Source organism: Myodes glareolus, chromosome 5 (assembly GCF_982192425.1).
Source record: "Myodes glareolus chromosome 5, mMyoGla1.1, whole genome shotgun sequence".
Taxonomy (NCBI): Eukaryota; Metazoa; Chordata; class Mammalia; order Rodentia; family Cricetidae; genus Myodes; species Myodes glareolus.
In genome coordinates this window covers 33,665,067-33,770,158 of record NC_142030.1, presented here as the reverse complement: position 1 = coordinate 33,770,158, position 105,092 = coordinate 33,665,067, and the positions used below count along the sequence as shown (strand labels likewise).

At 46.9% G+C, this 105,092-nt stretch overlaps 3 protein-coding genes across 5 annotated transcripts; all 3 read left to right on the top strand.

The window, feature by feature from the left end:
* The first annotated feature begins 26,403 nt into the window (after positions 1 to 26,403).
* Positions 26,404 to 29,326, top strand: Slc18a3 (solute carrier family 18 member A3). Its single transcript, XM_048421618.3, has one exon. The coding sequence runs from the start codon at positions 27,310 to 27,312 to the stop codon at positions 28,906 to 28,908; it is 1,599 nt and encodes a 532-aa protein (XP_048277575.1). The 5' UTR covers positions 26,404 to 27,309; the 3' UTR covers positions 28,909 to 29,326.
* A 1,436-nt stretch (positions 29,327 to 30,762) lies between these two features.
* Chat (choline O-acetyltransferase) lies at positions 30,763 to 83,425 on the top strand. Of its 2 annotated transcripts, XM_048421401.3 has the most exons (15): positions 30,763 to 30,962; positions 32,908 to 33,011; positions 36,759 to 36,950; positions 37,951 to 38,069; positions 39,297 to 39,350; positions 44,090 to 44,270; positions 46,100 to 46,277; positions 65,668 to 65,837; positions 68,045 to 68,145; positions 68,935 to 69,063; positions 71,152 to 71,274; positions 72,925 to 73,066; positions 73,194 to 73,256; positions 79,602 to 79,739; positions 81,931 to 83,425. In XM_048421401.3, the coding sequence occupies exons 2-15, from the start codon at positions 32,946 to 32,948 to the stop codon at positions 82,210 to 82,212; spliced, it is 1,938 nt and encodes a 645-aa protein (XP_048277358.3). In that variant the 5' UTR covers positions 30,763 to 30,962; positions 32,908 to 32,945; the 3' UTR covers positions 82,213 to 83,425. The 2 variants fall into 2 exon arrangements, with proteins under 2 accessions (XP_048277358.3, XP_085543958.2); XM_085687832.2 differs by lacking the exon at positions 73,194 to 73,256.
* Positions 83,426 to 90,795: 7,370 nt separating this feature from the next.
* On the top strand, positions 90,796 to 102,151 carry C5H10orf53 (chromosome 5 C10orf53 homolog). Of its 2 annotated transcripts, none has more exons than XM_048421310.3 (3): positions 90,796 to 90,972; positions 98,689 to 98,808; positions 101,633 to 102,151. In XM_048421310.3, the coding sequence occupies exons 1-3, from the start codon at positions 90,885 to 90,887 to the stop codon at positions 101,695 to 101,697; spliced, it is 273 nt and encodes a 90-aa protein (XP_048277267.2). In that variant the 5' UTR covers positions 90,796 to 90,884; the 3' UTR covers positions 101,698 to 102,151. The 2 variants fall into 2 exon arrangements, with proteins under 2 accessions (XP_048277267.2, XP_048277266.2); XM_048421309.3 differs by having other exon boundaries at positions 90,819 to 90,981; positions 101,633 to 101,983.
* Positions 102,152 to 105,092: the final 2,941 nt, after the last annotated feature.

Below are 105,092 nucleotides of genomic sequence, written 5' to 3'. Positions count from 1 at the left end.
CAAAAATATTTCATCAAAGTAAAAGGGTGTGCGCAACATATTGGCCCCTTGGTGTCATTTGAAGTAAATTAATGTGGAGGACCAAAGCAATGGAGTCGGCAGTATGCAATGCTCCGGGGACTTACCTGTGATTTTGTTCCTGGTGTAGCAAAAATAAATGCTCCCAGCAAGCCTTGAGGGAGACATACGACAGCATGCATAAGTAAGATTAATCAGTAAAGCTAGCATCTACCTAATGAGTTATCGTTGACATCACAAGGCTGGAAAAACACAGGGCTGTGGCCTGGCAGGGCTGTGTACTCTCAGAAGACACAAGCAAGAATCAACCATGTGTGTGGGTGTGGGTTGCTCCTGAACACACTGGTCTCAGTGGGGTGACAGAAAGTGACGGTCTCCTGGGTGCTCTTGACCACTGTGGGAAGAGAGGTGGGTGACTACTAAAGCAAGATGTGGGGGTCCATGTTCCCTCAACAGCCTTCCTGTATTTCAGAGAAGCTCTGAGGGACTGTGTTTCTTTTTTCTGTTGTTTTTGGTTTGGGTTTTTTATTGTTTTTATTGAGCTATGTATTTTTCTCCACTTCCTCCCTTCCTCTCCTCTCCTTTTCTACCCTCTCTCATGGTTCCCATGCTACCAATTTACTCAGGCGATCTTGTCTTTTTCTACTTCCCACGTAGATTAGATCCATGTATGTTTCTCTTAAGGTCCTCATTGCTGTCTAGGTTCTCTGGGATTGTGTCTTGTATGCTGGCTTTTCTTTGTTTTATGTCTAAAAGCCACTTATGAGTGAGTACATATGATATTTGTATTTCTAGGTCTGGGTTGCCTCACTTACTATGATGTTTTCTAGATCCATCCATTTGCCCACAAATTTCAAGATGTCATTATTTTTTCTGCTGTGTTGTTCTCCATTGTGTAATTGTACCACATTTTCTTTATCTGTTCTTTGGTTGAGAGGCATTTCGGTTGTTTCCAGCCTCTGACTATGACAAACAATGCTGCTGTGAACATAGTTGAGCACATTGAGTGACTGTGCAAGTCTCTAAACAGGAACCACAGCACTCAGGACACGGAGGCAAGAAAACTACATGCTTGAGCTAGTGTGGGAGATATACATAGAGAGAGTACTTACTAGTCTCAAAAAAAGAAAGGAAGGAAGGAAGGAAGAAGCAAATCTCCAACTCTAGGAACCCTAAAAACCACAGCTTTCTGAACATATATTCCCCAGTTGTTTCTCGGTATTTAGAGCTTCCTTCAAACACTGCAATTGACCCTCCCTCTATGAGACACATTAATAGTACGGCCCTTAGTTAGGTTTTTTTTTTTTTTTTTTGATTGTTTGGTTGGTTAGTTTTCGTTTTTTGAGATAGGGTTTTTCTGTGTTGCTTTGGAACTTGTGCTGGACCTAGCTCTTATAGAGCAGGTTGGCCTTGAGCTCGCAGAGATCCATCTGCCTCTGCCTCCCAAGTTCTGGGATTAAAGGCATGCACCACCACTGCCTGACTAGTTAGGGTTTTAAAGCTGTGAAAAGAAAATGACCATGGCAACTCTTATAACAAAAACATTTAATGGGGGTGGCACACTTACAGTTTCAGAGGTTCAGTTCATTATGGCATGAAGGGGAACATGGTGGCGTGCAGGCAGACATGGTGCTGGAGCTGAGCATGCTACGTCTTGCAGCAACAGGAAGTCAACTGACAGCCACACTAAGAGAAGCCTAATGTCAGTCCAGTATGCCCCATCTATGATCCAACTGGCAGTTTAGCTTCCTTCCAACTGCAGCATCCAGTGTGTTGGCATGTGGTCCCCTGGTTTGCCCTGACAGTCATTGGCAAGGATGCTCCTTGTGCTCTCTTCCTTAGGTCATCTGCACACAAAGGGAACCATAGGAGGGCTTCTGGAACTCCCCCTCCATGATGGTCATTGGGTGGTCAAAAAGCGGGAGGCTTGGAACCAATGTGGCAACGCACTCAGGTTAGTGTCCTAGGTCAGGAGCCAGTGTGCTGCCTACCAGAGAACTAAAAGCTCCAAGACACCATTTCCTCACTTCTGGTGCTGTCCTGGGACTGTTTGTTGTTATTGCTATGTACTACACTATTCTGGAACACTGAGTGTTGACAGAGGTTTCTGTCCCACCTGGTACCACAGTTGTTCAGTCCCAAAGAAACACACAGAGACTTATATTAATTGTTAAATGGTTGGCCTATTAGCTCAGGCTTCTTATTAACTCTTACATTAACCCATAATTCTTGTCTGTGTTAGCTATGTGACTTGGTACCTTTTATCAGTGAGGCATTCTCATCTTGCTTCCTCTGTGTCTGGGTGACAACTGCAGATTAAGCCTTTCCTCTTCCCAGAATTCTCTTATTCTGGTCGCCCTGCCTATACTTCCTGCCTGACCACCCCGCCTATACTTCCTGCCTGGCTACTGGCCAATCAGCATGTTATTAAACCAATACAAGTGACAAATCTTTACAGACTATTGTCCCACAGCAACTAAGGACACAATAGCAAATCAGAACAATACAACCTCTACTCAGTCAGACTGGATTTTGGTAGAAAAACAAATAAGCCAATAAATGCAATCAGGTCAAGACAGTGATAAATGTTGCAATAACAGAGGGACCACAACTAGTCAGATGGGAGGGGACTTGAATAGAATGATGAAAGAAAATTACTGACAGGTGAGTTTTGAAGTGAGGCTTGATCATCAAGAGGAAGTCAATTCGGGAAAGTCTAGTGAGGTGTGGCAGAGAGGAGCAGTGGTCAGAGTGGATGTAATGCCTGCCCCCCAATCTTTAGGAATGTATTCCAACACCCGAGGGATGCCTGAAACAGAATCTACATCCTGTTATACATACCCATGATATTTTAATCCAGATTTAATCATAGCAAAAGATTAACAATGTAACCAACGATAAAATAGAGTGAGAGTAATATCGCATAAGCTATATGGATATTCTGTCTCTAAATATCTTAACATATTGCACATCTTAACAATATCAGCATAGGATTTTTTTTCTTTCCTTACTAAGTTGAGAACTACTGCCTTTTTCCTTACAGCAAGCACTTCATGGCCGTTCTTTGATATATTCAAATTATCAGAATCAGTGTTCTTGGGCTTTGGGGCTATACCAACCATGATATTGACCTGATCACCAAGATGGCTACTGAATGACTAATGAGCGGGTCGTGCATACTGCACAAAGGGATGACTTATGTCTGGACAACATAGATAAGAATAGTATGATGTAAGATTTCATGATGCTACTCAGAATAACATGCAGCCTGAGAATTACCAGTTGTTTATTTCTGGAATTGTCTACCTAATAGTTTTAGAGCACAGCTGGTAATGCATAGCAGATTGCAGATGTGAAACCATGGTAAAGGAAGGCAGTGAATTCGGTGAGCAGAGGGAAGCACTGAGGCGAGAAAGGGAGAATGGGAAAAATGAATCGGAGACATGGGTGCAACGGGATTATGTAATCTTAGAACTTGTCCTAGTCAATTTTACTATTGCTGTGATGAAATACTATGACCAAAGCAACTTGGTGGGGGAAGTTAAGGCTTACCCTTAAACATCACTTCAACTAAGAAAGTCAGAACAGGAACTTAAGCAGGACAGGAACCCTGTAGTAGGAACCAATGCAAAGAACATGGAGGAGAGTTGCTTTCTGGCTTGCTCCTCATGGATCACACAGACTGCTTTCTAATAGAAACCCCAAAGTTGGTCTAGTTTTGGAGCTCTGAGGCAGCCATAGTCCATAGTTAAGGGCCCACAGTGGTACCTGTGGGCGCGTCTTTAGACTTCAGAATCAACCCAGTACATTGGCTATGCTGGGGCCTGGCAATGTTCTAGCCCCGTTCCCCTTTGTGTTGTTTTTGCAGTGACACCATGGACCCGCTGGCTCAAGCTCATGCCCATCCCAGCTCTCTGCCTCTCTTGGTTTGGTATCCACTGTCACTCGGTCTGGTCCAGCCACTGCAGCCTGCTCCAGCCTCTCCCTAGTCCTAGGTGCTGGGCATTGTCTTCCTCAGTCACTCTCTACATTATAGATGATGTCTTTCACTTGAACCCAGAACTCACAAGTGCAACTAGCCCAGCTAGTCAGTTTGTTCACTGGGCCATAGCCTCTGCCTGCTGAGTGCTAGAATCGCAGATGAGCCATCTCACACTTGCCTTACACATGCGTGGGTGCTAGATTCTGGACTCTGGTCCTCGCTTGTGCAGCAAGCACTTTGCCAACTAAGCCCTCCCTCAGTACCGTTCTTGTTTAATGTGTACGTTCACGGTGCACATTTGTCTCTGAGCACTGTTTTTGCTGTACCTTGTAAGTTTTGATACACTGTGTTTGTGCTTTTGTTCATCTGTGAGTATGTCTAGTTTCTCTGTGATTCGGGCATCTTTTGGTTAAGTGCTTGCTTTTTCATTCACGTATTTATTTGTGACCTTCATGGGTTGTCCCTTCTGTTTCTAGTGTCACTGAAATGCAGTCAGAAATGACTCTTGGTAAGTCTTCAAACTTTTAAAACTTATTGTGACTTGCTTCCTCACCCAAAATATGATCTGTTCCAAAAAACACTCTAGATTTACTTGAGAAGACTATACATCTTGCAATACAAAGTCTTTCCTTGTGTGTTGGCATACATGTTTATAATTGTTTACTTTCCTTGGTTAATTGACCCCCTTTCTTATCATATAATGATTCTCTTCTGTAATACCTTTTACTGAATCAATCTCTCTCTCTCTCTCTCTCTCTCTCTCTCTCTCTCTCCCCCCCCCCTTCCTTCCTTTCTTAATTTCTCTTTTTTCTTTCTTTCTTCTCTATTTTCTTTCTTTCTTTTCTCCTTTATTTTTTGGAGGCAGGGTTTCTATGTGTAGCCCTAGCTGTCCTGGAACTCCCTCTGTAGACCAGGCTGGCCTCAAGCTCAGAGATCCACCTGCCCCTGTTTCCCGAGTGCTGAAATTAAAGGTGTGTGCCCCACCACTGCACGGCATGAAGACTGTTTTTGTTTTCCTAATACTAATGCAGTCAGTCTGGTTGGATTTGGAGAGTTTTTTTAATGGAATTGTTTCATTTATTAAGGAAAGCCAGAAGAGAGAATGGAGAGAGAGAGAGAGAGAGAGAGAGAGAGAGAGAGAGAGAGAGATTCTTCACTGCAATAATAAAACCTGAAATGCACATGTAGTGTGCAAGCGAGTGGAGGACAAAAGCGATTAGTTCTCTCATCATAGCACCTATATAGAGACGGATGAGGGGGACCAAGAGAGAACCCAGGAAGCTGAGATCAGTAAAGGTCAAGCACCAAAACTCCGGAGATGCTGAAGCTGCAATGACCAACATTCTCTCTTTAGAGAACTCTCAAGGATGTGTTACAGTAGCTGGGCACCCACCGGTGGGGAGTCTACAGACAGCATCTTCAATTTAAAATTTTGATTAAAGTTCCTAAATTTAGGAAGTGAAACTTGGATAGTTACAATATCACAAAAGTAATGAAAATTCATTAGAAAAGTGCAGGGCGGAGGGAAAACACCAACATGGGTCAGGAAGTAGACTTCAGATACCCCTGCTGGCCCAGACATGGGCACCTGTAGTGCCCGGCTTTACAGTGGAAGTACTTGGTTTAAAAGATAGTGTTTGTCATGGGACTTAGAGATGCTAGTAGAAGCCAGCCGGAGGGCTAGACTTTCCCTCTCCCTCCTCCCTTCAGTTTGGACATAACTCTCAATCTCCCAGAAGAACCTCCCTCACCCTGGGGAATAATTCAGCCCTTGGTGGCATCTTAACTCTGTTGCACAGTAGTAGCAAAGGTGTCTTCAAGTTCATCCAAAGACCTAAACAAACAAATCCTGTAAAGCCCAATTCCCACTGTCAATCCTATTCTAAAGTTAGCCATTGAGCTGTTGTAATATACTCAGTTGCAAATCTAATTCCGAAAGACTGAAACTGAATCTTTACCCCCAAACAAAATTAGAGGCATATTTTTCTGTCCCGCCTGCCAGCTCCCAAATCAAGACATAAAGACTTCTTATTAATTATAAAACCTCAGCTGATAGCTTAGTCTTGTTACTAGCTAGTTCTTACAACTAAAATGAGTCCATTTCTACCCATCTATATGTTACCATGTGGCTTGTGGCTTTTAACCTGTCCTCTGGCACATCTTGTTCCTCAGCATCTGCTGGTGACTCCATCCGTCTTCCCAGAGTTCTCTCTGGCTTGCCCACCTATGCCTCCCACCTAGCTGATGGCCATTGAGCTTTTTATTAAACCAATCTGAAGACACCTTGGCAAAGATACATCTTTACACCGTACAAAAAGATTATTCTATAACACAAAATAAAATAAGCAACAAGGGTTGTAGCACATGGTTTATGTTCACACACATACAGGAGAGAGGGGAAGAGGACACGGAGATCGCAGGAGCAAAGCTGAGTGACCCAGCACACTAACTACACAAAGAAGACCCCATGCCAATACAGTCATCAAGACCATTTGTGCCCTGAGGATGATTTTCTAGGCTTCTCATAGGGTCAGAGCTTTCTTACTGTCCCCACACTGGGGCTGAGAATGACCGATAAAATGCTTTGGGTCAAAGGGGAAAATGATAAAACCTCCTTCAAGAAACCTCAGAACACAGAGAGGTACCAAGGCTAATCATCTAAAAAACATGCCAGTGTGCCGTCTACATCACACTTAACACATGTTCGGAAAGACAAGCCCAGCGCGTCTCAGACCTTGGCTCCCTTAAAAACATAAAAAGTGCTGAAGGTTTAAATAAGTTTGGAAAGAATGGACGGAACTTCAGGGAAGTCCAAAGGTAAAACAAACAAACAAACAAACAAACAAAAAAACAGTACAACTGTTGAGAAAGCCTTTCAGTTTGCTCAGTGTGGTCCAGGTCCCTGTCCCTCATCTCAGGCTTTGTCAGTGTCTGAGATACATACAGGAAGTTCCAGAGACGTCACATCACAAAGTAATGCACTTTTGCTGGAAATTGAAGGGCTCTGAAGCTCAAAGGTAAGTGACCCAAAGTCAAATTTCAACTACGTTATGGCTTGGCACTCCGTGCTACCCCTTCCCCAAAGGGTATAAGAATGCGTATACTGGGAGCTCCTGGGAAAATGTCTTTGTTGAAGATTTGAGACTGATACTCACTGCAACAGTATTAAGAAACAGTGCCTGTAAGGGATGATGGAACCAGGAGAGCTCTGCCCTCACTAGTGGAGTAAACTATCTTTTATTCAAAGAGATGGACAGAATGAGGTCATCCCTCTTTTACATGCCTTTCAACCGGTAAAGACACCTACAATGGCATAATTCTGGAAGCAGAGACTGACTCTTCACAGGACAGACACCAAATCTATGATGGGCCATTCCAGTTTCTAACATTAAATCCATTTCTGAGAAGTAAACATGTGTTGTTTATGAAAAGACCCAGTCTTGGGTCATTTTGTGTGATAGCACAAATACTGCTGCTATAGAATGGTGCTAAGTTTATCTGGGAAATGATGCCCCTACTGTAGACAGATGTCTGCTAAGCCTTCCCCTGTCCCTCCTTGAGGCACATCAAGACCTGGAAATCTTCTCAAAGACAACCTGCAAACCTGCCATGATAGAGGAGGACACACAACTTCTGCGAAATCTCAGGCCTTCAAGCCTTGCTGCGCTCCTGGGCCAATTAGAATGAGTTCTATAATTGGACGTAGAGACTCCAATTTTGGAATTCTGTTTCCTTTCTCTTTTGTTATATGTCTTCACAAACAAAATGGGACAGGGGAATAAACAGAGGTAGAGCTAAGAACATGCTTCATGACTATCACAATTTTTAGACACACAATTTTGCCCTAGGGGAAGAGGTTGGAACATTCCCCGAGTGTTAGTAAAGCTTGGTCCAATTGTCCAGGAAGGACTGCAGGCAGAACTCCTTGGCTTCCCTAGGCAATTAGCAAGCAAGTCCCAGAGTCCATCGTCCAGAGTTATATGACTCTTCTGTACTCTGCCTGCGCTTGCTGACCGCGCCAGGGTGTGCTCGCTGACTGCGCCCATATGTTACAAGGTCCGGCACTCACCTGCACAAATCACAGTAAAGCCTTCCAATGGTAACTCAGTCTCCATGGTGACGCTACAGTGAAAACCCAGCACAGGCTAGCCCAGAAGGGAGACGCAGCCCAGGTCTCTGCAGGATCCAAATCTGGTTTTCTTCAGGGCTTAAGCAGATGGAAACTCAAGAAAACCAGGAATTCACTGGCGGTGATATGGCAAGTAGAAGATCCTGAATTCAACTACAGGACTTACATTATTCTTAGATTCTGATTTTGACCAAATTGCCTGGAGGAGAAAGAAGAGATATCAGAAATAATTAGCACCAAGTATAACGAATACAATAACATAGAAAGGAAGGAGGAGGACAAGAGATAATGACGGGGGATAGGTATGAGCAAAGCACATATGAAAACATAATACTAAAACCCTTTATTTTGATTGCTAATTTTTAAAGCATAGCTACAACTTTAATTGCCTGGATTGGATAAATTAGTAATCACCCATAAAGAAAAATCAGAGGCTGAAGCCGCACGGAATGGAAAGCCTAGAGATAAATATTCACTGGGAAATGTACAAGTTAGAGAATGTACTTGTTATGAAATATAGATTAAAATGAAACTGGGTGAGCATACACTTGATTATTACTTGAAGGAAAAGCCTGTCATTCTTCGCTGTGACCACACGGTGGCAGTAAAGACTAGCAGTGGTGCTGTCCCAGGCATTTGCACCAATCAAGATGCTGGAAGATTTAAGACAATGGCAGAGGAACTCAGAAATGCAAGTCTTAAACCTAGGTACTCCCAGTCTCTCCCGAGCACCGCCGGTTTCCCTGAGAATCACCAGACACTACTTCCAGAAGTGATTATGAATTTCTTTATCTAAATAACCTTTCCCTAGTTGCCAAACTGTTTAGTGTTGGAAGAAAACAAGGCCCCAGCTTTGGTGAGAGCACTGACCTTCATCTGCCGGAAGGCCAGGGACAGGAAAGGATGGAGCTCTGAGTCTTCCTACCTGGCTGACCTGGCCCCTCCCCTGCAGCCTACACCCCTTTCTGTCGTGACACCTGATTACCCAATGGTGGACTTTTCACTCTGTCTTGGGAAGGAATCAGGCTCTATATTTTTGCGCCTTGGCTGCTTCTGAATTCAGAGGACACCCTCAGCAGAGCTCTCTTTTTCTATAGTATCCTGACTTAAAGATCAGAGCAGAAGTTGAGACCTGGCCCTCATATACAACCATCTCTTCCTTGGCTCCTCCTCCAAATGTCTGGTGGTTCCCAGTCCTCACCCCTCTCAGTCCCCCGCCCCCACCACACACATACACACCATGCCCGGCCACTCGCCCAGTGTGGGCTGTCTACCCATGCTGGCTGGAGATTGGGAGATAGCATTGCTCTGAGGAGGACAGACCTACCCTAGTCTTAGTCCTGCTGCTTAGAGCAGGGTTTGCCCAAATCACCACGCCTCAGCTGTAGAACGGAGGCAAAGCTCCATTCTTGCTTTTCTCTAGCTCATCTGGCAGTCTTTTTAGGGTCCTGAGAAGTCTCCCGCTTCTCTCAGAAGGAAGGATGTTCCCATGCCTGGCAGTCTAGGGACCAAGGTGTCCATTTTGTCAGACCGTGTGAAGCAGAGCTGACAGGCACAAGTGTCTGCAGGACATAGGACACACACAAAACCCAGCACACTAGCTGGCTGGATGTGTGGGGCACAGGAAGCTGCCACCCTTCTGAATGAAGTATTACTTGGACTTTAAAGTACCGGCCTAAGTTTTCAGAGTCCCAAATGATCAAACAGACACCTGTTGCAATCCCTGAGCCAAAGAGAAAAATAGTGCATCAAACGGAGCCTCAGTCAGCGTGGTCACAATAGGAATAAGGGGTTCGGGTATCCCAAGTCGTCTCTGGGGTAATGACATGAGCTTTGGCTTCAGTAGGGGGATAATTGGGGCAGGGAGCAGGAGCATTCAGGATGAATCAGCTATTGGTCAAGAGCTACAGTTTGGTTGAACAGTAAACCTCAGGTGTGTAAAGTGGTGCCAAGACTTCTTCGCTTGAGAAGACACGCCTGTTCCTGTAAGATGGCTGCTTCTGCTTAGAAAGCGATTCTTCTGCTGGGCTCTGCTGCTCCTGACATTCAAGGTCTAGGACAATAACCAGAAACCCTTCAGGTGACTTTGGGGATTCATGGCCAGGACACGGGGAAAGCTGGTAAGATGCCTCCGTTAGGGTTTTGGGACCTGCATCCTTGAAGGGTGATGAAAGAGCCCAAGCATCGCGGTGTTCACACAGACACCGCTTGAGGAACCAGCATGCCTGTGGACCCAGCTGGACTCTGAGGGGAGGCGGGACGGACACCAAATGAAGACTGAGAAGTCAGGCTCTCGTCCCGCCCTTAGTTGCCTCGCAGACCCCTCTGGTGCTTTTGTCTGTTTGTTTTCACGAAGCAGCTTATAAGTGCCAGTTTGGGGGGGGGAGCCACTAATGGTTCGGCTGATGGACAGAAATTGGGGTAAGCTATAAACATCGTGGTTGGCATGAAGCTCAGGCAATGGCCTGCTTCTTGAGGACTCTGGCAGAAGATCCATGCTTAGTCTGGGCCATGCACGACTGGAACTTACTGGCACCATCATATTTGAGGGACTGTCTGGAAGCCTCTAACTAGTCAACGTTAGAAACCCAGACACAAACCAGGGTCTAGCCTCCTCTCAGGCTTCCCAGGCTGCCCGCCCCCAGGCAGAAGAGACCAGCTATGTAGTTCTAGCAAAAGGCCTTCAAGCTGTGCCGTGCTGGGGAGCGTTCTGTGGCTGATACCCATCTGTAAAAACTCTGAGGATGTTGTACTGAGAAATCCTGTTCTCTAAAACCACAGATGGCTAGAGAGGGCAGTTTGGAATTGCGACTGAGAAGAGGATAGCACAGCTGTATTTTGAGGACTTGAGCCAGGAGTCGCCAAGGCTTAGAGGAGCGGTTTCATGTCCAAATGTCCAACTCAAATGTAGAGTCCTTGGTCAAGCCTTGGACCCAGCATTGAGTACGAATCATAACTGCGGTTTAGGAGGACAGGATCCCAACTCGCTTCCTAGTACAACTCTTTTCCTGAAGCCTGCTCACATCCGTCTTCTCAGTGCTCCACCCAGACCTGCAGGCGCTCTGGCTCTCCTCTTGTAGGAAGCCACAGGTCCCAGGTGGACAGCCCATCTTTCTGCTCCAGAAAAGGGAGAAAGGTAACTTTGCTGGGCTCTAAGGACACTTATCTGGTGGTCTTTATCAGGCAATTTGGTCAGCAGGACAGACTTACACTGGGGTCTCAAAGCCCTCTTAGAAGATGGGTAAAGTAGATATGATAGCCATCTATCTCCATGACTTGGAGGAAGAGGTCTCTGGGGACAGCTCCATTGTGTCCCAGCTCTGTCTCCTTTGCTTAACCATTCTCAGATCGTCAGTGCGGGGACAGTACAGACCAGCGACCCTTTAGCTGCAATGTCAACTCTAAACGACACTGAAAGGCAGAAGACTTCTTGTGACTCATATGGCTCCCAACACAGTCTGAACTTACGTCATTTGGTGGCAAAACTTGACCTGAAATGACTCAAGTCTTTTTGTGTTCTATTGATCTTTCAAAACTATGAATATTTGTTCACTTTCCTGCACAAATTTTCCACACTATTTGATGATAGGTAAATTACCCCAAATATTGTGGAGGAATTATACAAGTCATATTATATGTTTTACATGGATCATCTTATTTCTCTAAAATATTTAAGATGCTCCATTCCAAAAGCAATGGAGGTCCAGAGTTTTCCGAGAGGAATTTGTGGATCTTTGAGGCTCTCAGACAGGGTGGTCAGGGTCACTCAGGAGGCTGAGTTGTGCTCCTTTTAGTAGAGACACAGTTCTGCTGGTGTTGCTGGCATGGCCCTGCCCTGGCTCGTGTGGTGAGCAGCACACCCCCTCCCCATGGCTCCAAAGCACCTTTTCTTTTCTGATCTCAAGCATCCTCTAGGCATTGCTAGTCAGGCACAGTCCCCATGGAATGAGGGGTTCCTAAAACTGTCTCGTTAGCTGGTCTAGTGCTTCTTTGCCCTGGCACATCTTTAAGTAATGTCCTTCATTTCACACCAGTCACCTGCTGGCCCCAGCTCCCCCGTCCTCCTCATCCCTACTTCCTACACTCAGGAGAAAGGCAAGCCAACTTGTGGCGCTTGCATTTCACACACCATGAAGAAGGGACCCTGTTGGTCCCTTTCCCTCAGGAGTAAGACCAATCATGGCCTTCCTCCTAGTTGCTGGGGCAGAAACAAAATTCCTGACTTCGGGAGTCTCCAGGTCTCCTGAATGCACCATTTGGAGACCTATTTGACTGTTGGAGTAGCCGGGCGGTGGTGGGGAGTAGAGGACAAACCCAGATAGGGAAGTCAGGCCCAATAGCTCCCGTCCAGAAAACTAAGCTGACTGTCTAAGCGGCACTCTCTACCTGAGATAAGCCCCTGGATTCTGACTTGTTCAAAGGGCTCACACTTGCTCCAGCTCCCCTGAGGCCAGGGCCATGAACAATCTAAAATGAGGACTGGAAGACCTCTGACCCTTAGGAAGGGGGTTTCTTCCCCAGTTTTCTTTGCATAAATGCTTTCAGTTCAGGAGTAGGAGGTCCTGTGTATCTCTCCTACAGAGACCTCAGAGAGAGGAAGGACAGCTTGGGCCAGTCTTTCCTAGCATGACCAGAGGGACCTTACCTGGAATCTTCCATGTCGGGTACAGCCTAGGTACCTCGAGAGCTCTGAGAACTTGCAACAATCCTGTCCCTCCTCTGGGGGAATCTTAAAAGGGCCAATCCCGAAGAGGCATGACCCTTCTGTTCTCTGTCCAGTTACTTAGAGGCTGTCTGAACCAATCATCCACCACGCAGACTAAACACTCCACAAGGGAGTCTGGAACTGAGTGACTCAATATCCGGGGTCAGTGAGAATGTTCCAGGTCGTGAGCTCTGCTACCAGATGGCATCTGAGGAGTTCAAATGAGGAAATGGCACCTGTCACTTGCACATCTACAGGCAGTTTACTCTGAGAGGCTGCCTGGCAGGGCATGGAACCAGCCAGTGGCCAAACACATCTTAGGAGACTTCACCCTCAGGTGCTAGGGAGACAGGCACTCTCCTTTGTGATCAATGGATGGGTGGATACGTCATGATTAGTTTGACACTAACTTTAAATGAAGCTTGATCAATTGCAACATAATTACCCAGGACACAATTGTTCTTGTTACTCTTCTTGACACATGATGCTTTCATATGAACTAGATAGAGTGCCTCGGTGGCCTTCCCTGAAGCCACCCCTCTATGCTACCTGGTCCCCACACACTTGTGGGAGGAAAGCTAGGCCTGCATTCCTGTCTCCAAGTACAAAATCTGAGTTCCTGCCCACATCACCACTCCAAGCTCTAACACCATTCCAGAGAATTCCTTTCCTCTGTCCAGCCACCATGGGTGAAGTCTAGCAATGGAACTTGATACTTGTGTCTAATCTGGACAGTCAAGGTCCATCAGAATCATTATGCATCACACTCTCATTCCACTTAGACACAGTGTCTGATACCAACATGCCTAATGCTAGCAAGAGTTTAGAAGATAGACCCACTCCACTATCAGTTCATCAGCCCAGACCATTTTTCCCTTGCAGAGACCTTTGCCATGTGAGCACAGGGTAATACTAAGATTCTTCAGATAGGTTTAATGATTTAGACCCTCAACAAGAAAGAATCAAAATGCTGAACATTTTCCTCCCTGTGAGAGATTCTACACACCAATGTGGGCTGACTACATCCACATAAAACCTGAGAGACCTTAAAAAATAATTCTAGACAAAACACACACACACAAACAGAGTTTAGCACAGCTTCTTGGTAGTCACATTTTCCCCCCATGGGCTCTGTTTTCTGGCAGCAAGTAGAGGCTCTGCAGCGCCTTTAAGAGAGGTCTTCCTGGCTCAGCATCGGCAGTGAAGACTGCATGGCTTCTTTAGGGGAGGGCTTCCTGGTTTATGCTAGTTACCCAAACAACTCTGGCTCTTTCAGGAGGCCGAGCACTTAAATGGGGTCTGTGAGCAGTGGGTTACAAATTGCTTAATGGTGACATAGACCTGCTGTGGCCCTGGAGCTGAGGCAATGTGCATGGCTCTCAGAGGCAGTAAACGTGCCACTGCTGTGTTGGACAGGGTGGATCCAACAGGTAGAGCTGCAGAATTGGTCCTAACCATGTCTGCTTAACATTAAAAAAAAGTGCTCCTGGTCAAAAAATAATTACAAATATGCATGCAATAAAGACAAATTCAGATTAAAAAAGACCTCTAAATGGGTCACAATGTTGAATAAATGTACATAGGCTTGAAAGAGAGAGAAAAAGAGTATAGACAGTTATAATATGAAAGAGTAAGGCAGTCACAGATTAAAGGAGTAAAGATAATAAAATAAATATTAAACTTGTAGAAAAAGTAATGGAGAAATAAAATTAAGCCACGTAAAGATGGAATATACACAGGGAGTCTGGATTATGTATATTATTGTGTTTTCTTTGAATTTTTTTGACTGTGAATGAGCCAAGTACAGAGAGATATTTCATTGTATGGGCTGCTAAGCTAAACCACCATACATATTTTAAAGGTATCTTGACTTCAAAATTTGGCTCTAAGGATATGTTGCTTGGGAAAAGAAGTTCTGTTTTTGTTTCCACAGAGAATGAGAACCTGTGCATTTCTTCCAGACGTAAGTGATTTAATAGAACAAGAACCCCTGAAAGGTCTCCATAAACCCGAAAACTACTTTGCCCCAAAACAGCAAGAAGCAGTTTGGAGAAAATTATGCCCAAATTCCCAAAATGACTGTTTATAAATGTTTGTTTACACTTAAAGGGGGATATGCTATAGAGATGAATACATTGCATTGTATGGATCTTGGTCTATTGATAAAAATTTAAGGTCAATTTTTATTATATGTATGTCTGCTCTTGATTAAGGTATTATGTTTGTACAGCTCATCTAAAAATGTAATGTGTAATTAAAAATACAGATTAACAAACAGTCATCTATAATAGTCAAGCTTGTAGTCATGTTAGTTGGGTTTTCTAGATGTACAGAGATATATTTCAGATAGATAGGTATTCTTAAAATCTTTCAAAGACATACAAAATATGGTCTTTAATGTTTTAAGAACTTAGACTTTTCTTGACAGTGAGACATGTCTGCTTCTGGCAACACCAATTACTTCAGAGAGGTTGATGGACATAAAAAAACTCATTATAAAATTTGACAAGACTAGCCATCTGGACAAAAAATTGCTCTTGCCTGGGCTGCTTAATAGTATGCTGTATAAACTGGACATAAAGGACCTGAAAAAAAATGACTGCTAAAGTTGCCTAAAATGATGAGACAGTCCTTCAGGGTTCCTGCTTCATTAAAGAGTCTGCCAGACATTCTTCAGCACACACACACACAAAGTAACTGACAAACTGCCAATATAGACAAAACTGTCTTAAATTTCCTGCTTCATAGAAAAGTCTGCCAGACACTATGGGCCTGCAGGCTGAAGATGGATGCCCCAATGTTACAAAACAACTTTGGGTGACTCTCCAGGCAGCAAGATGTCTGTCAGTTCTAGTTTTGGAAGTTGCTAACAATACACTTCCTATTTACTTAGATAATATTATATCCTTTAGGAGTCTTTAATGGAGTTAAAACATATAATCATAATTATAAAAAAAGATTAGATATAAAACTTTAGACTCAAAGATAGGATGGATGGTAGAGTATTTTCCTTAATTTGTCAAATATTGTAACTGTAATTCTTGCTTGATAACTGTTTTGTTGTATGCAATCTTGCTATGTTAAAGTTAAAACCTTCCTTTTTATTTAAACAGAAAAGAGGAGCTGATGTGGGATTCTCCTCTGTATTCTGTGTATATGTTTTATTACCATTGGTTAATAAAGAAGATTCTTTGGTCCTATGGCAGTGCAGAATAAAGCAAGGCAAAAATTCCAAGCAGAGATAGAAGAGAAAAGAAGAAGGAGCCAGAGAGATGTCATGTAGCCACCAAAGGAGAAAGATGCCTGCCCGCCAAAAATTTACCAGTAAACCACGAGCCTCATATAAAACAGTAGGAATGAATTAATTTAAGAAATAAGAGTTAATTAAAAAGAAGCCTGAGTTAATAGGCCTAGCAGTGTTTTAATTAATATAGTTTCTGTGTGATTATTTCAGGTCTAGGTGGCCAGGAAATGAACAGTCTTCATCTCCACATACATCTTCACCATCACACACAAACCCAAAACAAATTAATAAGTTGCAACACCTCACTTTAGAGAGGTCTATATATACACATGTGTATATTCAAAACTTTCCAGATGTCTTTCAGTATGGGAGTCATGGTGGGCCTGAGAGATGCCAGGTGTATTTAATATGACCAAGAAGCCTTCCTAATGATGCTGGGCCAAGGGTGCCCCTTGGTGGGAGTCACCTCTCCTTCTGGACAGTAGGCTCTGAGGCCAGAATACTGGGACTCAGGTGCTCTGGGCAGACAAGCCTGTGGTGGCCATAAGTGCAAGGAGGAGGTGAAAGGGGGAAAGACCACACACAGGGCCTCAAATGCCTTTTGCAGAGCTGATGAACTTGAGCTAAGCAATGGACCTCTGAAGCCGAGCCTACCCTTTTGTGCCTAAGGTAAGATAATCCCCAACAACCAGTGGTGATGGCAATATGGATCCTGCACTAATGAAGAAGACATGAATATCTATTTTGTACGTCTATGTACGTACCTAATGAAATCAAATTAGTACTCTATGCTATGTTAGCCTAATTAAAATCTTTGCCTAGAAACTACAGGATTTTGCAGAAGTAGAATGAATTAAGGATTTACTTAAGTGTTGATTTCTGCCCACTTGTTAAAGCCCCTATCCCTTATACTTGAAAGAAATTTTGTTAAGGAGTGACTCCCAAAGCTATCTCTTCCCATAGTTATTCCGTAGATCTTATTTGTTAAGAAAGAAATTGTTTGTATTACTACCTACAATGTTTGTGTGCTTTTTGTTGCTACCTACAAAACATCTACCTGCAAATGTTTGTTCCTGCTTTTGCTGTTCCTATAAACAGGTCGAACTTCTTTTGGTGGGCACAGGACTCAGAGACCACCCTCAGGTGGCCATACTGTTACCTGACATCTAAAAGCTGTAAGAAATTATGAAATGCTGCTGGACCTTACCAAAGCATTAGTTTGAGTCCCAGCCTGCACGTAAAAAGTATTCTGCCTTCAGGTTTCATGGTTTTCTTTGGAGGCCCCAGAAAGATTCCAGTTTTGCACTGAGGAAACAACAGCTCAGCCAGGCCAGGCTGAAGGATTTCCAAGTGAAGGTGCTAAATACTACCTGACATTCCTCGAAGCAGTACTCTGACTCAGTACTTGACTCTCCAGACAGCCCGTCTCCCTGACTAGACTCACTGAAGGGTAAAGCACAGAAGCCTAGAGATCTAGTCAGACCCACTCAGGGTAGAAGAGGGCTGTGATCACATCCTAAAGATGCCATCATAAGGTCATCAGGTCAGGATCCTCCCAAAGGGGCAAGGGAACAGGATCCCCCCTGAATGAGTGTGTGGATTATTGGCTTGTACTTCAGGTTCAAGTTTGTAGTTCCATGGCTGGGTGCCCTTAAAGAACTCATAAGGCTGTGGATTTCATGAGGCTCATCTGAAGGTGACACCACATTAAAATCTGGCTGCCCATTAGAAAAATCGGAGTCCACTTGTCACCAAAGTTCCATAAAGGTACATGGACAGATGAGTAGGTGTAGGAGTTCCTTCTGTTTGTGTGTTGCTTTCGTTGATTAATGAGTAAAGAAACTGCCTTGGCCTAGTTGATCCTGTTACCTGACCTCTGGAAGCTGTGGGGAATTATGGGAGGCTGCTGGACTTTTCCGGAGTGTGAGCTTGGCTTCCAGTCTATGCAAAAATTAAATAAAGTTCTCCAGTCTCTCTGGTTGGGTGGTTGGTTCTTTGCTGGTTGGAACTTCTATAGTTGGAACTACCTATGGGAGACCAGGAGAACATCAAGGAAAGCCCACAGAGGCATCCCATGAAATCCCAAGACGCTGAAGACACAGGAGCAAGCAGATGAGCAACAGAGGGCAAGTCAGACTGTCCGTGGCTCCAGTTCATCATCCACACTTTCGCTGCTCATCTGAACTTGGTCCAATGGACTCTGGAGGCCTAACCTTCCAGAGGGTGATTTGACACAGAGCTTGTCAGGGTAAAAGTCGTCTGCTAGGCTGGCCCTGGGCGTGGCTGCAGTCTCTCCTAATGCTGGGCTCTTTCTCAGTGGACTGGCCTGGACAAGGCACCAACCAGAAGCCTTTGGAAGGTCATTCAGAAAAGCAGACTCATTGAAAAAGCGCCCTCTCTGGACTCCAGTTCCCAGCTCAGAGACTGCAGAGGCGCAGGCATTGCAAAGCACCACCTTGCCACTAGAGGGGGCGTTCTTCTTATGTCTCCGCTGACTACACTCACTGAGGAGCTGGATTTCAGAGGCTTCCAGACAATCTTGCACTATGCCCACATAAATGGAACATATCTGGTAGATGGCCAGCACCAACCTGCTCAGAGGTGTTAGGTCTACACCAGCCCTTTCTTTAGATATTCAAGGAATCTTCCACCTGCACTGGGCTGCACTGTGCTTGGTGATATTTGCACGCTGTTGATGTGTCCTTCTAGGACATGGAGGGGCCCATGGCCCTGTTCTCCAGAGACCCTTCCACAAATCCACACTTTCTAAAACTAAAAATTAAAGCAATGGCACCTACTCAGACCTCTTTTCCAGTCAGAGCAGGCCTCAGCATCTGGGAGAGATGACTGGCAGCCTCTATGTATCCTCTGTTTTCCCCGACAAAGGCAACTCTAGATTGTAAAACGCAGTTTCCTGTCTTAGCTTCCCCAAATAGTTCATGGAGATGTTTCCCGGTTCTTCCCATCATGTATCTGGGATTTTTTTTCAGGGATACACTCCCTAAGTGTCCCCCAAACCAGGCTCTACACTTTCAAAACTGAGAAATCCCGGATTCTTTATGAAATAGGCAAATTCCACAGTCATCTGAGGATGCTCTGCACCAGGCAAGGAGCCAGGTTAAGCTACCCCAGATCCCACTATTAGCACAATCAGAGAGCACTGATGTAATGTAGTGTGATCCACACAGTGATAGGTGCTCTGTTAGCACAAACAGGGTGCACTGATGTAACGCAGTGTGATCCACACAGTGAAAGGCATATGGTCACAACACAAGGAAGATCAGTTTTACTCAGAGGTTGGTTTGACCGTGAGCATTGAGTCCAGGCCACCTAGAAAGGCAGGAGTGATGGGCACCATCTGTGAGCTCAGCCCATCTATAGCAGACTCTGTGAGCATCGTCAATGCACCCACTGCATAAACAATACGTAAGGTCTGGTGAGCTTGAGCAAGCTGTGCAAGGTCAGAGGTTTAGATGCACACAAAGAAAGAACAACTCTGTAGGGTTTTTTAAATGGCAGATGCTAAATGCAGAGCATTTGGGCAAGTTTTTCCAGAGAGATAAAAGGTGTGGAATCAGTAATTGAATCTGGGCACTGCATTAGAGCGGGGCAGAGGGTGGATCAGATAGAGAACCTTTTACATCAAGCTAAGGAACTTGAATTGTCTCGTGTCAAAGAGGCTCTTAGTACACGTTCACTCTGACTTATCCTGGTCGAAAGGTATAAACTGCTAAATCTGTGATGGTTTAGCAAAAATTGTCTACTACAATGGGCATATCCAGGGCAATGACAGCTCATTCAGAGCTGGGCAGTGGTGGTACACGTTTTTAATCCCAGCACTTGGAAGGCAGAGGCAGGTGGATCTCTGTGAGTTCGAGGCCAGCCTGATCTACAAAGTGAGTTCCATCCAGCTCAGCATCCAAAACTACACAGAGTACACAGATAAACCCTGTCTCAAACAAACAAACAAACAAAAAGCAAAAAAAAAAAACCTTATGATTCAGGAAGTAAAGGACAACCTAAAAGAAAAATAGGGACATGAAACAACAGGCAGTTCATTCACACACACACACACACACACACACACACACACTATGAAAAGGGAATGCAGATGGCCTATAAACATACAAAAAGTTCTCAGCCAATTAAGCATTTAATGATTGAAATGACAGTGAATACTGTCTCTCATCAAACTGACAAAAGGAAAAGACTGCTAAGACCAAGACTGGTACTGACTGGGCTTGGGGGTGTGGCTTTATGCAGCGATTTGGAAGGCAATCTGGAAATTTCTTTTGAAGTATAAAGTGTGCTTGGTGTGAGGCAGCATTCAGGAGGTCTAGGCAGGAAGAGCCTCCTTGAGCTCAAAGCCAGCTTGAACTGCAGAATGAGTTCCAAGCCAGGCCCACGTACATAAGAGACCCATCTTAAGAAATAAATAAAATAATATAAAATAAAAGTACATAGATTGCTGAGTTAGGAATGACAATCTCACTTATTTGTTTCTCAATGGGAGAAACATCTCCACAAGAGGAAGAAAACATTCATTACAACATTGTAGCATCAGGAAATCAGGAAAAACCCAGATGCATTTATAGGTAAGAAGTCAGTGGGAAATTAATACTGTAATTTTTTTTTTACAACAGAAATGTCCCATAGTATAATATCAGCTAAGAAAATGGAGCACTTATTATTTCTGTAGGGGACCAGGGCTCAGCTCCAGCACCCACAGAGCAATTCACAACCATCTGTAACTCCAGTTCCAAAGGATCTGGCACACTCTTTTGACCTCCATGAGCTCGATCCTTGAACTTGGTGCACAGACATACATGAAGGCAAAACACCCATATACATAAAAAGAAATAAACTTTTAAAGGAAGGGAAAAAACAAACCCCCTTTGTATAAACTAAAGTAGACATAACGTTAAGTAGAAAATGAGAGATCCCCAGAATGACACAGACATAACAACACACATTAAAATACACTTAACTAAACACAATATCATTTGTTAAATTTTATATGAGCTCATATCTATGCATAGAAAGTTTAGAAGGGGCTTGGTGGAAATATGCATAAAACAGTAGAGTCAACGGAGTACTAAGCATCAATAACACTATGATTTCCTTTAGCAGGATTATTATTATTAGCAGTATTATTTGTGTGGTTTGTTTTCATTTCAATAAGTGTTGAGGTGAATGTGAAACCCACTAACATGCCAGCTCCCATACAAAGCACCGTGGCCAATGCAGTACAGATTCCCTAACAAACAGAGCCCATCTCTAAAGAGCTCTCCAAGTGGTGCGAGGAAGGTTCTGGTGACATGATGGCACACTCTCAAAATGCCAGCACTTGGGAGGCTGAGGCAGGATCATTTGGAGAGTTCCAGGATGACAATAACAACCACAAACTTGCTGGCTCACCAGGAGGTGGCCATGAGCTGCAGGAACTGATTAGGGACAGTCCAAGAAGAGAAGTCTGTGAGATCGATATGCCAGGAGAAGAAGCGAGGCTCAGGTAGAAGGTGGTGGTGGGGCTCTGGTGACAAGCTGGGAACTGGCCTAAAGTTTGACTGAGTAAAGAAATTTGGAGTTATACCAGTATGCATTGGCTAGGGGAGGAGGGAAGGACCCAGTTGAGAACTGTTGAATGCCCCAGTCTTGGGGAAGATGGAAAGTCTAGAGTGGTGGTTTTCAATCGTTCTAATGCTCGACCTTGATGTGGGATTCCCCTCTGTATGCTGTGAATACCATTGGTTAATAAAGAACTGTCTTGGCCTGTGATAGGGTAGAGTAGAGCTAGGTGGGGAAAACTAAACTGAATGCTGGGAGAAAGGAGACAGAGTCAGAGAGAAGCCATGGAGCCCTGCCAGACACAGATGCCAGAACTTTACCCGGTAAACCACAGCCTCGTGACAATACACAGATTACCTAGAAATGGGTTAAATTAAGATATAAGAGTTAGCCAATAAAAAACTAGAGCTAATGGGCCAAGCAGTGATTTAAATAATATGGTTTCTGTGCGATTGTTTCGGGGTTGAGAAGCTGGGAACAAACAAGAGGCCCCCCCTCATAACACAATCCTTCAATACTGCTCCTAATGGTAGAGTGACACCCCCCAGCCATAAAATCATTTTTGCTGCTACTTCATACTGCAATTTTGCTACTGTTATGAATCATAATTTAAATATCTGTGTTGTCTGATGGTCTTAATTGACCCCTGTGACAGGGTCATTTGACCTCCAAAGGGGTCACAACTTATAAGAATTGCTGGTCTGGGGCAAGATTTAGAAGGGAGAAGAGAACCCGAGGAACTCATTGAATTGAAATGCAAAGTAAACCTGAGGGCTAAAGTCAAAGGAATTTGAGGCCAGGCTTGCTATGGAAATTCATGTGAAATATCTACAAGTCAAAGGGCCACTAGCTGGCCATCTCTTTCTCTGGGAGAAAGAGGGTCTACTCACAACGTAGGAGACATTGTCCTTTACCCTACTGTGGCTACTGTATTGTCCATGCCTGGCCCTCGGGACGGGCTGGCCAAGGGCAGTTAGGCAGACACATAGTCCTCTGGCTTCCAGCCACCAGGCTCACAGGTTTCCGGGAAAGGCTGACACGGGCCACTCTGTTCTTTTGAATCTGAGAATATGTGGCTGTGGAGGCCTAAATTAATTAAGTAATGTTGAAACCCTGAGGCCCTCCCAAGACTGCAGCACACGGGGGGAGGGGCTAGTGAGGCCCAAGAACACTCTACCCCACCCCCACCCCCAGTGCTGGAATCCAGAGGCTCATGAACGTCATTGGAACCAAGCCTGCACTTAAGTGCTTCCACGGAGACAAAGAAATAATAAATCAGGAGTGGGCACCCCGCCCACACACTGCAATCCACCACACCAACCTGCTCCTCCGCAGACGCTCGGGCAGTTCCACTCTCTGGGATGAATTCCTCCAGCAAGCAACAGTGGTAAAGCTCTGGAATTGATATGGCCTCTTCGCCCATCTCAGAAATAAAGCCAGGCCAGGCTGATCCATCCATCCACAGCAGCACCCACAGACCCATGACCTCAAGAAGGCACTGGTGCAGCATGACTCTCTTCCCACCCTCTCCACACTCCCCCTACACCAGGACTATTCCCACCCTCTCCACACTCCCCCTACACCAGGACTATTCCCACCCTCTCTACACTCCCCCCACACCAGAACTCCCCTTGGCACTGATCCAGAATGGAGCAGATTTTGTTCTATCAGACTAGGACCACAGCTGGGTCCACTGAATAAAATGAGAAGAAAAGTTGTCATCCAAAGCCCACCAAGCCGTCTGAAGAAAGCCATTCAAAGTAATAATGAAACTCCCACTGCGGAGCAAGCATTAGTCCCTGAGACCACGTAGTGAGTCCCTCATGCTGTCTATCCTGCTACCGTGGGGCAGTACTAGATGTGATCAGGGTGAACCACTTCACTGCAGTGTTCCTGACTACAGAAAGGTAATACGAATGTTAGCAAGGTGATTAAATGACTTAGCACATGCTTAGTACACTGCCTGGCACATTGCTAGCTCTTTTTACAGAGTTAATAAATAAATCCCTTCCTTCACTCAGTCAACTTACAGCATATGTATCCTATAGTAACAGTTTCTACATTTCAAGAAGAGGGGGCGGGAACACACTTATACTTATTCCTCCATGATTGAGTAGGAAATTTCCTCTCGTTTATAAATTATACTCAGACACAGGAGTCTCAGGGAAGGAGTTTGCCAAGCACTGGGGTGAGGGGAAAAAGCCGCAGGCCCAGAAACACAGCAGGGATGCAGCCCTTGGAAGCCGCTGCCAGGGAGCAAGCTGACCAGCACCATGGACAGTTCCAGCGGGTTTTTGTGTGTGTGTGTGTGTGTGTGTGTGTGTGTGTGTGTGCAGTTTTTTTCCTTTCTTTCTTTTTTTTTTAAATTATTTTCCCCTCCTATGCCTGGAAAGGAGGGCTTTTTGCTGAAGGGATCCTCCTCTACCTGTAACCCCTGTACCCCAGTCCAGATGGAAAGAATGTCGCCTATTTACTTGGAAGCTAAGAAAAAAAAATACCCCAAAGGAGCCAGCCCGGTCTTTATCTGCCACTTGCCCTTCCCGGGCCAAGGTGTGGCACGTTGGAGTGACACAGGCGTAATAAACACAAGGAATAGAGAGGCACTGTGAAGACCATGAAGCAGGTCTCAACAGCCGGGAATCTCGGGCAAGTGAGAAAGCTTCTTTCTCCATGCCTGGTTTTCTATGCGAGGGGACGGTAGCATCTCTACTGTACTAGGATTGAGGGAGATGAAGGAAGAGCATACACATGGTCCTGACACAGAATCAGTGAGTCTGCATTCTACCATAGAGGAGAGGAGGAGCAGAGAGTTGGGCCTGAGTCCCGAAATGAATTGGCTTTGTTCTTGGGAACAGCTATGGATTATTATGTGGGCTGGAAAACTGGGAGACAAGGTCTGCTGCTGGCTAGCCCTGGGAAGTCTCTTTTCTGGAAGATTCCACTGTCCATTAACCACCACGAAGGAAACTTCTGCCTCCAGACTTATCCTGCCTTCTGATTTTATTCAGAGTGACAATATATAAATATAAAATCGCCACCATGTAGGTTGGGGAATATCTTGTTAAAAACCATGAGGCTTTGGTAGAAAAGTCAGGGGAGCTCAGAGTTCTTAAACTCAAACGTCTGGAGGGTCAGGCAGGTGCAAAAGTTCATGAAGCAAGCTGAGGGAAACTGGAGAGTGTGCAATGAATCAAGGGGGTGGGATAATATTTAAAGTAATTTTCCTACACTTTCTGCAAATGTGTATTTCGGTAACCTCTTAATGAGCGGAGGCCAGGTGGGCCAGGCTGTGGCTTGCCCAAGGCCATCCACAGCCATGGTGGTCCCCATATTCAGGGTCCTTCCTTCACATAAAGGGCAGCTGGGCCATCACCGGGCATGTGATGCCAGCAGCCTAAATATATGAGTTTCTCTTCCTCTCATGGGTGGGTTGACAGGCTGGGCACTAGACCACAGGATTGCTGCCTTTCACCCTGACATTCTGGTCTCCATCACCTCATCTTGCAGATGGCTTAAGAATAGAAGCCAACTTTCCAGTTCTTTCTGTAGCTTCCACCAGCCCAGACAGGGCCCAGGCTCACAATGCCTACCCGATCCGAGGGACAAGCCAGAGACTCAGGATGCTCCTGGCATCTATCAGCTTTTCAGAAGACCCTCCGCCGCGACGGAAACACAAGGCATCATGTGCTCTGACAGTAACGGCAAACATAGATGTTTCATATTTGTGTACTACTCCTTAAGCGGTAGGTACTCCTGTTCCACTTAGATAAATAAAGGGGCACTGGATCAGAAGGAGGAAACAGTAGTTCCCTTGGCACTTTCGCCTAGTAAGGGGCAGAGCTGGAAGCCATCCTGTCTGCCTCTGAAGCCCAGATATTAGGATGCCTCCTTCCTGGTGGGAAGCACGGAGGAGGAAGCTGGACCCCATGCTAGCTTGGGATCTGAAGACTTCTATGACTACGGAAGACAGAGAAAGTGGAATCTCAACATCAGTCCCTGCCGGCCCCTCTCCAACCCCAAATCTCAGCTGACTGGTATCCTCTCTCCTGTCAGTCTGTGGACTGGAACACGGGCCTCACGGGCCATCTAGGGTGAAAGTTTTTGTGAGGGCACACCGGGCCCAGAGCCTAACTTGATCTGCCCAGCTTGTCGGCTGCAAACCAGAAGTCTCAGCTTGTGTAGCCTTCCCGGAGGGAAGGTGAGCCTTCCTGACCCTCTACTGACAGTAAAGCTGCGGAGGCCCTGCCGTGTGAGACCCAGAGGCTTCCACGCGGGGCTTCTTAGGAATGCCACACTACTTGTGAGCCCACTCAGGGCTTGATGGAGGTGGGGGTAGGGGGTAGGCAGAAAAGTGGGCGGAGGCACGCAAGAGTCAAGGGACGGCTTGATCTGGAGAGAAGAGGACCTGGGAGGAGTTAGAATGAGGAGAGGAGAAAGGAAGGGAAAAGAGGCGGGGTCGAGGGTGGAAGGGACCAGCGACCGGAAAAGCCGAAAGGGAGAACCCAGGCAGGGGGAGGTCAAAAAGGGTTAACGCTGACGTCTAGGACCCTGGCTGCAGAAAACGACTCCTCCCCTCAGTCTTCACACGCGCACTGTCCGGAATTCGCTGCCAAGACATTCTGCCCAAGGGCAGGTGGGTTGGAATCAGACCCTGAAGTCTCTGTACCTTCCCCCTCCCTTCCCGGAGGAGGGCGGTGAGAGGGGCTGGGGGCGGGGTCGAGGAAGGGGGTTGTGCACGCTGTGTCCCAGGGTCCCGGCTGCGCGTTCCAGCTGTGAGAACAGATGGAGGCAGCGCGGCTCACCTCGGGGGCTCCATGCCCGCTGTGCGCCGAGGTCCAGGCTGAGGAGGAGGTCTAGAGCCCCCGGCTGTCCAGTCTCCCACCAGGTTGCGGGGAACCAGCTGCCGCACACCTCCTACCAAGTAGAGGGAAGAACAGGGCCTCACCCCTATATGTCTCGGAATTGAGGGGAACAGAAAGCCGGTTCCTCCCACGACGCACCCATCCCCAAAGGCTTATCTAGGACTCTTGCTTCCCAAGACCCCTTCCCTTGGCTTCCAGCCTGGGCGCATCTGGGAAGCGGACCCCTGCCCGGACGAGCCCCGCCCCCGGCCCCCGCCCCGACGACGTCGCATTAGCATGAGCGACGCCAGTGGCCCGGGCATCACTCGGAGGCCGAGACTCACCGCGTCATAGCCCCAAGTGGAGGGAGAAAAAAAAAAAAAAAGAGGCGGCGGAGGAAGAGGAAAGAGCGGACGCGCGGGGAGGGGAGCGCGGCGGCGGGGCTGGAGAGACGGCGGGCGGTGGCAGCATGCCCCTGGGCGGGCGCACACGGCCTCTCTGCGCAGCAGGGGCTGCTCCTACGCTCTTTGGGCACCGCGCGTCCAGTCTCCCGCCTCAGCTCCTCCGCTTGCCCGCCTCCGCCGTTGCACCTGCAACAGAGGCAACTGGTCCCTGGAGCAGCTAAGAGCAGCGGCGCCGCGCGGGACAGTCCTTGCTTTTCTCTGAGCTCAGGGATATGAGCCCCACAGCCACCTGAAGCACAGGGGGCGCCACGCGGCTAGGACCGCGCCCCCGAAGTCCTGTTTCCCCTAGCCTCCACACTGCGGGACGCCGGCAGCCGACTCCGGCGGAGGCATCTTCGGAAGAGCAGCGGGTGGGGGTATGGAACCCACCACGCCAACCAGTCAGGCCCGGGCGGCGGCCACCAAGCTGTCGGAAGCGGTGGGAGCCGCGCTACAAGAGCCCCAGAGGCAGCGGCGCCTGGTGCTGGTCATCGTGTGCGTTGCACTGTTACTGGACAACATGTTGTACATGGTCATCGTGCCCATTGTTCCCGACTATATCGCCCACATGCGAGGGGGCAGCGAGAGCCCTACGCTGGCCTCTGAAGTGTGGGAACCCACCCTGCCGCCACCCACTCAGGCTAATGCCAGCGCCTACTTTGCCAACACCTCGGCGTCCCCGACGGTTGCCGGGTCTGGTCGGTCAATCCTGCGGCCTCGCTACCCCACAGAAAGTGAAGATGTGAAGATAGGGGTGTTGTTTGCCTCTAAGGCCATCCTGCAGCTTCTGGTGAACCCCTTGAGCGGGCCTTTCATTGATCGCGTGAGCTACGACGTGCCGCTGCTTATTGGCCTGGGCGTCATGTTTGCCTCTACGGTCATGTTTGCCTTTGCAGAGGACTATGCCACTCTCTTCGCTGCGCGCAGTTTGCAAGGCCTGGGCTCAGCCTTCGCGGACACGTCTGGCATCGCCATGATCGCCGACAAGTATCCGGAGGAGCCTGAGCGCAGTCGTGCCCTGGGCGTGGCACTGGCCTTCATCAGCTTTGGAAGTCTGGTGGCGCCCCCCTTTGGGGGCATCCTCTACGAGTTCGCCGGCAAACGTGTGCCCTTTCTAGTGCTCGCTGCCGTGTCGCTCTTCGACGCGCTGCTGCTGCTGGCGGTTGCTAAGCCCTTCTCGGCTGCGGCTCGGGCGCGGGCCAACCTGCCCGTGGGCACACCTATCCATCGCCTCATGCTGGACCCTTACATCGCTGTGGTAGCCGGCGCGCTCACGACCTGTAACATTCCCCTTGCGTTCCTCGAGCCCACCATAGCCACGTGGATGAAGCACACAATGGCGGCATCCGAGTGGGAGATGGGCATGGCTTGGCTGCCGGCTTTCGTGCCGCACGTGTTAGGCGTCTATCTCACCGTGCGCCTAGCGGCGCGCTATCCACACCTGCAGTGGCTGTATGGCGCTCTTGGGCTGGCGGTGATTGGAGTGAGCTCGTGCGTCGTGCCTGCCTGCCGCTCTTTCGCGCCGCTAGTGGTCTCGCTCTGCGGCCTCTGCTTTGGCATCGCGTTAGTGGACACGGCGCTGCTACCCACGCTCGCCTTCCTGGTGGACGTGCGCCACGTATCAGTCTATGGCAGCGTCTATGCTATAGCTGACATCTCCTACTCTGTGGCCTACGCGCTAGGGCCCATAGTGGCAGGCCATATCGTCCACTCCCTTGGCTTTGAGCAGCTCAGCCTTGGCATGGGCCTGGCCAACCTGCTCTACGCACCGGTCCTACTGCTCTTGCGTAACGTGGGTCTCCTTACACGCTCGCGTTCCGAGCGCGATGTGCTGCTTGATGAACCCCCGCAGGGTCTGTACGATGCGGTGCGCCTGCGTGAGCGTTCAGTGCAGGGCACCGATGGCCGTGAACCTTGCAGCCCGCCTGGTCCTTTTGATGGGTGCGAGGACGACTACAGCTACTACACCCGCAGCTAGCAGACCCGCTTCTCCAGGCCACCTACTCTCCCCGTTTAGGTCAAGGTGGTCATTCTGCAAGAGCACTGGCCAACTATGTCTTGGGGTCCACCTCCTCCAGCAAGTACTCTAGTACCCTCCCCAGTCTTGAATTCCCTTGCTGGAATCCCTTCTCGGTGTCCTATCTCAATCTAATCCCCCTCCCCATACACACTCTCTTATCCGTTGAGGAAATAAAGCGGGGGTGGGGGGCATGAGAAGCTAGCTATTGGCTTCCTGGCAGAGGCGAAGAGGTATGCAGGCGAAAACCGACCACCGACCCAGCGCCCCAAAATAATCATGCAACTGTTTGTCCTTCCTGTGGATCTTCCCAGTGCCAAACTTGGCCTGCTGCACCCCGGTGCTTCCGGCCTGAATTAATAAACCATATCTGACCGAGGCGGCTGTCTCTTTACTGATGAGGGGTGGGTGGTGTGGTACAAAACCTGAGGAGAGAGAACGTTGGCCTGGGTTTCACGTGTTCAATCCAGGCCTGAGGAGAAATGAGAGCCCATAGGCTCCTTTGCTGCCTACCAAAAGAAAACAAACTCAAACAGGGCTCTTCTCGCAGGTACCTAGAAACACACACACACACACACACACACACACACACACACACACACTCGCCATATCCCTCCGTGCAGCACCTAGAGGTTCCACCCGAGGGAGCCTGAGAATGTGTCTGGCCTTGGAGGATGACTGGCACCAGGAGCTCTCACTTCCTGAGCTGGGTTTTCCTATACACTGGGATCTCATCTTGTGAAGAAGGGACCAAAGGGGAGCTGTTCTCTGCAGAGAAGGGGAGGCAGTCCCCAGTTTTCAGGGCTCCAGCCCTGGCCAGTGTTCCTTAAGGAGCTAGGTTCTGTTATCTGAGGAATGGGAGAACGGTTGCCTGTGGGTTTGACTTTTCTCAGTTGTGCAGAAGGAAGGAATGGGGCTGTGGGGACCGGTGCAATCCCTAGTCTGCCCTGTCCTGAATAAAAGTGGCCGTTCAGGGATGTCAGGGAAGTTTCCCACCCTTCATTTCCCATGGTGGAGACCTGGATTGCCGGCAGGACACTCATTCCTGGATCCTGCTGCCTGTTCGTGAAGCCCTCTGGGTGGAGAGGCAGTTGGGTTAGGGTAAGTTGTGTGTGTACTGTTGGTGTGTGTGTGTGTGTGTGTGTGTGTGTGTCTGTCTGTCTGTCCTTGTCTATGAGTCTGTTTGTGAGATATATATATATATATATATATATATATATATATATATATATATAAGTGAGGGGGTACTTTGCCTGGTGGACCTTTGATTGAGTCCCTATACAATCCCTGCCTGTCACCAGAGTGGACCAAGTCTGTGTTCCCTTGTCTCCTCTTCCCTTTCCAAAGAGTCTACAAGAATGGAGTGGTAGCAGAACGAAAGGGAGGTCCCAGAATGGCCATTAAACTCATTAATTATAACATTTTAAAGGGTGCTGAAGAGTCCCAGCCTGGTCTAGCTTGTTGGGGGAGCAAATTTTCTTCTGACCCAAACTCTCCGGCAGGGTTCTACATAAGCAGCTGCACACAAGACCATGCAGATGGGGAAGCGTGGGGACTAGGGAAGGCTGGGGTGGGGTGGGGTGATGGGCATCAGCAGGACAATGTTCCATGCCCCTTTCCAGGGCCTAAATGCGATGCCAGCGCATGAACTCATCCAGGAAGCTATCCGAGACAGGTTTTGAGGACAGAAGATGGAAATCGCAGGGCGGGGCGTGGGGTGGGGGGAGCAGAGGACAGTGAGGAAGAGAGGGAGGGACAGGGGAGGGAAAAAAGAAGGGGAGGGAGGAGGAAGCCGAGGGAGCTGAGAGAGGTGGGGCTGGTTTGCTTGCTGTCAGTCCGGCGGCTGCTGGGACCCGGCAACGTCGTCGGAGGCTCTACTACAGACCTAGGCTGCGGCCCCAATCTCTGTCGCTGCTGCCACCCCCTCCCCTGGTCCTTCTGGCTCACACAGACGCCTCCAGTCCTGCTTGGTGTGGAGCAGCGCCGGTTCGGCGCAGAATAACCCAGGAGAGCAGGTGAGGAGGGCTGGGAAGCCCTGCGCTGGCGCGAAGAGCTGAACCTCGGAGCTCTGCGGACCTAGGCAATGTCCCTCCGGAGGAGCTGTCCACGGAGGGACAGCTTACAAGCCCAAAAGTGCCTAGATTCTCAGAGTCCCCAGCGTCCCAGGCATCAGTGGTCGTCGGGGTACATCCAGGAGACTGCGGGATTCCGCTTCCTGGAAACCTAGGTTGGGAAGGGCTTGATTATCAGGGTTCAGGACTCCCTTAATCTTTACTCGCCCACCTACGTTATTTTTTACTTCAACTAACATTTACCAAGCCCAAGGTCTGTGGCTTTGGTGTCCAATACTAGGGGCCGTCGCTGTCATCCCTGGGCCCCAGTTTTCTCCAGCCATTCTTGGGAAGGTAAGGAGTTTCCAGCGGGGCAGGTGGCACTTCTGCAGGAATGAAAGCAGAGAGCCTGGGCAGCCAGATCAGACTGGTGTTGGACCTTCACCATAGAACAGAGACCTCTCCCAGTAGCCCTCACAAGTCAGGTCAGCAGAAGCAGAAATGGGAGAGTACCAAAGCACAGGAAGACAAAAACATACAAACTCTCTAAGCCTGGGCAAAGGAAGAAGGAGCTAGGGGATTGGGGAAACTGGGGATACCCATCAGAATGTCAGCTGGCAGGGGTCCATTTTCCTCCTGAGACCTGGCCAGTTTTCCCCCTTCCCAGTACTGAGATGGCACAAGATGAAGCATTGGCTGAATGATCTGTAGAACCTTTATCAACTTGACCTTGGCTCGGTTGACCCCTCAAAGTAATCAACAGAACACCCACGTATTCATCAGCAATTTCTAGGTACAGTCAGACTCAAGGAGTATTGTGTTGGCAGCGCATGTACAAGCCTGCAAGGCCTTCACATTCTCTGTGTGCCGGGGCCAGGCACTCGCAGACGTTCCTCTCTTTGGGTCTGGTTCTTCCACCTTTCTGATCCGTGTCTCCCCAGGATGAACTGAGTCGATGCCAGCACCTGGTTGTGCTTGACTCTGAGTGAGGCTGCTGCTGGTCTCTGCATTAGCCTCTTGAGGAAAATAAAGGGCAGGTTAGCAGATATCTTGACTGTACATTTGTGCAGGCTTTGGTTTAGTGGGGCAGAGGATGGATCCCACAGCTCTAAAGAATTGACCTGTGCCCTTCTTAGCCTAGTCTATTTCTACTTTATCTCCCAAATTAGTCTCTTTCCCAGGTCAGGAGAGCCTAGGGGTCCTCTGCCTACTGTTAGGTGTCATGCCCTTCCATATTCCCACTGTCCCCACTCTTGAAGCCTGCTGTCCAGAGAGGACCCAAGTCACCTCTCTGCCAGCAGACCTCGGAGTCCTCGAGCAACCCAGAATGTCACAGGGTCTCAGAAGACTTGAGGACCCTCAAGTCTATACACATACATGTTCATACACATGCGGGGAGGGGGAGCTTTCTTAACTCACATCCCTTCTACTGCATACCTGACCCAGGCCAGGCATCCTAGAGGGAGATCTGAACACAGTCGGTAGGGTTTTGCCTTTGAAGAACTATGGCTTTGGGTAGAAGTTGAGACCAGCACAGTATGTACAAGTTGAATTCCAGGCGAACCAAAGCTAGTGCCCTGAGCCTGGTAGGTTGGGAGTGGGCAAGTCCAGCTCCTCCCAGGGTTACTCAAAGTGGTCAGTGAGCCTTAAGTCACAGCAGTTCCCCAGAAGCAGGTTCCAGCGGGTGGCTCAAGAAGGATGCATTCTCTTTCGCCTCAGCATCCAGAGAAGTCACTGTGATCAGGGACGCAGGGCTGAGGTCTGAGATGGCAGTCTCAGTGGCACTGAGTTCCCGACACACTAGTGTCGGGATCTGGCTTCCTTCTGGTGTGGTTGGACGGGTATGGGAAGTGAGGGCTTCATTCTGACCTAGTGGCTCTCTGTGATGACACTTCTCCTCTGTTCCAAGGTCCACAGCTCTGCTACTTTGGAGCAAGAATCGCCACAATGCCCATCCTGGAAAAGGTCTCCCAAAAGCTGGCTACAAAGCCTTCTAGGAGTGAGGAGGAGCTGGTGAGTTCTTTCTGAGCCATGTGCCTTAACCCCATCTCTCCTCCCACACACACACTCTTATTCCCAGAACAGTCTTGAAGGGAACCGGCCCTTCGATTGCTCCCCAGCTCTGTATTCTCCTAGGCAGAAGGCTAGACTGCAGCCCCGTCCTGTTCTTCAGAGGGGTCTGATTGCACCTGAAGGGTTAGTAGCCCTATTGCTGGAGTTTTAGGACAAAAGCCCCAGCTCTGGTTCTAGTAGTTCCCACAGGCCAGACTGAGCCATCTGTCCTTAATATATCAGTTAAGGAGGCAATATGGCAAACAGGCAGATAAAAGAGATGAGCAACTGACACAGGTAAAGGGGTCCAGTGATTCTAAGTCTATCTTCAAGGCATGCTCATAAACTGGAGGTTTTCGAGGAAGAACCAGCAAAGGAGCAAAAACGTGTGCAATTAAACAGTCCTGATCAAGATCAAGATGTGGTCTGGTTGATTATTACCTGTGATTCTACAAGATAGTCAGAAGTTGCTTCTGTGGCCATTTGGAAACCAAGTTTTCCTGGTCCAAAGGGAAGCTTCCTTATTATGGATAATTTCCCTGATTTGAAGGAGCATCTGTTCTGGAAGGCTTCTGATGGTGCTGTTTGGGGAATGGCAAGGTAACTGGTGTTTAGAACAATGACCAGAGAGAGTTAAGCACCATTGTAGGTTCTGGGGCATTGGAAACTCTGTGAGAGATGGTAAAGTTCCTCTTTGTTTCATTTTTTGTTTTGTTTCGTTTTGCTTTTGTGAGACAGGGTTTCTCTGGGCAGCTCTGGCTATCCTGGAACTCACTCTGTAGACCAGGCTGTCCTTGAACTCAGAGATCCACCTGCCTCTGCCTCCCACGTGCTGGGATTAAAAGTGCGTGTGTGTGCCACCACCACCTGGCTAGGTTAATTTCCTCTTACCTTTGTACTTTCAGCCACGCAGAGGGCTGAGTTAGGTTAGGTATTGCTGTTGCTGTTCTGTTTCTAAAGACAGATCCTCCTTGAGTGGTTATCATATGCCTTCATGCAGAGCCAGGGAGGAGTCTGACCCAGAGTAAATGGAACACACTCAACACGAAGGTCAAGGTGCCAGACTTTCATCTCCTTCTTAATTACCTTGTGGGCCAAGTAAGGAGTCAATGCTTTGGGGCAAAGGCAGTTTCTACACGCCAGCTATAGCCTCAGGCTGCTGGGGAAATGCAGGTGACCACGCTGCTTAATCTCAAGTCCAAGGGGAGGTCCCAGCACCAGTCAGACACCATCTCCCTCCGCCTCTCCCAAATTCACTGTACCCCAAGTTTTACTTCAGATGGCTTCAAGTCCAACATGCTTGTCTAGGCAAAGCTGAATCCCCTCCCCAAGCCCTGGCACATCCCAGTTCCAACTGCAGCCACTGGCTCGGCCCAGGAGCATTAAGCATCATCTTTTCCACTGCCTTGAAACAACACTACCCTTCCTGGGAAACCTCCCTGAGAAGGCATCCTCCCTCCCGCTGCATCTAACCTTCCAGAGATAGAGCAGCGCATCTCAGTTCAAGTTCCTACTTGAGCTGGTCCCTCTGCCACACCCTTCTTGCTCCTCTGCCTAGCCTTATCAGAATTTTCTGTCTTCTGTCCTTGAACTTGCTCCTAACATTGCCCCAACTCCCATAGCTGACCCCAGGCTTCTGCTGCTACAGCATGTCCCTCTTCTTCCCCTGCTTTGGGATGAAGCTTCCTGGAGGGCAGACTCTGTCTCTAAGACCAGTGCAGGGCCTGGTTCATAGCAGTCAGCAAAGGAAATATGCAAACTACAGGATTCTGAGTCTCCACAAGGCCAGAGGTCAGCAACAGTCACAGGAGAAACCGTGCCGGGAGCTGAGATGCCCGGAGCTCAGATGCCTAAACTGAGATTTGTGTGTCCTGCCATTCACTGCTTCCTGTTCACCCAGACTGCACAAGTGAAAGCCGGACACTCTAGGCAAACCTGCCACCTCTCTGGCCACACGACCATGCTTCCTGGAATTCGCCTGCCCCATTCACACAGACGCCCCCATAAAGATAAGAGGAGGAACAAGAGTGGCTGAAGGGAGGTCGACCTGGTTTGCCTGAAGTGGGCTAAACTGCCTAGACCCACCCTTGTACTGCAGCACTGGAAGCTGGTGCTGACATTCCACCTCCAGCCAGAGCAGTGAGTTCCAGAGACAGGATCGGACAGGTGGGGACATATTCATGCATCAGTACCTGTTCTGCCACCACCCAGTACCGAGCCTCAGGAGAAGACAGGTGCTTTCAGCAGCCCATGGGGTGGGCGGCGGGCGGGCGAGCCTTTGACTACCCTGGAGAAATTTGACTCACCGCCTCACTGACAAGAAACCCCTGAAGAAAGGCACCCTGCTGTGTGCCAACAACTGAAGCAATGGCATTAAAGATGGCCTCTCTGTCATCAAAGGCTGAGAGGGAAAAGCAGAAAGGGGAGGGGAGGAAACCCCCAGAGAAAGGAGGAGACCTGAACTGGGGCTGTGGCTTAATAGCAATGTTTACCTAACACCTGCAAGGCCCTGAGGAACAGGAGGGCAGGGCAAGGAAGCGGGGTGGGGGTGGGGGGACAGAAAAGGAGAGAGCAGGGGAGGGGAGGGGAGAGCAGAACAGGGCAGGGGAGGAGAGGTAGGAAAACACATTGACTAAAAATTAAGATGTGACCTAGGATTAGTCTCTTCACACTGTGGGTCACAGGTTTCTCATCCGTATGGACAGAAATTCTCTCTCTGGCTATGTAACACATTGAAGACACAAGCACACGAGACCCCCTAGGCAATCATGGTTGATTAACTGAACCGGCCATGCCCCTATGGGAGGATTCCAGTGGGGGTTCCTTTCTGTCCTTACCTCACCTGTAGCCCAGAGACCACAGATTTCTTCCTGAGATTCCCTTTGGGTGGATAGAGCCAGTTAACTAACCCCAGTAGATGTTTATCGGAGACCGTTACTTTTTTGTTTTCTTGCGATCCATGAGGTAGGAAGACTTACTGTTCGTATCCTATGGGTGAAAACGACCCAAGGCTCGGAGAGATCTGGGCAGGAAACATTTCCACTGTCTCCTACCTGACTCCAGTCTCCACATCCAGCCCCCTGCCTGGGCTTCACACCTGGAAGCCTGAAACAAGAAGCACAGGGCAGAAGTAGCCACTACCCTCTAGGAAGCTGGGTCCCCGCCCAAAGCTATCCTAACCCAGTGGGCTCTCTCTGTAAGAGAGCTCACAGACCCTGGAGCACAGCTGGGAAGAGTCCCTACGCGAAGAGTGACCAGCAGTCAGCAGTCTCGCCAGTGATCTTCCATCCAGACCCATCCTTTACCGGCTGGAAGCACATGCACATCTGTCACCCCTTCCATCCTGGGAGAGCATCATTTGTCATGGGAAGAGCCCTGCCCCTGCCGAGGAGGAAACTTTCCCAAGGACAGACAGCTGATCAGCAGCAAGGTCAGGGTGTGAACCCGGACCTATGGATGCCAACGGCAGGGGCAGGGTGTGAGTCCAGCCCTATCATCTGCGTTTTGTGCCTTCCTAGGCAAAGTATGGTGCCAGGGACAGCAAACAGGAGGATTTTAATTTACATGAGTGCTGAACTGAACCCAGTAAACGGGTTCCAGAATGGGGAGTGGATAAGACAGAATGGGACCTGTCCCGGCATCAGCTCAAGGACAAGTATGGACCACATTAAGGAAAGGGAGTGAGTGCCCATGAACCCTCTTTTCCAGGACCTACCCAAATTGCCAGTGCCCCCACTGCAGCAAACGCTGGCCACCTACCTGCAGTGCATGCAACACCTGGTACCCGAGGAACAGTTCAGGAAGAGCCAGGCCATTGTGAAGCGATTTGGGGCCCCTGGTGGCCTGGGTGAGACCCTGCAGGAAAAACTCTTGGAGAGGCAGGAGAAGACAGCCAACTGGGTAAGGATGGCTAGATGGGAGCTATTAAGAGATCTCTGGAGGGGGAAGGAGGAAGATGAGATGATGTGGGTGGGGGTAATAGGTCGGCGGGACTGGGAGGAGACTGGGATAGGACAATAGATGGGCAGACTGGTAGCAAAGGAGAGAGACAGGCAAAGTGAAAGAGAAAGGGAAAGCGTAGGACAGAAGAGGTGAAAGGTGAAGACAGGTGAGAGATAGGGAGAGACGAGGCCCAGATCTAGGGACAGGGAAAGAGTGGGATAGTGATGGAGGAGGGTTATCTGTCTATTGTTACTTTCATTGGTTAATAAAGAGACTGCCTTGGCCTTTTTGATAGGCCAGCCCTTAGATGGATGGAATAGACAAAACAGAATTGTGGGAGAAAAAAAGCAAAGGCAGGCAGTCGCCATGACTCTCCTCTCTGAGACAGCTACAGGTTAGAGTCCTCCTGGTAAACCACCACCTCGTGGTGCTACACAGATTATTAAAAATGGGTTAATCAAGATATGAGAGTTAGCCAATAAGAGGCTAAAACTAATGGGCCAAGCAATGTTTAAAAGAATACAGTTTCCATGTAATTATTTCTGGTAAAGCTATCTGGATGGCTGGACGCAGCCCGCCGCTCCTTTTACAGGATAGAGCTGATCTTAGAGGCAGAGTCAGGAGTCACAACAAGGACAGGCGGGGCAGGGATGTTATCACTAAAGATGGGGAAAGAGGAAGGAATAAAGGAAACAATATGGGGTGGAGATAAAGGGCAGGCTTGGATGAATGGCAAGACGCAGGCTCAGCACAAGCTGGAGCTTAGTGCATTTGTGAATGAATGAATGAATGAATGAATGAATGAACGAACGATCAAACGATCGATCCACGGGGCTAGATGCTGATCCAGGGTAGTCAGAATAGGGCTGATGACCTTTGCTAGCATGGTGCCTGTTGTTTAGGAGAGGTTTGTGGGGGGGGTCAAATGTAATGCACCCCTCCCTGTGCTCCTCGGCAGGTGTCTCAATACTGGCTGAACGACATGTATCTCAATAATCGCCTGGCCTTGCCAGTCAACTCTAGCCCAGCTGTGATCTTTGCTCGGCAGCACTTCCAGGACACCAATGACCAGCTAAGGTGAGGTCATGGTGCTACTGCGTATGCAGCAGAGGAACCCACTGAGATTTGGGGCCTTGTTTCATGCCAGGAAGGAGAGGTCAGAGCTTGTGCATTGGCTGAGCTTGCAGGGCCAAGCAATACCAGACATTAGGTCCTGGCACCATCAGGCCAGAAGGGCGGTTAGGCATGGTGGTACACGGTAATAAGCTCAGAGCTTTGCTCCCAAACACTTTTTTTTGATGGCACTAATGGGGGGTCAGAGGCCCCAGGGACCCACATGGCGGTTTTGACCCAGCTGGGTCTATGAGTTGTCATTTAAAAGCAGTCCTGACTGGGATACCTGTGCCCCCTGGAGCCCTGCTCCAAACAGACTCCTGGAGGAGGGACGTCCCTCCCTGCCTGCACAGCTGCCATCTGCTGCAATTTCAGAGCTCAGTGAGCCGCTGGAAGGGCCCCTAGGTGCCCTGAGAATGGTGGCAGTGGTGGGTAGGGGCAGGGAAGGAGGGCCTCCCTTTTGGAATCTGTCAGAATTTCATCCTTTTAATGTTTCAATGGGGATGAACATAGGCACAGCCCAGGCTCCCACTTGCTCCCTTCCCGCCCCTCCCCCCGAGAAGAAAGAACGGGAATGAATAGAATCTGAGGACAGTTCTCCAAATTGCATCTGAGGGGCATTTCCCCCACCCCATGCAATTAAGTCAGTGGACAGTTAAGATGACTCTGTCCCCTGGCTCTGGTCCCTGAGGCTTTCCTCTAGGACTCACTTTCCTTTTCATTAGCCACTAAAAGGATCCAAATTGCAGGCTTGCCCAGGAGACAGCATTTCCCAGAAGATCCAGTCACAGGGCTGGCCTTGCCCAGGGGAACCCCACCCCTCACCTTCCCTTTCCTGCCATTCCTTTGGGCACCTCTTCCTCCTCAAGGTGATTCTGGTTTCCGATCCCCACCCCCAGAGCGAAGCCATTCCCAGTCCTCACCGAAGGACCATTTTTAATCCAAGACCGTGGTGGGATTGACAGCACTGGGGGAAGGGCAGCGGGACCCACATCCCATTAGTGCGCACGGGGCCTGGCATATGGCAGGCGATAGATGGGTGAGTTTGAAGCAGAGGGAGGGGCAGGGAGAGCGCTGGAGGAGAAAGGAAGGGAGGAGGAAGTTAGGAAGGAGGAAGGAAAAGTGAGAGAGAGGAGGGGGCGGGGGCGGGGAGTGTGTGATGGGCTCCTAGGTCTCTCCATGTCCCTGCAGGTTTGCAGCCAACCTCATCTCTGGTGTGCTCAGCTACAAGGCTCTGCTGGACAGGTAGGCCGGGTGCCCAGCCTGGGAGGGGGAGGACCCTGCTTGGCGGTCTCCTCCCACAGCTGTCTTCCTGCTGAGAGATACACAGGGAGCTATAGAGAGCAGGGAGCGGTGTGGTGTCCCTTGCCCACTGCCCAGCATCAGGAGAGTCTGAGCCCAGCTCATCTGGCCATTAAGCCTTCTTTTTCCTTGAGTAAGCGCTGCCTTCCTCTGACCTTTGAAATTGTTCTTCTTTCTGCCTGTGGCGTGAGTTAGACACTTTGGGTCTGAGTTCCCAGGAAGGGTGGAGAAGGAGAAGGAAGCAGTGTGGGAGGAGGCGGTGATAAGCGAAATGATGCCAACAGGATGATAGTCTCCCTGCTTCGAGTCTTAGTGTCCACACGTCCCCCAACTTAGTGAACACGGGCTACTCCGATAGGTGGTAGGACCTGCTCAGGCAGTGCGTTCTCCATTCTAGAAGGAAGGTCCCTCTCCTAGTCAATCCCAGGGACCTAAGGACACTGGGAGAGCAAAGAGCCATAGGGGCTGGAAGAAGGAGGGGACCGTGAGCAATGTCCTATGCCTAGACAAGGAAGGAGCTCAGAGGAGTTTCATAACTTATCCATGACCACACAGCTAAGAAGCAGAAGGGCAAGGAGGGCAGGGGTAGCCTCCACTCTGTTCTGTGTGGGTCCAGGTCAGTGTTTACCCATCCTTGGGACAGAAGCTAAGACGTACGTTCCCTCTGAGGAAGAGGGGAAGAGAGGCGAGGTTCTGGCCCTGGGGTCGGCACACTTGAATCTGAGTTGTTTCAGACAGTGGTAGGGCTAGTCTGACAGCTCTCTGTCCATACTGGGCTGCCTGGCCTGTGGGCTGCCCTTTTCTGCCGTGTTTCTGGAGCGCCTTCTAGAATGCATTCTTCATTCACACACCATCTCTGTCTTCAGAGAGCTTTCAGCACCCTTACTGCAAAGCAGAGAGAAGATTCCCACCCTGGCAGCAGAGCCCAGGGACCATGGAGCCATCCATTACAGCAGGCTTGACTCCCAACTCTCACACGAGTATGCAGATACGTGTGTGTGTGTGTGTGTGTGTGTGTGTGTGTGGAGAGAGAGAGAGAGAGAGAGAGAGAGAGAGAGAGAGAGAGAGAGCGCACACTACATGTACACACACAGACATCTGTTTCCATCCAAGCTCACATAAAGGTTCCTGTGTCCTGTACTTGCAAATCCCATAAGACTGGAACATTTGAAAGAGTGCCTGGCTAGGACACTTCAGTCATTTATTCATTTTGGTGTGTTGATGGGGGAAGGTGATCAGAAATTAGGCCTCTTACCTGCTCCCAACAGGCATCCCCACTGGGGCATCTTCTGGTCATTACAAAGGGGCCCAGTGAGCTCTGTTTGTTTCTCCCATGTGCACTCAACCCTCACCCATCCTGTTTTCTTGGTACAGGCGGTAGTACACCTGGACTGGCAGATCCACGAGTCTCTTGTGGCCACTCTTTCCCCATCCCTGTGACATCCATGGTGCTCAGAAGTGGCTACCACCTACCCCAGCTGGCTTCCAGACATCTTTTCTAGCTGACCCACATGGCTTCCCCATCTTGACTACAGCCTTCTTCCTGGTGCTTCCTGGGACAGACTTGGTCCTCTCCCTATAGAAGTTAGGCCGTTAAAAATAACAAAACAGGACAGGACAGGACATGCTGGGGATACAGCTCAGTGGTAGAGCACTAGAGCAGTTGCCTCACATGGGTGAGGCCCTGGGTTTAGTCCCCGCTACTAACAAAACCAAACCAAATCACATGCACAACCACACAAAAGTCAGAGCTGGGAGTGCTGTGTTTTCATGATGGTGTGTGTGCTTAGCATGGGTGAGGCCCTAGCTTCAACCCTTAGCCCCAAAAGAAAGAAAAGCAACTGTAATTCAAATCGTGCTCCTGCATGTCAAAGCCCCAGGGCCTTTTTAATGTCCCAAACATAAGCTGCCAACCCCTACCTGGCGGCCCTGCACATTTTTGTAGCCTTTTCTTCACTCTTCACTTGCTGGCAGCCCTGCCGGCTTACTTTCTGCCGTCTCCTGGCCCACTGGTCAGTCTCAAACCATCTCTGGAGAAGGGTCTTGATTTTCAAATTTTGTGAAATACAACCAAAAAAACTTTTTCACTAGAAAAAGTTTATGAAGGTGTAAAATGTAAGGCCACATCTTTTAGCATTGAATTCAGTTAGCGTAAAATCCCGAGCATTGCTGCAGGTGGTTTGGGATCCTGGCATTCATCTTGCCACAGGTCAGTCGTGAAATTTCCATGGGATATTCTCACTTTGCGTGGCAGTGCTGTGGGCACTCCACCTAGCCCATCTGCCTGGAAGCTTCTTACCCTTTGGGCTCAGCGCAGTCAAGCAGGCCTTCAGGAAACTTCCCCCTAGCCCTGGACTCCTGCCCGAACCTATGGTGAAGCATTTCTCATTCAACCCACAAAAGACAGATAGATGGTGAATTCGTGAATGGATGGGTGGTGGATAGATGGGTGGATGGATGGCTAGATAGGTAATATCCATATGTAATAAATGGATATATACATGCATGTTAATGTATGGATGGATAGACATACATGTGGATGAGTTAATGCAGTGGTTCTAAACCTTCTTCATACTGCAACCCAGTTTCTTATGCTGTATTGATCCCCCAACCATAAAATTATTTTCATTGTTACTTTATAACAATAATTTTGCTACTGTTATGAATCACAATGTAAATATCTGTGTTTTCTGATGGTCTTAGGTGACCCCTGTTAAAGGGTTGTTTGACACCCCCCCCATGGGTCATGACCCACAGGTTTGAGAACCACTGGGGTATAAGAATGGGTGCATTGAAAGTAGATGGATGGATGACCAGATAGCACATGGATAAGCATATGATGGGTATTTGTTAGGTAGATGGATGTACCAGGCTTTCTCTTTTGGCCACCAACCAGCTCCCAAATAACTACACAGAGACTTAATAGTTTTGAATGAGGTTTTGAATGCTCAGTCTTACTCAGGCTAGTTTCTGGCTAGTTCTTTTAACTTAAATTAACCTGTTTCTCTTGATCTACCTTTTGCCTAGGGGCTTTTATTTTTCTTTCCTTCTGTATATCTTACCTTCACTGCTTCTTATGTCTGCTGGTTGGAAGCTGCTTGACTTCTAGCCCTGGACATCTCCCTCGTTCTTTCCTCCTCCTCTCATTCTTCCCTCAAGCCTGGATTTTCCTTCCTATTTATTATCTCTGCCTGGAAGTCCTGCCTATTCCTCTCCTGCCTAGCTATTGGCCATTCAGCTCCTTTTAAAACCAATCAGGTGCCTTAGCCAGGCAAGGGGAAACAAAGGCAACGCATCTTTATATAATTAAACAAATGCAGCATAAACAAAAGTAACACATCTTTACACAGTTTAAGTAATATTCTGCAGCATAAACAAATGTAACACTTCTTTGCCTAGTTAAAATAATATTCCACAGCAGATGTATGTATGTATGTATAAATGATCGTTGTGGTTAGATGGTGGATGTATATACAAATAAATAGGTGCATGGTGGGTATGTGAGTGGTTGAATGGTAGATGGAAAATGCATGATAGACAGATGGATGGACAGGTGGATGGATGGATAGATTGATGGATGAGTGAATGAATGGATGAATAGGTGGATGAAAGGGTAATGGTGGTAGTGAATGAATGATAGATGGGTGAATATTTGGAGAGATGGATACATGGATGAATTGATAGATTTGGTGGAAAAATAGGCAAATGGGTAGATGGATGACTTAGCTATGCTTAATGTTGGATGAATGGATGGATGGGTGGCTGGCTGGCTGGATGGATGGAGGATGGGTGGATGGATAGGTGGATGGATGGATGGGTGGATGGATGGGTGGGTGGGTGGGTGGATGGATGGATGGATGGATGGGTGAATGGATGGGTGGATGGATAGGTGGATGGATGGATGGGTGGGTAGGTGGATGGGTGGGTGGATGGATGGATGGGTAGATGGATGGATGGATGGATGGATGGATGGATGGATGGATGGATGGTTGGATGGATGGATGGGTGGGTAGGTGGATGGGTGGGTGGATGGATGGATGGGTAGATGGATGGATGGATGGATGGATGGATGGATGGATGGATGGATGGATGGTTGGATGGATGGATGGGTGGATGGATGGATGGGTGAGTGGGTAGGTGGGTGGATGGATGGGTGGGTGGGTGGGTGGGTGGTCGATGGAATAATAGATATATCATTCATAAGCCATATGACAAAAAGAACTTTCTATTTTGAACTTTAAGAAGGTTTCAAGAAAAGCTAATAAAAAATTGAGTCTTGAAGGAGGAGTTTTCTAAAAAGACAATGGAGTACAAAGGTAGGGAGAAAGGTGTGCCAAAAAATATTAGTGTAAACAAAGGCATGGGGTTGGTTAAAAGGCAAAAATTACCCATATATTGCCTGAGACTGGGATGAGGGTGGAGTTGTGGAGATTCAGGGAAATGGAACGTTCCATTACTTCACAAGCTGAAGAAGAGCTCTGTCATAGTGCAGTTGCATGTTTGGTGTACCTTTAGGATAGTCATAAGAAAGCAAGGGGTAGTAGCCCAGGGGTAGCATATTTTCTTAGTATGCACACAGCGCTGGATTTGATGCAAAAACCATACCGCCCATCCCAGCGCCTTCTCTCCTCCTCCATCCTCTCACACCTGCCTGCCTCCCTCTCTGTGCTCTCCCCTTCCAGCCACTCCCTCCCTACTGACTCGGCCAAGGGCCAACTCTCAGGGCAGCCCCTCTGTATGGAGCAGTACTATAGGCTCTTCTCCTCTTACCGGCTTCCTGGCCATACCCAGGACACACTGGTGGCCCAGAAGAGCAGCGTCATGCCCGAGCCTGAGCATGTCATTGTGGCCTGCCGCAACCAGGTAAGTGGCCCATTGTCACGGGCTCTCAGACTCCGAGAGGGTGGGGAGCAAATAGTGGTACATGCAGTGGGCATACAGTGCCCATACATTCCTGCTCCTTCACAAGTGCACAGGCTGGTTCCCTGAGTCATCCACTGAGCTTGTGGCATGGTGCACCCCAAATAGGACTCCTTACTCTGTCAATCCATTTTTCTCTGGCAAATGTATTTTAAGAATAAAAAGAATGTTCAGTTAAGGAATGCCCCGCTGAGTTATCCCTGAGAAGCCGTCAGGCTGAAGACCCAGCGAATGGGCCTTCATCTTTACAGCTATTCACTTCCATAGAGTCCCTGTCCTTCCTGGAGACCAGTTGGATGGACAGAGTATGAACTAACAGGCCAGACCTACCATGTGTAAGACTGCGGGTTCAGAACTCACATTTATTAGCTTAATTTAATTATTCGCAATGATGTTGTAGAGCAAGCCTTTGAGTCTGCATTGACAGGCAAGAAGATGAGGTTTAGGGAGGCTGATGGTGTGTGTAAGAGGAAGAAGGATGTCAAGTCCTACCAACTGCCCAAGGCCAGGCTCTATAGCCTAAAGTACAGGATTACCAGACAGGGCTGGTAAGGGTCCCCCTTTTTACATTGAAAGTCTAAGTTTGGCAGCCATCCCTGCCTCCCTATCCACCCTCTCAACTTATTGTGTAATGGTTTCCTCCTGGGCTCCTTGCAGTAAATTGTGAGCTTGGGGAAAGTTTATTGTCTGAGCGTAGCTGTGACCACTGTTTGAGGGCTTCAAAGTTAGCAGGCTGCTTCCCAGGCACGTGGCACTCTGACCAGCCAGTCATAAAGTGAAAGCCTTTCTTTATCTTCATTCAAAGAAAGTCAAACCAAGCATTTCTTGGCCTTCATACAGGACTTTATTCAAGCCTTCTGGAAATGACCATAGACCAGACTTCATGGACCTCCCTGAGGGTGGCGGGTGGGGCAATTACTCATGTCCACATGCTGGAAAGGAGGCAGCAGGCCGTGTCAAGAATGATTCTGTTTACCAAGTCCACGCAAGGCCCTGGCTTTCAAAGCTACAGAAAGCTTTACAGCATCACAAGGCATACATGCCAAGCTCATGCATACACAGACGCGTGTGCACAGATATACCGAGTGCTTTGTGCGTTGGTTTTCTATTTTAATGTTTGTCTACAACTGTTGTTTTGTTGTTGGTGATGTTGGTGCTGTTTAGATCTATACCCACAGCTCTGCCTGTAGCTGTTTATTCTCGTTCATTGTGCAATGCGTTTTACTTAGTTAGTCTACTCCAAAAGAACACCCAGGCTCTTTCTATTGTTTTGCTAATACAAAAAGTCTGATTCGCACACACTACCTCCCATTCTTCTGGTACACATGAACGTGCTTCCCTAAGCCCTAGGCTAAACTCTCCTTATACAAGTGCAGCTGCTGAGTCAGAGACAAGCACTTCTAGTTTTGATTGACAGGGACACAGCCCTCCCACAGTGGTTGTACCAGTTTATACTTGACTCTCTGCAAACACGATGATTTTGCATGTGCTAGAAACCAAAAAAAAAAAAAAAAAAGAAGAAGAAAGAAAGAAAGAAAGAAAGAAAGAAAGAAAGAAGAAGGAAAGAGAGAATCTTTCTTGTAGCTAGGTTTAATCAGGCCTGTGCTAGAGAGAGCTTGCAGTCAAGTACAGTCAACAGATTTGGGTGCTCTCCAAAATAAGACAACTCAGAAACATTAAACACCTTGGGAACCTTGAGCCTGAGCTCCATGAAGGTCTGGAGCCTTGGGCTGGCTGCCGCTAGTGATGTGTTTGACCTGTTTCCCCTACAGTTCTTTGTCTTGGATGTTGTCATTAATTTCCGCCGTCTCAGTGAGGGTGATCTGTTCACTCAGTTGAGAAAGATAGTCAAAATGGCGTCCAACGAGGATGAACGCTTGCCTCCAATCGGCCTGCTGACTTCAGACGGGAGGAGCGAGTGGGCCAAGGCCAGGATGGTCCTCCTAAAAGGTTAGCTGCAGCACCCAGCCCATCCTCCATCTCATCCTCCTGCCCATCAGCTTTTCCTCCCTCAGCGTGAAGCACACAATCTTGTCTCCATCAGCCATAGCGGGGAGCTCAGGACTCTCTCCAGCTCAGGATGGGACAGTGGGGAGATCCCTTGAAACTGAGGGTCCTATTATGCCTTTGTAGTCTATGTGATGATACTCTAGCTCTCCAGCTTTCTTGATGAGAGAAAGGAGCCCTCGAATTGTGGGTCATCTGGGAATAGCAAGCTCTGATGACAGTCAGCAGTTGTGTTTTGCTGGTGGGCTGTTCATTTGGAGACTGGAGTCCCTGGAAGAGAAGGCAGATGGGAATCTGGTGTAGGTCCTCCCTCTGGAAGCATAGCTGGACTCCTTCTTCACCTGGTTTCTTGCTCATACGACTTTTCATCTGTTGAAAAGTGCATGTTCCTCTGGCTGTTCTTATGATGCTTCTAAACAACCCCATTAGAAAACTAGTTACACCCCCCTGTGTGTGTTCATGTGTGTGCATGTATACATGTGAAGGTCAGAGGACAGCTGTTTTTGTCAACTGTCTCTCTACCCTCAGTTTTAAGTTTCTAATCATCTTCTAGAAACTACTTTTGGAATCAAAGCCAGCCTTCGTTGAAGGAACGAATGACTCCCTTTCTTGCCTCTGTTGGATGTCATGTAACGAGAAGCCAGACTTTCGGGTGTCTTCACCCACTGCTAGAGATTGTAAAGACCAGACAATAATAATTCAAACTGTGTGTGTATAACTGAGGAGACTCTCACACACCTGGGGAGTGAGAGTCAGAAAGGACAAAGCCTCTGTCCCCATGCAGTCCAGTGATAGGAGAAGGCATGAAGAGGAAGTCCACGTACACAAGAACACCATCTTTACCCATATGAAGTACAGGGAGAGCAGGTCCCACAGGAATGCCCCAAGGCTTTGGAGAACACAGGAAACACTTCCAAATAGGGCCTGAAAGGTCTTGGGAAACTGAGTGAGAGAGGCAGGTATGACAGAGGATGTCACCTAGGCAGCTAGATCAGTGTGGACAAAGCCAGTCACACTCTAGGACACATTGCCCTGGAATCACAAGAAGAGAAAAAGGTGTCTGCGCTGGTCAGGTGGATGAGGTCTGGTTTCTGGGTGATAAGTACTTGCGTTTTCTAGTTCCTCTTTCTAGAAAGTTCTTCCTCCAGAACTGGTCAACTCCTTGTACCCTGGCAAACTCAACTGGTGTCAAGGCTGCAGGCCCTCCCTAGCTTTCTTCATTACTGTCAGCACTGTTCCCCAAGCCATTTTTTTAAAGATTTGCTTTAATCTCTCTTGCCCACCCCTGCACGTGTGTGGGCGTATGGGCACATGAGTGCAGGTGTCCATAGAGATGCAAAGAAGGTACTAGAACCCTGGAGGTGGAGTTATGGGCAGTAATGACCCACCATACATAGGTGGGTCCCCAACCAAACTCAGGTCCTCTGAAAGAACAGTAAGTGCTCTTCACCCCTAAACCGTCCCCGCAATCCCCTTGACCCATTTTCTTATCTTGAATGACTTGCCAAGCTGAAAGAAGCTCTGCTCTTGTCTGGTCAGTGCTCTACCTCCCCTATCTATAAGGTCTGGTAGGACAGGGACATCATGGTTTAACTTCTATATCTGCAAGGCCAACCACAGAAGCAGTGCAATTACACACATTATATAAAGCAACAAAGGGCTTCTAAAGATACTGGACCCAGACATATTTACCACTTACCAATTAATTACTGTTTCATCCAAATATTGAGCACCTGCTGGATATTTGGTCCTAAATAGAGGGCTCCCAGAAAGCTGTGCCCCAAGCCCATGTTCACGGACATGACTGCCATGTTGGGGAATTAATAACTTAGAATTTGAAAGTAGTTAATTCCCTCGGGGGACTGTGGTGAAATCACATCCTACTCTTTTCCCCTCTGGGGATGGAGACAGGCATCAAAATAATCACTTCTGCGGCCCAGATAGTTCCCACTTTATTAGGCAGCCAGGCCCAAGATGACTGAACGGGATTGCCTTAAGGACTGAGTGCTTGGGCAGCACTAATCAGAATTAATTTGTTAATGGCACTTGATCTGGCTTTCTGAATGGAAGTGCTGTTTTTAAAGGAAGTTCCGCAGAAAGGGATCACACACAGACACACACACACACACACACACACCCCTCCCCTTGGGCAAATTAATTAATCCAATTAGCGCCACTGGCAGTGTCCTCGGCACAGCAGAAAACCAATTCCTCCCAGAATGGCACCCTCTTCCCCGGACCACCACAGAAGGGAAACAGGGACGCCATTCCAGAAATTATATCTGTTTCTAGACAGCGTGGGCAAGGGGTGAGAGTGGGTTGGAAAGCTTCAGGGAGTGTCTAGACAGGTCACAAGGCTTGTCAGGAAGGAAAGGGATAAAAGGGGAGAGCCCTGAGTTTCTTATTTGAACCACCGCGTGGACACTGGGATCATTTTCTGAGCTGAGGAGATCCTGTCCAAGCACACTTGATTTGAGGCACCCTGAGCCATCTACGTAGAGGTGTCATGTTAGATGTATGTGTCTGGAACTCCAGGAAGGAGGGAGAGAGAGAGAGGGAGGGAGAGAGAGAGAGAGAGAGAGAGAGAGAGAGAGAGAGAGAGAAAGAGAGAAAGAGAGAGAAGAGAGAAACAGTTGTAAATTAGAGAGGCATCAGGACCTAAGTGATATTTAAAGTTATGGGCCTGGATGAGATCATCCAGAAGCAGAACAGGGTCTCAGGGGGTCAAGTCGATAAAGGCAAAAGGAGCAAGAAACATCCTGGCAAGTACAGGAAAACCAGGAGCTGAGTCAAAGATTGCAAGGGGAGGAGGCGAGAGCGGTCAGTCACATGGAAGGCTGTTGAGAGCTTAAGAAAGGAGCTTTTCAACCTTGACTTTGCTTTGTCCCTGAGTTTGACGAGGCCATGATGAGAGGGAAGAAATTACCCGTACATATGTGGGTAGAAGCAGCAGCAGGGATTGTTGATAAGTGGTCAGTGACCAAACCCAGCATGTGTGGGTGACTGTTCAGAAACTCGGAAATGTTAAAAAAGCAGAACAGTAGAACATTTCTGAAGAGGGTAAGGGCCAGGGAAGGGGTATTAATAGGAAGGACAAGTGCATAGTTGTGTGCAGGCAAGGGCCTTGAAGGAATGGGGTAAAGAAAATTGACGGTGAGGAGAGGGATCGAGGGCATGGAATGTTCGCAAAGGTGAAAGCAGGAGATGGTAAAGACCTTTGTTAGGTCCGAGACCCATCTCCAAGGGTTCACGACTGGCATGGTAAAGGGTAAGGAGGCTCCCGGGGGTGGCTCCTGGTCAGGGATGGGCAGAACCATAGCGTGAGTTAGTGGTGAGGGTGGGATTCTTTGGAGAGATATGTAAATAGCCTCTTGGGAAATGGGAAAGGAACTTCCTCTGGATGTGGAGATTTCTGGAATGTTCGGGGCCCACACAAGGGAGTTTGGGAAACCCTCAGTCTTAGAAAAAGCTACTTAACATTATTACAAGAGTCACTCACTCACACGCACGCACGCCCGCACAGTTCAGCTTCTCAGATTCGGGAAAGGTGCCTGTAGTTAGGAGACAGGAGACAGGGAGGGCAAGCAAAGGCTATGATGCTGGAATCTGAACTGAGGAAGTGGCTACAGTGGCATGCTCAGGCTGCCATGGACAAGTGTCACAGACTCTGGTTAACAAGAGAACAGACTGCTTCACAGTTCAGGAGGCTGGGAGTCCACCGTCAGGGGATCTACTGGACTGTTTTCTCCTGAGGCATTGCGAAGGACAGCTCCACACCATCATTTCTCTGCGTAGGTCTGTGACCTAGCCTCCCTCTTCTGTTGAATTAGGATCCATGCTGATGAGATCTCATTGACTTAATTAGCTCTTTCAAGGCAAGGTGCTTCTCAGAGAGACAGGTTCCCCAACGGGTGCTGTGGTTACTCTGTCAGAGACAAGTGGGTCCAGGAAGAGAGAAGAGACTGGTTCACCCAGACGGATGCGCAGGTCGCAGAGAATGAGGATGGAGAAGGTGATACAGGAGCCCAGACACTCACGATGAGAGGTTGGAGAGACATTGTCACGGTGTATCGACAAGCAGACAATGTCTCGGGGAAGAGTAAAAATAACTCTAGCCTCTAGGTCCAGATGGAAGGGGATGAGGGGCAGGGATTGCTGAGAAGGGTCCTACCCAAGTTGGCCATGGACACATGGGTGTGAAGGAAAACAGTAGCGTGCTATACAGGGCACCAGGGTGGGAGCCCTTGGGAGCATCAGGCTCCTGTTGAAGCTTGTGAATGGAGCATTCATAGCTGGGTTAGCCATGCTGAGAACTGGCCCACAGCAAGGAGCAGTATGAATCGTTCAGGAAGTAACAAGGGGCAGGAGACTCTGACCAAGTTACTGGTTAAAGTAACTCAGTGTCATTATTGAGCTGTTTCCGGACTTCTTAGACCCCAACTATCCAGCGAAGCCGAAGAGTCCTGCCTCCCTCTCATGTGTTGGCACAGGGCCAGAGAGGGGCTGTCCAGCAGAATGACGTGAACATTCCACTTCTCCCCCCTGGAAGAAGGGTTGACCATGGACACTGCTCATAGGAAAGGTGCCCTATGGTCAAAATGAGCCCTCCTCCAGCCAGCTGAGAGTCAGGGGGCAGGGACTTGGACACTTGAGCCCTCTACATTGTCAACCTTTCTCCTTCTAGACCACGTCACAGATCCTCCACACGGCCCTCAACTAGGACTGTCCCTTCTGTGAGCTCCCAGGGCAGTGAGTTCAACCCCCTGCTCTGACTCTGAATGGGGCACATGAGGATCCAGGGACCAACAGGAAGCCCTCTCAGGGGAGCAGCCTGCCCACTACAAAGTCCTTCCCTTCCCTATGCCCACACTGTTTCCCCTTCCAAGCTTACTCAGACACCACACCCTGGCAGTACCATTGGTAGTCCCAGAACCTAGGAGCCAATGCTAAGAGTCCTCCTCTAGGAGGCCTTGGTGCAGGGTTACAACCAAAGAAGCATCCTGAAGGAATGTGGAGCCACATACCTGGTCTGTCATAGCTTAGAAGCAGTGGAACCTGAGGCCCAGGAAGGTACACAGTGAGGTTGACTGATGACGAGAAGGTCCTCTGAAACACTGCTGGGGAAAAAGAAACAAACAAAAACCAAACAAAACAAGATTCCCAAGCCCCAGGGGATTCCATTTTAAAGGCATACTGTCACCTTTGAGTGAAGCTATGGTTGGCACCCACTTCCTCAGACACCAACTTCAGCCACTCACCAAGCTCCTCCTTTTGTGGCCACAACCTGGGCATTTCTATCCTTTGTCAGAGTTTCCATGTTGCTTCTGAAGTAGAGATTTTGCCCACATGATTTGTGCAGTATCCTAGCCTTAGAGGTAGTGGCTGGGGACACTAAGGACCCAGCCACCCAGCCTGAGGTCCACACTACAGGGGGAGAGGGTGAAGTCTGAAGATGACTTTAGGGCCTCAGGAGGGTCTGTTCATCCTTACAGGCCTTTCCTCCCCATCAAACTGTGAAACCATGGCCTCCTGAACCCGGGAGGAGCTAACACCATTATCGTCGTCTGAAAATTTAATTAGACATTCAGCCCTGAGTCTGGAAGACTACAGCGCTTGTCAATTTGTAGGAGAAGTATGGCCAGCTTGGAGAGGCCCCCGGAGCCCTCCAGCTTTCTTGGGCGCTGTGCGGCGATCCTGGGAACAGACCTCACAGGCAGATGCTCTCCGTTTACACAGCCCCGTAAATATTTATCCCTGGCAGCCAATTAGAGCCAGGGCACTGCTTCCAAGGAGGGAGCTGACAGAAGGTGGCTGCAGCTGCATAAGGCCATGGTCATGGTTTACAAGAACCACTCAGGAAGGGGGCAAAATGCTGCTTAAATGTTGTCATCCAGAGCTCAGCAAGTCTGTTGGCTTTAAAACCAATTACGCATTAGCAATAACAGCATCTCTGATCTAATTGGCCCAGAAATACCTCCTGAGCTTTCGGATCGGAATACAATTTTCTTTCTCCAGGGAGGGAGGGTCTGAGGCTACACCACCCTCTGCGGTAGAAGCACAGAGGCCTTTGTGACATCCAGAGGGGGAGTGAGGGGTTCAGAGCAAAAGGTCTGGTGTTGACCCGTTGTTCTTGTCTGTCACAGCCTGGGATCCTACTCCATGGTGGAGAATGCAGCCCGCTCCATGGGTATAATAGGGGCAGATGGCCTGGTACCTGGTGTACCAACGGTGTTCACTAAATGAGAGCTCTTATTAGATATAGGGGAAATCTCTGGGTCTGTTTGCCCAAGGTCCACATCGGCGCTGCCCATGTAGTCAGAGACAATGGCCTGCAGACTTGTAGGCTGCATGGCTTTCTTCCTTACGTGCCATCCTAACTTATAAGCCTTTTACCTTGGGGGCATTTTGTGTCCTATGCCTTCTACATATCATATTCTATACACACACACACACACACACACACACACACACACACACACACACACACTTTTCTTTATAAAAATGTTTCTGACCTGCATTTCTCCAGCCTTTGCGTCCTATTTTAGGCATTTGAAATCTGAAGTATTTAAGGAACCGGTTTTTGCTTATCTACCCTGCTACCCCATTGCCACCCTTGTCCCCAGTTCTACAGCAGTGGAAATCCTTATGTTCTCTCTCCTTGGAAGGGAGATTAAAACCAGGAGAAAGAGCTCTGTCTGATTCTTGAGTTCTTCTTCCTTTTCTTCTTCTTCTTCTTCTTCTTCTTCTTCTTCTTCTTCTTCTTCTTCTTCTTCTTCTTCTTCTTCTTCCTCCTCCTCCTCCTCCTCCTCCTCCTCCTCCTCCTCCTCCTCTTCCTCCTCCTCCTCTTCTTTAAATAAATTTTAATAGCTGGGAATGGTAGCACACACCTTTAGTTCCAGTACTCAGGAAGTAGAGGCAGACATATCTCTGTGAGTCAAAGACTAGCCTGGTCTACATACCGAGTTCCAGGACAGCCAGGGCTCAAACAAACAGACACAAAATCCAAAAAAGAAAACCATCTTTTCATGCAGTGTGTCTGATCATGATTTCCTTTTCCCCATCTCCTCCCAGGTCCTCCCCACCTCCTTAGCTTCTCTATGCACACCTCCAATCTCTCTCTGTAGAAAACAAACATGCAGATATAAAAAATAAACAAATTAGAATAAAAACAACAGCAACAGCAAAGAGAAGGCATGAGAAACATTCATACACACACACACACAGATACACACAGACACACACATATAGATACACACACAGACACGCATACAGATACACACATGTACAGAGACACACACATACACACATATAGATACACACACATATATACACACATACATTCACACACAAATACACACACACATACAGACACATATACATATATGCACATAAACATACATACAGACACACAGAGATATGCAAAAAAACCCACCAAACCCAAAACCATTAAAAACACAAAATAAGAAACAATAATATACAAGCAAGAGACCAGTAAGATAAAAAAAATGCCCAAACAGAGCAATATGAGGCAAAAAATTTACAAAAATACAATTGAGTTCATGTGAGCCAGCTACAGGGCTTGGGGCCTGCCCTTCGGTGTGGCTTATATACCCAGTGAGACTCCATTGGAGAAGACTAATTTTCCTTTGCAAGTGGTTTTCAATGGGAGATAGCTTCTTGATTAGGGATGGGGGCTCATGTCTACTTTCGTTCTCAGTCACGAGACCCCATCTGTCTTGAACCTGTGTAGGCACTGCATGCCGTCACAGTCTCTGGGAATTCATATGTGCACAGTCCTTGATGTCATCCATCCCCTCCGGCTCTTAAAATCTTTCTGCTTCTTCTTCTTCATAACCCCCTGAGCCTAAGGGGAGGGGCTCTCACTAGAGACAACACATTTAGGACTGAATGTTCTAAGGCCTCCCACACTCTGTAGATTGTCCAGCTGTGGTCTCTGCATTAGTTCCATCTACTGCAAGAGGAGGCATCTCTGGCAATGGCTGAGTCCATGGCTCCTGTGGCCACTGGGGGTCCCAGGTAGAAAGTATTTCCAGGTGTCTAAGGCTGACACAAAGAGAGGCCTGAGAGGGTCCACAGGAATGGGAAAAGCTGGGTGTACACCAAGGTTAGACAGGATCCCCAGGAAATTGAGATAGGGTGTGATCTGCAAGTAGTCTGGACTAGACATGACCCGAGACTCCCAGACTGTAATAGAGGAGAGGAGGAAGAATGGGAAAGAGTTCTTTCTCTTTCCCCCAATAAGAGTTAAACTTATTTTGGCATAAGTATAGGTGTTTCCAAGGTTGCAAGATATAACACAGAGAGAGGCCACTTGTCTCTGCTTACTCCAGAGCTGACTCTTGCAAAGCTACAGTACAGCCCAAGACCAGCGTGCTGACAGTCAATCGCAGGGCATCTCTGTCACCTCAGGAACTCCCGAAGCAGAATTCAACTTGCCTTCTCCCAGCTCAGCTCCTCTTTAGCCCCTGGTAACCGCAGATCTCTCCATTTTTATAACATTGTTGCTTTGAGAATATTACAGAAATTAAATCCTATAGAATGTGTGGTTGTCAGATTTTTTTTTTTACCCAGCATAATTCTCAAGCGATTTATTTAAAAATTTTTTTGGTGGTTTTGTCTTATAACAGTGTTTTTTTGTGTAGCCTTGTCTGTCCTGGCACTTGCTTTGTAGACCAGGCTGGTCTCGAACTCAGAGATTTGCCTGTCTCTGCCTTCTGAATACTGGGATCAAAGGTGTGTACCACCACCACCACCCAGTTTAGCATATGGGGCTTTACAGGAATGTGTTACCATTTCCGGGGAAATGTTCAGGCTTGAAACCAGTAGGACATATTGTGATTGCTTGCCAAGCTTTTGTTTATTTATTTATTCTTACCTTAGGTGTACAGGTGTTTCCACCTTTATGCATGTCTAATGCCACTGAGTGTATCTGCTAATTTTCTGTGTGCGTCCCTCTTGGATGACGCATCATTTCACATCCCTGACTATTTGCAAACTGGGTTTGTTCTCATCGTGAGTTTTGAGAACTGCTTGTATATGCTAGACTCAAGTTGTTGGATACATGGCTTCCAGGTATGTCAGACTACAGCTGCTCTTAATGGAATAATCTAATGAACAATACGTTTTTATGTCGTTGTGGTTTGATTTATCAATTATAAGTGTGGGTTTTTTGTTTTGTTTTGTTTGTTGTTGCTGTTGTTGTTTTTGTTTTTGGTGTCAAGACTAAGAATTCTCTGATTCAGCCTAGCTATGAAGGCCTTTCTCCTGTGGTATTTTCTTGGAAGTTTTGTAGCATTATAGCATATGCTATTAAGTCAGGACTCCATCTTCAGTTAGTTTCTGCATAAGATATAAAATTCATGTCAGAGTTTTTTTTTCTTTTTCCTATGAGGTCTCAATTGCTTTGAGACCCTTTGTTGAAGATGGCTCACCTCTCTCCACTGGATGATCTTTGCACCTTTTTCAGTACCTGTGAGGCATGTTCAGTGAGTCTGTGTTAGGGAGTTCTCTGCATTATTCCACTTACGTGTGTGTTTATCCCTCTGTCAATATGATATGGTGTTGTCTATATAGCTAGACATTGGCCTTGGAATTCAATACACTGATTCCGCTAACTCTATTCTTTTTCAATTTATTTCAACTATTTTACTTCTATTGGCTTTTCATACATTTTTTTCAGAATACTCTCATGTCTATCTGCAAAAGAAGTCCGCTTTGAACTTGATGGAAATTCTGCTAAACCCATGTATCCACATGGGAAAACTGAGAGCTTCACGATATTGGGTCTTCCAAAGCGAGAGCATAGCATAGCCGCCTCTTGTTTTGAGCTTTCTTTCTTTCATTTATGGTTTTATATTTTCAGCCTAAAAGTGTCCCATATATTTTTGTTAGATTTACAATGAGGTATTTAATTTTATTTAATTATTGTAATTGGAGTTTTATTTTTTATGAATGTTTGTCATTGGGATACAAAACTATACTGTGTTGATTGTGTATCTTGTAATATGATGAATTCCTTTATTAATTGTGAGAGGCTTTTCTTACATTTTGTGTGTGTGTGTGTGTGTGTGTGTGTGTGTGTGTGTGAACATACTTCTTTCTGTAGAGATCAGAAAACTATTTGCTGGAATTAGGCCTCTCCTTCCGCTATATGGGTCTGGAGATCAACCAGGCTGTCAGGCTTGGCAGCAGCACCTCTACTCATTGAGCCATCCTGCCAGCCCCCTGAGAGTCCCTAATAGATTATGAAGGACACCCTAAGAACTACTAAGGACAACTAGCTGTACTATGTGACAATGGCGACAATTTTCTTTCTCTCCTATAAGCTTTTCTTTCCTTATTACACCGTTCAGCCTGCTGACACTATGCTCAATAGTTACGGTGTGAGAAGGGCAGGTGCTTTTATCTTGTTCCTGGTCTTAGAACGCATTCAGTATGGCTAGAACTTGGCGGTTCTTTAGTCCTGTTGGTAGCCGATTGTTGCCCACCACTGTGTCTACGCTAACATCCTTGTGACTATGGGGCGACCCTTGGGACTGTATTAACAGACCACCACCTCTCTCCAGCCCCAAAGCTAAGAACGACATCATAACACCCGAGCCACACAGTCTTGCTGTGACCTACCTACACAATGAGCCCTCCAGTGTGTTTGAAAGCCCTACTTTAGGACTTTCATTTTGAAACTGCAAAACTTCATGAGCAGTTTTCACATGGGAACATGCTATTTGGGGCAGCCTGAATCCATGTTCCCAGGCCATGGCATCTACATGTGACTCAAGAATAAATTTTCTCCTACTCTATTAAATCTTTTTTAAAAAAAAAAAGATTCAGCTTTTTAACCTATAAATCTGTGAGCTACACAGCTTTTGTAGATTTTATTTATTAAGTTGATGTTCCCTTCTATTTTCTGAGTTTCAAAGAATATTTATTTATTTATTTATTTGTGTGTGTGTGTGTGTGTGTGTGTGTGTGTGTGTGTGCACGTGCGCGCATGCGTGCTCTTGTGCACTTGCACATACAGGTGCCTTGGTATACATGTAAAAGTCAGAGGACAACTTGCAGAAGTCAGTTCTCCCCTCCCACCGTGTTTCAGGGACCAAACTCAGACTGTCTAGCTTAGTGGCCAGCACATAACCGGCTGAATCATCTCACTGGCCCTACTCTTAGTTTTTGAAGAAATGTTATCATGAATGAATGTTGGATTTGGCCAAATATTTTTTTCCTGTGTCAGTTTTTCTGATAACATGATTTTTTTCTTATAGAAATCTGCTGCTCACTTCTATCCTTTACTCTCTGGTTTGGTGGGTTTTGCTGTTTGTACACAAGGAACCCTGGTCTGGAGTTTCCGTGTTCTCTTGTATTTACGTTGTGTGGGCAGTGGGGTAATGCAGTGGGGTGTGTTCTTATATTTTATGGAAGAAATGACACAAATGTGATCCTCATTCTACCTTAAGCATCCAGTAGAATTCTTCAGCGAGGTCATCTGGGGTCTAGCGATTTTTTGGGGGAGCATAAACATACAAAGCCAATTTCCTTAATAGTTATAAGACCATTTCAACGATCTATTTCATAGTCAGTGCATTGTGGGAGTTTTATATATTTCAGGTATTTTCTCTAACTTGTCAGATTTGTGTGTGTGTGTAGATGTTTATAATAGTTTAATTGTATTTTTATTTTATTTTATAGCTATATTTTTATTTTTTATATATGTTTTTAATATATTTTAAATATATAAAAATAAATATATATTTATTAAATATATAAAAATATATTTTAAATATGTTTTTATGTATATTTTATATGTGTATTTTATTTGTATTTTATAACTATAGGGGCACTGATATTGGTAATTATCTCACTCAGTCTTTCTCTCTCTCTCCTCTCTCTCTCTCTCTCTCTCACACACACACACACACACACACACACACATACACACATTTGGCACTTTTAATTTCCCATTAATTGCTTTAGTTGAATCCAATTTTTAAATTGTGTATTTTTATTCTCATTCATTGTGGTATCTTTTTCATAATTCTCTTACGACTCTCCTTTTAACTATGGATTATTTTAAAGCATATTGATTAACGGGCCAATGTGTATAGTTTTCTATTATTTATTTCTATTTTATTTTCATCATAGTCAGTGAACAAACAGAGTACTATTTCATTCTTTTCTGTTTTTGATGACTGTTCTATGGCCCTAGATGTAGTCTGTCTTGGCATATGTTCAGGAGGTGCTTTTGTCCATTCTGTTATTCTTGGATGAAACATTCTGTAAATGTCAAACACGTGCTCTTGGGTGTTGGGATTGAGTTCTGTGTCCTTGCTGAATTTATACCCAGCTCTTCTGTCCATCGCTGACAGAGAAGTGCTGATGTCTCACCTCAACATTTGTGTATTTTTCCTTCCAGTTCTGTTAGTTTTGCTTCACATACTTTCAGAGTGTTTGTTTCCTATAACATATGTATTGCCCTGCCATCTTGCAGATTTATCCTTATTTATGTAACTTGCTCCTAGGTCTCTAGTTCTGTTTTGATTTTAAGTGTATATCATACTAATTCAAATTCATGATTTTTTGATTAATGTTTGCATGAAATAGTATTTTCCTTCTTATATTTATATTATATTTGATGTGAGTTCTTTGTAGGCAGCATGTAGCTGGGTAACATTCTAGTATATTTTACTACCACCTACCACTATTTCTTTTTTTCTTTTTTCTTTGTTTTTGGGGTGGACCGGGTGGAGTGGGGGTAGGGACAGGGTTTTTCTGTGTAGCCTTTGCTGGCCTAGAACTCATTCTGTAGACCAAGCTGACCTCAAACTCGGAGATCCTCTGCCTCCTAAATGCTGGGATTAAAGATGTGTGCCACCACCACCTGGCTCCTACCACTATTTCCAACTGGTATATTTATACATATTTATTTATACATAAAATAGCTATTGGCATGTTTCAACTTAACTCTGCTGTTTTATATTTTTGTTTTCTCTGTTTTTAAATTATTTTTCCCTGGATTCTAATTCCTTCTTAACTTTCTTGCCTTTCTATAGATTACATGGTCTTTTAAAAAATGATTCTAGTGTTTTAATGCTATCTGTTTGTATGACCTTTTCTATGTTCATGTAAGTATTGCCTTGAGTATATAGAGTTTATCAGTCTTGTGTTGAGGAAATCAGCTCTGGTGACATGCAGGAAGCTTACCACTTTCCCTTTATGATACACTCACCTTGCCTTCATAGTATTTAGAACCATGCCAAATATTGTTATAGTTAGCTTCACACTAAAAAATGAACTTTTCACTCAGGCTTTTCCTCTGGCCAGAGTCTTTTACCCTTGGTGATGTACTAGTACTCCCTTCATCACAGCCCCTGTTATTTTAAACATTCTTTAGTCACTGTTTTATGGTCGACAAGCTAGAGATATATTTCTTCCCTACTCCCAGGATCAAAGGCAAGCATCCTACCAATGAGTTGCACCCCATTCCCCACTTTTAAGAATGCTTTGGCTTCCCTTCCTTTTTTTAAAGGGCTTTTTGTTTGGATGTTGAATCCTGTGTTGACACACCTTTCAATTCTACTCCTACTTCCTTCCAGCCCCCATGGAATCCAGTAAGAAGTCTGCTGTCACTCTGTTTTCCTTCCATAGATCATAGATCCATAGATCATGCCATGTCTATCAATACTTTCCTCTGCTGTTGTTTCCTTCTTTATTGTTTTATTGCACTATACATTTTTCTCTGCTCCCCTCCCTTCCTACCCTCTCCCCTTTTATCTTCTCCCATGACCCCCATGCTCCCAATTTACTCAGGAAATCTTGTCTTTTCCTCCTCCTTATTTAGATCCATATGTGTTTCTCTTAGGGTCCTCTTTGTTGTCTAGGTTCTCTGGGGTTGTGGATGTGGTACATTTATACAGTGGAGTACTACTCAGTGGTAAAGATTAATGCCATCTTGAAAGTTGCAGGCAAACGGATGGATATAGAAAAAAAAATATTGAGTAATGTAACCCAGACCCAGAAAGAAAAATATCATATATACTCACTTATAAGTGGCTTTTAGACATAAAGCAAAGAAAAAACAGTTTGCTATTGCTTTTCATACATTCAACATGATATATATTGGTGTAGATTTCTTTTGATTTACCCTGTTTGGGTCTCTAGTCCTCTTAGACTGAGGACTTTTACTAATTCTGTGAGTTTTAGCCATTGTTTCTCTGAGTACTTTCTATTCTGCCCCCCTTTTCTCCTTCTTCTGGGAATTTAATTCCATGAAAGTTACACTTTTTTGTGTGTTGCAGGTCCCATAGGTGCTCTTCTGTCTTTCCCAGTCTCTCTGCTGGCACTCCATCTTCAAGCTTGCTTATCTCTTCTCTGTCCCTTACATTCTGCTCTCAAATCCATCTACTGATTTTATATTTACTGGTATTATGTTTTCTATTTCTAAATTGTCTATTTGGTTCTTTGTATCTTTTTTGTCTGAGAGTTTCTATTTATCTGCTCATACATTCTGTCTTTTTCTAAAAAACTTGTGTTTTCAAACATGTTCGAAGTTGCTTGTTGATGCATTTCATGAGCGCTGTATTTAAAAACATGTCACATAACTTGAACACTTCTTTCCCTTTGTTTAAGTCAAAATTTCCTCAGTTCTTGACATGGTAAGTGGTTTCTACTGGAACTTGAGTGACTTATGTTATAAGGCCCTGGGTGTTTTATTAACCCACTGATTCAGTTGTCTAATTCACCTACTACTATAGCCAATGATGGGGGAGATGCTACCTCATCACACCCAGGTAAAGACAGAAATCAAAGTTCTTCGTTCTGTTGATTTTCTGGTGGGAGAGTAGTCCTTATTACTGCTAAATAAGAACTCGCGGTCTTGACATGCTTGCTTTGGGTGCCGTGTGAAAGTGGTGGACTGAACTGGTCACCCTGCGGTGGAGATGAAGGTTCCAGCTTCCATAAGAGACCATGGCTTCTCTGACACAGAGTGGGGGTGCCTCAGTACAGATCAGTAAGGCAGATTAGGTTCTCCATTGACCTTGAGCTGGCAGCAGGAGGTAGAACAACTAGGTTATGGGTGTATAGAGAGTTGAGGACTTGGACAGTTTTTCTGGTGATATTTGTTTGAAATAGAAAGGCTATCATCCAAGTGCTTTCTTTATTTTAGAGGGATTTTTGTTTTGTTTGATTTTTGTTTGTTTATTTTTTTTTTTTGACAAGGTCTCTCTATTATGTAGCCCTGGTTGTCCTGGAACTCACTGTGTAGACCAGGCTGGCTTCAACTTCAGACATCTACCTAATCTGCCTCCCAAGTGCTGGGATTAAAAGCAAGCACCAATATATCTGGCTTATCCCAAAGTTTTTTATTTTGCTATGGATAGAGAGAGTAGGTTTGTGTCGGGTGTTGTCTTTGTATGTGTGTGTCCTCATTTGCATTTTCATGTTTTTTATTTCCTCCATTCTAGAAATGGACTATTTTAGATAAAAAGGGGGAACTCTCTCTGTGTTCGTTTATTTAAGAAGCTATAAGAAAAACAGCACAGACTGGGTTTTTCTGTCTCGGAAGAAAGACTCGGAAATGCCTTTCTAGCTTACAGAAACTGGAATCTAAGAGCAGCATACCAGCAAGGATGGTTTCTCCTGCAGCCTCACTCCTTGGCTTGCAGACTGCCACCACCACTTTGTCTTTAAAAGGCCTTTTCGCTGTCCTTATCGTTGGTAACTCTGCTTCTATGAACCAGTCCTATGGGTGGGTTACAGCCCCTGCCTATGACTTTATTTAACCTCAGTTACTACTTTAATACTTCTCTCTCAAAATTCAGTCATAACGGAGCTTAGAGATTTCATTTATGATTTGCATGGAATACACTGTAGTCCAACTCAACGGACCTGTCACCATGCTGCTTTTTTTAGGTTATGAGGTCCCTGTCTGGCATGCTTTCTTCTTTCCCATCTTCCAGAGCTGCCTTATGTTTGTTTCAAATATAATAGTTACCCAGGACGTCCAGTGGGATGGATGGGGATAAACCTAGTTCATTTTCCTGGAAGACAAGACTCTCTCTTTTAAAAAATTTAAAGAGATTTTATAACTCAATTTAAATTGGTTCTGATTCACAAGAGAGAGGTTTCACTGATAAAGACATACTTTCATTGACATCTCAGCCACTGGGAACTGGGGTGATAAAGAACCTCCCCAAGTCCATAGATTAGGGGAAAATATCGGCTGTTTGATGGAAAATTTATCTCCCAAAAATGTAATCCCTCGCGCCGGGAAGGAAAGGCGTTATGATGGACATGGTGAAAGATTAGAAGCTCTGTCTCTCAGAGGAGTCCTAGCTCCTGGAAGGAAGCGTGACGTGTACCTTTCCTGGTACAGACCAAGAAGGTGGAAGTCCTGGGGAGGGCTGAGTATGTGTATGCTTTTGTGCGCACGTGTGCACACATGTCAGAGAGTGGGATCTGAGAGTCTTGCCCTTCTGAGGCAGAGGTATGAGGTATGTGTTGTATCTTTGAACACCTGAGTGAGTCTGGAAGCTTCTAACATCCAGGCCTCTGGAATTTCCACACCGCTGATGTTGTGAGGGTCAGGAGAAACTCCTTATTGCTCAGCTCCCACCTCCTACTAGGAAGTAGGGGCTTCTTGAGGAAGATTGATGCACTACATTAGTCAAGCCCCGACGTGCCCCGAGAGGAGGTCACAAGACAAACAGCCCCTGCCACGAGCTTCCAGCCCACCACCCAGCATTCCTATTACACAGGGTAGATGAGTGTGGGTGTACTTCATTTCCTGCCTCACACAATAAACTTGTCAGTATTGGATGGATCCGCGCTTGCATTGAGGGAGTTCATTTGCAAGGCCACCTGGCTTCCCTGAGCTGCTGTCCTGCTCCCATTTCATCCTGCTTAATGAGCCAGGGCCTGATTCCTAGTGCATGGTGCTGGGCTGCTGGGCCAGACATGGCCAGCATTTGCTAGCGAGGCCTCAGCCGCTCCTCGGGGATCCTTGCAGTCTGTCTGAAGGAGGTCGAGCTACTAGCATGCAGAGGAACAGCCGTTTTGTTGCAAGCCTGTGCTGCACAGCTGGGAGGGGCATGGCAAGCTCTCACTTTTCTGTGCAGCTTCCTGGCTGGACAAGCTTGTAATGGACTTCTGGAATGCCTGTCTGTCACACACTGGTTTTGGGCTGGTTTCTAAGAATTCCTGATTAAGGAAGATACAAAGCCAAGAAATGGACAACAGGGAAGATGTATAGATTTGTGCTGCCCATTGCCCCTCACTAGCCAGCAAGGTCTTAGTCTTCCCATGGCTCCAGGCATCCTTGACTCTACTATAACCATATAGCCTCGGTTCAGGATCCTTCAGTGACTCTTGTGAGGACTCCTCATTCCCAAGTCTGACCTTCTTGGTGCTCTGCTCCTGACCTGGGCCTGGGGTTTACATGATTGGAACAAACCCAGCCTTGCCAGTTACTGGGCAGTTATTATCAGACCTCATGCTTAAGTAAGATCTTGGAAATGGCCCTACAGTCAGGTTATTTATTTTCTCTTTCCCTCTTGCAAATGGGACATGATAATGTTGCCAGTCTCCTATTACAGTATGCATATGTATGTATGCATTATAGTATGCAGTGTATGCAGGCATTATAGTATTCATATGTATGCATTATTATAGTATTGTATGCATGTATCTCTTACCTGGCCATAGCTCTCACTCCTATCTGAGCCTAAGCTCAGGAAAGTGCCCTGATATCTGTTCCTAACTATGGATCTTTCTTTGGCCACATTAAATGGAGGTCTCACCTTCACTGAGTCCACAGACATGGAAAACTAACCAGATCAGAGCCCCTGGAAGGTTGCATGACAGCCAGAATCTTGAGGACCTAGGACGGCAGACAGGGAAGGGTGATATAGCCCCATGCTCAGGAGTTACACAGTGTGGAGGAAGGTGGGAAGAGTGGCAAAGAGGACTTGCTGCTTCTCTATAAGGTAGCTCCCCGGAAGTAAGGGGAAGAATATGAAGCACACCCTCCCTGTGCTCGGAAGGCACTGGCTAGTCTTAGTCTGGGAGCCCAAAGGCCACCCTGGCTGCCACAGAGCACACAGTGCAAGGCTTAGCACCATGATCATCTCCCGGCCAGAGAGACACAGTGTGTGTGGAGGGGGTACACAGTGAGGAGAATAGGTGCTTGACTCTCTTACCTCTAGATTTTATTGGAAGAATTTAGACCTTTGCTTGCTTCTAGCTGAGAGGAGGCTGGAAGTTGTAGCATTAGCCAGTAGTCCAGGTGCCAAGCTAAATGCAGGGTCCTCTGAGTAAAGAGAGCAGGGAAGCTGTAGGATACGGACAGCATCCCCTGCCACATAGTGCATGATGGTTCCTGGTACTACATTCCAAATCTTCTGTGCATAGAGCACTCTCACCCTGCCAGAGACTGAGGGTACCTGTCTCCATCCTGTCACTGCATCCAGCCCCAAGTTCAGAGTCCCCAGCTATGCTCAGCTCTCTCCTCTGGGTCTTGAAGTAGCTCCTTGGAATTTTAGATCAAAGTTATGAAGTTTTGGTTTATAGTGGACTTAAAATTTTGGCAAGCTTTAAGGCAAAAGATGTGTTATTACATCCATAACCAGCATGGAATGGTGGGGAACAGAATCGCCTCAAGAAAGTCATGTGTTTGGAAGAAGGTGGTGGCGACAGGTGCCCATGATCGGCACCACCTGCCAGGTGGACCTGACGGTCTCTTGGGAAGTGTTAGAGGCTGTGGGTAAGAATAAGTTGTAGGTCAGCTGGGCTCCCAGATGACATGTGTCCTGCATATCTAGTGTCTTCTAGCCCTTTCGCCCTGATAAGTGAGTTCTATGTGACTTAACCAGGCCCTGCCAGCTCATTAAGGTTTGCCCATCCCCCTGCAACTCAGACTCTGAACCCACACCCTCGGGGAAATGGAGGGCAAGCAACACCTTTCTTTCAGATCTCCTTGTGAAACTGCCTAATTTAAAATTTTCAGGAACAAAGTTGAGTACTTGGAAAAAAGAGTGCACAGATACAGTAATATCCATGCCAGCCTGAGGGTGTTGTCGGACAAGAGAGTGGGATCCTGGACAGGACTGAAGCAGCCCCCTTCATCTGGGCAGGCAGAACCAGTGATCTCACACCGGGTACTGCTAGATTTCAACAGCCTTGCCAAGACCAGTTGGGTAGAGCAGAGGCTCAGGACAGGACATCTGACTGCAGGGTCCTGCCAAGACAGGCAGTCTGCCTGCGATGTGTGGGACTCTGCGGGTGCCTCAGACCTGAGGCCACACTCTGACCTGTCCTGCAGACTCCACCAACCGGGACTCCCTGGACATGATTGAGCGCTGCATTTGCCTGGTGTGCCTGGATGTTCCTGGGACTGGGGAGCTCAGTGATACTCACAGGGCGCTCCAGCTCCTTCATGGCGGAGGCTGCAGCTTGAATGGAGCGAATCGCTGGTACGACAAGTCCCTGCAGGTAAGTGCCTTGCTGGTGGCCCTGCAACTGCATAGCCTCTTCTGGAGCTGGCTGCCAGCACACGCTCTCACTGGCTTCTGTCACTCAGACTATACTAGCCATGTCCCCTATAGACTAGCCAGAGCTCTTTTCAGGAGCCCTGTGATAGAACCCAGCTGAGACTCCCTGACTGTCCAGCCACTGTGTTGGAAGAGCTTGCTTACACCTGGGCTCATTCCCCACCTCCATCGCCCCGTGGGGTGGAAGGGCACCACACGTTCACCCAGTAAGTCCTCAACAGTTAGTTAAACGGGATGAATCGGATCTGACCAGGGATGCCAGCGTTTCTGAATGTCCAGCACCTGGTTTGACTATTTCAACACACGCCGAGAAGCAGGGCAACCCAGCACTTCCTAAATACACCCTAAGGTACAATCACATAATCCACAGCTTCTCACTCACTTGTATCAGGACAACATCTTATGCTGACTGAGAGGAAAACACTCATGCAAATGGGCTGTACTCTAGGTTGGCTATTTGGTTCAGATCGCTACCCAACCCCCACACACCCTGCCTATCCTACAATTTGCCAACATCTAATACAACCTTGTTTATTTAATACCACCACACCCTCACAGTGACCACATAAAAACAAGTTAACCATCTCCCTGGGTTGGGGCAGCCCACCTCCCTAAGCATTTCCCAGAAGTAGCGCTTTTTCTCCTCTCCCCATCCCTGCGTTTGCTGGGCTATTTTCCATATTGGTTTGCATGGTGATTCTGTTATTTCTGATGAGCGCTGGCTGTTCAGCCTCCACGCTGGTGCTAATGGCCTAGGATCACTCAGAGCTCTGGTGGGAATGAAATTGATAGAATGGATGTACGGGGCGCAGAGCAGAGTAAGCACTGGGCGCAGTTTTTCAAAGATCTATTTTCCTCCCTTCTTTTAAGTGACAGGGATAGAAAGGTGCTCATAGGGCATGGGCACAGATTCACCATTTTGTAGACAGGATGGAAAATAGGTGAGCCGGGGCGCTACGGAGGTGTCATAAACCTGAACTTGAGGGGAGGGAGAGCGAGTCTTCACAGAGAAAGGAAGGTTGCTGGTCAAGGGAGAGAGAGAAAGGTGCATACTAGGAGTCTAAAGGGACTCTGTGGGTGTGTGACTGCTTGTTGTTGGCTAGATTATTGGAAGACACTGAGATTCCAGGGTCTGGCACAGATAACCAGGACTGGGGGGTAGTATGGGAAGAGGCAGCTCCAAGTGTGTGCGCTGTGGTTCCGGGCCATGCTTTCAGGAAACACTCTAAGAACTTGTCCTTTGCTTATTTGTTTGTCCATTACCAAGGGCAGTCTGAGTGTGAGGAACAACAGAAAACCCCACTTCATGTGGGGTACACCCCAAGAGTCAAGCCTTGTTCTTCTCATAACACTTTTGAGCCCCAAGAGCATTCCTTTCCCAAGTCAATTCAATGCAGTCTTTGGGAAAACAGGTTTTAAAAGGCCCAAGGAATCTTCATAGTGTCTGTGGGTCCCCCTGAGCCTTTCTCTCAAATTTGCATCTCAATCCTGTAAGATTAATCCGGATTAAAAGAGCCAAGCCCAGGGATTCAAAGAGTCCTGAGGATGTCTCCTCCTCAACCAGACACAACAGCAGAATGAGAGCTGGTATCTGTTTAACAGGACATTCTCCCCACACCTCTCCTGCCAAGGAACCTGTTATTTCTCCCTACAAATCCTCTCACCACCAAATCACATTGTTATTTTTTATTCATTCATGCAACTCAATTACCCGGCAGCTGCTCTGCGGATGGACACTGGTCTAGCTCCAATCAACAGTGGCTCAGAGAAGCAGAGGCAGTCCATTAGGCAAATGGTTACAAAAAGTGGCAGAGAATGGTGTCTGCTGCGTGCATGCCATTGAGGACAAACAGGACTGAGCACCACCCAACCCTATAGACCATGCACCAGACAGTGTGAGCTTGCTAAGAACCAGGGACCGCTGCAGTGGGGAACTGGGGCTGCCCCTTCACTGCCTGAAGTCCTTGGGCGCTTCCCTGAGACTCTTACACTCTCAGGCGCCTGCAGCATATCCTTTTCAGAAGGCGGGGATCCTTGGGATCCTTGAAGGAGAAACGCCCCAGTGGCCAGGAGGTCCTAACCCAGGCCCAGAGCCTAGTTGGAAATGCCCACTGCAGGGTCAGCTCACCCGCCTCTTTCCTGTTGCAGTTTGTGGTGGGCCAAGACGGCACCTGCGGTGTGGTGTGTGAGCACTCCCCATTTGATGGCATCGTCCTGGTACAGTGCACAGAGCACCTGCTGAAACATATGTGAGTCTGGGGAAGAGCAGAGGGAGGCCTCAGAGTGCTGCGGTGAAAAGCCAGGAGAAACTGGGGTGTCAGTCCAGAAAACGGCTGAGCCAAAGATGAATTTGGAAAGCAGCTTGAGAACTGCGAAATGAGCTTTGTGCGCCACAGACAGACGGGAGGTCCAGATCAGGCAGGAAACTCAGGGCAGACAGGAAGACGCAGGGGATCCAGGCTTTGATCCAGGGAAGCTCAGATTCATCTTTGTTGTTGATCCTGAGAACAGCAACAGGTACTTGGTGGCCCAGCACAGAGGGAGGTCTCCTCCATCACCAGCTTGGTCCCCAGCTGGTCCTTCATGCTGGCTAGGGTGAAGCCTTGCTTTTCTGTTCCTTAACCACGCTGCATCCCTTCTTAGCTTTCAGGGTTTTGCTCATTCTCTTCGAGCATCTCCTTCACGCGTGTAGGTTCTCAGTCTCTTCCAGAGAGTCTTTGGAGTGATTGAGACACAAGCCAACCTTTGGAGACGGAACAGCACAGCTCCTTACATCATTCCCAAGTCTTCCACAAGCCTGCACATGGTTTAACACTAGCGCATATAGAAGCAAATGGCGCACTTGGGAGTCAGGTGGAAGCGGATGGGCTCCTGGCTGTCATTCGCTGAGTTTGTTATCTGCTCGGTGGCCTGCTCAGACCCCCTAAACTCCGGGAGCCATGCACAGAAGCAGCTGAGGTGGCTGCACGGGAAAGCAATGCCGCCCACAGTCCCCGGCTGCAGGGTCTCAGGAGGCTGTTGTCCCTTTGTGTCTGCAGGATGAAGAGCAACAAGAAGCTAGTCCGAGCTGACTCAGTGAGTGAGCTCCCTGCCCCCAGGAGACTGAGGTGGAAATGTTCCCCAGAAACTCAAGGTCACCTTGCCTCCTCAGCAGAGAAACTTCAAAGGTGAGGGGAACCCTAAGTTTCCTTTAGGGGTCCACCCTGCCCCCTCAACAGCTGCTGAAGCACCCTGGATGATTCCAAAGGCCCTTGGGACTCTGTTCCCCTTCAGGCTCCACCCACTCTCACCCCTCACGGAAAAGCAGTCAAGCTAAAGAGGAGTCATGGCTGTCAGGAAATAACCTTGCTCAAATATCCACCATTTTCATAAAATGCAAACGTGAAGCTATTTTTTTCCTGTAGGTTTCACCTGAGTAGGCAGAGTCAAGGCCAGGAGTTGATGCAATAAACAACCACTTTGAATAGGTCATTTGAATCCAAGCTATTTCAATTTGCTTGGCTTTACACGGCAACTTGACAAGGGGGCCTTTTTCCCAGGAGAGGGGCTGGTTCGGGCCTTAGGGGACACAGGCAGAAGACTGTGGGTGTCAGTCCCTGCAGGAGATGAGTGTGAGAACAATCATTTACTCACTCATCAGACTTTAGCGGGAGAAGCAGACCCCAGAACAAATGAGGTAGGAGGTATGAAGTGCCTGAAACAGAGACAGACGTGCAGATCCTAAGCTGACGACAGACAAGGGCTTGATCTCGCTTGGATAACAAGGGAGGCCTTCCAAGGATGAAAACAGTTTGAGGGGCTAGCAGGAAGGGAGGAGGCAGAGTGGCTTGTTTAAGCCTCTGAAGGTTCATAAAGATCCAGAATGCTATAGACACAGCAAATGAGAAGCTGGCTGGAATTGGGACATAAAAGAGTCTGAGCCATGCTGTGAAGAGCCTACCCTGCTTAGGCTGAGGAGCCCCTCCTCAGCAGCAATTGTGGGGGAGCCAATGGGGAGTCTGTGGGGAATAGCACAGGTGAGGACACAGTGTGGCCAAGCTGGGAAACCTAGAATGGGAGCATTCCTCATGTGGAGCTGCTGTCGAGGCCGCCTAGCTTTAGTGAGTGTGGAAGGGGTTTCCATGGAATGATGCTGACATCTCAGCTTTTACGATGGGGATCCACAGTGGGTGGGTGGTCAGAGGAGGGTCAGAAAAACAGCTGAAGGATCAGCAAGGACCTGCTTATTCTCAGGGACCTGAGCTGGCCCTGTGCGCTCCTAAGTCCCCCAGCTTCTTCCTAACAGGGTATGAGGAGTCGCCTGGACCTGAACAGTCTGTGAGATGTGGCGGGTCTAGGTGAGCCAAGTGTGGGGAGGGGGTTTCTGAGCGGCCATGGTGAAAGAGAAATTTGCCCAAGGAATCTGTCGAAAGGTAGGGGGTCTTTCCTGTCCCAAGCAGCTGCATGACTCCTGGGAGCTTAGTTCATGTGAGGCAGGAGGACTGATTTAAGGTGGGCCGGGGCAGCAGATGTAGCATCCTGTCCCAGGGACAGTATTTGTCAGTTACAGGTTACTCCTGTAGGACCTGAGACAACGGCATACACCTTGCAGGCAATGCCCCCATGATAAGCAGACCAGACCCCTAACTCGTTATAAAGGATGGCACTGGTCAATAGGGGCGTGGCACAGGCCTTTCTGTGTAGACACAGGGAAACTTCCTGACACTCTGAGAATGATAGGCATGTCCTGGGAGACCTAGCGGCAGTCACTGGATACGTTGGAATTTCTGTTACATGTAAAGAAAAAGATGAGCAAAGCCCCCGCCGTTGCTGGAGCTACCGTGACAGATATGAAGTCCTGCTGCCCATGGTAAGCAGGGATGAGCCGGCTGAGAAATTAACTGTTAGGACAGCTGAGAATCCACAGGGACATTGGACCCCTGTTCCAACACAGTCTCTTTCAGGCATGTTTTATAGGTGGGAGTGTGTGGGTGAGGCTCTCCCTGCCCATGCAAATGTCTCATTTCCATGCTCCTCCCACCTCAGCGCTGCAGCCGGGCAGCTCTCCCTAAAAGGGCCCCTTTAGGCTGAGCTTTTCCAGAAAGGCAAGATAGGTGAAGGTAGGTCTCTGATACCCTAGGGCATTTCTGGACCATAAGGGTTGTGCACTCAGCTTCTGGACCACGAGGGCATGGACCAGGTTCAGAAAGCTTGGGTGGGCTCTGTAGTAGAGGTGGCCCATCTCACATGCAGAATATCTTCTTTCTCTTCCACAGAATAGTGAAGAATCTGGATTTCATTGTTTATAAGTTTGACAACTATGGGAAAACATTTATTAAGCAGCAGAAATACAGCCCTGATGCATTCATCCAGGTGGCCCTCCAGCTGGCCTTCTACAGGTGGGTGAAGGCAAGATGAGCCTGCACCCAGGTCCACTATCAAATCGGGTGTCTAGAAGCATCCCAAAGGGAGGTGTGACTTTCATGGTTGGGGCAGAAAACTGGAGGATGGCCAAAGCCAGCCGCACGGAGATGTTGCCATCTGAAGTAGGTTTCAGGTCAGAATCAACTCCAGGAGGACAGTGTCCTAACTGGGGGGACACACAGTGTCCTAACTGGGGGGACACACTTGCCATGCAGAGCAGGGAGAATCAGGCGGGTGAGAAAGACCAAGAAGCTGCAGAGACTGGCCTCCACCTGATTCCCTCCACCCATCTGAGCTCCTGTGGTGTGACCCCTATCTCCCTGGTCTTCCAAGCCTTGTTCAAGGCATGGAAGCAATGACACCCACCCATCCCACCCCAAGTTAGTCGAATCAAAGATTCGAGGCTCCTTATTGATTTTTTCCTTTATTACATACAACCACATACCCCCGTATCAGTTCTCCAGACGTCTCTCAAGTCTGCTGTCTGCCCTCCCTCCCACCACCATCGGTCCCTCCAAAAACAATCAACAACCTTTGCTTGACCAGCTGCCCCATAGGCTCCACAGAGCACTGCTCCTATCTGCACTCCCTACAGTCCTGTATTCATGAAGAGAGGGCTTGGACATACGCAACTAAGACTAACGCTTGCCGTCTGGTACTCCTGGGACCCACTCTTGTGCTTTGTGGCCCTCCTGTAGACTGTTTGGCCTCCAGACCTTTGCCTTAGCTGTGAATCTGCTCTCTCACCTGTCACTTCCAATGGAAATGTCACCTTTCAGAGGACTGTCTGGAGATACTCCTAGCAGAAGCAAGCATCTGGAGCTCTGTTGTCACCCAGCTTTCTATTAAAATGTCCCTCCAGGAGCTGATGCCCTATAAAGGTAGTAAGACGTAGAGTCACAACTCATTGTGTGACACTAGGCTTTCATTGGTCTGAGCTCTGTGGTCTTACTCCTTACCCGCAACTCCATGAACGTTACTGGTTGATGGGAAATGGGGATTCTGCTGGTCAGGGATGCAAGCCTGGCAGTGTTCATTGTGGTTTCCATGCTCAGGAAGAAGGGCTTTGTAGCCATTAGCATGAGCTCTGCTAGAACAGCCAGGACATGAAAACAATGGGTGGGGCTGCCAGTCACGATCCTTCCCATGAGACACACCTTGACATGTTTGTGGGTCTAGGCATCTGTCCACACTCCCCTTACTCACCTGCTTTGGCTAGAGGCCATGGCTGATCCATAAAAATAAAGCAAGCTTCCCTAAGAGGTGTGATGGATTGCCCTTTCATCTGTGCTGTGGTATTAATCAACACTCATTGGGCCTCACAGAAAATTCCAGGTTTCCTACAGATTGGTGGTGTTTGTTTTTCAAAAGCAACCATCACCTCTTCATTTATATCAACATGGTGTCCCCAGTGTATAAAAGTGTACACGGTTCTTCACATCAAAGACTTGCCAGCATTCATCTTTGGAGTTCTCCTCTAGAATTCTATTAACATTAAAATGAAATACTATGCCACGTCATGTCAGAGCTATGAAAATAAAGCCTGCCGGGGCTATTTCTCTTTCAGTATTTATGACTCCCTGAGAACAAGTTACTGTTTGCCATCCATCTTTTATCTTGTTCAGGCTGTATCGGCATCTGGTGCCCACCTATGAGAGTGCATCCATTCGCCGGTTCCGGGAAGGTCGGGTGGACAACATCAGATCGGCCACGCCAGAGGCTCTAGCTTTTGTGCAAGCCATGACCGACCACAAGGCTACCATGCTGGTAAACCCCTCTCTGCCTTAAGGAGCCACAAGGAGGCCCGTGAGGCTGCCGTGGCTGCCCGTGCACTCTGTTCCATGACACGATTCTCTGGCTCCGGCTGCCCTTACACCCTCTCCTTCGTCCACAGGCTTTTGAGAAACTTCAGCTGCTAAAGTCAGCCATCCAGGCCCAGACTGAGTACACAGTCATGGTGAGTGGGGGTGCCTCCCCAACACCAACTGCTCAGTGACTCAGCAAGGCTGCTGACCCTTATTTTTATTCATTTTTAACTTATTTTGTGGCACTGGGGATTGACGCTGTGGTCTTACACAGTCTAGGCAAGTGCTCCAGCACTAAGCTATAGGCTACATCCTTTTTTTTTTCTTTTTAAACTTTTCATTTTGAGACAAAAGTCTCATTATGTTGCCCAGGCTGGCCTTGAATTCACTATTAGCCCAGGTTGGCCTTTAATGTGGGATCCTCTTACTTCAGTCTGTCCAGTGGCTGGGATTGGTTACAGACTTCTACCACTGAACAGGTCTTATTTCTACAACATGGGCAGCACAGCCTTCCTGCCCTCCCCAGGTCCCATCAGAGAACAGTGAGTAGTATTTGAAATCTGTTGATATAACCATAACTGTAACAGCAGTTCACAATATGTGCAGTACTTTACAGTTTACAAGAACCATCAGATTGGGGTGGAGCGGGGCAGCCTGATGAATACCTGTAGCCTGGTCCCTGGAACACTGGGAAGGAGTCAGAATTTATTATCACCCAGGGCTACTTTTCCTTCTTGATTGCTGTATGTTCATTTATGTTGCCTGTGAACTGAAGGTCTTTGCTGAAAATTAATAGTGAAATCAAAATTGTGTGGGGACTATTTCTCTAGTTTGAGGGAATAATTTATTTTTTAATATCTCAAAGCCATTATTTGCATATAAACAATGGGGTTTGAGCTAGTGATCAATATGCTAATTACAGATAACTCAAAAACAACCAGAAGGGTGGCAAAAATCTATGAGAAGAATTGATGAAATTTTTCTCTACGTACTTGAAAGCAAACACAAAATATGTCTGAGTTTTAGAACTCATCAGTGTAGAATTTCCTCTAACTCCACCCCTAATCATCTTAATAGCCATGTTTGTTCTGTTTAAGCACTGTATTAGCCTGTGCTCCAAGTCCTCAGGAGCCCAGAGCAGGAGGATCACAAGTTCTAGGAGAGCCTGGTATATGAGTGAGACTCTTGTCTCAAGAATCTCACTTTCCATTAGTCTAGCAAAATAGCTGAGGCAGCCAGCCCGTCAGCACAGAAAGGGGAAAGAAAGGCTGCCCTGGCTCACAGCTTCAGAGGTGTCAGCCCACGGTTGGTGGCTTCCAGGACTTTAAGGTCTGTGGAACGGCAGTAAATCATGGCAGGGAGGCCACGATGAAACAAAATCGTTTTCTCTGTGTCAAAGTAAAAGGGAAAGAAGAAAGGGAAGAGCTGGGGTGCCTCGATCCCCTCAAGGGCAGGCCCATAATCATAGGAAACCCTTCCACTGAACTCCGCCTCCTAAAGTCTGTGAGACACCTTTGGAATGTAATGAGCCTTTGGAAACATGTCAGAACCAAACTCCAGCAAGAGCCCTCTCTGTATTCCATTGAGTTATTCTTTGTCCTGCTTCATGCTAGGCAGTGTGCTACATACAGAAACAAACCCCTGTGCACTGTCAGTATGGTGTTTAACACAGAGTTGAGCTAGAGGAGCTTCAAAGTTATGTTAACCTCAGAGAATCGTGAGGAGTGACAGGGAACATGGAGGAGCAAGCTCTCTCCCCTCTTCTGAAAGCTGAGATGAATTTCCAGGGGAAGCAGTCTGTAATGTGAGACAGGAAGGATTAAGAAAGAGAAAGAAGCCTGAGTTGGTGGTGCAGGCCTTAATCCCAGCATTCGGGTGGCAGAGGCAGGCGGATCTCTGAGTTTGAGGCCAGCCTGGTTCTACATAGTGAGTTTCAGGCCAGCCTGGTTCTACATAGAAGTTTCAGGACAGCCAGAACTAGGACTACATAAAGAAACCCTGCCTCAAAAAAACTTAAAAAAAAAAAAAAGGAAGCAAGCAAGCAAGCAAGCCCTGGAGAGAAAGCAGCATGTTGTAGAGGCAAGTGTCTTGTGAATATGTGATGAGAGAGGCAAGCATCTTGTGAATACACGTGACAAGAAGAGCAGCATGGGGCAAAAGAAAAACAGGCTGCACTGTGGGACTGGCTTGGCAAACAGAAGCTGTGTGATGCTGGAGAAAACTGGTCTATAAACTGTGGCTGTCCAGGGTCAAAAGGCTTCTGATTCAACATAGCATGTCAAAGAAGAGCTGAATGTCTCCCGCTCTGAAATTTCCAGAACAACACTCCGAAGTACTTTAAGTCATACACGTGGGAAAGAGAACTGGAGAAAAGGTGACAGCAAAGCATCAGAGCTGGAAAGTAGAGCAGATGACAGTGACTTAGGGCACCAGCAAAGAAGCTGGAAACCCCAGCGACCTGCATGGCAGCACCCCAGGGTAGCGCAGGCACCCTGGATGCACCCAAAGTAGGGGTATGTAGAAAGAAGAGGGTTGCTTGATGGGATTTTCTGTTTGACCTGCTCTAACAGAATCCTTTGAACGGATAATTTACCAAGAGCAAAGATTTTTCCACATTTCTGGAATCTGGGAGTCTAAGATCAAAGGGTCAACAGGTGAGGTTGTTGGCCCCTGCTTCCAAGACGGCTCCTGCTGCTGCATCCTCCAGACTGGAAGGAGGTGCTATGCCCATGTGGTAGAAGACAAGAAGGCTGAGCTGTGTGAAGGGTCTTTTACAGGAGCCTTGACAAGGACGAACACTCATGTCCTAATCACTTACTAAAAGCATTTTCTCTCTCTCTGCACACCAGAAGAGGGCACCAGATCTCATTATAGATGATACGTGAGACACAAGGTGGTTGCTGGGAATTGAACTCAGGACCTCTGGAAGAGCAGTCAGTGCTCTTAACTTCTGAGCCATCTCTCCAGTCCCAAAGCATGGCCTCTTAATGTATTTCATTGACTAGTAACCTTCAGAATATGAATTTTCAAGATTTCTTTTTCTATAAATAAGAACAGGGAACTCTAAAAAATATTATCAAGAAATAAAGTTCTAGGGAGGAATGTAGTAGAAACTTCAATGGAAATACTGGGAGACAATATGAGACAAATTGCTTTAAATACAAACAAAAAATGGGTGAAATATAAGAAAGATAGGAGGGTTGTTCAGGTGAACACTATCCCAAGTGAAAGCTGTTCAGAAAGAGAAACTGGAGAGTGGAAGGATCATCAACACAGCAACTCAGGGACACAGCAAAGGAGAGCTCAGTGGCAGGGAGCTTGCCACCGATGCTAGTGTAGCCAGGCCTTCAGGGTCTAAGGGGCTTTCCACACCTAGCTAAATTGTCATCAGACTTGAAGAGAGAAAAGAGACATTTTAGACAGAAGAAATTTATGTTTTTTTTTACTTACTAAATAATTTTTCTTATAAAACTACTAAGGGTTGCATGTCTCCGAGGAGAAAAATGAGACATAAAAGCTAATGAAACCCAGAAGGTTCAACACACACAAACTAAAAGGAAGTAGAAGGACTCCCCAGGATGATGCCAAAAGGAGACAGAAAGTCAGCAGCGACTCAGCAGATCTAGAGAGCAATTAGTACACAGAGGCGGGATGCGAGAGAGGGCCAATGACGTGATGGCCGCATTTGAGAACTAATTAGAAGTAGATTCATTAAAAAAAGAAAATTTAAGGATTGTCAGCTCAAGGAAGAACAAAAAGTTTAATAAGAAAGGAATTCTATAGCTAAATTGGTAGAGCATTTGCTTAACGTGTGATGGGTCCTGGGTTCTGATCTAACCATAACACGTTATAAGACCCAGCTGCGAATATTTACATAATGGCAGCACCTAAGCATTAGCTGTTGCTCAAACAACAAAGAGCTGAAATATGATCTATGGGAAGACTGTGAAGTATGAGTAGGTAGAGGAATCAGAAGTTAATGTTTTATTTCTTTTTACTTTTTTGTTTATTTGTTTGTTTGTTTTGAGACAGGATTTCTCTGTGTATCCCTGACTGTCCTGGAACTCACTCTGTAGACTAGGCTGGCCTTGAACTCACAGAGATCTGGCAGCCTCTGCCTCTGGGATTAAAGGCCTGTGCCGCCACCACCCGGTTTACGGTTTTATTTCTTCTAACATGAAGTTTATAAGTAAGTCTGGAAAATGCAGTTGTCACACTCTTAAGCCAGGATTCAGAACAATGAACATAAATAATATCAGAAAGAGTAGCTTAAAAGACTTTGGCCCCGTGTAGTGGGATCAGACAAAAGCAACTGATCCAGGAGTGGGCAGTAGAGAGAGGAGAGCTAGGAAGGCAGCTGGTAGGTGGCACTAGTACCAGTCAGCCATGACAACAGGGGAAAGACACAGGAACAAGACAGCCTCCTGCAGTGTGAGAGTATTTGATAGAGAGGAAGGAAAGCCCCGCCCCACCCCCATGAGACGGCAGGGTGGCTCAGGTCCCCTCTCTACTCTCCTATCTCTCAACACTCCTCCTTCCCTTCTGTTTTGGTTTATAGTTACTTGCAGTTCACAAGACAGTGACCACCGACACAGACCTCTGCCCCTCTGCTGTCCACGGTAGCAGCATCAGGGATACAGTAGCTCCGGGAGGTTCGAGGTGGGGAACAAAATCCAGAGTCCTGGTACCCATGGCTACCACCCCTCTAAAGGACTGCTGATTGACAAGAGCAGCGTGAGCACGCTGCTTTGCATAACAACACCCTGGGTGGACCTTCACAGTGAAAGGCTGAAGAGAGGTCACCAGAGAAACAAAAGTGTCCCCTACTGGGGAGGGCTTGTAGTCCTTCCTCTCTGGACCAACAGGGCACATAAAAACCAAACCATGGGACCTGACTGTAGCTCCATGGTAGAACACTCGTTTAGCATGTATGAGGTGCCTGAGTTCATCTCCAGCAACACCTTACATAAATAAATTAATCAGGAATAAAGTTAACTGAAGTTTTATAACTTGTCTTTTCAGACTATAATTAGACGCCTTCAGAGAGACCGGAGCCTCTGTGTCATCTTTATGCATTTGTTCTTAATGGAAGGAGAACAGTTGTCAGATATGAATACGTACCTTGTAAACCTAAGCAAAGGTCACCGGGAAAGGACAGGACTGAAACAGCTAAATGGCCACTATACATAACCAAAACCCCCAAAAGTTTGATTCGTCTGGTGGTAACCAGGTTATGACTACTGTCTAGGAGAAGTCTCCTGAGTCTCCCCACTTCTGCAATTGCCCCAAATAAACACATAATCACAAACAAAAAGCAAATAAAAGAGTGTAGATGTCATCCACCCTGCCTCAAGGTGGAGAGACCTAGAAGGCAGCTCTGGCCCTAGTTCCAGTCCCTGTATCCTCTCCACAGGCCATCCTGGAGTTCTCCCTCTTCCACTCTACCTAATGAAAAGAGTTTAACCATATCCGTGCGTGTGTGCGGGGCGGGGGGTGGGGGGGGTGGGCAGGAGGCAGGCAGATCTCTGAGTTCAAGGTCAGTCCAGGCCCAGTCTTCATAGTGAGTTCCAGGATAGCCAGGGCTACACAGAGAAACCCTGTCTCAAAAAACCAGAGAGAGGGAGAGGGAGAGAGAGAGCCCACACCATTCAGCTAACACTTTCGCCTTAGCATCAGCAGAGCTTTTGCTCAGTAGTCTACTTCCTGACTTAATTCCTGAGATTATGAATCAAATTTAAGTGAGTCTACACATTGTCCCAACTGGGTGATGAACCCTGTCCCAGCTTTGTGTCGGAGGGTGAAGAATTAGTTATTGTTTAATTCTAGCCCTGACAGTTTTGACACCCCTCCCCTATTCCTGGATCCAACACATGAGCCAGCCTTTTCCCTTATACTCTTTATCTGGCCAAAGCAGGCTGGTGCAGGGAGCAGGCTCACCCATTCTTGTGTTAAAGTAGCATGCTGGCATGGCTGTGTAGTGGGCAGTGGGCTCACCTACCTTCCATCCTGACATTTGTAAGGTAGATCCCAGCCCTCTCTGAACACAGCCTGTGTGTGCGGCAGTATGCAAGAGTCCAGGAGCAGGCCCGGGCAGTGGTAGTGCATGCCTTTAACCCCAGCACGCGGGAACTGTGAGTTCAAGGCCAGCCAAGAGCTAGTTCCAGGGCACTCAGGGCTGTTACACAGAGAAATCCTGTCTTGAAAAACCAAAAAAAAAGGAAGGAAAGAAGGAAGGAAGGAAGGAAGGAAGGAAGGAAGGAAGGAAGGAAGGAAGGAAGGAAGGAAGGAAGGAAGAGAAAATGAGTCCAGGAGCAGAGGCTGCACATAAAGCAGTCAGCCTGAGCAGACGATCATACAGTCATTCCGGCTGTCTACCCAGAACGGTTTAAGTAAGGGCTGTGACTGCTGGAGTCATCCCCGGTTTTGAGGAGACAAGAAGGGGAGAGAAGGTAGAGAGAAGTGCAGGTCTCATTGTCTTCTGTGTTCCTGACTTCTAGGCCATAACCGGCATGGCCATTGACAACCACCTGCTGGCACTGAGGGAGCTGGCGCGGGACCTGTGCAAGGAGCCGCCTGAGATGTTCATGGATGAAACATACCTGATGAGCAACCGGTTTGTCCTCTCCACCAGCCAGGTACAGCTTCTGTATGTGTGACCAGGGCCTCGTAGTAGAACCAGGGAGTTTCGGAAGACATTAATGACTGGGAATCTGTCTTTGTCTCTGTTATTTTTAACATACACACAACACACACATTCTCTCTCTCTCTCTCTCTCTCTCTCTCTCTCTCTCTCACACACACACACACACACACACACACACACATACTGATGAATATATTTGCATATTTAATATATGTCAATTATGCAAAAATAATTACACATACTTACAGGGTACAGTGTATGCTGAATTATCTGCATTAATGAGTAGCAGTCAAATCAGCCTAATGGTATATCTATCAACTTAGTCATTTAGAGAATATTCAAAATCCTTTCCACTAGGTACTTTGAAATATTTGAATTATTGTTGTCAACCATATCCTTTCTACTGTGCCATCAAACACTGAAGTGAACAAATATCCTCTTCACTCTCAACCCCATCACCCAGCTCTTCTTTTTATTTTTTAACAAGTTTTATCTTTACTTGTGTGTGTTTCTAGGTATGTGTACATGTATGTGAGTGTATGCTCTGTGTCTGCTGATGCTCTCAGAGGTCACAACAGGGTGTTGGATCCCCTGGAGCTAGAGTTACAAGCAACTGTGAGCTAACTTGGGTCTTCTGGAAGAGCTACAAGCTCTTTTAACCACTGAACCATCTCTCCAGCCTCAGGCTCTACTTCTTAAGTGTTTCGTCCCCTTCGGTAGAACGATCTAAATGTTCAGGGAATTGATATTCTCCTACCTTCTAAGCAGAAATGGCCACAGGCTTCCGTAGCCAAGGTAGACAGTCAAGGTAGAACACACCCATCTGGGGGGTTCTAGAGGTCATGCAGTACTGCTCTGCCATCTGTCACGTGACTTGTATTCCACAGGCCTGCTTGGAGGGTCCCCAATTAGGTCACGGGGATTATGATAATGAACGGCCAGGACACCAGCCTGGAGCTGGACATATGCCGATGGTGTTAAAGGACCACAACCACAGGGACAAATTGTCATTCTTTAGTGGGGAGCTGCAGGGGAGGGGAGGGCACACCTAAACATGCCAGCCTCCTGAAGTCACCCTCTCTGCAAACCGCTGGACGTGGGCGGCAAAGGGGGCCAACAAAGCAATGTTTGAGGATAAAAGCCCACTCAGTAATTTAATCTTGTCATTACAGCCGTGAGCTCGCAGACATGAATAAATGAGAGCAGAATACTCCAACATAAATTCTTCAGGAAACTATCCATGGGCAGAGCGCGCTCTGGAATGGCTTCATGGCCTCCAGGCATTGCACGGCAAATTTATCTGACAATGCAGTGACTCTATTAGCAAGACTGATGGCTTGTTCTGCCCCATTAAAATGGCCAGTGTCATTCGAGCAGGCCCAAGAACACAGCACCAGAAACCTGTGGATTAAACGCGGACTCTGTCCCACATTACATGGGCCCAACAATCCCTTCTCCTTTTCCCTAAAACCAACTGATAAAATGAGGGTGGGGTGTGAGCCGCGCTTTCCCGCCCGAAAGTGGCACTGACGGCCTGAGCTTTCTTGGTCGGAGATCTGTATTGCAAAGCCTCAGCCCTCTGAATTCAAAACATCTTAGACAATTAACTAAAATTCCAGGTGACAGCAGGTTTGGAGGTGCCCAGTGCCGAGTAATTGTGCACGGGAGGGCCTTGGGAGGAAATCAGGCCAGCCAGGCGGTACTGACAGTAATTACGGATCTGGGGGAAATCAACAGAGAAGATGGGCCAGATTTCCTCCAGTTCATAAATTACTCCCTGCGGGAAGCTGTCTAATGGTTGGGTGCCACCAGGGTGCTGTTTAGTAAATTAGCCTGATTGCCACAGTGCCTCAAATGGCCCCTAGATGAAGGAAAGTCTTGGCTCAAGCCGGAGCAGCAGGTCGCCCTGGGAGCTTCCAGCTCCACAAGCGGAGCCAATTGCACACTGGGGAGTGGGTTGGGGTCTCTCTCCCTCGACACCATGCACCTTGATGGCTCCTCTTTATTACCATGTCCATTCATTCGTGCCGCCACATTCACTCTGGTCAAATCCAGGACGAGGAGACAGACAGGGAAAAAAAACAGCACCGAGGTCTTGGGAACTCGGGACTCACCCACCACATACTAACAGGTTCCCGGCTGAATGCCCCAGTAAGCTGCTTCTGACCTGTGCCCTTCTCCAGGTGCCCACAACCATGGAGATGTTCTGCTGTTATGGCCCTGTGGTCCCCAACGGATATGGAGCCTGCTACAACCCCCAGCCTGAGGCCATCCTCTTCTGCATCTCCAGCTTTCACAGCTGCAGAGAGACCTCTTCCGCGGAGTTTGCAGAAGCTGTGGGAGCAAGCCTTGCTGACATGAGAGATCTCTGCGGTGCACGGCAGCCTGCTGAGGGCAAGCCAGCAGCAACAAAGGAACGCACCAGAGACCCAACCAGGGCAAACAATCTTGACTCCAGCCACTAGCCTGACCTCCTGCAGGAGCCAGACCCTACCAAGCCCTGCTCCCATCCCCCACCCCAGCTTTTTGTTGCTCCCCTGTCCTCATGGGCCCAACCCATCAGACTGTGTGGGGAGGTGTCACACAAACCTGGCATGGTAGGAGAAAGAGTCCCTCATTATTTACCAAGGTGGACTCTGGCCTTTACCAGTGGAAATGAGACTAGCTCAGCTTGGAAGCAGCCTGGGTGGGCTGGGAGTCTCCTCTAGGATCTGCAAAAACTTAACATTTGTACTTCGCTCCCAGCAGCACCCAGTGGTGTGCAGGGTAGTTCTGCCTAATGACAGGATGCGTCATCTCATCACATGGTATGAACCCAAATAAGACATGAAGGTAGAGATTAGCCCTGGATTGTCACCTGCCACCATCCCTCCACACACTCACATATACACATATAGCCCGAGGCCAATTAAAATACAGAGGCCCACACCCTCAAAGACGTTCCTCCCATGGTAACACAGCAGTCTTCCTTGAGCTCAGATAATGTCATGCAGGTATTCAGAAAGAAAAACCAGAATGAAACAATTTCTTCATTTGATAACAGAGGGAACTAAGTCTTTGGGCAAGGCTGTGAAGATTAAAGGTTGGGTTGTGAGTAAGGGTTGCATGGTCACAGAGCCATTTGGAATGACAGTTTCCATCAGGCATTGTCTGTGTGATTTTCTTTGAGTTATTTACACTGATCTGGACGAACCAGGCCTATACTTGCAGTTCTCTATTGGGAAATGAATTCACTATATTTATTGGATACATCAAACCATGCACTGTGAGGGCGTCAAGACTCATGAGTGGCAGACCCTTGGCTGGAGGGAACACCTCCTCCCTTAGGAAGAGACTGGAAGCTGGCCTTCCCCCTCCAAGAACAAAGGCACACGCTCATTTTTATGCAAAGGCAACACTGAGCCACGGCCACAGGCTGCTCTATGGGGACCCTGGGAAAGGAGACTGTTCCATGTGTCCCTAAAGAGATGGAAAATGAGACAGTTGTTTGAAGCAGTGATGCACTGAAAGTATGGCCATCTTATCATACTGCTACATTGCCAAATTATATATGAAGTTGATGTTTGGGTTCTATTTTTATAATATAGTTCTAGATTTATGGTAATATGTACACTTTAATTTATAGTTCTGTGCTTTAAAGAAATATGTGTATGAATAAAGAACAGTATATTGAAAGTATTCTATTCAAGATATTTATAAGGACTATAAGTCTGCATTCAATAAAACGTAATGCCAAGAAAGGTGACGATGTTATTGTTCCTACTGACAGCTCAATGACCTGTATCTAGACTCTGCCAGCAACAGGGTCAGAGAATGAGGCTTGGAACATCACTTGAAATCAGAAGTTTGAAGCCAACCTGGGTAGCCTAAAAAGATTCTGCATCTAAAAATAAAAGATACTGGGCCATGGAAGAAAAAGGTCAAAGGGAACTAAGTCTTTGCTAATGTAAATGGCAGGCCATATTGTGACTGAGGGAGACACAGGTTTCATATGTCATTCTGATTGATTGACAGGCACTCAGTATAGAGATGGGTGTTCCCTGTAAGCATGTCCAAACATGTATACAGGCAGCATAAAGTAGAGATAAAACCTCCAGTCTCAGAGGCCAGATGCATGACTAACAAGCCCAGGGGCACTCCACACTTCTTAAAGATCCTAGAGAGTGCCATTGGCCTTTGAGACCACAGAATCCCTACCTGTAATGTGGGAATGTTGAGGCCAACACTAATCTTTATCATAAAGATCTAGCATTCTTGTTATAGGCTCACAAATGCATGCTCATCCTGATCCTGGCTGTAAGACCCTCTCCACAGGTGAGCAATCATAGTGCCAGAATGGAGAGTTTTCCAGATGGGGACCCCAGGACTCTCCCAGCAGAACACCGAAGTGCACAGGTCAGTGAGTCAGGATGTGGGAAATTCTTTTTCCCACTTTTCAAAGGGAAAATGGCTTAGAATACTCCAGGATGGAGGAGAGGATGAAAGCAATGTGAGTTGTTCTTACCTGTCACACATATGGCAGATGGCCTTCAAACAGTCAGACATGAAAAATGCAGACAACACAGAAAACAGGAAGTAGAGACAATATGAAATTATGCCTCCTTTCCATTGGGTGGATGCTGATATCCGGAGAAGAAGGCAGATAGAATCCCTCTGAATGGCATGGGAACAACCAGATGTTTCCAAATTATTCTAGAACAGTAGTCTCCTTGGAGGGAAACACCAGTAGCTGTTCCCTTGGCCAGTTCATCCTATTTAAAAAATATATATGTATATATGTATGTATTTCAACATGTGTATATGTGTGTGGGTATATATGTGTGTATGTATATATATATGTATGTATGTGTGTATGTATATATGTGTGTGTGTGTGTGTGTGTTTTTCTGAGCTTTTCTTTCAAAAATCCCTTTACATATTAAGGGTAAGCACAAGGCTCTCCTGGGAAGAGCTGGCCTCACATCAGGTGTAAAGACTTTTCTAAACCAACTCTCTTTGGTTCATCTCCTATCATGTATTCCTTCTATCTCTTGAAGGGATTTCTGTTCCTACCTCTGTCCCTTATGTCATGGGCCCAAGAGTTCTGTCTATGCTCTCTATTTCTAACTGAGAAGTAGTGATTTGGCAGGCTGAGTTGATGCAGAAGGGCTCCTCCAACTATGAAAACATATATTTAAAGGGAAAATATTTGCACTATATACTGGCATTCAGAATATAAAAAAAAAAATCTATCACTTGGGAAGCAGAGGCAGTGAGATCTCTGTGAGTTTGAGGCCACTCTGGTCTACAAAGCAAGTTCCAAGACAGTCAGGGTTGTGTAAAGAAAACCTGTCTCCAAAAGAAAAAGGAAGGAAGGAAGGAAGAAAGGAAGGAAGGAAGGAAGGAAGGAAGGAAGGAAGGAAGGAAGGAAGGAAGGAAAGAAGGAAGAAGTGCGTGCTCGCCTTTCAGAAAGAAGGGTGCCATAGTTAGCAGGAGCTACAGGTTTACACATGACATGTCTGTCTGTCCTAGCTTCACTTCTGTCACTGTGTAAAAGACCCTGTCCAAGAGCAACACGCAGCAGGGAAGGGTTTATTTGGCTTCCAGTTCCAGGCTGAGAAGTCAGGAGGTGGGGACCTCAAGCACCATATCTGCAGTCAGGATCAGAGAGAGAAGACACACGGACCCCTGCTGTGCACTAGCAATGCTCAGCAGGCTTCCTTCACTCTGACACAGTTCAGGGTGCAGCCCACGAAAGGGTGACACTCATATTCAGGGTGGGTCTTCCCATCAACTGTCAAGACAGTTCAAGGACATGCCGACAGGCTGACCTGATCTACATAATTCCTCAGCTGAGACTCCTTCCCAGGTGAGTCTAGGTGGTGACAAGTTGACATTTAAAACTAGCCAGCCCAAGACCCCTCCGGCCCATCCGCACACCACCCCTTGGGGCTGGCAGGATGTGCAAGCCCAATTCCCAGAGGCATCTTCATCCTCCAAAAAGGACTAGAAAAACTCTTCCCATCAGGCCCGAAAGCCTGCCATCCACTCAAGGTGGTTGATGTAGGGGGGACGAAAGGCATGAGACATTAAAACCACAAATTTTGCCATGTGAAGATGAAATATCTGAATTTAACAGAATCATTTTAAAAGGTCAAATTGGCCTGCTACAATAAGACTCAGAGACGCACATAGAAAACCACTTCCCACCTTGCACACATCAAACACCCACAGTGGGACACAGTCTATTGCAGATGAGCTCACAGTCAGAAATACAAAGCGAGGAAATAATGTGCATGACAGGAGCGCAGTAGAGAAAGCAAATAGGAGTCAGGACGGCGGCAGCTTCGGGAAAACAGATAAACAGATGGTCAAATATTGCAGGGCTGGAGAGATGGCTCAGTGGTTAAGAACATGACTGCTCTTCCTGAGGACCTGGGTTCAATTCCCAGCACCCACATGGCAGCTTACAACTGTCTGAAGATCCAGTTGCAGGGGATCTGACACCTTCACACCAATGCACATAAAATAAAGTTAAATAAACCATGAAAAAATTAAAAAAAAACAGATGTGTGAAATATTGCTAAAGACTTTGTTGAGTGAGACAAGGAACTCGGACGGACATGTGGGAGCTGTTGGGAAAGCATCCTAGTTTGCTTTCTGCTGCTGTGACAAATACCGTGGCTTACACATCTCCAACACTCCATCACTGAGAGAAGGGAGAGCAGGAACTCAAGGAAGGAACCTGGAGGCGGGAACTGAAGCACAGGCCGGGGAGGGGTGCTGCTTACTGACTTGCTCTCATGGTTTACTCGGTTTGCATTCTGATGCAGTGCAGGACCACCTGTCCAGGGGTCATACCACCCACAGTGGCTAGACCCTCCCACATCAATTGTTAATCAAGAAAACATCCCCCTGACTGGACCGCAGGCCAATCTGATGGAGGCAACTCTTCAACTGAAGCTCCCTCTTCCCAATGACTCTGCTTCTGTGGGGCAGACAAAACAAAACAACAAAACAAAGCTAGCACAGGGGTATATTAGACAGAATGTGGGAAAGCACTTGTCAATGAGAAATGACTGAGAATATTCCAGAATCTAGAAAACAACTCTACAACTCATGGGTCAAAGAAAAAAAGGTAGCATAAACCTTAAAATACTTAAAGAATGTTAAAGACATCACATAACAATGCTGCCCCCAGAATGTCCCAGGGTCATTAGGTCATAGGATACCTTATGATGAACTGCACCCCAAAACAATACAGGCCATTACCATTGTTCTCAGTTACCAACCAGATGATAAGACTCTACTACTTGATTTGGTGTCAGGATACCAATAAATCAAACCAAGCATGAGCGGGAAGTGTGCTAGCTTTCATACTGCTGCAATGTGCTATCTAGTCTGCTGCTGGAGAAAAGGCAGTAACGTTCTGATCTAGCCATGAACTCTGCGTACTATACAGTACCAATTCGCCAGGCAAGTGTGCTCATTGGTGTCTGACATGAGAGTGTCCAATCACTTTATTGCTGGATTTGAGGCTCTCTCCACAAAAGGAATTCATGTCCAATACTACATACAAACCTGGTCAAAAACGGTGGTTAGGGAAGTCCCAGACCCGAAGATGGGAACCTGCTACTATCGCTTTGCTGAATGGATATTGTGTTTATACGCATAGACTAGCACCACTCTCTGAAATGTTCAGAGGACCTTCTATTTGTAGTTGATGTAGACAGGAAGTAACCGTTGAGTGCCTCTATCACTTGCTCCAAGGAATATTGTGGAAGAGGATGTGGACAGAGTCTAAGAGCGAGAGGAGAGGAAAGGGTGCTATGAAATGCTGTTTTCTATGTTATATACATGGCACAATGAAAGCTAGCCAGGGAAGACACTTCCAACTATTGTTCCCATGAATTCCCAGCAGTAGTGGCTACCTGTGTAAGATCTCTGGGGTTTCAAATGCTCAAGCCAGGCCCAGTGTCATTCTCTCTTCCTGATGACTAAAGATCCAGACGTCTAAATCTCACCTCCTTCTCTAGCACCATGTCTGGCTGTACTCCGCCATGCTTGCTGCCATGATGATAATGGACTAAACCTCTAAACTGTAAGCCAGCCCAAATTAAATATTTTCCTTTATAAGACCTACTGTGGGCATGGTGTCTTCATAGCAATAGAAATACTAAGACACCGGTCTAGTCAAATCACGGAACTCTGGGTTCAGTGAGAGAGATGGTATCTAGAACCAAGGCAGTGCCAGGCATGGTGGCACACACTTCTCATGCCAGCCCTCAGAAGGTAGCAGTGAGTTTGAGGCCAGCCTAATCTACATAGCAAGCTAAAGGACAGCCAGGGGTTATATAGAGAGACCTTGTCTCAAAAAAACAAAACCAACAGGAAACCCTGGGTAGCAGGCTGATAAGAGGATTTGGTGAATCCAGGCTTTGGGCACCAAGGCTGATAACCCTGGAACCCACATAGAGACAAACAAGCCCCACACATTGTCCTCTGACCTCCACACACACGCCACAGCGTGCACACATACATATAATTGGGCACACACAGAGACAAGGAAGAGATCAATTATGAAAACAGATTAGCAATGAAATCAGAAGAAAGTACTTCTAAAGGCTTTTAGCAAAGTTAGTAATCCAATCAGTAGTACTCAAATGAAGAGTAGATTTTTGTCTTCTAAAAGTACACAAAGTTTAGGGAAAACCAATTGTTAGTGTCTTAGGGTTACTATTGCTGTGATGAAACATCACGACCAAAAACAACTCAGGGAGGAAATGGTTTATTGGGCTCACACTTTCACATTGCTGTTCTTCACTGAAGGAAGCCAGGACAGGAACCTGCAGACAGGTTCCTCTGATGCAGAGGCCATGGAGGGTGCTGATAACTGCCTTGCTCCTCATGGCTTCCTCAATCTTTCTTTTAGAACCCAGGACCACCAGCCAGGGATGACCCCACCCACAGTGGACTGGGCCCTCCCCCATCAATCAATCACTCATTAAAATGCCCTACAGGCCTACCTGCTGACAATCTGGTCTTTGCTAGGCATTTTTCTCAATTGCGGTTCCCTCCTCTTAGATGACTAGAGCTTGCGTTGACATCGTAAGGACATAAAAATTTTTTAAAACTTTGCAATTTCAAGAGTTAGTTGAAAACAGGATATCTAACTAGGACACTGAGCTCAAGCATAAACCATGAAATGTTCCTGGCGGCAGGGCCACTTGTTCATTCCTAGCTCTGTGGTCTATCAGGGAACAGTAGAAGCAACCACTTTGGGGAGGGGGCATGCTAGAGATAATTCACACCTGCTGCTATGTGAGACCAACTCCTTTGACCCAAACTGAACCCAGTCTGTGGTTTTTGCCTATATATGTCGGCCCCAATTGAGAACGGGGGTCAGGGGTGGGCTCTCCCTACTGCGCTGCATTGTGTGTGGTAGTTGAGCTCCCAGCCTGGCTTGGACTTTGCGCACTGAATAAACCCTGCTTTTGCATTCTGGACATGACTGGATTCTAGTGGTCTCTCTGGGGGGGGGTCTCAACTTGAGCACAACAACATAAAACAAGCCAGCACAATTAGGTCCTTCCAAAAGGCACGAGGCCATACTGACCAGAAGAAGAGCGCTGGTGTCAAGGACGTGGAGCTTTTCTCTGTAGTTCACTGTGCTCAGCTGTGTTTGTGAGTTACTTCCTGCTATTCAGTGGCGCTGTAAACTCAAGTTCCCGGGGATAGCTACCCGCATGTGTGAAAGATTCTGCATCGCTGATTGGTTGATCTGAACTTCATGGTTGTAGAGGGTTGCAATGTTCGCATCGAGAACCCACATTATCTTGGCTTATTGTTTTTCCCCTTAATATTTATTCATTGCTAAGGTCCCTGTGTGACCTAATGTCTCGTCAGCTTTATATAAAAGTTTTGGAATATATTAACAGACCATTAGCTTCACAACCCCAAGTTCCTATTTGGGGGAAAGTTGTGCCTTGCATTGGCAGTGTGAAACAGAGCTCAGGGGAGATTCTTTGTGCCCCTCCAAAAGTCAGAATTCTACTGGCAATGCGGATCAACCCGTATGTATCACAGAAGGTCAGGCAACACGTGGGGAGAATTGATATTAACACACAACAGTAGCATATGTTGGGAGAACTCACGGGAACGAGTTTTTAATCCTTGCACTTTTCATAACCCTATAAAAAATATTGACCACGTTGGTTTTCATAAATGTGTGTTGCGCTCACTAAAAAGGTAATTGTTAGGCTTGGCTAATCACTGTAGGGAAAAACAAGACACCCCTGAATCTCAAGACTGTAGAACAAATGCTTCTGTCTTCCTCTGCCAAAATAAAGCAGGCTGTGAGGCTGCCCTATCATGAGATCTTTTATCCATGGGGCCTCCAGGTTCTCCCTGGGTTATCTGTGTCTGGGGGGAGGGGTGAAAGAGGGAAGGAGGGAAGAAGAGGGATAGAGACAGAGACAGACAGACAGACAGACAGACAGACAGACAGACACCCTTTTGAGTCTTTATCCCAACCCCAGAGCTGAGTGAAGGGTGAGTTTGATGAATCAGGTTTTGTCTCAGCAGAACAGGTTAGCTAGTAAGGAGTGGAAACCGCATCCAAACAGGAGAATGGACTAATTGAAAACATGTCAGCACACGTGGGGGCACATGCCTGTAAATTCCAGCATTCGGGAGGTTTCAACAAAACAAAGATACGACTATTTGTATGTATGTATGTATAAACAATCAATTAAACACAGGGCAGAAAGTAGAGAAAACACATTGACTCTGTCCTATGCAGCCTGCCAAGGCTCCCTAGTCTCTGCTGAGTAAACACAAGCCGCAGGCAGCAACTCACCTTGAGCGACGGTTACTGACAAAACGAGGCAACTTTGGAAAGTGTAGCTTCCTATAGCTGGTCAGGGGTAGACATTGGCCCTTTCCCAGCCAGCACTTACCACAGCAGGGGGAGACTGAGTTAGTTTATGAGGCTATTTAGAAACTCTGTCTCAGGCCTGAGGACTTGGGACAAGAAAAACTTGGCTCCGCCCAGCTCATGGCCACGCCCACCCCTCTGAGGCCCGTATGGGCAGTTGCCTAGCAGCAGGTGTTGCTCCAGTCCTTGACAACCTCCAGCAGCCAGGAAGAAAGAAGCACCATGCCCAAAAATGCGGTAGTGACCTTGCGCTACGGACCCTACAGCGCAGTGGGCCTGTCCGTGGAGCACCGCACCTACCGCCTGGAAGGTCTGCAAGGTGGGCCACCCCACTGAGTGACTCTTTTTGAGCCTCAGCCCCCGGGACTCAGGCTGAGTCCTCTACCTAGGCCTCCCTTCCCTTTTCAGACCCCAGGAGGCTTTCATAGAATAACTTAGCCCTTCCTCCCTCTGGTCCCCACTGCTAGGATAGAAACCTGAAAACTGATATGATCTATGGGCACCCTGAGTGTTACCAAGCAAAATACACAAATAAAATGGCTAGGGGGAGAAAGTACCTAATCCCACATTACAATTTGGGAAATTTAGGCTCAGAAATATTATAAGTGACCTTCATGGAGTGCCAGGGCTGAGATTCTATCCTGTGCTTCTTCATCTATGCAGCAAGGCCTGTGTTAAACATCTGTCTGCATGGACTCAGGCAGATGGGCTCACTGTTGATCAGGATGTATGTGTTCAGGAGAGCATTGATTGCTGAGAGCCATGCCTAAACCCTCACAGACTAGAGAGTGCATGGGAACCCACCTACAGTGGGGTTACCAGCATTTCATGGCAAAAGCCCCAGCTCCAAGAACCCGAGAGACCAAACAGCCACTACCTGTATTAGTCAGGGTTCTCTAGAATCACAGAACTTATGGGATATATATATATATATATGAATTTGTTGAGATGACTTATGTCTTACAGGCTGCAGTCCAACAATAGCTAGTTGTGAATGGAAAGTCCAAGAATGCAGTAGTTGCTCAGTCCCATGAGGCTGGGGTCTCAGAAAGTCTTCTGTATAAGCTGGGGTCCCCAAGTAGGCTCAACAGATGTGCTGGCACAGCGAGGACAGGCAGGTGAACAAAGGAGCCTTCCTTCCCCTTTGTCCCCATAGGCTTCCATCAGAAGGCGTGGCCCAGATTAAAGGTGTGTCATCCCACCTCAAGAGCTGGATCGAAGGCGTGTTTCTTTCCAGCGGCATACTCTGAATCACAGGCATGCCCTCCATTTCTGTTTGCAGTCCATTCCAGATATACTCAAGTTGACAACCAAGAATAGCCAGCATATCACCCACATATGATAAATAAAGAGATACGCTGAGAGAAGCAGAGAAATTTAATTAATGTGGCAGAGTGGGGGGAAGAAGGGCTAAAGGGTCCAGTGAGCCCAAATCCATCCCTGGACTACTGACTAAACTTTAGGATTAAATGGAGAAAGGGCCCAGCAGTAGTGCACACCTTTAATCCTAGCACTTAGGAGGCAGAGGCAGGTGGATCTCTGAGATGGATGTCTCTACAGAGCAAGTTCCAGGACAGTCAGGGCTACACAAAAAAAAAACAACCCTGTCTCAAAAAACAAAAAGAAAGATTGAAGGAAGAATTGGTACAGGGACGTGAGATGTTCATATACTCAGGCCGTCCTGATGATTGTGCATCACCAGTGTTCAGGAAGACCCCTTGAGCAATGAGCCTAGTTAAGCAAGTTGGTGACCCAAAGTGAAGGCAGAGATGCCAGACTTTCATCCCACTCTGAGTTACCTTGTACAACCAAGTGCTAAACTGGTCCCTTTAATAAAAGCAGTTTCTAAGTACCTGTCAGAATGGCAGTAATCGGAGGGCACTGAGGACACATTTGAGTTGAGTTTTAGTGGATGGAATGGGTGGAGATTGGCCAGGTACAGGTCAGGGTGTTCCAGGCAGAAGACCTGACCCTTTCAGGAACTGGTGGTCTGAACAAGTGTTGAGATGTTGAACTGATGGAGGTTACGCCAGAAGGGCAACACATGCAGGGCCATCTGAAAGCTTCAGGCAGGAAAATAAACCCTCAGCTGCTCTAACACAAGTAGAGGGTCAAGTGTGGATGGGGAAGAGGCATAGAAGGACTTTGGTGGTGCCCCCCCTCCAGTTGTAATGAGAGCCTCTTGGATCAAGACAGCCATAAAGGGATGTTATGCCAAGTAACAGCAGTGAACTCCCTAGGACAGGAGACTGGGTAGACAATGGTAATGAGGATGCCACCAACATCTACCCGTGTCTGGCTAGCAGCAAGTGAATGGCAATGCCGTCTACCAAACTGGAAAGCACCAGCCTGGGTTGGGGAGGGGGAACATGGCTTCAATGGTCACTTTTCATTTCAAACACATTAAACTTCCCATGCTTTTAGCTACCTAGTTAAATGTACAAAGGATAAGAAACTAATCCTGTCAGACCAGCCCCCGCCCCCCACCGCGACCTTGTTATGTCCTAAAGGCCCTATCTACAAGTATTGTCAGAGAGAGTTTAGACTTTCAACATACAAAATCGGGAAAGCACAATTCAACCATAGCAGCAGCCCTCATGTTAAATTTAATGATGCAAGCATGTGTTTGAGTAAATAAAATTCATGTGTGCTCTGGAGGCTGCATCAACAACTAGCTGGCCGAAGTAGTAGGGAGGAGCCAGGTGGAGAAGGGTTTATATAGTGAGGGGCGAGAAGCAACATGAGGATTTCTTGGGAGATGTGAGGAGATGAGCTGCTTGCTATTCAGCCTCTCTGGGAAACAGGGCTCCACCTCAGCCTTTGAATCTTGAATTCTTTAGTGGGACAGAGATTCAGATAAGTTCTCTTAGGAGTTTTGAAAGAGTTGGTGCCTGAAGGAACAGAATTTCTTCAGGCTGCGGATACCGGTAGAGTTACAGTTGCTGACTAGGATAGCCATAGTTTAAAAGGCAGATAATTAACAAAGAGGACAACGCTAAACATCCCAGCAGGGCATGTTTTGAGGACATAACTACTCATCAGAAAAATAGAGCCCCACGCTTGCAGGGAGAGACGGGACCAGGCAGCTGGCCAGGGATGGGTAGCACAGAGTGGGAAACAATGTAGAAGTACCAGAAGTACGTGAGACAGGATTCCGGAAGGAACCGTCCAGAACTGTTGAGCCTGTGTTATCTCCGGAGAGAGATGCACTCGCGGCTGGCACTTATGGAAGGATTAGAGAACGAATGTTCTCATATGTTTCCAATTGGAGGACAAACTGGTCAGTAACCATGGAGGACGTGTCTATAAAATGTAGCCCACACAACAGAAATCAAATGGCTTCATTTGGAGGGGCCTTCTTTACTGAAAAAGCCCATACACAGGTGGCATACTACCAATGTTTTTGGCAATATTCTTGGTAAAAGAAAAACGATAGAAACAACCAGAAACTGCAATGGTTTAGATAAATTGCAGCACATTGGTCATGTGACGTGGGATGGTGGGAGGCTGGGTTGGGTAAACACAGCACTAGGGATAGAGCCTGCCTCCGAGTTCCCTGCAGACCACAATCTCTCTTCGCTTGAACAGGCAGATAATGGAAGAGGCACAAAGGGTAGAATCAGGGTAGTTTTTAAAATTTTGTCCTTTTCTGTAATTTTTATGGTTTTTTCAGATTCACATCTGCTTTACATTTATAATCTTATATTTTAGATATACTTATTTTTCAGCAAAAAATCTACTAAAGAAGAAAAGAAACTTACGGCCAGTGCATATCTGTGTCATGGCACTTGGAAAGAGACAGAACCAGTGCACATCTGTGCACAATTGTGGCACTTGGAAAGCAGAGCGAGGATTGGGCATTCAAGCCAGCCTGGGCTACATGAGACTCTGAAAAGGGGAGAACAAAAGAGGAAGGGGAAGAATCAGTCAGGGTAGCACTGGCATTCAGGAGGCTGAGATAAGAGGATCGTGAGCACAAGGCTAGCCTGGGCTATTCAACAAGACCCTGCCCACCCCCCAAAAAATAAAGTAAGGAAGAGGGGTGGAGGAAAGGAAGGGTAGATGAAGGAGAGAAAGGAAGGAGAGGGATAGGGAGGAGAGTAGAGAAAGCAGATATGGATTGGAGAGGGATGTGGAGATAGGTGAATACTGAGTGTGTGCTTCTCTGACCTCAGAGAGGCAAGCAGTACAGAGGTAGAGGAACTGGCAGAGCCGAGGCCACAGATTCAGGCTGCTGCTCCCTCTGGGGGAGGGAAGGGTGTTTTGAGAAGATGACAGGGAGCATTTGGGTGGCTGGAGAGGCTTGTAAGGTATCTGCAGGTGGCTGATTTGTAGAGTACACCCATGCTTGATAACGCATCTAATAACAGCTGCCAACTTTTACAGAGGACCTGGTGACAAGGGCCAAGGTGTTAATAGCAACAAAGCGGGGAATATTTGCTCCTCCCCATCCCCCACTTTAGATCCAGTGTTAACACTGAGGCAAGCAGACCTACGTGTAGGCCCTCCTCTGTAAAATCTGCATCTGAACTCTGCATTTGATTTTTAAAAACATAGCCCTTTATTGTTTCCCGAAGCCCCGCTGTCTTTGGAAGGATGCCTGATCTTTTCTGAACATACCATGCCCTAAGCAGTCTGAACACTCGTGTTCTTTATTACTCATGAATTATAATCGCTCAGAGAAAATGTCTTCACTAAACCAGTCCTTAAAAGAGAGCTAAGTAATTGCCCTGGCCACGGTCGCTCCTTGTCTACTGTACTTAAGCCTGCCAAACGAGCCATTCAGAGGGATTGGAAGACACTGAAACTGACCATTAAAAATAGAATCCATCTTTATTTAGTCAAGGCTCCCAAGTGATAGCCTCCATCCCCAGTGATGCATTAGCTGTATTCATTAATGGCCACTGGCATCATGTCTGCTCTGTGTAAAGGAAGGAGAGAAGCCAGTGTACTTCGACTTCCTACCCAGAAGCATTTACATCATCTACAGATACTGCTTGACTCTGCCAGCTCAGTGAGGACAGAGCCTCTCCTGTCCCCTCCACTTTATCCAGGTCTCCTGTGAGGAATGAGGGGACACTTCAAAGAGGCGGGTGTTCTGCGGGTGGCTTACCACTTCTGGCTGATTTATGCTGAAGTTTAGCCACTGCCTGTGCACAGACTTTGTTTTAGGGAGCGTATTTATCTGACCTTTCTTTGAATAGACAAACCAGGCGCAACTCAGGAAACCGTGGTCCCTCCATGCCGAGTAGTGGCATTTGGTAAGCTGCAGGGATTCTAAAGTGTCTTCTTCTCTCATCCCTTACGCCTGCCCCAGCCATGTTACAGTCAGCCTCACTGTTCCATGTCACTCCTCTCTGACAGGAAGGGGATGATGTCCTGAGACTGACAGCATGACAAGCTATGAAGACATTGTCATTTGAGTACAAACCAGTCAGGTGGCCATTAGCCACAAGAGAAGTGAGTGGGTACTCAGCTTCGGTTTATGTTTGCTACTTTGGGGAGACAGTGTTGACCCCAGGTACCCAGAGGAAGGCTGGGTCAAGAGACCTGCTCCTCCAGAGTTCAGGTACCTATCTATACCTGGCAGCCCTAGAAGGAGAGATGACCCTTTCTTTTGTAGATCAAATTCACTTTTTTCAGCCACACCTTGTCATATAAGAGTAACTCTGTCTCTAATACTCCAAACCCAAGTGCAATCTAAGCTCAGTCAGATGGGAGTCAAGGGCCATGCATCATCAGTGGGTTGTCGGGGCAGCTGCAAGGTACTTATTCCTGAGGTCTCCTGAGGGACCACCTGCCTAGTCCTGGTAGCCCCAGTCTCTCAGAGTCCCTTAGGCCTTAGAAAGCTGGCCTTGGGAGTTTGTAGCAGAATGACAGCTAGGCTTCTGAGTTGTCTCTGTCAGATTCCAGTCCACTCCCCAGGAGGGTCTACAGGCCATGCAAAGTCTAAGGTCCTAGAGACCATGGGACACCTTCCCATGTGCAGCTACTTCCTGTTAGGGAGAAGGTGCTATGTCTCCCTCGAGGATGAGCTGCTTTTCCAAACCAGCTGGACCACTTCCATTTAAAAAGTCACTGGTCCAAGCTGAGTGCCCTCTTGAAAGATGTTTAAGATTAAGACACTTGAACAGGATACAATAGCATAAATATGCCAAAGGAACGATGCAGGCGTTCTTTGGAGAGAGGCATTAGCCGAGGCAGGTCAATGAGGGCCTCCTCCGGGTGCCTGAAGAGCGTGACCGTGTTAATGGAGACCCTCACTGAGTCTTCCTCAAGTTTGCTTCTAAAAGTGACATCAAAATTATGCAATTAAAATGCTCACAGCTGGGGCTGGATGCTCTCAAGCTGATTGAAAGATGAAGAAGTGGACAGGACAACATTTTGAAACAGCAATTGTCTCTGTAATTAAATGCAATTAACTGGCAGAAATGTCTGTTTTTCCATCCTAAAACTGACTGGCATGCTAAGACTTGAAAATAAAAACATGACCCCACCTGATGCCTTGTTCCTTCTAACCCAGATATTCAGCGCTGCACACAGAATGCTAAAGGAATGGGACATACCAACTCTAAGATGGATGGGGCAACGGGCACTTCAGGGGAACTGGAGAAGATGGCCCTGGGCTAGCTGACTAGGTTGCCAGGCTTGTTAACCACAGACAAGGCCAGGCTGTAGTGGAGACTTGCCTGGCACACTGAAGACCTAGGTTCAATCCTCAGGGGAGGGAGAAGGAAAAGGAGGAGAGATTTAAGTCAACAAGTTATATGTGACTGACCTCTGGGAAAGAGCCACCAGCTGTAAATGCTAAGCAGGCCCCAGACTCATAGGCGAGAATAACGAATATGCTTTCTTTTTAAAAGACTTCTGAGCTGGGCAGTGGTAGCACACATCTTTAATCCCAGAACTCAGGAGGCAGAGGCAGATGGATCTCTGTGAGTTCGAGGCCAGCCTGGTCTACAGAGTGAGTCCTGGCTTCCAGGACAGCCAGAGTGACACTGTCTTGGAGGGGAACAAATTTACTGGTTATATAGACATCGTAGAGAGCGCTAAGAGAATACAAGTCAATGTTTCACATAATCTCACCGCAGAGACGAAGGACCACTGAGTTCCCTTGCTCTCGTCCTTGGATTTTGAGACAGGCTCTCATTTTGTGGCACAGGCTGGCCTCTAACTCAATATCCTTCTGCCTTAGGCTACCTAAAAGCTGGGATTATAGACATGTGCCACCACACAGGGTTCTTCGTTCTTACATATTTTAATTAATATTACATATATATTCTTAATATATTGCACATATATATCCTTATTTTTGTTGTACTCACAAGGATTACTCTATTTCAAAAGTTCCCCTTTTTTTGTTTTCTTGAGACAGGGTTTCTCTCTGTATCCCTTGCTGTCCTGGAACTTGCTCTATAGACCAGGCTGTCCTAGAACTCAGAGATCTGCCTGCCTCTGCCTCCCGAATGCTGGGATTAAAGGTATGTACTACCACTGCCTAGCTAACTCGTGAATTGTTCACAGAATTTTGGTATTATATGATAAAAAGAACATCATGTTGCAAAAATCTACCTGTATTTCTGATTTTTTTTGTTATATGGTTTCGTTTATATACAGTGTTCTCAAAACATGTTTTTGAAGGTTGTGGCTTATGCTACGGATTACCCTCTAGAAAGGCAATCAAATTATATCTCCATAAGCAGGAAAAGAAGTTGTTGGATCCTGGGACCCCTCTAGTACTGGTCACTGTCTCTATGAGGCTAAGCTGCGGAACATGCAGTGGCCACTTCTGAGAGATGGGTCAGTTCAACAACCTAGAGGTGTGTCACTTGGGTATCTGTCTTTGTCTTCCTGAGACTACAAGGATACATGGAGATCAGAGACCACCTAAGTACCCAGCAGGTGGTTATGACCATAAACAGCAGGGAGGAGACCAGCTGCTGTCATCTACGAGGACATAGACATAGGCTAACCTGGAGTCACTCCATGTCACCCCATGTCACCCACGTCACTCCCTGTTTTCCAGCTGTGTTGACCAAAGATGGACATGAGGTCATCTTGGAGCAGATAGAAGACTGGAATCTGGTGGAGCTTGTGGTAAATGAAGAAACAGTCTTCCAGTGTGATATCCAAGACCTGGAGTTTGGTAAGACTCTAGGTAGCCTCTGCTCAGCACTCAGCCTCCTCCGAGAACTCCCTCATTTCTAGTTGAGTTGGTCAGGGAGTCATGCCTAGAGCCAAATTGGGGTTATTTTTGCATTTCAAATTCACAACAAGAGCGCTGTTCCCTGGGGCACATAAAAGACAACTGCACACACACACACACACATTCATACACACACTATGGCACATACACATTTCACACACACACACACACACATTCATACACACACTATGGCACATACACATTTCACACACACACACATTCATACACACACTACGGCACACACACATTTTACACACACACATACACACACACACCATGGCAATTCACATATCATGCATACCACACACACATGTCCACATACACATATCATGACACATACACATATCACACACATGCACACACATACACAGTCACACATACATTCACCCACATGTACACACATGCAAATACACTGCACACACATGGATATGCATGTGACACACCCCTATATGAATGATAAGATGATAAATTATTGAATCTACCTTTAAACTAAAAAAGCAACTACTAGGCTTAAATATTTTGCACTGGCACAAATTTAAGTTTTTTTGTTATACTGTATATATGTTTTTACTATTTAAAGTATTGCACCTATGCATCTCATTTAACAATGTAATGTAAAGTTCTAGTCATTAAAGCTATTTTTACAAACTGTTTAGGATAATTAAGAAATGTAGGTTAGCAGTTAGTCATTTCTAACAAACTTTGTAGTCATGTATGTATGTTTTCAAGGTTAAGCAGATATAATTTAGATAGATAGGTGATCTTCAAACACTTCAGAGATCTACAGAATATGGCATTTAATATGTTTTAACAACATAAAATTTTCATGATAGTGAGACACATCTGCTCCTGGCAGCACCAATTTTTTTTAGATTTGTTTATTTATTATGTATACAACATTCTGCCTCCATGTAGGCACGCACACCAGAAGAGGGCACTAGATCTCATTATAGAAGGTTGTGAGCCACCATGTGGTTGCTGGGAATTGAACTCAAGACCTCTGGAAGAGCAGCCAGTGCTCTTAACCACTGAGCCATCTCCCCAGCCCCCCTGGCAGCACCAATTTACCTTAAAAAATATGGATGATGGGCATCAAAGAACCTCCACGTGGAATCTGTTTTCATTGTGGAAAACTTAGCCACTGGGCAAGAACCTGCCCTTGCCTTGACTGCTGACAGTATGTTTTTCAAATTGGACAAGCAGGACACAAAAGAAAGCAACTGCTAAGCCTTGTTAAAACAAAGTAGAACAGTCCTTCAAAATCCCTGCTTTACAGTAAAATCTGTCAAATATTCTAGGCCCATATGGCAAAGATGGATGCCCCAATGTTGCAGAGCAACCTTGGGTGACTTCCAGGCAGCCAGCTGTCTCTGTTGTGTCTATGCTTTTGAAGTTGCTTGTTTCATGCTTCTTGTTTACTTAGGTAATATCATATCTTTCTGGGGTCTCTGATGGAATTAGAGCCCAGACAGTTATAGTTATACAGTTTTCCTTGCTATCAAATTTAGGAAAAAAAACTTAGAAAAGAGATGTAAAGTGTATAAGACTGAGAAACATAAAAACTTAAGTTATCTATCTGGAAAAATGTTCCAAGGTTTAAAAGGATATTTTTAGGATGGTCATACAAGTTATGGTAGAAAATGGTTTTGGTATAAAACTTTGGACTCATCAAGATAGAATAAATAATAGAGTAATTTCCTCAGATTTGTCAAATAAAAATGGACTTGACATTGTGAATATGAATGTAATGCTTACTTGATAATCGTTCTTATGGTATATAATTTTACTATATTAGAGTTAAAAACCTTTCCTTTTTATTTAGACAAAAAGAGGGAAATGTAGTAGGATATTTTTACATTGTATAAAGATGTATTGCTGTAATTGGTGTAATAAAAAGCTGAATGGCCAATAGCTAGGCAGGAGGTGTAGGTGGGACTTCTGGGCAGAGAGAGAATGCTGGGAAGAAGAAAGCTGGAATAGCCAGATAGACTTGGAGGAAGCAGGATGGGCAGTACAGAGATGAGGTAACACCACATGGCAGAATGGAGATTAATATAAATGGGTTCATTTAAGTTCTAAAAGCTAGTTGAGACAAGGCCAAGCCTTTATAATTAATAATAAGTTTCCATGTCATTATTTGTGAGCTGGTGACCCAAAGAAAAATCTGACTGCACATACACACACATATACCATGGCACACACACCACATACACACACACACACAGACACACACACACAGACACACACAGACACACACACACACACACACACACACTGGAGTGCTGCAGTGCTCAGCTTCTTCTCCAAGCACTGGAGACAGCAGAGGAATGAAAATGAAGCTGAGCCAGCTTTCATATATGATTGAATTGGAATGAAATAAGGTCTGTGTTTAGCTTCTTTTTTAACTTTAATAATGTGTTTCATTATTATTTTCCTTCAAAATGATTTCTGTTCCATTTATTTATTTCACCTAGACTTCTGAGACAATTAGCGTATACCCACAGTATATGGTATTATCAGCTATATTCTGCACATTTCTTTGCCCTGGGGGGCTGCTGGCCCTTAGGTTGGCACCATGTCTATCTCCCTGTGCCTGAAAGTAAGAGCTTTAGAAATCCACTAAGACTCTGCTAGAGGCTACTTCATGTTTTACCTGCCTGTAGCCTTTGAAAATAGGCTCCCAGTGGAAGCCCAAGGTATATTTAATACTATATCAAACTGTATATAATTCTGACCAAAAGGTGTCTGTCATTTATTTCCCTAGGGGGTGACGGCAAACTAGACCCACTGTGTGAAGAGGCCAGGATCGCTGTGCTAAATGCCTTCTGATATCTTGGAGCAGACAGAAGAAAGTCAGCTATGCCCTCCAGTCTGCAATACCAGCCCAAAGGGCTTATTGGGCACACAGACAGTGGGATCCACCAGTTAGAACACGGCAATGACGCCTGTCCTCTAGTCTGAACAGTTTGAGTTTCTCATCTGGCTGCACAGTCATTCACAAAGATAATAAAACCACCTCTCTGGCAGCATCTCTCAGTGGCAACCCATAGGGAGAGCCCACCAATATCAGGTGCATGTGTATCCGAAGGAAATAATAAAATGCAATCTAATAACAGAGCGCCGTCCCCTAATAAAGTACTGTTGCCAGAAGCATTAAACATTCCATCCGAAGCAAGCCAAGAACTAGGAATAGGTGTAATTAAAACACGCCTGGGTAGGGGGTGGGAATGAGGCCTTTGAAAGCCTGGACCAAGCCAGTGTCAATGAAGAATCTGGAAACATGGCTGTCTCTACAGATTTATTTCTTGCGCATACTGGAGTACATTTTTAATCTCTAGTATAAAATTAGGTGAGTTCAAATTTTCACTAGTCCCTGTTACAAACAAAGTATTTGCCTGCTTTTCTGTTAGCCAGTTCAGCTGACTGTGCTGAAGGAGGCAGGAAACAGTCTGGGGCAGTGAGAATGACTCTCAGGCTCTCTGTTGGAGAACACAACTTTAGTGGCAGGCATTGCAAAAAAAAAAAAAAAGAATCAATCATGCTAAAATGATGTAAATGATGTGCACTTGCTTTCTAAGTTGTATGTGTGTGTAATTTTTTAGGAATATATATTATATATAGTTATATAGTACATATATTTTATATACATAGATACATATTATATAGTTAAGAATATGCATATATGCGCATTATATATGATTATATAGTTAAGAATATACATATATTATATGTATGTATGTTCTTATACATATATACATATGTGTGTGTATATGTATATTCTTCACTGTAAAAGCACAGGAGGGAAGCAGACACCATTGTATGGTGTCACACATAATGCTGCCCTGTCACATTTGAGAAGACCCCAGCGGAAGTCAAGAGACTATGCAGAGAGAAAGGTGATTCCACACCCCGCAGGGACCTACACCACCTGGGAAACTGTCCTTCCCACCACCCTGGGAAGTTGCAGGTTCCCCAACACCCCTAAACTACAAAGGCCAGTAGAGATTCCATGTGCTAAATTACACCCTTGGCCCAAGTTTCATTTGTCAGAGTTGATCAGATTACAAATCACTCAGACCTCTTCAGAAATATTTAATCATCCTCTTCGCAAGAAACCCAGGATCCAGTGCAGTTTCCTCCTGGTGTCTGGGGTTGGTTTCCAGGTGCCTTGCTCCCTTTAGTCAAAAGTCAGCTTCATTACAATGCATATAGAATTTCGTATTAATTTCAATGTAGAATATAGAATTTAGAGGCATATTTTCACTAAAGAACTATGAAAAATACAAAGTAACGAAAGAGAACAAGTTTGACATCATTTTGGTCTATTTCACATCTGAGTTTCTTCTATTTAGGCCTAGATATTCAAAGAAACAAACATACACAGAACTTGACCATGCCTGGTCAAGATCACATTGCAGTTTCTTCTTTTGACTTACTGTTTCCTATTGAGCTTGTTCCCAAGTGGCTGAGCCTTGACTGACAGTCTGAGCCTCGTGTCTCAACCAGAGATGTTCTTCTTCCTCGTGTGTCAGGAGCTGTCTTCGTCCATTTCGTGTTGTTGTAACTCGGCAGCTGGCCCTAGGTAATGCATGAGGAAAATGAGTTTATTTGGCTCATAATTTTGTTCAGTAGAAAGTCCAAGCAGCATGGTGCTGGTGTCTGGTGATATGTCATTACACGGCAGATGACATCCATGTGAGAGATGAAGCCAGAGACGAGGGATGGCCTAGCTTTTATAAGAACATACTCTTGAGAACTGCAAGACCCGATTCATGATATCATTATGACTCTTCCACAAAAAGCAGTCATGACTCATCTCCTTCTTATTAGGTTCCACCTCTCAGAGATTCCACCATTGCACCGGGGACCAAACTTCCAGCACATAAACCTTACAGGAAAGACCTATTTCAAACCATAGGAAAAGGGCTTTCAAGTAAACATTGAAAATAAACTTGAGGGGTAGCAAGATAACTCAGTCGATAAAGGGGCTTGCCACCAAATCTAGTGAGTTCAATTCCCAGAGCGAAGAGGAAAGAACCAACTCCACAACTGTCCTCTTACACACATGCACCAGGCGTGCACACGTGTGCACACATACAGAGTTAAAAACTAAATAACACTTAAGACTTTGGTATGGGAGCCATCTATCCACAGGGCCCCTCCTTGGAAATGACTGAAGACGCGTCCCTGTCACTCTGTCTTGTCTTCCACCTCCTTGAAGACACTTCCCTGTAGAGAAACCTGCTTGCTCTCTGTCAAGACAAAATTGCTCTGTGCCTCAGCAAACTAGACATCCGGGTGCCTTTTAATGCCTTAAAACACCACTTAATTAAATCACATTTCAAGATTTATGAAATGACAAATTGATCCCACTGTTAGTGGAATCCATAAAGAAAGTGTCTTTTTTTAGAATAAAATTAAAGTCATGGTTCTGTCTCAACAGTTTAAAATGAAATTTGGAGTCTCTAAGCTTTTTTCATCATTTTAAAATTGTTTAATGAATAGGTTGGCTGGGGGGCGGGGAGTGCTTGCAGGACCACTCTTGAAGGCCTGCTGACAACACCTACTTCCTCTGTTAGTTTTACCCTTCAAACCCATGGCCCATGATCCTGTGAACTAGTCATACATAGAACTTCAGCTCACGAGGGAAATCACAGGACTCTTTCAGCAGTGTGACAGAGAGATGACCCTAAAGAGACCCTTGTACTCTCTGGGATGAGATACTTCCTTGGACACACCTCCCAGATAAAGTAATCCTGGGATGTGATGTCCAAATCTTCCTCCTTCAGACACTGACTTCCAGCTGGTGCCTTTGCGGGTGATTCAGCCTTACAGGAAAACCATGTCAGGTGATAACAATGCATGCTCCCTCTGGGTGCCAAGTTTCCGAGAAAAACAGACCAACTAGCCAGATCCGGGTGAAGGACAAGAAGGTGCCAGCAGAGGGGTAGTCTTCCTGACTGATCATTTAAAGGGAAAGGAGCATGAGGTGCTAGTGTGGTCAGGTGCCCTCAGCTTGACTGTGAGCTAGTGTCCCGAGTCACGGGAAGTGGATAAGGGACCTTCTCCAGATAACTCACGATCTGGAGCTATGGAGGCTGGCAGTGCTGAGCTCATCTAAGAAAATGGACCAAAGAGCACAGTAATGCTGCCAAGGGAGCACGGAGAGCACTGGTGTAGGAGGCCCTTCTGTCTGTGTGTGTGTGTGTTTTATTGGTTAATGA

Coding starts and splice junctions, on each gene's coding strand:
- Slc18a3 (XM_048421618.3), top strand. CDS start 27,310: ATGGAACCCACCACGCCAACCAGTCAGGCCCGGGCGGCGGCCACCAAG.
- C5H10orf53 (XM_048421309.3), top strand. CDS start 90,885: ATGCCCAAAAATGCGGTAGTGACCTTGCGCTACGGACCCTACAGCGCA. Junction 90,982..98,688: donor CCGCCTGGAAGGTCTGCAAG/GTGGGCCACCCC, acceptor CCTGTTTTCCAG/CTGTGTTGACCAAAGATGGA. Junction 98,809..101,632: donor TATCCAAGACCTGGAGTTTG/GTAAGACTCTAG, acceptor TTATTTCCCTAG/GGGGTGACGGCAAACTAGAC.
- Chat (XM_048421401.3), top strand. CDS start 32,946: ATGCCCATCCTGGAAAAGGTCTCCCAAAAGCTGGCTACAAAGCCTTCT. Junction 71,275..72,924: donor CTCCAGCTGGCCTTCTACAG/GTGGGTGAAGGC, acceptor TATCTTGTTCAG/GCTGTATCGGCATCTGGTGC. Junction 73,257..79,601: donor AGACTGAGTACACAGTCATG/GTGAGTGGGGGT, acceptor CCTGACTTCTAG/GCCATAACCGGCATGGCCAT.